The 129,443-nt window shown below is 43.2% G+C and overlaps 2 protein-coding genes and 1 long non-coding RNA gene across 7 annotated transcripts; 2 read left to right on the forward strand and 1 right to left on the reverse strand.

Moving 5' to 3' along the window:
• Nucleotides 1–388: 388 nt before the first annotated feature.
• Nucleotides 389–89,474, reverse strand: TMEM86A (transmembrane protein 86A). Its single transcript, XM_048855888.2, has 5 exons — nucleotides 89,393–89,474; nucleotides 85,072–85,155; nucleotides 46,806–46,905; nucleotides 14,861–15,125; nucleotides 389–10,550 (listed from the first exon to the last, which is right to left on the reverse strand). Exons 3-5 carry the CDS (start codon nucleotides 46,824–46,826, stop codon nucleotides 10,123–10,125), a joined length of 714 nt encoding a protein of 237 aa, XP_048711845.1. The 5' UTR covers nucleotides 46,827–46,905; nucleotides 85,072–85,155; nucleotides 89,393–89,474; the 3' UTR covers nucleotides 389–10,122.
• On the forward strand, nucleotides 63,334–82,370 carry LOC142072328 (uncharacterized). Of its 2 annotated transcripts, XR_012668721.1 has the most exons (5): nucleotides 63,334–63,450; nucleotides 67,445–67,746; nucleotides 70,242–70,394; nucleotides 70,922–71,077; nucleotides 81,252–82,370. It is a non-coding gene; the product is annotated as an uncharacterized LOC142072328 (long non-coding RNA). The 2 variants fall into 2 exon arrangements; XR_012668722.1 differs by lacking the exons at nucleotides 70,242–70,394; nucleotides 70,922–71,077; nucleotides 81,252–82,370 and having other exon boundaries at nucleotides 67,445–68,713.
• A 218-nt stretch (nucleotides 89,475–89,692) lies between the features above and the next one.
• On the forward strand, nucleotides 89,693–114,232 carry SPTY2D1 (SPT2 chromatin protein domain containing 1). 4 transcript variants are annotated; one of them, XM_048855877.2, is made up of 8 exons: nucleotides 89,693–89,875; nucleotides 91,721–91,815; nucleotides 96,317–96,385; nucleotides 102,328–102,442; nucleotides 103,073–104,848; nucleotides 105,910–106,069; nucleotides 108,929–109,006; nucleotides 110,348–114,232. In XM_048855877.2, the coding sequence occupies exons 3-8, from the start codon at nucleotides 96,368–96,370 to the stop codon at nucleotides 110,442–110,444; spliced, it is 2,244 nt and encodes a 747-aa protein (XP_048711834.1). In that variant the 5' UTR covers nucleotides 89,693–89,875; nucleotides 91,721–91,815; nucleotides 96,317–96,367; the 3' UTR covers nucleotides 110,445–114,232. The 4 variants fall into 4 exon arrangements, with proteins under 4 accessions (XP_048711834.1, XP_048711835.1, XP_048711833.1 ...); XM_048855878.2 differs by lacking the exon at nucleotides 96,317–96,385; XM_048855876.2 differs by lacking the exons at nucleotides 91,721–91,815; nucleotides 96,317–96,385.
• The last annotated feature ends 15,211 nt before the right edge of the window (nucleotides 114,233–129,443 follow it).

A 129,443-nucleotide genomic window follows, 5' to 3' on the forward strand; every position in this document is an offset into this window, starting at 1 on the left:
TAAATAGGCCTTGCGTGTTTTAAGTTTACAAACATAAATCATTGCAATACTGGGGCTGTATTGTACCCCAAAAAAAAAATGGTTCCTCCAAATGTGGCATTCCCAGCGGTGATAGAAAGAATGGTTAATGAGGCCAAACTAGCTCGTTCACCGCATCAGGTATGGCCAAAAAATACTGGGCCAAATCCTCAACTGGAGTAGAATGGCCTAGCTCCACTGCATGGAACTACAACAATGTACAGTAGCTGAAGATCTGGTCCATTGACTGGAGTTCTACTTGGGTAAAATTGAAGTAGAACCGTGTTGACTCGGGACCTGTATTTCAAGATGAAACTGTCATGGAAAGAGACAACAAGCAAAAAGTAGTTTCAGCTAGGCAGTACAAACATCAAGTAAATTAATATTTTAATTATTGGTACACATACAAGAAATTAGAAGAAAAACTACATTCCAAATACAGAGTAATAGTAAAATTAACATAAAAATGCATCATAGATAGTATCAAAGTGGCCATACTGCATGTGGTGACTTTTAAATTGATGGCAAAATAGATTAGTTAAGTGCTCATCACTTTAAAACATGGCTAAGTGCTGAGCCTGTGAATGGAGAAGGGGAGCTGCTTGATTTGTATATTAAATCTTTAAAAATATGCTTTGCCTTTAATTCACCAGAACACAGGCGGTTCAGTTCATATAGGAGTCATTGAGATTAACAGGTCAGGACTTGTAGCCCGATCCTGAAGTCCTTACCCAGACAAAACTACCACTTATCCCAATGGGATTTTTTCACTGAGGGAAAGATTCTGCCAACCTTCCCCACAACGAATAGCAGCGGATTCCATGAACAGTCCTATCTGGGAAACAAAATGGGCCTATTCTTGCATAGGCCCTGAGTAAGGACTGCAGGTTTGGGCCCTGGATTTCTAAATTGTCCTGATTCAACAAAGAAACCAGTGTGGGAGGTCTGTTTTTTGTTTTTGTTGTTTAATTAGGTTGCCAAGATAATAGTTTCCTTACTGGTGCTAAGTTTCCTGATGTTCTGTCTATTTTAGTGCCAGTAGGACTATAACATAGGCCCATATCTTGCTCCCACTGATGTATCATAGGAGCAGAAGCAGACCCTAGACCCCCTCTTTCACAGAGCTAGTTACAAGGGTTCTGAAGTAGCAAATTATCACTGGCCACAGCACATCAAGCCTGTATTTCATCCACTTTTTCTTTTAATGAGTTTATATCTACAGCAATTTGGTGTCACCACAGATACAATACAAGCCACTTAAATTTTGGCATTTCAGCCAACTGGCCACTTTTTTTTTTTTTTTTTTTAGTCTATCTATAGGTATACCGACATAATTTTTATATTTTTACTTTAAAGGAAAAAAATACATCGTCAACGGAACTTCCTCCAAACTAAGAAAAAGAATATCTATCAAACATTTAAAGAAACAATAAAAATTTGCATTGTATTTGCCTTTGAGTTCATAATAATGTAAGTTTTACTGCTTGAGAATTATGGTCCATTTCACAGGTATACACCCATTTTTAGAATGTAAGCGCTTCAGCCTTCATTTGTATTTGTACAGCACCTAGCACAGTGTGGGTGCTACTGGAAAAAATAATTTACAGTTTGGGGCCTGATTTGAAATCAACAGAGTTATGCCAATTTATACCATTTGAGAGCCATACTTTGGAGCCATAATTCTGTTCATAAGTTTGTTCTGAGTCCAGTGGCTGTTCATACAAACACATTCTCATCCAGAAAATCGTACACATCCTACATACAGTGGGACAGGAATTAATTCCAAAATGGGCATTCCCTCTCCATTGGCTTTAAAGCCAATAAAGTTTATGATCAAAGGAAATTAAATATCCCGTTTGTAACTCATTCCTTAAACTCTAGTTGACTTTCTGCCTGAGAAAAGATGAACAGAACCACAGCATGTTCAACTTCAACATTTTCAGCAATAATCGAGCTAGAATTAGGATACTTTGTTTTGGCTGGATCAGGCTTATTCTAGCTCATTCAGAGATGAGCCTGCGTTGCAAAATTGGGATGTGATGCTCACATCTTGGGGTTTTGCTTCTGACTTTTAGAAACTTTTTGCAACTTTGGGATCTGAGTTCAGACTTGTTAAAAACCCCTTCCCTTGAAGTTTGGGTGTGTCTGGGTCCAGAGTTTTGGCTTGGCTTCCTCCCTAATAGATCATGCAAATGACTGTTTTCCATTTGCTTTCCATCTGATGCAGAAATCTAACTGAAACATTTATTCACGTCACCTTTTTTCAAGTGAATTTCTGCAGGTTCTTTGAAGCATTTTTATTTTGAATACTATAGTATAATAATACTTAGCACTTATCTAGTGCTTTACACCTTTCAAGGTGCTTTACAAACATGCACTAATCCTCACACCAGCCCTGTGAAGTAGGTAGGCATTTTACAGATGGGGGGGAACAGAAACAGAGAGTTAGATTCTCAACTGCTGTAAACTGGCATACCTCTATTGACTTTAATCAGAATTACATCCTTTCAGACCAGCTGACTTAACCAAGGCCACAAAAGGAATCGGTGTCAAAGCCAGGCTCAGAACTTAGGAGTTGTAGATATCCAGTCCTGGGCTCAGACCACTCAACTCTGCTGCCTCTCCAGATAAAAGAGCAGCTCTCTCTGCCAAAACTAGGCAATTTGCCACTCCCATGCACCCAAAATAGAGAAGGAGACATCTGCCACAGAGCTTTATATCTGCTCTGTTTTGACCACTTTCCCCTCCAAGGCCAATAAAGAGCTATGCTGGAAAGAAGGGCAGGGAGTGAAAGCCTTCAAGTCCTTCTTCTAAACCATGTATTAAATACTAAGGACCCGTTTAACCCAATTCTGATCTCATGCTGGTGTAAATCAAGAGTGGCTCTGCTGAAGTCTCCTCTATATGCCAATTTTACATCCGTAGCTCCACAGACTTCAGTGGTATTGGTAAGGCCCTGCCCAGCCCAGTGGAGTTACAGGAGTGTAACAATGGTGTGAGGTGAAAATCAGACCACTTGGCTTCAAGAGGAGCTTTTTGTGAGTAAAGGAGTTGGGTTCCATATAGGGTAAAAGCTAGGCAGATCAAGCAGACTCCGCACACTCTTAGTCTCCCTGAATAAGGAGTTACTGGCACTTAATGGTTAGTCCAGTAGTGGAAGATGTGGTTTGTAGTGTATATATAACCTCAATTAATCACCCACAAGAATTTCAGAGCGGATTTTGAGTACAGTGTAGTCAATTATTTTTGTCAAGGTCCAAGTTTCTTGGTCAAGGGCCAGATGCCAGAGATATTTAAAGAAATAAGAGGTTTCAGAGTAGCAGCCGTGTTAGTCTGTATTCGCAAAAGGAAAAGGAGGACTTGTGGCACCTTAGAGACTAACTAATTTATCTGAGCACTGTGTATATAAAATCTCTCCACTATATTTTCCACTGTATGCATCCAATGAAGTGAGCTGTAGCTCACGAAAGCTTATGCTCTAATAAATTTGTTAGTCTCTAAGGTGCCACAAGTCCTCCTTTTCTTTTTAAAAAAATAAGTAAATAAAAAGATTTTGGGGACTGTTCAAAAGCATCTGGCAGTCTGGATTTCACCAGTGGTCCGCTTATTGACTACCCCGGGTATACAGTGTGTAACTACTGGGTGCCTCTTGTACTTAGGAGTTATTACTGCTGGGATTAGGAATACAATGTACCGTACACTGCTTCTACTCCCTTCCTGCAACGTTATCGCGCCTAAGAATGGATGATGCTCCTTAAAGATTTTGCTTCTAAAGGGAAAGGCTGTGTATGTGTTTGGAGTGGGGGGAAGGGAAGTAGAACAATACCTTCAAATTTAAAAGGCAAAGAGAGACAATGGGAGAGTTAAGGAAGGAAGCGGAAAAGAGTCAAGATGGATATTTATGTGCTCTCCATTCCTACTTTGCCACTGCCTTTCAAATCCCAGATTGCTTTCACCAGTGTTGAACTGTTTTTTGTCCCAGGAAACAGTATCTAAAACAGACGCCCACCTGCACCCCTCCCCCACATCAATGTTTCCCAGGCTTAATCAGAAGAATGGGAGCTGGCTGTGTCAAATCTGTGCCCATAGCAGCTGGCCTCTTCCCAGCAAGAAAGGCTCTCTCAGGAAAAAGGGTTTTGTTCAAGTCATGTGGATTAAAGGGATGTGGAGAGGGAGACGGGCGAGAGACCAGGGTGACTCTCTCTAACAGCCTGAGTCTGTGATGCCCCAGGCAACCCTCGACTCTCTCAGAGTTCTCCGGTGCAGGCCCACAACAGAAGCAGTGCATTTTACAGGGCCCATGCTCAGATTATGCTAGCTCCCTCCTCTCAAAATGACAGATCACCTAGGAACGCCTGTTGAACCCTCTGCAATCATCATCAGGATCAAGGCCTGAGATTGGCAGATCGTAAAATAAACTGAGATAAAAAAAATTACAGAAAAATAATTAAAACTGCTTCCGGAAACTGAAGAATAATACTCTCTGGAGGTGAAGAAAGTGATACCCTACTAACTCAGAGCAGGGGAGATTATAACATTCAATGAAGGTATCCATTCGCTCCTTTACTGAGCATGTCAGTCTTTCTTACAGGGGAGGGAATCCTTGGAGAACATAAGTGAAGAACAGATATGCCAAAGTGACATAGTCCAAGAGAGAGTTAAGTCTTAAATTAGCCATTCACTCAAATCCTGCTAGCACTGGCCCCAGCAGACAGTTAGAGCACTGTACATGCATATTTTCTCTAGCTGGCTCTATGACAGGAAGAGGGTTGCAAACAAGCGGCCTGTGTAACAGCAGGTGACATCCACAAAGAGCAGCGATGCAGGGGCCAAGCTGGGGATCACAAGACAAGCAAAACTGATGAATGGAGATGCTGCATGCCTCCTACAGCTGGTCGCTCTAGCAGAAGCAATCCCTTGAGTGAATGAATACGGGAAATATTGTGCAACAGCATTAGAGGAAGGAGATTACAGGGGCCTGTGCTATTTACAATGCGTTCCCCCTCAGTAATGCAGCTAACCTTTCTGGTGTATGTTTATAAAGCAGCAGACGCTTCTGGGGGGCACTATTGTTAACCCAGCCTTTTGCAATGGTACTTAAATTTTCTAAAATATGAAGAGTCCTTGGAAGGAAGGCCCAGATCCTCACTGAACTCAATGGAAGTTAAGAGTCTGAATAGTACTACTGGGGATCTAGGCCAAAATGTCTGTTCAACATACTGAATCCCACTATGTAGGGCTACTGGTGGGTGTGAAAACTAGTCAGTAAAGAAAGTGTGGGGTGTTCTCAGTGCCAGCGGCCTATCTCACACTGCTGCTAATACTGCCCACTGGTCCTGTCAGCCGTGCTCAGGTAGAATAGTGCCGTACTCTGCCAGTCGTCCCATGGATTAAGTGCTACTCTGTGAGCTGAACTGTAACACAGGAGAGAGCCAGGAGAGAGCGCTCTTCGCATCAGCCAAGGAGAAGGAAGGTTTGTGGGAGCATCACCAAGCCAAGGAGAGGAGCAGAAGCTGTCCTCTGTTGCTAACACTCACACAGGGGGACATGATCAGCGTTCCCTTATATCAGGAGTGGCCAACCTGTGGCTCTTCAGAAGTTAATACGCGGCTCCTTGTACAGGCACCGACTCCGGGGCTGGAGCTACAGGCGCCAACTTTCCAATGTGGTGGGGGGTGCTCACTGCTCAACCCCTGGCTCTGCCACAGGCCCTTCCCCCACTCCACCCCTTCCCGCCCCCTCCCCTGAGCTGGCCGTCGCGTAGCTCCTCTTCCCTCCCCTCCAGAGCCTCCTGCATGCCACAAAACAGCTGATCGGGAGGTGCGGGGAGGGAGGGAGAGGTGCTGATCGGTGAGGCTGCTGGTGGGTGGGAGGTGCTGGGAACGGGCGGGTGGGGAGCTGCTGACCTATTACTTTGGCTCTTTGGCAATGTACATTGGTAAATTCTGGCTCCTTCTCAGGCTCAGGTTGGCCACCCCTGCCTTATATCATGGCAGCCCTCAGGCCACTTCACTTTACACTAGAGCCTGACCATGTGGCCAGAGGGCTACAGATTTGGCAAGGTGCAAAAGTCTCTTCAAGAGATCTTTGTCCCCTCTCCAGCCTATGCCAAGCACTCCTTGGGTGAACCAAAGAATGGAGGCCCACATATTTTATAGGAGGTTAAATCAAAGTGGAATTATATTTTCCTAAACTGCAGCATTCTCAGATAAGAGTCCAAAACAATGCCACCCCATCAGCGTTATTGGCTCGGAAGAGTTTGTATGTAATATAAAATCAGGGGGCTGGTTGAGAGACTCTGGGGTGCTCACCCATGTAGCTCTCTAATTAAACCAACACTGCAGCCTGGTTTGTTCTAGCAGTGCCTGTCTCTCTCCCAGCATCTCCCTTTGAGACAGACACACAAGAGAAGAGGGTGTCCGGTGGAGGACCTGCACTTAGGAGATGGTCACCCATCTGGTATTTCCCTGGCACAAGTGGTGTGTTCACCCTTGCAACCAGTCACAGATAAAGACCATTTTCTTTCAATTCATGGACTTAATGCACAGACCATTCAGTGACTAATAGTGTCTTACTATGTAGATAGCAGGGTTTAGCCCAAAGGGCTTTGCAAACTGTGGGCCAAATCTGCAGCTGGTGTAAATTGGCAAAGCTCCACAGAAATCAATGGCCCACTTACACCAGTTGTGGATACCATTACTAACTCTACATTTGGGACTAATTTGGATCTGACCGTGTCTCTTTGTGTCATATTTGGTCCTGAAAAACCTGCCATTTACTTTCAATATCTTAATAACAGGGAAAACAGTGCTGGGAGACCCCACAAAGAGCAAAGGCTAGAGGAGCATGTGAACTAAAGGGACTATTGCTGGATTCCAAGGGGCATAGTGAGCAGGGCTGCAGCAGAAACTGAGGCTTGCTCTGCACTGCAGACTTATGTCGGCAGAACTACGTCACGCAGAGGTGTGGAAAATCCACACCCTTGAGCAACGCAGTTAAACCAGCTGAACTGCAGCCGTAGACAGAACAACACCGATGAGAGAAGCTCTCCTGTCAGTATAGGTAGTGTCTTCACTAAGTGCTACAACCGCGCACTGCATCAGTGCTGCTGCAGCCTGTATGTGTAGACAAGTCCTCAGTCAGGGCATGGCAACTGACCTACGAGAAACCTGCAGGCTCAGGCTCAGAAATGCCAGGTGCAAAAACAAAGCTCTCACTGCATAGGGCCTATGATGAGAGGTACTCCCCACAGGAAGGGCTGCATTAGGCCTAGTCAAGCCTCATCAACCAATTAGGATGCAAACAGGGGAGATTTAGACTGGAGGAAGCTAATTAGAAGGAAGATCACCTGTGAGGGCATAGGCAAGCATTCTACAAAGCCAGGAGACGGAGCTAGTGTAAGAAGGTAGTAGGGAGGAAGTCTATTGTCTCACTTCCTGAGGTCAGGGAGAAGACTCACAGTAGGAAGAAGACTGCGGTGAGAGCAGTAAGTTTGGAAAGAGCCAGGCCTTAACTGTTCAGTACAGGGGCCTGGCCTGGAACCCCAAATAGAGGGCAGGCTTGGGTTCCCCTACCAACCACTGCAGAGCGGTAGGGCTAAGGGCAGCAAACGTGAAGACTGCTGGAGTGATGTTGTCAGTCCAGTGGGTGTGAGGACTGCCTGTGGAAGGGGAAACCACTTAATGACCTGGCTGGACAGCTGAATCACAAAGAGGAAGCAGCAGCTCCTGGAGTGAAAGAGGGGCTGCAGACAGAGAGGTGGATTGCAACTATGGGAAAGGGTGTTGGTCTGGTAGAGCTAATCCTCAGAACCACCAGGAGTAGGGGTGATCCTGTGGTGAGCAGAGCACCCTGTGACAGGGCCCACTTGTGAACTCCTCACTCACATGTAGGAACAGTTATTCACCGGTATGGTCTCATTAGAATCAATAGGACTACTCATGTGAGTACCATGGGAGGAAGGGCCACAAAACAAACATTCAAGGGACACCATCCGATTTGGGAAGGGGAGAGGAAAGCCCCCTTGATGCACTATCACTGTATATCCATAGGAAATGCCTCTGCATCCACTTGTCATGCATCAAAGACCAATCAGGGGCAGCAGCAGCTCAGCACTTGTGAGCAACCCACAATAAATTAAACAGCATGCAGGAGGGAAGGAACTATTGAAAAGTAAAATTATAATTGTGAAATTTAAAAATACCTCCCCAGAATCCTTTAACAGAGTCTAATGGAAGAGATACTCTTGCTATGGCAGGGGGAGGATAAGATTGCCAAATAGTTTGGGTTGGTTGGAAATAGGTTTTTCCCATCTCTAATGGTTCTAATTTTTCTTATAGGCTCCACGATGTTAGGAGAAATGTGGGTGAGTTGGTTTGAATGCACAGAATCGTTCTTTTCAGGTGGTTTAGCCTCAAAGTGGGCTTTGCCAAGTCAAGTGGCACAAACTTGGTTCTTTGCCATTGACTGGCAAAAAACAGACACTTGTTCTACGTAGCTGGCTTTGTAGGTAAGGGAAAATGCTCACAGACAAATAAAATACCCCGAGTAAGGAGTGTATTAAATATGTGCAAATATGCAGAGTATTCTCACTTATTAGCAGCTGTAAATACTGAGCAATAAATGCTTAAATGTCAAATTCCAGTCTCCCAATTCCCACATTATGGATAGAATGTGAGCCCAGGAAAAAATAAATCATGATTTCTTAGTGGAATGTATCTCCAAAAGTGTGATGCAAAGCACAGAATACCCCAACTCAGGTTGTGTATGGTGGCTCCTAATACCATACTACTGTGCACATATGTATAGGGTCAAGTGTGTAGACATGCAAATACAGAGAAGCCTACTAGCCTTAATTGAATAAATAGGTTTCCCTGAAAATCTGCCAAGCTCACAGTTAAAACAATTGCCTGTTAACACTAATGATGCATCTATAAACTTGGGTCTGCAGTAATTTCACAGTGATCGAAGTATGCTATATCCCAGTGTGCATTTCTTTATATGCTTTGTGTTTTAATACTTTGCCTTTGTTTTGGAGTTTTTTGGGGTTGGCACAAACATTGTCACTGATTCAAGAGCTCTCAACACCTACAGAGGAGGTGCAGGAGGTTTACCAGGCTTATTAATTCAGTCAACAAAGCTACTGATAACTGGGGGTGAGGTCTGATGCTGAAAGACAGACCCATTGTTCCATCATATATCTTAGCACATGGCCACAGGACTACCCTAGGTAAGCAAATGCTGAAAGTTGCCTGCTAAAACTGCTCATTAACTTTCATGCACGTATCCTTTCATTGTAACCCAGCCTGCTTCAAATGCCTTTCACTTCCCATTTTCTCAAAGTTCAGAATGTTATTGCATTCTGTTGTTGCTTCTGCAAGTATATAGCATACTAAATGCTCAGCAGCATTCACGTTGGGCACAAACTTTGAATGGCATTTAAATAGGAAGTTGCATGAGTTTGGAATTCACAAAAGAGCCCCGGTTAGAATCCAGTACAGTGCAAGTTTCCCACCACCCAATTCTTACCAATGTACTTCAGCCCTGACCTGCACTACCTATCCTCTTGCTATGCTACTCCTAGGCTCTCTTTGAGCAGAGGCTGTCAGTTGCTGCACCCTGTGTAGTGGCTTTGTAATGGCCACAACTTGGGTCTAGTCTAGTCACCACCTAAGCTCATTGTCACATCCCTATCACCTTAGCTGGGATTGGGACATGTGTGCCCAGGCTGGAAGGCAAGCCTCTTAACTTGCCTAGCCTCTTTTCACGGTCTCTTTAAATTAGCCTTCTCCTTCCATAACATTCAGAACCAGCTTCAGGATTAACAAATACAATGTTTTAGAGAGGACTCCTGAAGCTTCCAAGAGGAAAAGGTCAATGAGTAGCTACTGTAGGAGCAGTCTAAATTTTCCAGTGTGGTCTCCACACTGAAGTAAATTACATTCAAGGAGAGTCAGATTTAAAAAAACCCAAAGATAATGCTTTAAAGAAGCAAAATCTCTATCACCAATGCACCTTGAGAGATGGAGATCTCCTTCAGCGACTAATGCTACTACAGCACCCCAGTTATAATCCATGCAGTTCACGAGCCTGCTGGCGTTCCATCTAATTCCTCTTTTTGAAGTCCTCTTCATCCCTGCTCTCCACAGCTGAGAGTGCAATGAGCATCTGGGCTGCATAGTAAGTGGCCATGATGATGGCACGTGAGTAGGGCACCGGGAAGCAGAACTTGTTAACTGCAATGGTCAGATCTGACACCATGAAAAGCACTGCTCCGATGCAGGCTGAAAGCTTGGTCCAAGTCCAGAGGTCATTGCACAGCTGCACCCCAGCAATGGCGCGCCACCCCATGAAGCCGATCAATGCGATGTAGACAGCAACCAGGTAGGTGAATGGGCCTGAGAGGTAGTAATACAGGAAGGTGTAGCAGAAGCTGGAGACAAGGGTCATCACAAAGCCAGCTTTCAGGTCCAAAGGCTTCATCCCAAATGCTGAGGAGTACAGGATGTGTGTGATGGCAAACATCAGCAGACCTGGAAAGAAGCATTGACACAGCAAGTGTGAGCTTTAATGGGCATAACTAATTTATGACTACATCAGATTAAACAGTCACAGGGAAGGTGCTGTCTTAATTCTGCTCCCAGTGGTAAAACTCCCACGTGAATTTAGTGGGAGCAGAGGTAGGCCAACATTCAGCCCTTCTGAAAATCCCATCCCTAGAGGGGGAAAAAAAAAAACTTAATACAGTGACATCTGTAGAGGAGGCTACCCTGGTCAGGCTGGTTCCTGCCCTAGGAAAATGTCCTGATGTACCCACAGTCACACTGAGGATAATTCTGCTCTGCCTTTTAGACAACCACCTCTGCTAACTCTACAGATAAATCAGGAAGAAACAAAACTCAAGTCTTTCAGACCTAACCTCTTTTTTGAATTTCAGAGCGGAGGAAGGCAGGTTTGAGATCCCAGATCTGTAAACACCTGTAGAGTTTTTTCTGGGTGGTGCCAAAACTGGAAGGAACCTTTTCCCAGATCAATGGAATCCAAATATTGTGAGAGCAATTATCAAAAATTTCAACACCTCCAAATTCAGACCCAAACTCTCTGGCCTTAGCCACAGACCCAAACTCCAACCTGGGACTCAGCTGGACCTAGGTCTAAACATCATCTCCACCCACTGATAGCAGAATCATAAACTGGAAGGAAGCAGCTGGCCAGGATTACACCAGTTTAACCTACCAATTTTTTTTATGGCTACTTGCAAGACCCAAACGAATCAAAAGTGGAACTGATCTGAGAAAACCAAACAAGCTTCCCTTTGAAGTAAAACACCCTTGAGAAATCCCAGATGTTGGTGTAGGAAGGAATTGCCCATATGTTAATCACTCTGCACTAGTCCATCTGACAAGAAATGTCACCATGTGTTGCAGCAGGTGCTGATTGCTAGTTGGTCTTGCCAATCACACATGATGGACTCCAAAATAATTTCAGCTCCCTTCTCCCACCCTCAGCCCACAGACCTACATACACTGAAAGTCTGTTCCATTCTGTTCATGCAGATTTGTTAACTTGGCTGGAAGTTTTCATGCCTAAATAAAACCATGGAAATCTGAGCGCCCCAGCAGGCCAGTGGCTTAAAATTATATCGTGATGCCCTGGTACAAGGGGAACAGGAGCTCCTTAGCAACTAAAATCCACCAGTGACAAGTTTGTACTCTCTGTCATGCTCACAAGCCAACCCACTGTGCTAAAACAACTCAACCAGGTGGCACTGCCCCCTCTGTACTGGGGAGTGTCTTGTGCTATGGCCAGCTGATCTACAGCTCAGATTGCTGGTGCATCCACAGAATGGAACTGGTAGACAGAGCGGAGAGGCAGAGCCCACATGTTGGGCACAAGGCTAGATAGATGGGAAAGGGCACTAGAGGAGAGGGATGAAATGGGGTCGGGGGAGAAGAATAGAGCAAATGAGGGCCTCAAGACTAATTCAGGGAACAGGAGGGGAGACTTAATTAGCTAAACATGAGGAGTAGAGAATTTTACCAATTTAACTTTTTTTTTTAGTGTGCATGTGCTAATATAGAAATACAGTTAGTTTCCATTCCTAACATTTTATATGAGCTAAAGTTCAACTCTTGTAAGTACTCTACAGTCCTCCTGTGGTGAAAGTGAATGGGTTGTAAAAGGTGGTGAAGAGCTCTTACATTTCAGCAACTGTGGGGTTGGCAGCATAAACGTATGTGTTAACAGGGCATATTAGGGCATTCCTAAAAGAGGGTAGAGTCAAGGTAGCATGGGCACCATTAACGCTGCATTTTCTGGTTTTCTGATTGAGCTTTGCTCAATGCAGCCAGGCAAGCTTACTACTTCTGTGTTAACATAGTTTTTTGCCATTGAAAGGAAAGGGTTGTGAAATGGTTGACAACCACTAGCCCAGACTGCTTTGAAAACCTCAGTTCAAACATTTGAGGAGGCAAGACAAAATTGTCAGCAGCTCCTGAAGAAAATGGGCTGATGGGTATTCATAAGAACAGCCACACTGGGTCAGACCAATGGTCCATCTAGCCCAGTACCCTGTCTTCTGGCAGTAACCAGTGCCAGATACTATAGAGGAGTGAACAGAACAGGGCAATGAATCGAGTGATCCACCCCATCATCCCCACTCCCAGCTTCTGGCAGTCAGAGGTTTAGGGACACCCAGTGTATGGGGTTGTGTCCCTGACCATCTTGGCTAATAGCCATTGATGGACCTATCCTCCAGAATTTTTTTTTAACCCACTTACATCTTTGGCCTTCACAACGTTCCCAGCAATGAGTTCCACAGGTTGACTGTGCGTTGTGTGAAGAATTACTTCCTTATGTTTTAAACCTGCTGCCTGTTGATTTCATTGGGTGACCCCTGGTTCTTACATTATTTGAAGGGGTAAATAACACTTACTTTCTCCACACCATTCATTATTTTATAGACTCTCATATCTTACTCCCTTAGTTGTCTCTTCTAGGTTAAACACTCCCAGTCTCTTTTAATCTCTCTTCATATGGAAGCTGTTTCATATTCCTAATAATTTTCATTGCCCTTCTCTTTACTTTTCCCTCCCCCAATTCTAATATATCCTTTTAGAGATGGTATTCAAGGTGTGAGTGTACAATGACTTTATAGAATGATCTTTTCTGTTTTATCTCTCCCTTTCCTAATGGTTCCTAACATTCTGTTTGTTTTGACTGCCGCTGCACATTGAGCAGATGTTTTCAGAGAACGATCCACAATGACTCCAAGATCTCATTCTTGAGTGGAAACAGCTAATTGAGACTCATTTTGTATGTATAGTTGGGATTATGGTTTCCAATGTGCATTACTTTGCATTTATCGACACTGAATTTCATCTGCTATTTTGTTGCCCAGTCACTCTGTTTTGTGAGATCCTTTTGACACTTCACAGTCTGCTTTGGACTTATCTTAAGTAATTTAGTATCCTCTGCAAACTTTGCCACCTCACTGTTTACCTTTTTTTTTTATTCTCCCTCCCCATCTTCCGCCCCCCCCCCCCCCCCCAATTTATAAATATGTTGAACAGCAGTGGTCTGGCATAGATCCTTGGGAGACCCTGCTATTTACCCCCTCCACTGTGAAAATTCACCATTTATTCCTGCCCTTTGTTTCCTGTCTTTTTAACCAGTTACTGAACTATGAGATGACCTTCCCTTTTATGACAAGAATGCTTAGTTTGCTTAAGAGCCTTTGGTGAGAGGGACCTGGTCAAAGCTTGCTGAAAGTCCTCCATTTTCAAGATAGGTTGAGACGCAAGTCAGCACACTTCTAATTAGGGCTAGGCCTAGTGGTTTCTATCACCCACCTCTAGCCCCAGGGGCACTGAAGGATCATGGGCCTCAAACCCCAGCCACCACCCAGAAGCTCATCTGAATGACTGATGGGAGAAGGAGGCTAGTGAAGCTCTAGCTTGCATAGGGCCCTACCCACAAAGCTCCTGATTGGGGGGGAGATGTCAAGCTGTCTAGCCCCACTAGTTGGCTTAGATGCACTGCTTAAACCAGAAAGAAGAATAGGAAGTTGTCTGAGTGACTAGAGGAATCCTTGGTTGGCTGGGCTACTACACACCCTACCTATGTGCCTGACTCTTGTTTCCTGCCTTGCAGCCTGTTTCTCCTTATCCCAGACCACCATCTGTTCCTGCATTGCTCAAGGTCTTTGCTCCTACACCCTACCCCAGACTCAACTCCAGCGTCTCCTCCTGACTTGGTCTCTGGCAGCGACCTTTTCCCTTGGCACTTGACTCAAACCTCAGCTCTGGTTCCAAGTGCATATGACTAACCACTGCCCCCACCCTGCTCCCTAATCACATGCTTCCCTATTAGAACACTGAGGAGCCACTTTCCCCTTCACTTGTTCTCTGCTTTACACTGGGGCCTTGGGAGTGCACATCACAGCAGCTATCCTTGTATAAGAGATGATTGCACAGAGCCCAGCTAGCTGCTGAGTGGTGTGAGGTCATTCTGCCACATTCCCAAGTCCTGCCAGTCCAGGGAATGAGGACAGATGCTGAGATGCTGGGCCAGCACCATGACAGGGCTACCAACCAACCCCAGGCTTTTGGAATGTGATTACAGTGAAGGACATGGGTCATGTCCATCCATGATGCACCCCCTCTAATTTCAGTGCAAGAGATTTATGCATGGGATGAGTCCTTCCTACTGCCATGACAATGGGTTATTCATATAAATAAAAATGAAAGAATAAATATATAAACCCTCTGCATAAGAGCATTTATTCAGTGATAAATTTAACTGGTTGCTATTATATCCCTTCAGACCTGGCGCCATCACTTACCATGAACGAAGTAGCCTTGCTCCTGCCAGATGAGGAAGGCATCCCCCACTGCGGAGAATATTAACCCTGCTAGGATCCTATTGGCGCTTCGATGTGCGACTAGGAAATTGATTCCATGTGCCAGCAGAAAAACCCATAAGCAGAAGATGGGCAGACACTTGATGAGGGCACTGAACCAGGAAGGGCTGGAAGTTGGCAGCCAGAGGACGAAATAGACACAAGTGGCTTTAAAAAATGGCACCAGCTTGGGGCCTTCACTCTTCACCTAAAAGAAACAAGTCATTTAAAAAAAAAATCAATAGGATCATTAGAGGCTATACTATAATAAACTCCTTTGTAGAATGCATCCCTTGGCTTTGAAAGGCTGCTTCCTTTCTAGTTCAGAGCGTCCCTGCGACTGGCAACATCTACCCATCAGGCAAAAGCCACTTGAACTTTAACACATTCTTCACTCCCATTAGCTGTTCAGCCAAGGAGCTGTCCTGAGCCTCTGTCCCAAAAATAAGGGTTTGGGGTTTGTTTGGTTTTGAGTGGAAGTGGGGGAAGAAAGTGTAAAATGCTCTACTACTGCCTTTGAAATACACTGAGGGCCTGATCCAAAGCTTGCTAAAGTCAGTGTAAATCTTTTCATTCACTTCAATTGGCTTGGGATCAGACCCTCTTTAGCAGCCCCTTGCCAAATCTTGTGGCCTAGGAGATGCAGCATCAGTTATAGCCTGGTATCAGATAGCTGTGTGGGGAGAAGGTGCATCTTCACAAACACAAATTCTCTTTGAACAGATGCTGCTGATGGTTATTAGCATTGCAATAGCAGCTAGGGCCTATGACTAGGTCAGGGACCCATTATGTAACCCCAGGTGCAAAGTGCAGCAGGTGAGCTATACACAGTAAAAACAATGCATATGGGACAGAGCCGCAGAGTCCAGATCTGAGCTATCCCAATGTTTGAGAGTGTCTGGATTTGGTGTTCCAGTCTGTGCCCACCATAAAGAGAGTCCTAAGGGGCAAAGTTCTCAGTCCAGATCCAAACTTATCCCAAGTCTGAGGGTGTGATCCAGTTTGGGCCCATCTCTAAACAGTGGGATGGTTTAAGGGGAACCATTATGCTATGCTGCCATAGCCTAGTATCTCTCTGCACTTTAGGCCATATAGGGAAAAACACATAAGGAATTAAAATGAGGTAGATTTTTTCCCCCTCTAACCATGTTATACCCAAGAACTAAAAGGATCTTAGATGCTGTACGCAGCTGGGTAGGGGAAAAGGAGGTTACCTTGCACAGCTGTCAGATTATTACTGGAATCATGCCTGACAGCTGCTGGAGTCCTGGGGGAGGACCAGCTCCCGCAGTAGAATCCAAAGCAACAGAGCTTCCAACAGAGCCATTGGTGGATGGTTTTGAAGGACTCATTGATGGAGTTAAAACAAAACAGAGTAAAGTACCCCACAGTGGAAAGCCAACCATCAGCTGATATGTAACGGCTCATAGAAAATCTCCCAAATTATGTTTGCTCTCATCTATTCTAATGGAGTTACTTTGGATTTACACTGATGTCACTGAGACTAGATTCTGGCCCACAAATGAGACAAACACAAACATCATGGATTGTGTATCTGAAGAAGTGGGTTTTTTACCCACAAAAGCTTATGCCCAAATAAATCTGTTAGGCTTTAAGGTGCCAGCAGACTCCTTATTGTTTTTACAAACATCAGGTATTCTTAAGTAGCCAGGGGTGATTATATTGTGTGTCTCCAAGCAGTGTTAATAAGGAGGCTGTATTCAGCACAGTGAGCATATACCCTAATTGTCTCAGAGGGCACGACCTTCATGCCCACAGCAGAGGGATTTACAGCTCCTAATTTTCTGGAGACACTAGATCAAGTGTTTCTATTGACTGTCACCATGGCCACTGCTAAATGTGTGTAGCTCCCCAGCACTGATGGTTGGGGGATCGTTTGTCCAGTCAGAATATGGACTGTCACTGATGCACCAGAATGTTGGGGTGAATATGGGAGAGGAACAGTTTAGTTCCAGCCGTGAAGTCCAGCAAAGCCAGAACTGCTCAGTAATGTGATGTTCCATGGGTCACAGTGCTATAGTGCTGAAAACCCAGTTACAGAACCCCTGCTTCAGGAGTATGGAAAGAGGGTTGGCCTTTTCATCACTCAGTAGGCCCTCTGTTGCTGGAAAGAGGATTGTGAGGCTTGAGGCAAAACCCACTGAAGTCAATGGCAGTCCTTCCGTTGAATCAATGTGCTTTGGTTCAGGACCCTAGAAGACAGGCTCTTCTGGTGTGTGGTTACATCATCTTCCTAGTGCAATGCAAAGTCACTGAAGCCCAAACTCCCCCCACAAGTTCAGTGGAGTAAAGCAGAGTTGGAATACTGAGGTGGAAAGTCTCTTCAAATGCAATGTCTGTAATGGGTAAAATATGAAGCAGTAGGACCACAGCAAATGAGCAACCCTAGGAAACTAGAGCTTGTCACAATAGATAAGGCTTTCAAAACTACTGTCGCATTGAATGGAAAGTTCCTCCATGTAGCAGCAGCTCCTTAGCCGTGAGATTTTGTAACATCTCTGAGTACATTATTTATATTGCCAACACAAATTTTAAATGTTCTAATAAGCAACCAGGCTAGATAAATCATTCTCTCACAGCACATTAGCTTCTTACGTTATAGGGGGAGCTGGTAGCGACTCCTATTTTGGGTTGCCTAGCACTTCCCCATATAAAAGATTCTTGTGAAATGTTTTAGAGACACTCTTATTCCTCCATTGCTTGACACAAACCTTTGAAATAAGGAAAGGAGAAGTGCCTTTTCTTTGTCCCATGAAATTCTATTTAGATTTGAAGATCTAAACTGTGGAAAATCATTATTTTCCTTCTCTCACTTGTGTTTCTCAGGAAAACTTTGACACCAAAATATTAACAGGACATGAATGTTCTAAGACCAGATCCATGCTGTCACCAAAACAGAAGACATTGTACTGGGAACACCTAGGAGCTACCAAATATCTGTAACAGGAGAGGAGGGAGGAAGAGGGAGAGATTGCTGAGGTGGGTTCCCCCCAACCACCCCTTCAGACCCAGCATACGGCCCCAGCAGCCCATCCCCCTTCCTCTAGATGCCATACAGAGCAAAAGCTCCTTCAACTCCTGGTTTGAAGTGGGGAGAGAGGGAGACACACACACACTCAGAGGCCAGGGTACCCTGAAAGCATCTGGCCCCTGCAGTCCTTTCCACCTCTGGAATAACAGCCTTGTCTTCCTGTAGATTAAGTAGTAGACATCTGTGCTGAAAAGTCAGGGTTCAAGCCCAGCCCTGTTTGTGATGTATGATGGAGAAGTGGTTACAAATGCACATAAGAGAACTTGTTTTTAACTTTTCCTTTTTTAAAAAAATCTAGCAAATTGCATTTAAAACCCCTATATTAACTGAACATTACTTAGGTTACAAGATTTAAGGTTGCCTGTGCAATCTTAATTTGGCCCCCTTGTGTGTATGCATTACCATATACTCTTTAATTACACAATCATTATTTTCCCCAGGGCCCCTGCCTCCTTCAGTGCACAGGATAGGTGCACAAAAGGGCACAATTAAGTTTCCAATGCAACTGTAAAACTAGTATTTCCTAATTTTTGAGTGCTTGATGTTGCAACCTAAATAATCATTTAATGAAGTTTTATAGTTATATAAACTTCATCTTAATACTAGTTTTGGAATTTTTCAAACACTTTTGGCCAGATTCTGATCTCAGTTACTCTGGTATATAGCTGGAATTTGTAATTTTAAGGATAACCCTCCAGCCACAGAGAGGCAGTATTATGTCACATTGTTAATAGTTCATCCTTTACATCTTCTAGACCAGCATTATTCTAAATGGGTTCTGTATAGGGTGCCACTTTTGAGATACAAAAAAAGGGACATCTGGGATGATCCTGGGCCCATAAAACTGGACAGCTGAGCACCCTTACAGATTGCCAGGTCAGCTACCTTAAAATGGGACAAATTCTGGGAAAATCTGGACAGGTGGTAACCCTAGTTATGTAACAAAGCATGGAGTGACCCTTTAAGTGCCCTTGTTGACCTACTACTGCCCTGGTCCTGGTTCAGCCCCAAACAAGTGCAGTCTGGGGCAGTAGTTTTCAGGGACTAATGGGAGACGTAGTCAGGGACCAGGTGACTGTAGGGCAGGACAGCAAGGCATGCTGGGAAGGAATGGCAGGGCATGTAAGAAGCAGCCTTGCTGTAGAACAGAAGGCTAGGAATTAGGTAAGGAGGAGGTGATTCCTCCCTTCCCTCTCAGAACTGAGACAGTCTAAACACAGGCAAGATACAGAAGGACCATGGGGAAGGATGAAGCAAGTACCTGGTGGTAAAGGGGTATACAGGGGATGAGATGTAAACTGAAAGCTAGAATCCCATTTTGGGTACATGACTATGATGTTCAGTCTCCCTTCATTCATTACCAACAGAGATCAGTGCAGGAGAGATTGTTTTGCCTAAGGAGGACGCGTTCCTATTGGTATTAATCAACCCTATGTCTACACAGGTGAAGGCTATGACCTGGCGTTGGCCAAGAATATGTCAGGTGTTTGGATTTCTGTTCCTTCCAAAAAGAGAGACCTCACTGTTGGCTAGAGGGCTGCACCACATCAAATCATCCAGCTACCCAAGAGTGAGGGAAACTGAGCCATCTGTGATGGCTGTGTCCTGATGCTGGTAAGGTAAGAACCTGCTACTGCTGACTGTATACACATTAGTTTAAATGTCTGTCATGAGTTTAAATAAGCTTCTATTGTCTTCACTATTCTTTCAAATGCTGTTTTTCTGGGATTTATAAACTCAATTGCCAACTTTACTCTGGGCTGAAACTTACTATGTAAAACGTAAAAAATTGCAGAGGAATTGCATTTACATGTGCTGAATTATATAACTGCTTACTAGGAAATCTGTTTATAAAAATTTAATATCCCAAATATTCCAGTTAGTAACATTTTAGCACAACATTCTGTACAAGCCAACAAAAGCTGGGGCACTTTCCCCACTCTCCCTTCAGAGTGGCCTGTTTTAATCAAGTAGAATATTCTGTTGTCTTCGCAAAGTTAAACTGTTTTTATTGGCCCTTGGCCTCCCTCACGTCCCTGCCCTCCTGGGATAATTGTTTTCATTTCCAGTTTGTGTCTGTCTGTGTCTATAAATGTTTAAGTGGTTGGCAGCTTTTTTGTGGTGGGTGTTGTTGCCAGTCCAGGTCATGGCTTGTGCTTCTCATTCTCTGGTCTCCATAAACTACTGTGACTGTTAGAATGAATGTCAACCGTTTTGTCTCAAGTTGGAGCCCTGGGGCAAGGCAGTTGGCTTGGATTTGTGATGGCATGAAGAGGGGGTCATGACTTCATGTGCAACTGTCAGGCTCTCTTCAGAGATAGAAGGGAGAAGATTGTATTCTTAGGTTTTCTTACCAGATCTACCACTGAGTACAACAGTGGCTCTCAACTGTTCTAGACTATTGTACCCCTTTCAGGAGTCTGATTTGTCTTGCAAAACCTCAAGTTTCACCTCACTACTTGCTTACAAAAATCAGACATAAAAATACAAAAGTGTCAGAACACACTATTACTGAAAATGTGTTTACTTTTTCATTTTTACCATACAATTATAAAGTAAAGCAATTGAATATAAATATTGTACTTACATTTCAATGTATAGCATATAAAGCAGTATAACAAATCATTGTCTGAATGAAATTGCAGTTTGTACTGACTTTGATAGTGTTTTTTTATGTAGCCTGTTGTAAAACTTGGCAAATACCTAGATGAGTTGATGTACCCCTTGGAAGATCTGAGTACCCCCAGGAGTACTTGTACCCCTGGTTGAGAAACACTGGAGTACAGCACCTGCCTACATCATTAGTCAATACTGGATGCTTCAGAGAAAGAATCTAGACCATGGGAGGAGTTCGGGGACTCTTCTGATCTCAGTAGTCAATTGTCTTTTCCCTGAAGCAGATTGATTACCCCGATCTGCAATTGCTAATCATCTGTTGGCCTATTTGTGAAGGGTCAGCCACAGGAATGTGTCACATGTGCAGAAGTAGGGACTCTTGCTCTGGGAGGACCATCCTTTGGGCATGCACCTAGGCACTCTACTAGCTGCTGGCTTACTGTTGTTCCTCTCTCTGCCTCAGAAGATGAGCTTCTGAAGCCAATCCTTCCAGCTTCTCACTGACTCTCCCCTTCCCACAGTTACTCACCAGCTCATTTCTCTGTGGTGTAACAAACCTGTTGGATGTGTGTATGTATCATAACAGTTAAAGCAAGGGAATTTATGGTCAGCTGGGGGATTAGATACAGGGTTTTGGCTCAGTCTGTTAGAGGATTCAGCTGCTCAGTTTTGGATCCGAGTACCTAAAATTCCACTATTTTTATTTCTCCCTCTCAGTGAGAGAAATCTTCCCTCTTGTCCTCTCTGGGAAAGTTTTCTGGAAGAAAACGTCTGGTACTTTGCCTTTAGCACCAATTGCAGTATACCATTGCAAATAAATGTGGAGGTACAGAAGGTCTTTATACCAACATCTTCCAGATTTAACTGCAGTAGGACAGACTGACACAGGGTTCAGAGGCCTTGCTTGTTTCCAAGTAAGGGGTTAATTCTAGTTTAGATCTTGAAGGGTGTAATAAGAAGGCAAGGCTAGAGACACAAGGTCCAATCAGGCTCTCAAAAGGGAATAGAGGAAATTCTATAGGGCAAACTCACACCTGCTTTGTGTTTGTTCGGCACTAACGTGGCTAACAGCTCTGTGCCGCTGCTGCAGAAGCCGCTCCCTGTCTGGCACAGGGTGGCCTTCTACTCTGGGCAGGTGCCAGGCTGGAGGAAGGCCAGCGGATGGAGATGAGGGATCAAACAGTCCAGCACTTTGGCAATTCAGCACCCTAGCAGCGGCACAAAGCGGCCATTGCAATAGTGATGCTAATAACCCACACGCAGGCTCAAACCAGCTACCAGTTAAGAGATGAGGTTCAAGTCACCTCCCCTCCATCCCTGCTTCAGTGCAGGAATGAACCTGCCTCAGGAAGAACAGCTCCTTCCTTGTCAGGAGAGAAGGGCAAGTTCCACACCTGTGCTCAAAGGACTAGCTTGTGCCCCAAGTTGCCCTTTAACACAAGAACAAAACCTTGACCAATAGAGCTTGCTGACTGAGGCTGTTTACTTTTGCTGCTGAACAAGCTGTCAAGGTTCCTCCCCCACTCTGAACTCTAGGGTACAGATGTGGGGACCTGCATGAAAAACCTCCTAAGCTTATCTTTACCAGCTTAGGTCAAAACTTCCCCAAGGTACAAAATATTCCACCCGTTGTCCTTGGATTGGCCGCTACCACCACCAAACTAATACTGGTTACTGGGGAAGAGCTGTTTGGACGCGTCTTTCCCCCCAAAATACTTCCCAAAACCTTGCACCCCACTTCCTGGACAAGGTTTGGTAAAAAGCCTCACCAATTTGCCTAGGTGACTACAGACCCAGACCCTTGGATCTTAAGAACAATGAACAATCCTCCCAACACTTGCACCCCCCCTTTCCTGGGAAATGTTGGATAAAAAGCCTCACCAATTTGCATAGGTGACCACAGACCCAAACCCTTGGATCTGAGAATAATGAAAAAGCATTCAGTTTTCTTACAAGAAGACTTTTAATAAAAATAGAAGTAAATAGAAATAAAGAAATTCCCCCTGTAAAATCAGTATGGTAGATATCTTACAGGGTAATTAGATCCAAAAACATAGAGAACCCCTCTAGGCAAAACCTTAAGTTACAAAAATGATACACAGACAGAAATAGTTATTCTATTCAGCACAATTCTTTTCTCAGCCATTTAAAGAAATCATAATCTAACACATACCTAGCTAGATTACTTACTAAAAGTTCTAAGACTCCATTCCTGGTCTATCCCCGGCAGAAACCAGCATAAGACAGACACACAGACCCTTTGTTTCTCTCCCTCCTCCCAGCTTTTGAAAGTATCTTGTCTCCTCATTGGTCATTTTGGTCAGGTGCCAGCGAGGTTACCTTTAGCTTCTTAACCCTTTACAGGTGAGAGGAGCTTTCCCCTGCCAGGAGGGATTTCAAAGGGGTTCACCCTTCCCTTTATATTTATGACACAAGCCGATTCATTCTCCCACCTTACAAAGACTCAGGTGAAATACTGTGTTTACACAATGTGTCAGTCTGAGCCTTTATGCCTTTGAAATACTATTGGGAAAACACTTGATACATGATTACATGGCCTGCCACAGGAATACATTTATAAGTGTGCACAATTCAGTAGAGGTGACTCTAAAATAGGTCCCAGAAGCCGGACTGATGTGACAGAGAGACTCCTGGCCCCTTTAAAGAGTTCAGTGCAATGACTATAACCTTGTACCACATGCAGACAAGCAGCTGTGGCAAGGGCTAACGTTACTGTTCCACCCACGCTGCTACTGCAAAGAGAGCTTGTAGAGTAACTAATAAAACCAGGAAGGGGGAATGGCTACGGGGGTTGTACCTGGGAAGGGGATTGCTGATGAGGAGATGATCCCATCCATTATATCTGGTTGCTCCTATGGTGGGTGACTGACAGCAGTGCCAGAACCGTGGGGCACTGGGTTTAATTTGGGAGGGCAGGGGAAGTGTTGCCCCCCCCCAAAGTGCAAGCCCCAAAGTGCAAGGCGTGGAGCAGCACTGGAAGGGGCTGCACTTCACCACAGGGGAGCTGATCACGGTGCTGCAGGTGCCGGACAGTGGCTGTGGGAAGGACGGAAAGAGGACGGGCTGCACAGCTGGTTCCCAATGAGTGACGTACAGCCGCTGGAGGTATGAGACTGGCTGCATCAAGTACCTGGGGGGTGAGGAGGTGCAGGGGGTTAGTGCCACGAGGGAGTGCAGGGTTAGGGAAGAAGGGAGCACAGGAGGGGAGTGGTTAGGGTAAAAAGGATGCAGGAATCCACTTTGGTCTTGGCAGAGGCAATGTGTGTGGTGAGGTGGGGGGCATGCAGGGTCACGTGCCACCCCATATCTCTCAGAATGCCTCTGGCAAGGACACCCAGCAGTGAGGAGTCAGAGTTCCCCCTGGCAGTGTCTGTGCAGTGAGGGGAGGGAGGAAACAGGGTGCCTGGCTGCCGACTGAGCAGCCTGCCATGAGGCGGCTACTTCTTCCCTGCTGCTGGACTCCCAGCACAGCTGCCTGCTTAGCAGACTCTCCGCTGAGGTGAGTTGGGGGTGGTGGTGGAGGCAGAGGCAATGTGTGGGGCAGTCACATGTCCCTGCAGAACCTTTCAATTGTGCCCCCTGCCCAGCCTCAGTTGTGTGCCCTGCCCCACCCGCCACTTCTACAAAGGTTCCGGCACCCTGAGTGACTGACCTGTAGAGAACTCAGGCAGATATTACAAAGTGGCTTGTGACCTCTAGTTGGCCTTGGAGCTTGGGTCAGCTGTATAGCAAGTCTTGTTTTTAGTGAAGTGAAAGAAACTTGTGATGCTTTGTAGAAGAGCACCAGAGGGCTCCATTTAGCACGTGCCTAAGTGAAGGTCAGACGTCATGTGACTAGATTTTAATGTTGACCATTCATGCCAGCCTTGCTGTGGGGCACGAAGCCTCCCCGACAACTTACACCTGTGTCAGGAAGCAGTGCCATTAAACACTTGTCCCTGCTGTGGCTAATACAGTCTGTCATAATTAAATGAGAAATATATAGTGGGGTTTGTGATGACTGGGAGAAATGCACAGTAAATTGCCCGCCAGGTCCAAAGGTTGCAGATCTCCTAAGATATCTAGACAGACTTATGTGCAGTGCTGGGAGGAATCAATGATTGTGGCACACGTAGGTACCAGTGACATAGGGAAAGGTCGGAGAGAGGTCCTCAAGGCCAAATTTCGGCTGCTAGGTAACAGCTTAAAGTTCATGGTAACATTGTCTGAAATGCTTCCAGTTCCACGCACAGGGTCAAAAAGACAGGCAGAACAGCTGGATCTCAGAGAGTGGATAAGATGAAAGTGTAGGAACTGGGAAACTTTTGGGAAAGGAGGAACCTATACAGGAAAGATGGCCCCCTCCAAACCAAATAGAACCAGTTTGCTGGCATGTAAACTTAAAAAGCTTGTAGAGGAGTTTTTAAACTAAGGTCTAGGGGAAAGCCAACAGATACAAAGGAGCACGTGATTTGGGTGGAAACATCTCCTAGGAATGAATTTATTAAAGAAGGAACTCTATATCTTAGTAAAGAGGACAGGAAAGAAGTTGGTAAAGTACAGGTAGGAGCTAGTGAGGAACAGTCACACATAAAAAAAAAGTCCCATTTAAAAATAACACATGAATGCAAGCAACAGAATATTGGCAAAATGTACAAGTGCTTATACATACATGCTAGAAGTCTAAATACTAAGATGGATGAACTAAAGTGTCTGGAATTAAACAAGGATATTGATATAATAGACAGTGTATACTTGGTGGAATGAAGAAAATCAATGGGATTTGGTAATACCAGGGTACTATATATATGAATGACCAAACAAGTCGCACCGGTAGAATGGCATTATTGTGAAAGAAAGCTGAATTAAATAAAGTAAAACATCTTAAATGAATCGAACTGAACCAAAAAAAAATCTCTATGGATAGAAATTCCTTGCTTGAACAATAAAAATACAGCAGTAGGAATAAGCTACCAATCACCTAACCAGGATGGTGACTGAAATACTCTGAGACTGGAGAGGCTGCAAAGGCAGAAAATGCAATAATAGTGATTTCAACTATCCTCATATTGACTGGGTATGTCACCTCAGGGAGGGATGCAGAGATAAAATTTCTAGACAACATAAATGACTGCTTCTTGGAATAGCTTGTCCTGGAACCACAAAGGAAGAGGCAATTTTTGATTTAGCCGTAAGTGGATTACAGGATCTAGCCCTAGAGGTGAATACAACTGAACCGCTTAGTAATAGCAACCATAATGTAATTCAACTGAACATCCTTGCAGGGGGGAAAATGCCAAAGAAATCCCCCATCATAGCATTAAATTAAAAAAAGGGAACCACACAAAACCGAGAAGAAGTGGTTAGGGACAAAAAGACAGCCTTTAAAAACTGGAAGTCCTATCCTAGTGAGGAAAATAGAAAGGAGCATAAGTTGCAACAAATCAAGTGTGAAAGTATAATTAGGCAGGCCATGGAAGAATTTGAAGAGCAACTAGCTAAGGACACATACTAACAACAAAAAATTAAGTACATTAGAAGCAAGAAGCCTCCCCCACAGTCAGTGAGACCACTGGATAACCAAGGTGCTAAAGGAGCACTCGAGGAAGACAAGGCTGTTGAGGAGAAGCTAAACGAATTATTTGCATCAGTCTTCACAACAGAGGATGTGGGGGAGATTCCCACACCTGAACCATTCTTATTAGGTGACAAATGTGAGGAACTGTCCCAGATTGAGAGATTTTGGAACAAATGGATAAACTAAATAATAAGAAATCACCAAGACCAGATGGTATTCAGCCAAGAGTTCTGAAGGAACTCAAATATGAAACTGAAGAATCATTAACTGTGGTATGTAACCTATTACTTAAAATCATCCTCTACCCGATGACTGGAGGGTAGCTCATGTAGTGCCTTTAAAAAAAAGGGGGGGGGGGGGCTCCAGAGGCAATCCTGGCAATTATAGGTTGCTAAGCCTAACTTCAGTACCAAGGAAATTGGTTGACTCTATAGTAAAGAACAAAATTTGTGGATACAAGTGAACATAAGGTGGAGAAGAGTCAACATACCTTTGGTAACGCATGATTTCCCTTTTCAAATCTACTAGTATTCTTTGAAGGAGTCAACAAACGTGAACAAAGGTGATCCTGTAGATACAGTATATTTGAACTTTCAGAAAGCTTTTAACAAGGTCCCTCACCAAAGGCTCTGAAGCAAAGAAAGGCATAATGAGATAAGAGGGAAGGTCCTCTCATGGATCAGTAGAGAAAGGTAAACAGCAGGGTCCCCCAAGTTTCTGTACTGGGACCAGCGCAGTTTGACATATTAACAAATGATCTGGAAAAAGGGGTAAACAGTGAAGGGGCAAAGTTTGAAGAAAATACTAAATTACTCAAGATAGTTAAGTCCAAAGCTGACTGTGAAGAATTACAAAGGGATCTCACTAAACTGGGCAACAAAATGGCAGATGAAATTCAGTGTTGATAAATGCAAAGTAATGCACAGTGGAAAACATTCCAACTATATATACAAAATGATGGGCTCTAAATTAGCTGTTACTACACAAGCAAAATCATGGCATCATCCTGGATAGTTCTCTGAAAACATCCTCTCGATATGCAGCAGCAGTCAAAAAAGCTGACAGAATGTTAGGACCCATTAGGACAGGGATAGATAAAACAGAAAATATCATAATGCCACTGTATAAATCCATGGTACATCCACATCTTGAATACAGCATACTGTTCTGGTTGCCCCATCTCAAAAATGAAAATGGGGGTTATGGAACAGCTTCTAAACAAGGAAACTTTCAAAAAGACTGGGAGTGTTCACCTTAGAAAGTGGACAGCTAGGGGAGAATACGATGGAGATCTATAAAAGCATGAACGGTGTGGAGAAAGTGAACAGGGAAGTGTTATTTACCCCTTCACATAACTTATGAACCGGGGGTCACCTGATGAAATTAATAGGCAGCAGGTGTAAAACAAACAAAAGGAACTACTTCTTCACAAAATGCACAGTCAACCTGTGGAACTTTTTTCCAAGGGATGTTAAGGCCAAAAGCATACATGGGTTTAAAAAAAGAATTAGATAAATTACTGGAGGATAGGTCCAGCAATGGTCCAGCAACACAACATGCTCTGGATGTCCCTAAGCCTCCAACTACCAGAAGCATCAGGCATTGGCCCCAGTCTGAGACAGGATACTGGGCTAGATGGACCACTGACCTGATGTAATATGGCCATTAAGTAATCGGAGGGAGTCCCCTGCCAATTGGACACTAATGCAGACTTCATTAGCTTAATACTTTCCACCCTGGAATGTCACAAATCAACCCCTCATCCTGGACCCCAATGGCATTTGTGTTCTCTTTCTACAGTGGGCTCAGTAGCAATACCCCCAGTGGAGCAAAACAAGCCTTTCACATCTCTTCAGAGCCTTGCTCCTCAACTGACCGAAGCAAGAGGGTTGGCAGCTAATAATGCTCGACTTTTTCTAAAGAGCAGACTATGGCTATCTGCCAAAAGAATACAATTAAATCTTTAGCACGGGCCCTTGGAATCCGTGGGTGCTGAACTTGAATGTATTGCTGGAGTAGCCTTGGTCTCAGAAAATCTCCTTTTGTGGCACCTAAGTGGAGGTGTGGGGAGAGGAAGGGGTGGGAGAGAATTAATCAAATTGGCATTAAAAAGGGGGGCCTCCCTTCTATCAAAGTGGATTCTTAATTTACAAGGCAAAATTTTGCCATCCTGTTGACTTTAAGTTTCATCTCTGTATGGCAAAGATCAGCATTAATCATTGTGGCTGAACACTGGTCAGCAGAGAGCTAAAACCATCCCAGTCATGTGTCTTGTCCCAACCAAACATGAGGCAAGTGAATCTCTGGCAGCATAGCTCTGAGGAAATAAACTAAGACAATCTCTATTGTCAACTCTACTGTCCTGTGGCTGTGCAGTCTGCTCACAGGACGGGGTGCCACTCAACCACACGGTTGGAGCCCAGTGTAACTCAGCAATAGTAGCTACTTCAATTTTGTGTTGCCAAACACCAGCCTCTCACTGCCCTGGCAACGTTGACAGGTGGTACTGAAAAGGCTAAGCATACTGTGGGTGGGTGAGGCGGGGGTGCCAATCTGCTGGCAAGGAACTGCTTGTGATGTCACAAATCAAGTATTATAAACCAGAGTCAGCCCTGGAACCTAGAGATGCAACTCCTTTAAACAAAGAAGCAACACTTGCTGACGGCAGTGGGGAATTAGTCCCTGTTACTTTATTGCAAGACCAAGGGGAAGGTGGTTGTGAAGACCTGTTACCTGACGTCAATTGATCCCATTGTGCCTTCAGACTTATCAGGAAAAGAGCCTGCTGTCTCTCCTTATCCAAGAACCCCAACCAGATATCGTGCATGCTACTTTTCAACCATCCCCGTGAGTAGGGTACCAGGTGGCATGGTCTACCACAAACAACAATATCTATTTCTTACATAGAATGTGCCTCCCCTCACCCAGGAAAACTTATGCAGTGGTTCTACCATATCAATAGTGAATCTTTGAAAGGACTCCTCTAGGATAGGTCTCCATCTCTTTTTAAAACGACACCATTCAGAATATTAGGAAAAGAATATATAGCATATGGGATTAGAGGGGGAGTGGAGGAGACAATGGGTGTCAGACAAGCTTTGGGAGACAAGCTTTGCCCAGAGGCCTACAAATTGAAAATAACTCACAGGTCTCCTTGTATAGTGATCAGGGATAGGACATTTGTAGTAACAGAAGTTGGTAACAGAGTGGTAGGTTCTATCGCTGCTTAGACTTTATGCCACCTGCCACCACTCCACAAAGCAAATAAAAGTGCTGAAGTGTTAACGCCATCATGGTAAAATCTGACAGAGATACCCAATAATCAATTATCAACACAACTAATTTCTAAGAGGAGAATTAAATCAAAAGGGGAGGAACAGGTATTCATTAGATGTGTCAGGAAAGCGAAAGATGCCACTATACTGTATTGAAGGAGTATGGGAGAAAGGGAAAATATTTGATTTCTTTAATAGGTTCAACTCAGCCTATGATTTTTGTCCCTACAGTTTCCTAAGTGGAAAAATAGGACATGTTTTATATACCAGATATCTATCTTATTTGTGGGTGTAATCAAGCAGCTGCATATGACTTAGAAAATGCTTCTGTAGTTATTTGTGCCCATAAAACTGTAGCTGCAATTACTTCCAGATGCAAAATTGCAGGCATGGAATCAAAATCAAGTGTCTCGAAGCTAGAGGAAGTTGCTCCCTCATTGAGTATAACCACTTTAAAGTACAGAAGGTCACATTTTGGCCCTAAACAAATACACCACCACCCCTATATAATTACATAGCCTGCAAGCTGGCACCAGCTTTTGCTTTGTTAGCCACCTCACTGCCATTTCTTGAAGTTGCAGCTGTACTGTCATTACAGAATGACACCAGGCACTGGATTATCCAGGTGTCAGTGTTTGTTACCATGTCAGGTATCACAGTTGTTAACTATTTCCTGTCCTAAATATGGGAAGAAAGAGTGGTATTTCAATTAACACTGTATGGTGACTGTTGGCAACAACCGGCTGGTTAACAGGGACCAGTGTACCTAGCACATTAGGCAGCAGAGAAACGGTGAGTATCATGGGATAAGGTGAAGTGAGCACACTTTTCTGGAACTACGCCATGAGGATTTAACAGCCTAGTTCAAATTTTTTTCCATGTCAAAAGTAACTAGCGTAATTGGCCACTATTTAGTGGGAGAGAAGGAAAGTCTTCAAGTACTAGCCAACATGACTCAGCTACAAAGCCTTAATTTTGTGGCTCAGGATTCATAAAGCCAGATCATCAGAAACACATTTCACCCTGTACTTAACATGACATTTGGTGCAGAAAATCAGGTTATCCTACTTATTGGACTAACATACTACTGTAAACAGGGGCTCTTAAAACCCTTTTTAGCCAGCAGCAGAAATATGATTGAAATGGGGGTGGGAAAGGGGGGCTGACTAACTCCTGATACCCTTGCAATCTTTGGACGTCAGTTTTCAAGGTAGTATTCATTGCATGTGGTCAATAATGTACTGTTTCCGGTAGCCAACAGAATTCAAATGTGTTGCTGTTTCAGATACCTCTGGAGGGGGAAGGGAGCTCATGACAAATCAGCACTTTCAGAATGGTTCTTATCAGTTATCAGAAACTGAGCACCAGAAAGTGGTGTTAGCAAGACAGCATCCTACCTTAGCAGACCATGTGGTTGTGCGAAATGCTGGAGGAGAGGAATTGTTGCTCTCATTCTCCTGTGCCTTCCCTTCTGCCTGGGAGGCGTTCTCGGTTTACAATATGATCTACAAAGCCAGTATATTAGCCTCTTAAAACTCACCTCTGCTGTGATATCTAAAAAAAGCTTGGAAATGGTTAGAGAGGATATGCTGTAACTGCTGCTTACTGCAGGAACCGTAACTGTCTTGTTATCATGTGCTCCACACACACCCTTTATCGGCTTGTGTCCACCTGGTTCTCATCATACTCTGACTGCGAGCTCCTTTGGGCAGACACTATTGGTCTGCTCTGTGCGTTGTGCTTAGCACAAAAGGACCCAAATTCTTGACTGAGACCTCCAGGGGCTAATGTAATGCAAATGATAAACTCCAGTAGAGCCAGAAGCAGCCATCTACCAGACTGCAGGCTTAAAATAGTCACAGGGAAGATGCTGTGTATTTCCCCAAAAGAACTTCATTCTCAGAAAGAAAAAGAAAAAAACTTACACACTTAGCCTGGCAAGCCAATCTAGATCAAAAACTTCTACTGCTACAAAAAAGAAAAATCTTCATGGATGATTCTGGTGATGGTTTTCAGGTCACAAGCACATGTTCTCATGAGACTCATCATTATTTATATCACATTCTTCTGTGAAAAGAACACAGATTTTACATTATCAAGGAAAAAAATGCAGTGTTAGGTTTCATGTCATTTTAAATGTTCCCTTGCAGAAGACTGGAAGGCTCAAGAAAGTGGTAATGGCATACAGAACTTCACAGCCTGCTTTCTAACTGTAATCCTGTACTTTGAGTGTGGATGGAGCAAGAGAGCAACAATGGCTTTAAGCCACTTTGTACTCACCATATTCTGGAGTTGTGCAGGGATCTCTCTGGCCCAGAGTGTAACTAGAGCAGCCCCAAGGCTGCTCTAATTTAAATTCTGCTTCCTCAGGGCCCTGGAAAGTAGAGATTGTGGCTGGAGTGCACTGTACTCTGGCCACTCTCATGCCAGGGTCTGGGAGCAGGGCTATCGTAGAGTCCTTACTTTACCTCTTCAGGAGATGAGGAGGCTCTCTGCTGGAGTATTCTCAAGGGGGCATTTCTGCCTTCCTTAGGGCCCCTTTACATTGCCAGAATGGTGTAAAAAGGGCCTTAACATAAGGGAGAATAAGGCCTCTATTTCTAGGTTGCTGAGTCAAAATGGTGAATAATTAAGTGACTAATTTCTAGGTTGCGAAGTTATTGGTGACCAATTAGGCCCTGACACAGTCTTCAGCAAGTTATATGTGAAAAGAGTGACGGTCTCCATCTTCCCAGTAGAGCAGGTGCATATATTAAATAAACCACTTCAACAGGCACTTCACTGACATCTTTGTTGGCGGTGTCAATAGAAAGGCAAAGAATTATTACAATGGAGAAAAAAAAACGACAGTCTCACCAACGGGACACAGCAAGATGCTTTGGTGAGAGTTGTATTGCTACTAACCGTGTGGTGCCTGTTCCACAGTTACACTTTCAATTTCCAGGCTGCAATGTTACATTTTTGCCTTCTTCATACATTTAGGCCAGATTCTCCCGTCTGATTTTCACTGTATAAGCACCAAATTCCCCCACTGTGCAGGGGAACTCTCCTGTACCAGCCACCCTACCCCTCCGGCATGGCCAGCATGGAATGCATGTTCCAGTGGTTAGGAAGGAGCAGGGCAGAGAGGAGCTCCGCTATGTCCTAACTTACACCAGGGGAGGATAGAACTGCTCCCCCGCATGGACAGGCCTGCGTGGGGGCCCAAAAGAAAGGGAAGAGAGGCCCTTCTGTGTGGAATGGAGCCATCCCTGACTGGGAAGTCCCTTCCATGTATAGTCTATGGGGAGTGATCTGAGTCTGTGTAAATGGTGATTCAAACACACAGGTAGTGGTTTCCCATAAGACAGACTACAGAAGTACTAACATGGCTGAGCTGTATGCTAATGGAACATCACAGCCCTGTTTAAGATTCCAAAGCAGACTCTCTTCCCTTGGAAAAGCCAGGAGTCTCTTATCTATGTGAAACTTCCTTCAGCAGCCCCAGAGTCCGGCTGGAGAAACACTCCTCGTGCTAAATTAACACAATGAACTCTCACACACACTGTGCCTGGCAACTGTGGACTTTGCAAGTTAAAGGAGATATGTGATATACAGGGAAGAAGGGTGATAATGGATTTCAGTGGTGATGAAACCATTATAGAGCTGATAGCTGTATAAGGAGATTTACTGTAAAGGTGCTAGCACCGGGGTGCTGTCTGGATCTGCAGAATCTGTCAATAGCAAGCTGTGATTCATTGTTATAGGAAAAACACACTAGCAGGGAAGCACAGATTGCATTGCTCCCAATTTAGAGCAGAAGTAGTGCATAGATGCTTTAACTGCATATCATGTTCTTCTCACAGAAAGCCAGTGATGATGAAGAAAATGAGAGCAAAATACTGAAGTGCCCCAATAGAGATGCATATCCCGGTGAGATGTAACGTTAAGAACAAACGGCAGCTGTCTTTGTTCTTGAATGGACTGCGTGCTTGGGGGATGGTCTTCGGGTTAAAGCATGGCATTGGGAATATAGATTTTAATTTCCAGACTCTGCCACAGGTTTCCTGTGACTTGGACAGACACTAGCCTCGGTGTGGGTCTGATCTCACACCAGTGAAGTCAGTGGGAATTTTGCGATTGACTTCAGTGGACATAGTATCAAGCTGCACATGTGCCCCCTCCCATCGCAATGTAGCCAAGCTTGGCAGGTGCAAACACTTTCAATAATGTAGTGCAACAAGTGTTTTGAACATGCACAATCCACTGACCCCAGTGGGTTTTTGCAGGTACAAATTCTAATGATTATGTGCATGGGTATTAAACTACTTTGAGGGGCACACAGGGGTCTGCACTAATAATATGATGGTGCAGGTATCTGCATGTTCAAAGTCCTAGCAGATAATTAGCTTTTTACAAACAGCTAATTGTTCCACACAGTCTGCCCTTACGCCCACTTTACAGAAAAGGGGAAGAAAGTCAGAAGTTATGCAACTTGCCCAAGACCACCCAAGGGATCAATGTAACAGCTAGAATTAGAATCTAGGAGTGCCTAGCTCCCTGCTTGGATCACACCTCTATCACAAAAGCACAAGGAACAAAATAATTACTGATCCTGGCAGAAAATTGTGCCAGTCCCACAACTAAGTCACCATAGCTCTACTGAAGTCACTGGACCCACACCAGCTGAGGATCTGCTCCTCTGTCTCTAATCTATTCTACACTGAAAGATGTTCAGCTATATCTCTTGATTGGAAAGTTACCCGTAACCTTTGGCAATAGGTCACCTGGAGCTTCCTGCCATTAGCATGAATGTATATTGTTACGTTTGGAAATCCCTCTGCCTGATGCCAAGTTATTTTGATTTTACACAATTTAAAGTCTGTCTGCATGAAGAGTTGGACTCTGGGTGGTGTGGGGAGCGACTTCCTACATTCAAACACTACAAAGGGCTCAATACACAGTTTCACCAATTCTTATTTAAAGGTATGGCTGGCCCAGTTTCCCTTCACACTTTGAGACTACAGATTTGGAAGTAATTTACAAAATTACTGTTAATGAAAGAGGACATCTCAGCCCACCGAAGGAAATGTGGTCTGCCTGGTAATGAATTGCCTCAGCTTTGACATTTCTTATTGTTTTAAACCCAGACTGCAAGGCTATTTAAACCCCATGTGCCTCAGTCTAATCTCACAACTGGGTAAACCTCAGTAACTATTGTCATCAATGGGGCAGATCCTCAGGTGATATAAATCTGCACTCGCTCCTCTGACATCAATGGAGCTATGCCAATTTATACCAGCTGAGGATCTGGCCCCATGGCATTACAATTAGTGTAAATGAAGAATTGCATTCAGTTTGTCCAAACAGAAACAGCCATTTATCTGAATCAAGGTTGTATTCCACTATGTGAATCACTTACCCAGTAACTCTCCACAATTATTACATAAAGCCCTCTCAGTCTGAAATCTTCAAGACATCTGGCTAAATGGAGCTGTGCTGTACATGAAAAGCAATCCACCAACCTGCCACCTTCAAGCTGCTATTCCAGCTAATGATCAATTCTCTCCTCTTCACCACCATCCCAGAAGCAGCTTTGTCATGGTTACCTGGATACTTACTGATGAAGGATGCTTGTACAGTAGTAGGTGCAGAGATGATCAAAGTGGTTAAACAGTCAGACTTGTTATCTAGAAGTCAGTCATTAATGAAATGCTTTTTAGCTAATGGCAGTTTAAGCCATGGATGAGGGGAGTGCATTGTTCCATCTGTCCAATGTGAGTACCAGGCAGCAGGATACCAGCACTGCGGCCTTTTACTGTAATAAATTGCCTCGTGATTTTTAATAGGACGTAACCGATAGAGCTGGGTGACATGTTTTAACCAAAACTTTTAGCATTTGAAAAAAAAATGCAGATTTGAGTCAGATAAAGTTAAAAAATGATTTTATTTCAGGTAAGTTTTGGTCAAAAGAGAATTTGGAAATGTTTAAACAGTTCGCTTCAACAAGTCACCACATTTCAAACATTCACAAAATGGAGGTGGTGTTAGAGGTGATCCTCTTATACCAAATAACCTGGTGATTAAGCCACTTACTTGGAATATGGGAGGTACAGATTCAAATCCCCACTCTGGAGGGGACTTGAACCAGCTCTTCTCTTCTCTGGTGAGTGCTGTAGCCACCCACCTATGGGCTATGTTTGGGTGCAAGACCCTCAATCTATCCTGTTGAAGACATTCAACTTTGTATAACTAGCATATTCATTGGGCTAAAGAAGAGTAAGGGATTCTGTAGCCTGATAGTTAGGTGAGTCACCTGGGTTCTAGTCCCAGTGCCAATGAACATTTAACTAGTTATACAAAGTAGAACAGCTTCAACAGGAGACCTTGAGGACTGCCCTGTCCACCAGCAGATAGACTTTCAGGTGGCAGCAGGGTGATAGGAGTTCAAGCCCCATGTCCAGAGTGGGGATTTGAACCTGGCTCTCCTACATCCAAGATAAGTATCCTAACCACAAGACTACTGGGTGGCAGGATGGCACCTTCTCCTGTGTTTTGTGAATGGCACCTGTTAAAAAACCTGCTTTAAAACTTCTATAGAAGAGGTCTCATTCTCTATGGGATTTTCCATAAACGATATTATCTGCTATCTTACATTTACATTACATGTCTTGTCCCTAAATGTTAAGACTGTAAATACTTTGTAGTTAAGAGACAACATAGAAAAGTCTTGCAGGAAACATCAGTGGCTCTGTGTGTTTAAGAGATGGTTATCAAAAGTGTTACCTCAAGCCAAACAGATATAACTGCCAGGAGGAAAGCATGGGATCATTCCACCTCGTGAGCTGGATTAGAGCCCTGATATGGGATGGTTTCATGCTCTCATTAACAAAGTGGATTTTTCCCATAGAACATGTAGTCTCAGCCCTGTGCAATTATCTGCAAAGATGATGGCGACAGAAGCCCTTGGGGTATTGTTTTGGATATAGACATTTCAACTGCAAATGAATATGAAAAAACATCTGAAGGGAGTTTTGTCTAAGGACTTCAGACCCGGATCCATAAAAAACAAAAAACAAACCAAACAAAAAAGACTAGTCTACAAAGCATGTTTAGATTTATGGGCATGTGACTGTAAAGATAAATGTGTGCTAATGAAGCAATTTAATCCCACTGCATTGTTGACAGTGGTGATCAGCACTGATTTTTTAAAAACTTAACCACAGTGGGAGCGGGAGCAACAGCCTTAATGAAGGTATAAATGCATTGTCTATTATAACCCTCCCATTTCAGTTGTTCATAATAACTAAGGCCAGTTGTTTGTCATGAGGGGTGTAGAGCTGTTCAGCAGTAGTCTTCAACCTTTCTTCATTTGCAGACCCCTAAAAAATTTCGAACGGAGGTGTTGACCCCTTTGGAAATCAGAGGCATCATCTGTGGACCCCAGGTTAAATACCATTGTTCTATGGTAATGACAACCATTTGCAGACCTCTTAGACATGGTCTGCGGACCACAGGTTGAAAAACACTTTTCTACGGTGTGTATTCTCTAAGCAGCAAAACTAACACCAGGCATGTACACACAAGCACAAACAAGGGAAATTCGGTTGGCTCTGATCAACAGTGACATTGGCTTGGAACGATCTGATGATACCCAGGACATGTGGGAAGCTGAATAACCAGTCCATGCAGCGCTTCTAGCTTTTTCTATCTAGACACTTATAGGCCCAACACATTATCTCCATCACAGGCTTTGTAGTTCCCCTCTTTGTCATGTTTGTTATAGTTTTGTAACCATACAACGTTTTAGCTGTAATGAGGTCTAGCCTTCCACTGTGGTAATCCCATTACCCTTAAAGACTTACAATGGATTTTTCAAGATTCTTTCCTTTACTGCTTTCCCCTTGTGAGGAAGGGGATCGGATGATGTAGCCTAGGAAGATGACTGCCTTTAAATCAAAGCAAACAAATCCTAGGTTGTTTGCTAGAGAAGGGCCTGGAATTTTGGTTAAAACAACCTACAAATATTATGCATCAGGACCCAGGCTGATCACAAGCCAAGGTCAGAAAAGAATGTGCCTTTCCTCCCCATGTATTATACTGCACTAAGCTAGGGGCATCACTGGAGGGAGTGGGCTCTTCTGAAGCATCAGGTACTTACGGTCAGGACCCTGTGGGGAGAAGAACCATAGTAGATTCATCTTGCTTTCCCAAAAGAGACGTGTATGCCCAGTGGCAAACTCATTCATGCTCTTGCTCGCCTGGGAGAGGGTATAGCCCTGTTTGCAGTGGCTCCCAGCATGGGGATATTTTCTTATGTACTCAGTGCCCTACTTCCCATATAGGTGGAGTGAGAAGTGCTACTATTACAAGTAGCATGGTCTGACCTGCATGAACATTTACCCCAAAGTGGTCTGGGTTGCAACGAGCAGTATGGAATGATTTGGGGGCGTTTTGGGGAGGACCACTTAAAAACAACGTTTAAGTAAATAAATAAATAAATTTTACCAGGCAGGGAAATATTTGAAAAGCCCTCCTTCATGTAAGCCCAGTGCACAGTCTGTCTAAATGAGGGTCCCAGGAAATATGCAGCCCCACATACTCAGTAATTGTCTTGTGTTTGCCTTGTTCTTAATTCCTCCAGACACTGAAATCAAACAGTGTACCAACCGGCCATGGGAAGGGAATCCTGCTTCCCATAGTCACGCAGAGACCATGGAACACCTCATGAGCAAGCACGTAGGTTTTGGCTCAAGGTGTCCCATGAGAATTTAAAAGCTACTCAGCATGTGACATAGTGCTCATGATATGATTGAGGACGTAAAGAGCACTGTTTGAAGGATACCCGCATCCCACTTCAATGAGAGTTGACTTTAGGAGCCCATGGTACTCTTCACCTTTAAAGATTAGGTCCCAAAAGGGCAAGTGTTGCAGAACTGCATGACTTCCATGTGTGCAGAGATCATAAACTAAACTGTGCATACAGTATAGCCAACCATACACAATGGCCTTGTCTGGCCTAGGGGAAAATTAGGACTATAAATTCACGACCAACCCAACTCCACAGATGCTGTCATCGGAGAATTAAGGGTACTGATTTTTCTTTGTGCAGAAGCAGTCAATGTTGCTGTACAGCCATTTGGAGAGGTAAAAGAGGAATGGACGAGAAAGCACAAATGGTAGATGCTAGTCACACTGCTTAACACATCAATGGAAGAATCCCAATACCACAGAGATGGGTGCAGTATAAGAACCTAAATGGAACAGAGCAGAAGCCCTGGGAGTGCAGGCTGAGTTGGGTTCTTTAGGCACCAGTTCTTATTAAGGCATGAATAATATTGGCAAACCATGTTTTCCACCACTATTGCTAGCTCAGGTGTAGAGCATGGATTGAACATGGTCCCCAAAGCAGAGCTATAAACCAACTACCTCCTACATAGCCTATCACATGGCTTCAAACACAGCCGTAACCTGTTCTTTAACCGTGATACAGCATACGTGGATACAAACTGGCCCATCATGTGAGAGTGTTACTGTGCTTACAAGTGGTTTCTAACCAATACAGCCTTGTCAAGACCAGGGGACAGTCAGAGCTGTGATGCTCCACCAGTGGTAGTGATGGTGGGAACACCAGTAGAGGCAAGGGTTAAACTGCCTCAACCTTCTGCAGAGGCTACCACTGCTGCTGCTGGCTGAGCAGCACTAGAAGAGAATTACAGCAGGGATTTTCAAAGAGGTCTAAGGGAGCTAGGCATCTAAATCCCATTAGAATTCAAACTTCTTTAAGAAAATTTGAAAATCTCAGGCTACAAGTCTAAGTTTTTTGTCTAGAAGGCTAAATCTACACTAGCAAGATTAGATCGGTGGGTGGGTGAGGTCAAGCCTAAATAATACCCTGGCCCCAGAGACAGCAGGGGCTCTGAGGCTGCCAGAAGGCATGAGCGGACAGTGGCTTTCAGCAATAGATCCCTCTAGACCCATACTAGAAACTGTTTAAGTGGGAGAGGACAAAACCCCTTTCAATACAGTTTCAAAAAGCATTCTTTTCATTAAGACTGATGCCAGTGGCTACTGAGTCAGAATAGAATTAATTAGCAAATACTTACTGAACAAATAGTCTCCATGTAATGCATTACATTTGTTTTCTTTTCTTTCTGCTAGTAGAAGGCGCCCACAGGCCATCCTAGCCTACCCCAAAGAAACAGCGCTTCAGTCTGAGTTTTGTTGCTTGCTTTCCCTCCAGTTTTACAACCCCACTCTTTAAAGCTGGTGTTACTCATCATTGCTGCACTAGTCCCTTCCAGAAACAAGAGCAGAACTCACTAACTCCTTCCACTAGTGTAATAATCTGCAGTGGAGCAATTGGCATGCTGCCTTCTCCCCAATTCACACAGCAAGTGTTCACAGTTCAAGTAGTCCATCTCTGCAGTATGTGCCCAATCCCCACCTGCCTGTCAAGTGAGTCCCCGGGGGGGGGTCAAGATCTTGGCTTTCCTCCATTAACCAAGTCTCTGCTGCTGTACCATAAGCAAGTAAAGGCCAGGAGGTTATGAGATACCCAAAGAGATTATAAGAGCTGCCTGCTAAGATTGGAAGGTGGTATATGCCACAGATGCAAAGAAATTGCTTTGAGATATTGGGGGTGGGGAGGAACAGCATCCCAGAGTAAGTATTGAAACTTCCATCAACAGGGTCAGTTACAACAGAACTGTCAAAATACTGAAGAACACATTAGGAAGGTCTGACAGAGGGATGAGCCATTTCTGGGCCAGATCTATGCTGTTTTACACCAACTGAGGCTTCATTGATGTCAAAGGAGCTACACTGATTGACACCAGCTGAGGATCTGGTCCAGATTTTATTCTATCAGAGATGGCTTGTAATGTATCTGTAACATGCTCCTATGGCCTGTTTTATGCAAGAGGTCAGACTAGATGATCACAGTGGTCTTTTCTGGCTTTGGAATCTATGACTCTATGCCATAATACACTTTGCAGTATATACCCTTCTTTATGTTACCTAAGAATATAACTTACATATAAGATATGCATAGTATGAGAAAAGGTCCCATTTACAGTGCCAAGCCTCCATACGTTATTTCTTTAGCAATAAATTGTAGTGGTGGTAGAAATTAAACTTCCATATTCCACCTTCTTTGCATTCAGGGATTCTTCCCTCTTTAACAAATTGCTTCGTTCCATGTAGGAGTATTTGAGGAGTGGGGAAATAAAAACTGGGAGTAAATGATACTCCCGAGTAGCCAAAGACAATTGCTCCATCTGGAATGTACACACAAAGATCTTAGAAAACAAGAGAAAAAAAATCATGTCATCAACTGCAGTTTTCAAATATTTTTCCCACGCAGGTCAATATTGCAGGCAGGCAAGAGAGGATATGCATGATAACCAAAAACAATTCCATGTGCTAATCTGGTCTTGTATCCGGTAATAATGCCTTTGTGATATATGCCCAGGATATCCCACATCCACGTTTCAGCCTGCTAGTCAGCTATCCCAGCATACTGTTCAAGGTGAACTGCAAAGCAGTTGGTTTCGACTTTGCTGCTCCCTTATGAAATATAAAGACTCATCATTTTCTTCTGCCAACTTTTATGAGAGCGGTGGAGGACCAGAACACTGACTGCCTAAAAGTCAATTTATTTTCCCACTTCTACTGCAGAATGGAGCAGGTGCTGCTCTGGTTACAGCTTCATGTGTTACTGCTGTTCCAGTCCTCCTCAGGTTTTACCAAAGTCCTCCAGCAAACAAGAGGGGAAAGCAGACTTTGTATTTCAAGGGGGAAAACAAGCAGAAACCAACTGTTAAAAAAGCTTGACTTTGTCATTGGGCAAGCACAACTGAAGGGCACTAGTCTATTTTCTGCCCCACAATTCACTTTTAAGACGTAATTTCACACCGTGCAATATTTTGGGGTTCAATACAGACCAGTGAGACATTGTGTCACCAGCTGCCCTGTGTGCCTTAAATGCTCTGCTGCTGTGGCTCACAGCCTGATCAACAACAGACAAGCATGTAGTTTCCTGAGTGTCTGTGTGCTGTTTAGCCCTGGTTCTGCACTCTGGCCCCAACCATCTGCCTACAACACAACAGCCCCACCCAGGTCTCCACTAGCCATGGACCCCACCACACCCCCACTTCTGAATTTCCCCAGAACCATCTGCCCTAAAGCCACCAGCCCTCTCTAGGAACACTCAGGGAAGTGATAAGATTCATTGCTCCTTTAAAGAGACAAAAGTACAACTTATCATTTTAACTGAAGTTAACAAGCCTTACCATTCAAACACAGCCCTGGGCTGGATTACAGTGAAAAATACAGCAAAGTTAAGTGATCCCAAGTAGAAGGTAGAATGGGTTACAAACAAAAGTAAAAATACACTTTCTAATGGCTAAGTCCTAACTTAACAAGCTACAGATAGTGCTCAAGGTAGTTTTCTCACTAATCATTCTTGGTCCAGCATGGCTGTCTAGACCCTCTGGCCAGGAACCAATACACAGCACATAAAGTGTTCATTTGATTCCTTTGTCTCCTCAGGGGTAAGATAAAGATGGAGTCTCTCTCTGTCCCTTGTACTTCCTCCAAAGGAATTGTCTTTGTCCTGAAAGTCAGGAAGGCTTCCTGGGGATTCAGTCTCCAGTGTCTCTCTGGGGTGCTGGATCCATATTAATTCTCTGTCTCTCAAGTTCAGTCTGAGGATAACCTCCACTGGTTTAGCTTGATGGTTTTGTTTACTGCTAATATGTAAATTGAGGTAAACCCACATTCCTTTAGGACAAACCTGTGTATTATTGTGACGGGTGCAATTCACCACTACAGCACCTCCTACTGGTGGTCTTGGGAATTAGCTCTGCACCCTCTTCTGGTGGTGTCTCACCCACTGTCATCTCTGCTCCTGGACACACGTAACTCCTAGGAGCACAGCATCCTCTTCATGACACTGCGCTCCAGCTGTGCCACACTGTCTTCTCCCCTTCCAGGGGACCTGCAATCTCCACCCAGCCTCTTCCCTCAGTGGCAACTGCAGTTCATTGTCCCAAGGCCACTTCCCATGCAGTTCCAGCACCCTCTTCTTCCCTTGCCTCAGCTTGCTGGCCCTAGCAGCCAGCCAGGAGCACTGAATTGTCCCAGGTGCTGGGCTTCTCCCCTTGAGTTCCAGTCAGTTACTGAACTCTGTTCTGACTGCAGTCCTTCTTATATGGGCTTGCCAGGCCATGATTGGCTACTCCTCTCAGCCCCTTTCTAATTGGCTGCCTCCAGCGCAGCCTCCCTTGGGCTGCTTTTAATCCCTTTTCTGCCAGTGAGGGGCACCTGCCCCCTCACAATGACCTTTACCTAGCCTACACGGTCTGGTTTTAAACATGTTCTAGAACATACGCACTAAGAGCGAACTTCAAAGGTTGCCCCTTAAGAGTATAAAAAGAGAAATTAACAACGTTTGCATGATATTTCAAAGTTATTTTAATTCAGGCTCTAAAGACCGATTCACCTCTTTACGACGGTTGCACTGTCTGCAAGGGACAGTCACTGGAATGTGAGACAGCAAACTATTGTGCAGGCCTGGCAAAGACAGGGGTAAAGAGTCTTTGCACCTACTGCTTTTGAAGTGTTTTGATCAAAGAACTTCTAGCTTTGATGTAAAGCACAAGGGAATCACTTCAAAGAGAGCCATTGGCCAGAGTACTTTGAAAACAGGAAGATGATAAATCAATATCAATTGCTGATGCCTAATATCTCTGGGCTAAGTGCTGTAGTGAAGGGACTGTTTAACCTGCTGACTAACACTTAGTTATTCCTGATGCAGCTATAGATTTGTCAGTTAAACTCAGTCAGATAAACTATTTGTGTCCTGGAAATAGGAGAGCATATGAAGGCACATAAGATGTACACAGAGTTCTTTCATCCTGGGATCACACAGTGCTTTTCCACATTAATGTAATAACACCCTATATCGGCTCATCTGCAGGGACTGAACCTGGACCTCTGGATCTTAAAGCCACAGCCACTGTTACTTCAGCTAAACAACCAGCTCTAATAGTTCATACACAAACCTCCACATGTGGTCTTGCACATTGTATTAGTATGGATTATATTAATTAAGCTTCTTGACTACCCTGTGAGACAGGCAAGTAATATTATTCCTGTTCCACATAGACAAGGCCTTTTGTTTTTTTTACTCATTCTTACAAAAAAAAACATCGGGGGTTTCAAAAGTGTTTTGGTTTTTACCCATTTTCAACTGAACTGTGAACCACTCAAGTACATGAAAATACTGATTATGTTAGGAAAATCCAAATCCATTACACTAGGTAGATGTATTTGTGTTAGTATATTAGTGTAAGGGTAAATGTGGGGTTGTCTATTTAAATTAAGGCAAGGTCATGGAAGATAAACACACACGCACATGTAGGGATATATCTTATGATACTGGGTGCACCAATGCATGTGTGCATAAAGTCCAAAGATGCCTTGAGACAAGAGGAAGAGGGGGACCGAGTCTCAAAGACAGAAATTCTGATCAGTTTACAGGATGAAAGTCTCAATAATAATAATAATTAAAAAAAAAAAAGGCCATGGTGCTGCTTCTGGCTTGGTGAAGGAAGAAGAGAAGAGTTGCCTGCACTTAGCTGGCTCACTCCATCTGGAGTCGCTACTGCTGGGAAAGAGCAATAGTAGAGCTGAACTTGGGGCAATCCAGCCCTCACTGGTCTCTGAGGAGGAAGAAGCAGAGGTTCTGTCAAGCCAGAAATCTGATAATCTGGACAACTGCGCCTGTAGATGAGAACCACAAATGGACACAGAAGTGAAGGCAAAAGTCCACAGGAAAATTATAAGCAAAATGGTCTCTTTCTGAAAGGATTTACCAAAAAAGAGCATCCTGGGTAACAGGAAAGCTCAAAGAGACTTGGAAAACCAAGGCAGAGCTCAGAATATGGATATAACTGAGGGGTCCAGAGAATAAAATGGGGAGCAGACCGCCTAGGGGGGAAGCAGAAGAGAAGCTGATCACTAAAACAACTGAAACTCAATTTTACTTAGAGAAGGTTTCTACATCACTGGTAAGGAATGGGAGAATCTCAGCAGAAAGGCAGAAAAGAGCAGATCTATTACAACAACGCTGTCTGATGGAATACACAAGATTTCTGAATACAGTGAAGGCAGCAAGGAAAGTTACCTATAACAGCTACAACATATTTTTCCTTCCGTCCTGAGCCCTTATGAATTATGTTCAGCAGGAGAGAGAGAATTTTCACCCCCTGAAATTACTCAGGTGGCAAAAGGAACAGATACATCAATCCTGTCTCTGGCAAAATTGCAAGCAGTGTTTCAGGTCCAAGTATATTTTGAGGACACTGACTCTGCCAAAAGAAAATGAAAAGAGAAAAATACACTAGGCATCTTAATACTGGCTTCTGCTAGTAATAAATAACAAGATGGGCAATACCCAGTTACAACTGTAGACCTTGAAATGTTTTTCCGAATTTTTTTTACACATTCTGGGCCAAATTTTGCTCTTAATTTCATGGGTGTAAGAATTTTGTCCATTCCTAGCAATATTTGTATTTCTATTGATAACATATATTGCCATGTACATAATTGTTCATTTTCTTTCCTATTTTGACAGGAGGTGAAGTTGCAATCTATTCTTTTCAGAGTAACAGCTGTGTTAGTCTGTATTCGCAAAAAGAAAAGGAGTACTTGTGACACCTTAGAGACTAACCAATTTATTTGAGCATAAGCTTTTGTGAGCTACAGCTCCGATGCATCCGATGAAGTGAGCTGTAGCTCACGAAAGCTTATGCTCAAATAAATTGGTTAGTCTCTAAGGTGCCATAAGTACTCCTTTTCTTTTTGCGAATCTGTTCTTTGCTTCCCTCCCTGTCCCCTGCCAAAAGGCCAAACATATGATGTTTAGGATATATCAGTGTATAGAATTTACAATGCAGTCATGATCCCCTATGAACAATATACTTTAATGTTAATAAACACTGAAATCTAACAGTGATTTCTTTTTTTAGAGAAAAAAAGGTCTTTCACCTATGCAGTGTTTTTAAAATTATCCTACAGGAACCAAAGTGCAGTGAAATAGAACATTCCATTATGAAAGGGGGATGTGATACCATCTCCAATGGATGTTGTACTGATAATTTACACTGATACTTGTATAACTGGAAATTTATCTGGTACACCAAGTACCTTGCTTTTCACTGCTGGTCTGAATGTTGCATGAAAAACAATACACGGAATATTTTAAAATATTGGTGGGCATTTCTGGCTAATACCAACTGTTTTCTGAATATTTTATCTACTTCAACTGGGCCTACAGAGATATTTTTGTAGTATTGGAAGAGCATAAACATACGGCCAGCCACAAATATGATGACTGCCTTGCAAAATTGTCATGATAATTAGCCAGCCCAGGCACAGAGGCTAGGGATTATCCCCTCTTCCACCACCACTATTGCAGCTACTGATCCAGACTGAAGGGCGAGAGGAAGAACATAATGCATCGGGATAAATTATTATAATGTGAAGGGAGAACATTAACTTTTTTTTTTTTAACTCCGCAGAGGATCCCTCTATCCTGGTGAGTGGACAAGGCTGCATTACACCTCTGATGCACACCCAGGCACGCTGCTAGAGAGCTGGTCCATACACATTGCACATCCCTCCCACAGGGGCATACAGCACAGAGGTTCCCAGATGTGCAGTGCGCACGGGGATATTGACAGACCCGCGCCCAGGCACATAAATCACAAACATAGCACGAATATCAATAGGACAGTGCCTGCTGCTCCTTAGAGAAATGATGGGGCGGCTCTGCTCAGGCTGCTGGGCGAGGGAGAGGGGAGCAGACCGAGCAGGGCTCTCCTTCTCCATCACTCAGACAGCGTCCAACCGGCGAGACCAGAGAAATCAACAAAGTCACGCTGCCCGCTCACGTGCACGGTGTTTTCATCCGATGCACTTTTTCGCAGGATTCCCATCCCCCACCCCCCTGGTATTAATTCTCCCCCCCCCACACACATCCCAGCAGAGGAAGGCACAGGCTGGAGAAGATGGTAGCCTTGAGCCTGAGGAATCAGATTCTGGCCCCCTATTACTAACTCCATCCCTCCCCCCAGAGCCAACAAGCTGATGGAGAATCGGATTTAACAACCTAAGGCAGCAGCCGCAACGCATTACTCCGGTCCCTGGTGGGGCAGCGATCCTGAACACAACCCAGCATGGGGCCAGTCCTCGTCCCCCCACGCTCCGCCCCATGTATACAGGTTCCCCTTCTCAAAAAAAAAAAAAAAAAAAAAGTTGGGTTTTTCATTGTTACTGTTCCGGTTTCGTCTCCAATCCATGCAAAGCCCCGTGTGCACTCACCACTGTGACCGGCGACACCATGTCTTCTCGGTAGGCTTCAAGCTGAACTGCAGTCCCTGACTCTGGCTCTGCGGCTGGGTCCCGGTGCCTGGCGCTTTCCCTTTAAATAGGATCAGAAAATATATCTGTTTTTTCTCAATGCCGATTGTTTTCTGGGTTCTTTTTTAGAACGCAATGACATCATAAAGGCCGGAGCCAATGGGCTGAAGGGAGGGGAGCTGGGGGTGTGACACCAGCCGGCTCTGTCTCAGTCGCCCCTCCCTCTGCCTTCCTCTCTAGGCTCACAACCCGCAGCTCAATAGACTCAGCTCATAAGGGGAGAGGAATAGGCTGGCAGTTATCCACTTCTTCCCCTCCCCTCCTGTCCGCCTGATGTCCACAGTAGGTTTCAATGCACACACGTAATCGCACACCAAAACATGGGTACACTTACAGACACGTGCATAAACACATACACTCACAAATACATGTGAGTAAAAATCAGATCCTTCCAGAAAAGCCTGCTGATTTTCACAACCCAGCTCCCAAATAAAGAAAATGTCCAGTTGCTACTTATGTGCCACAAAATTCTAGAATCCAGCACATCTTGGAACCCTAGTGCTGCAAAAAACTTATTCTAGACATGGATTCTGATGGACCCCGCTGTTTTTGTGTGCCGACTCCCAAATTCCACTTCCTAAGGGGCTCACCCACCTGCTACTAGTGTGCCAAAGTCTTCTGGAATATGGCACATCTAGTTGCTACAGGGCAACAAAAAAGTAGATCCAGATCTTGCCAGTTTTTGCCCTACTCTCCAAATTGCTTATAGTTTACCAATCTTTATATATATAAAACGGAACTCGTGAATCCTTTCAAGTAAACCATAGGGGAAAATATTAAAATAACACCATCAATTAAAATAACACCATCAAAATATTAAAATAACACCATCAATCATTATGTGTCAGACCACCAACTGAATTACACAATAGATATATGCCCATCAATAAGTTATCATTTCTTATAATATGCACCAAACATGTGCTAGGCAAACTACAGATCAGGAAGGCCATGATGCATACCCTGCAGAGGTTACAATCTAAATATAAGAACAGGAGTACTTGTGGCACCTTAGAGACTCACAAATTTATGAGAGCATAAGCTTTCGTGGGCTACAGCCCACTTCATTGGATGCATAGAATGGAACATACAGTAAGAAGATACATATATATACATATAGAGAAGGTTAAAGTTGCCATACAAACTGTAAGAGGCTAATTAGTTAAGATGAGCTATTATCAACAGGAGAAAAAAACTTTTGTAGTGATAATCAAGATGGCCCATTTAGACAGTTGACAAGAAGGTGTGAGGATACTTAACTTAGGGAAATAGATTCAATATGTGTAATGACCCAGCCATTCCCAGTCTCTATTCAAACCCAAGTTATTGGTATCTAGTTTGTATATTAATTCAAGCTCAGCAGTTTCTCGTTGGAGTCTGTTTTTGAAGCTTTTCTGTTGCAAAATTGCCACCCTTAAATCTTTTACTGAGTGGCCAGAGAGGTTGAAGTGTTCTCCTACCGGTTTTTGAATGTTATGATTCCTGATGTCAGATTTGTGTCCATTTATTCTTTTGCATAGAGACTGTCTGGTTTGGCCAATATAATGGCAGAGGGGCATTGCTGGCACATGATGGCATATATCACATTGGTAGATGTGCAGGTGAACGAGCCCCTGATGGCGTGACTAATGTGATTAGGTCCTAGCCCTGGCTGGGATGATTTAGTTGGGGATTGGTTCTGCTTTGAGCAGGGGGTTGGACTAGATGACCTCCTGAGGTCCCTTCCAACCCTGATATTCTATGATTCTATGATGGTGTCACTTGAATAAATATGTGACAGAGTTGGCATCGGGCTTTGTTGCAAGGTAGGTTCCTGGGGTAGTGTTTTTGTTGTGTGGTGTGTGGTTGCTGGAGAGTATTTGCTTCAGGTTGGGGGGCTGTCTGTAAGTGAGGACTGGTCTGTTTCCCAAGATCTGTGAGAGTGAGGGATCATTTTTCAGGATAGGTTGTAAATCTTTGATGATGCGCTGGAGAGGTTTTAGTTGCAGGCTGAAGGTGATGGCTAGTGGCATTCTGTTATTTTCTTTATTGGGCCTGTCCTGTAGTAGGTGACTTCTGGGTACTCTTCTGACTCTGTCAATCTGTTTTTTCACTTCAGCAGGTGGGTATTGTAGTTTTAAGAATGCTTGATAGAGATCTTGTAGGTATTTGTCTCTGTCTGAGGGATTGGAGCAAATGTGGTTGTATCTTAGAGCTTGGCTGTAGACAATGGATTGTGTGGTGTGTCCTGGATGGAAGCTGGAGGCATGTAGGTAAGCATAGCGGTCAGTAGGTTTCCGGTATAGGGTGGTGTTTATGTGACCATCGCTTATTAGCACAGTAGTGTCCAGGAAATGGACCACTTGTGTGGATTGGTCTAGGCTGAGGTTGATGGTGGGATGGAAATTGTTGAAATCATGGTGGAATTCCTCAAGGGCCTCTTTGCCATGGGTCCAGATGGTGAAGATGTCATCAATGTAGCACAAGTAGAGTAGGGGCGTTAGGGGACGAGAGCTAAGGAGGCATTGTTCTAAGTCAGCCATAAAAATGTTAGCATACTGTGGGGCCATGCGGGTATCCATAGCAGTGCCGCTGACTTGAATGTATATATTGTCCCCAAATGTGAAATAGTTGTGGTGGGGTCAAAGTCACAAAGGTCAGCCAACCAGGTTTGCCGTGACATTATCGGGGATACTGTTCCTGACAGCTTGTAGTCCATCTTTGTGTGGAATGTTGGTGTAGAGGGCTTCTACATCCATAGTGTAGATCACCGATGGTGATCTTCCAGAAAACACCATCCTGGCCTCTTCCCTTCTTTACTCATACATCCACCTTCCACATGAATTCCCACATGCCTTTCATGCACCCTATTCTTTCTCTATAATCCCCACTTCTACCCCGCCTAGATATCTCTGTGGTCTTAGTTTCTTTTCTCTTCACTCTGACTGAAGTTTCATAGCCACTCCTACTAGTATCCCATTTCCCCTCCCTCTCTCCTCCAACTTCTTTTCTCAATTCACAACCAGTCCCCCTCTTCCTTCAGTCTTATTTAGTAAAGAGACAAGGGTCTTTTGATGCATTTTACTGTTGGGTATGTGACTGTGTCTATTCTTCCCACCTAGTCTCTGGCTCTTTAGTGTTTGATGTTCACTTTCTAAATGTCAGGAACAAACCCATATCAACAGATTCTCACTACATGTAGCCTCAGCTCAGCACTGATGCTACTTTTTTGACATCAGTACATACTGGAGAAAGTTGTTTTATGGGCAACACAAATTTGGTTAAGTGCTTTGCTTAATAAGGACTAAATACTCATGTGCTTACATGCGTTGCTGAATGGGAGTCTGGGTGTTTTTTATTATCTAGACTACCACATTGACATAAAACCATCTTCACATCAAACCAGTGCAAACACTATAAGAGGTTTGCAAAGGTATATCTGAGGGCAGAAGGTCAGCAGATAAATTTGCTGTTCAGGGCCAAATTCTGTTCTCAGTTACATTTATGCAAACCCACTGACATCAGTGAAGCAGATGACAGGACAAGGCGTAAATGGTCTCAAGTTGCAGTGGGGGAGATTTAGGTTGGATATTAGGAAAAACTTTTTCACTAGGAGGGTGGTGAAACACTGGAATGCGTTACCTAGGGACATGGTGGAATCCCCTTCCTTAGAAGTTTTTAAGGTCAGCCTTGACAAAGCCCTGGCTGGGATGATTTAGTTGGGGATTGGTCCTGCTTTGAGCAGGGGGTTGGACTAGAGGGACCTCCATTGTCATCAGACCTCCAACTCTGATATTCTATGATTCTATGACTGAGGGCAGCATTTTGCCCACCAGCCCATGGTATAACTGAGGAATGTTTCATTCCTTTGTACAGAACCATGAATAAGCCCTTCCAAAATCACCTTGCATTATCTACCAGTTAGAGATGGGCTCTGTAAGTAGAGAGAATGAACTGAAATGTACTACGAGAACAAAATGTCTCTGCAATGAAATTAGTAACAGGTAAATATCAAGTAAACAAAAATAAATGCTTTTCCACACAGCATGAAATCACACTTAGATTTCGCTGCTATAAAGAGTGATCAGGTAGTTGAATACCTTAGCTAGATTTTTAATTAGGCTAGTTAATTTGATAAGTGTTGCTATATATTCAGGTAAATGCAATCAAATCACATTCTTTAGGGCACTAACTGAAGAGAGATCAGGAAGAAATTTCTTTGCAATATACAGCATTGCACAATTAAGGCTGAACCAGCCCCACTGAAGTCATAGAATCAATCACAGAATCATAGAATATCAGGGTTGGAAGGGACCTCAGGAGGTCATCTAGTCCAACCCCCTGCTCAAAACAGGACCCATCCCCAGCTAAATCATCCCAGCCAGGGCTTTGTCAAGGCTGACCTTAAAAATATCTAAGGAAGGAGATTCCACCACCTCCCTAGGTAACGCATTCCAATGTTTCACCACCCTCCTAGTGAAAAAGATTTTCCTAATATCCAACCTAAACCTCCCCCACTGCAACTTGAGAGCATTACTCCTTGTTCTGTCATCAGCTACCACTGAGAACAGTCTAGATCCATCCTCTTTGGAACCCCCTTTCAGGTAGTTGAAAGCAACTATCAAATCCCCCCTCATTCTTCTCTTCCGCAGACTAAACAATCCCAGTTCCCTCAGCCTCTCCTCATAAGTCATGTGTTCCAGTCCCCTAATCATTTTTGTTGCCCTCCGCTGGACATTTTCCAATTTTTCCACATCCTTCTTGTAGTGTGGGGCCCAAAACTGGACACAGTACTCCAGATGAGGCCTCACCAATGTTGAATAGAGGGGAACAATCACGTCCCTCGATCTGCTGGCAATGCCCCTACGTATACATCCCAAAATGCCATTGGCCTTCTTGGCAACAAAGGCACACTGTTGACTCATATCCAGCTTCTCGTCCACTGTAACCCCTAGGTCCTTTTCTGCAGAACTGCTGCCGAGCCATTCGGTCCCTAGTCTGTAGCGGTGAATGGGGTTCTTCCGTCCTAAGAGCAGGACTCTGCACTTGTCCTTGTTGAACCTCATCAGATTTCGTTTGGCCCAATCCTCCGATTTGTCTAGGTCACTCTGTATCCTATCCCTACCCTCCAGCATATCTACCTCTTCTCCCAGTTTAGTGTCATCTGCAGACTTGCTGAGGGTGCAATCCACACCATCCTCCAGATCATTTATGAAGATATTGAACAAAACCGGCCCGAGGACCGACCCTTGGGGCACTCCACTTGATACCGGCTGCCAACTAGACATGGAGCCATTGATCACTACCCGTTGAGCCCGACAATCTAGCCAACTTTCTATCCACCTTATAGTCCATTCATCCAGCCCATACTTCTTTAATTTCCTGGCAAGAATACTGTGGGAGACTGTGTCAAAAGCTTTGCTAAAGTCAAGGAACAACACGTCCACCGCTTTCCCCTCATCCATAGAGCCAGTTATCTCGTCATAGAAGGCAATTAGATTAGTCAGGCATGACTTGCCCTTGGTGAATCCATGCTGACTGTTCCTGATCACTTTCCTCTCCTCTAAGTGCTTCAGAATTGATTCCTTGAGGACCTGCTCCATGATTTTTCCAGGGACTGAGGTGAGGCTGACTGGCCTGTAGTTCCCAGGATCCTCCTTCTTCCCTTTTTTAAAGATGGGCACTACATTAGCCTTTTTCCAGTCGTCCGGGACTTCCCCGGATCACCATGAGTTTTTAAAGATAATGGCCAATGGCTCTGCAATCACATCCGCCAACTCCTTTAGCACTCTCGGATGCAGCGCATCCGGCCCCATGGACTTGTGCTCGTCCAGCTTTTCTAAATACTCCCGAACCACTTCTTTCTTCACAGAGGGCTGGTCACCTCCTCCCCATGCTGTGCTGACCAGTGCAGTAGTCTGGGAGCTGACCTTGTTCGTGAAGACAGAGGCAAAAAAAGCATTGAGTACATTAGCTTTTTCCACATCCTCTGTCACTAGGTTGCCTCCCTCATTCAGTAAGAGGCCCACACTTTCCATGACTTTCTTCTTGTTGCTAACATACCTGAAGAAACCCTTCTTGTTACTCTTAACATCTCTTGCTAGCTGTAACTCCAGGTGTGATTTGGCCTTCCTGATTTCACTCCTGCATGCCCGAGCAATATTTTTATACTCTTCCCTGGTCATTTGTCCAATCTTCCACTTCTTGTAAGCTTCTTTTTTGTGTTCAAGATCAGCAAGGATTTCACTGTTAAGCCAAGCTGGTCGCCTGCCATATTTACTATTCTTTCTACACATCGGGATGGTTTGTCCCTGTATCCTCAATAAGGATTCTTTAAAATACAGCCAGCTCTCCTGGACTCTTTTCCCCCTCATATTATTCTCCCAGGGGATCCTGCCCATCAGTTCCCTGAGGGAGTCAAAGTCTGCTTTTCTGAAGTCCAGGGTCCATATTCTGCTGCTCTCCTTTCTTCCCTGTGTCAGGATCCTGAACTCGACCATCTCATGGTCACAGACTCCCAGGTTCCCATCCATTTTAGCTTCCCCTACTAATTCTTCCCAGTTTGTGAGCAGCAGGTCAAGAAGAGCTCTGCCCCTAGTTGGTTCCTCCAGTACTTGCACCAGGAAATTGTCCCCTACCCTCTTCAAAAACTTCTTGGATTGTCTGTGCACCGCTATATTGCTCTCCCAGCAGATATCAGGGTGATTGAAGTCTCCCATGAGAACCAGGGCCTGCAATCTAGTAACTTCTGTGAGTTGCCCGAAGAAAGCCTCGTCCACTTCATCCCCCTGGTCCGGTGGCCTATAGCAGACTCCCACCACGACATCACCCTTGTTGCTCACACTTCTAAACTTAATCCAGAGACACTCAGGTTTTTCTGCAGTTTCATACTTGAGCTCTGAGCAGTCATACTGCTCCCTTACATAGAGTGCAACTCCCCCACCTTTTCTGCCCTGCCTGTCCTTCCTGAACAGTATATATCCATCCATGACAGTACTCCAGTCATGTGAGTTATCCCACCAAGTCTCTGTTATTCCAATCACATCATAATTCCGTGACTGTGCCAGGACTTCCAGTTCTCCCTGCTTGTTTCCCAGGCTTCTTGCATTTGTGTATAGGCACTTGAGATAACACGCTGATCGTCCCTCTTTCTCAGTATGAGGCAGGAGCCCTGCCTTCTCGCACACTCCTGTTTCCTCCCAGTATCCCACTTCCCCACTTACCTGAGGGCTTTGGTCTCCTTCCCCCAGTGAACCTAGTTTAAAGCCCTCCTCACTAAGTTAGCCAGCCCGCTTGCGAAGAAGCTCTTCCCTCTCTTTGTTAGGTGGAACCTTGCTATCCTCTTAAAAGGAGCAGAACTAGGGACCAGATTTTTAAAGGTTTTTAGATGCCTAAAGATACAGGTAGGTGCCTACTGGGAATGTCAAAAATCTGGCCCTTGATTCTTAGCCAAACTCATCTGTTTGTTTGAGCCTTTACTTACCCAACACAGTAGGGTGTATATATTCAAATTTGTGTGCATTTTGGTATTGGCTTTTACTGTTGTAAGACACTCAAAGGGCCTACTATGGTCACCATTTGTACATCTTTTAATTGTTTCTTGTGAGGTTTTTATCTTGTTGGATATTAACTGTGGCTAAAGACAGATCCAGCAAATCTTGTATTGCTCCATTCATACAGATACTCAATATAGTTCTTTGTAATAGTATAAACTGTAACATGGGTTTATTATTTTAGTAACTAGCTCAAAGAAACATACTACAAGTGATGGGGAACACTGGGGAAATGTCTTAACTACCCAATCCCAGGGAGGTACTTTGAAAATTAATCTAATTTAGCATAAGGCATTATATGATCTGGTTGAACTGCATACTATGGGTCAGGCATATCATCTTAAGATCATTTCCTGCACAAGCTATTATTAATAATTTGTTATGGGTTGTTGCCTAGAAGTCCCGATCAGGGAAGTATTGTGCCAGGCACAATGAAATCATGATCCCTGCTGCAAAGAGCTTACGATCTAAATATAAGATGAAACTATACTGTTTCCCAACATTATTAATAGCACACCAGTTTCATTATAGCTAATACATTATTCCCAACACTTTAATGTCTGTTTCTATGGTATCAAAATAAGTGATAATGTAAAATGAGTATTCCTCCTAAGTCTGGTACAATGCTGGAAATCATGGTTTGGAACACAAAAACTAAAATTCTCTGCTTATCATAATGAAAACACTAACAGAACAGATCCTCACACAAACACCCTCCATTTGGAGAAACAGTATGTCAGGCAACCATTGGAGTCACTTTGGCTGGTTTGTGAAGGAAAGAAAAGGAATACAGGATGCAATGAGCTGATGAGCTGATAAACTTGTTCTTGGAATGTGGGAGTATCTTTTTTGTTGTTGTTGCAGGAACTGGATTCCTCCCTCTAGTTTAGGATTACTTTTCTGACTGATGCAGGAGAGATTGTGATGAGCCTCATGAAAACAAACATTTTGTTTAAAGTACAGCTTTAGGGAATTTGTTAATAGGAAATTTATTGCAGTTTTGATTTTTTTTTTTCTTTAAAAACATGCTCACAGTGAGCATGAACAGAGTTCAATAACAGTCATGTGATCATACACTTACCGGGTCAGGGTTTGCAAAACAGAACTTCAGGGATTTTTGTGTGTGTAACAGTGTGGAAATGGCTTTGGTGAACAATGTCTGTGGGTTATGAAAAGAGAAGAGAGAAACTACCTCTTAAGAATTTGGTTTTTGGTCTGATAATGAAGTTTTTCCTTCCATATTTTCCCCCTTGGTGGACTCCTATGCGGGGGGAGTCAGTGGATCCAGGTAGCACTGACCTGAAAGCTAGTCTCTCTAGGCTAAATAGTCAATGGTGGTTCCCAATTACATGCACTCAGAGCCTAATCCAAAGGACTATGAAGTCAATAAAAGTACTTCAATGGATAAGGCCCATGATGGTGCATGTCAGCCTCAGAGTATGCTATTATTTGTATTACCATAGCACTCGGAGCTCCAATCATGGACCAGGGCCCCTTATACTAAGTGTTTCACAAATCCAGAACAAAAGGACGGTCCCTTCCCAAAGAGCTTATATATTGGTTTACATTACAATGGCTATCTTAGTAATATGAAGGGCTAGAAATATTTACGTAACTGAACTCTTAGCAGCAATCTAAATTCTTCTTATCCAATGGTGTCTATTGACCCTAGTTACAGGCTAAAGCAGTAGCAACAGACCTCTGATCTCCAGGTGCCTCTCAGAACATGGAAGCCCCATAAGCTTTCCTAGTTTGCAGCCCCAAGATCTGCTAGAACAAGCTATGTTTTCTGATAATATAGCCAGGGGTGTACATTCTGTTTCAGACTTTCAAATCTATTATTAATACTAAAGTGCCTGGGAACAAAACCACTGAGGAAAGCAAAAACAGATGTGTGATCTAGTAAGTACTAGAGATGCTTTATTTAAAGAATCATCTGTCAGGCATTCCTTGGTCTGCTCCTTCCTGACTTCTCATATTCGTTATTTGGAGCACTTTGTTACTGAAATCCAGACTACTTTCATATGCCAGGGCCTGTGGGATTTATCCAAGAAAATGTTATAGAAAATGTTTATTTTCAATTACATCCATATCCATTTGAGTTCAATGACACTCCTTTCGGTTTCTATACCAACCAATATGCACATATTCTGTTTTTTCTACCCAACTGTATATAATTTATACAAAGAAATCTAGTGCTTTCTCCTTTAGAGGGCAACTATAAGCTATTCCTCCTTGTACCAATTTTTTTTCCCAAAGCCCAGAGAAATCTCGAAATTACCTCATCTCACTTCAGCAGAACTCCCATGATGACCATGTGAATGGGCTCAAGAGTAGCCTTTGACCCTGTGAAGTAACTAAACATTTGGACCCTGATCCTGCTATGAGCTCCACACAGGTAATTGTCAGGCCCTTAATTACCCTCATCTATTATATGATCAGTAACTTATTATCACTTCAGCATTACTCAATGAGAAAATATGCTCATCTTAAGAACTACTGCTGTTTCTTCCCTTTTTTGTTTCTCTCCCTCTTCCCTGCCTATGTCTCTCCTCCTTTCTTCTTTCCCAATTTCCACCCCATAAGCTTCACTTCCATCCTCTTCCCCATTCCAGCTGCTAAAATGATCAAAGTGAAATAGTTAAAACTGAAACATAGTGTGCCATGTGTAGACTCAGAGTTAACACCATGACAAAATGAATGGGGGACAATGCAAGTTCACACCAATGCTTTAGGCTCTCTACAGATTCAGGAAGATAACTGTATCTGTTCACATTTGGAAGGTTTTCTTCACAGCCATGAGTGTTAGAAACTTTATATGTAAGATTAGAGTCCATCACATACATACAATCGAACCTGATCAAGACTGCAGGTTTACTAATTAGATTTTGTTCCAGTAGCTACCCTCCTCCCCAAAAAAATATTAAGGGTGAGTCACTTTTTTTACTTTTTCAGCCCAGAAGTGGTTCAAAAATCTAAGTTTTTAAACCACATATATTTGTATTATTCTTCAAAATCAAGTACAGGCATGTAACCAATCAATGGAGATTGACAAGAATTGCAAATCTTCCAATTAAAATAAATAGAGTAAACCCAGTCCATACCAAATAAATCCACTAATACTCCAGTGGGGAGCTAAGATGAATTGACTACAACTTCAAAAAATTGTGCCCCATTTCTCTGTGTAAAATGCATCTACAGTTACAACAGATAGTAGGGAATTATCTGTGCATCAGTGATTCAGTTACCACATGAGTCTCAACAAGTCCTGTTAACTGCAGTACTGCTCATCTAAGACAAACAGGGGAAGGCTGGGCTTGTCTCAGACAAGCAATATGCAAGAACAAAGATTGCATGCAATTAAACATTTGAGTTGCAAAGCAGAATAAAAGCAGGACAACTACGGTACAAAAATCTGCTCAGAATCATGCAGACACATGAATCCATCTGAGCCTTCAGAGGAAACAAACTGCAGTTGTAAGGACAGAGGGAATGAGAGCACATAGAGGGAACAGATATCAGCCCAAAACAATGTGCTGCCCAAGATAGTCCTTTCTTCTCCTCACAGAAGAACAATGCTTCCCGAGGTTCCGAGTCGATAAGCACAAGAAGAACTGGATGGGGAAACACAAACTGAGACTGAGAAGTTATACATTGGCTGTCAAAGCGACTGCACTATTTAGTTCAAGATTATCAAAAGTGGCTGGTGATTTTGGGTGCTCGGCTTGACACCTTCAGGGGGCCTGATTTGTGCAGGGCATTTCTGAAAATTTGGCCCTATGATGTGGCAGAGAGGAGTGGTTAAGGAGAGCCTGTAGGCCCAGTTAGCCTTATCCCCACTATACATGCAACCAATGGCAAGCCTGGAAGTGGAATAAAATGAGAGAACCTGGCTCAGTTTAGGGCTGGCCAGCCAGGACGGAGGACAGAGCTCTGCCTCTCTGCCTGAAGGGAGCATTGCCTGTAGAGATGTGAGGAGATGGGCTTGATAGCCAGAGCAGCTAGACTCCAAGGACCAAGTGATGCACTAATAAGGGACTGTTTGGAAACCAAGCTCAAAAGAAACAGCAGAGGCCCTGCATGGGAGGATTGGTGGGCCGACCAGCAGTGAGTTAGCTTTGCTTTTTGCTAAGCCCCTCCAACTCCTGCAGAAGGACATAGGACTGAAGGGACAATTAGCTGGTGGGCTGAAGCCCACCTCAGTGGACACCAGAGACCAAGACTTCTTCTGGAAGGTCCACAAGGGGTTGCTGCTCCAGCCATGCCACTACAGCCCCCTTTTATGATCTCTTCAGTTGGGCACCCAAAAGTTACAGCACCTGAAATCATCAGATACTTTTGAAAATCTTGATGTTGGAGTGCAGGTACTTTTCAGGCCACTGTGAGGTCAAACCAAGCCATTAATGAGTTCATACAAGCTATTCTACTAAAAAAAGTGGCAATCAATATGTTAGATTTTCCCATAAAAATACACCAGCAGCAACAAGCAATACACAGATTTTATACCAGCTCGATTTCCATTGATCTTTAGGAGCCATTTATTGCACACATTCTCATTACTCACTTACTAATGGAATATTAACAATTCCTTAGGGTCATTCTAGGGACATGGGAGCAGTACTGGGAGTGTGCTTTGCACCCCCATTCACTTGCTATATTAGGTACCAATATAACATTGAGGACCCTGCACAGAAGGAAATAATCAGATCATGGAATCAGAACCTTTCATTGCAGTAACATCATTTGCAGTGGCGGACAACTTTTCCTCTCAAGCTTGGATTTCCAGGCCCCTTTCTGATACACACAGCTAAGTTTGATGCAATGAAACTAAGTTTGGCTTGTACTAAACCTTAATTTTTAATTAGTATTATCTTGCATTTTTTTATTCAGAATTGGTCAGGCAAAAATGTTGGTATTACAGCTGTTCAAAAAAATCTGTCAAGATATTTCTTGATGGAGTTTTTTTTAAGAAAATGCCCGTTTTCATCAATGTTTGGGTCAAACTGAATTTTTTTGGCTCTTGGTCTAGTGATAGCTAGAGCTGGTTGAACTATTCATTTAAAATAGATTATGTGATGAATTTAGCCCTTTTTTTCTGTTTTCAGGATCAAATTGATCCTGGTTTTTTGCAAATGCATTTATTATTTACCAATGTTCAGAGAATAGTTTGCATACAGAGAATAGTTCCCAACAGAGTGGAAACATGGACTAACCAAAGACTATTCCATCAACTTTATACATGTTGTATGAATATTTATGGGTTAGGGATTGTTTTCTGGCTTTATGTGGGAGATAGCTTACCTACAGGAATGAAAGTTACCAGGGGGTGATGAAAGCAAATTCTTAGGCTTGTAACCAATTTGGTGAAGGCTCAACCCTGGAGGAAATTGCCAATACTTGTTTGACTTACTTGGGTCATGCCGACAGAAACGAGTATCAGCTTCGTTTATGTATTTCAGGGAGGTGGCTTAGCTATGCCTGCAGAAGAACTTCTTATGCTGCATCCACACTAGGGGGTCTTGCTGCCGTAGCTATACTGGCCAACGCTCTGCAGACAAGACATACTCCTCTCTCTCTCTCCCCAAAATCTCCTCCTGGGTGTCCTGCTGTCACCTCAGACGTAATTCTCTGGCCCACAGCTTTGTCTGTGAGTGAGCACACAAAACAACTGAGGACAAGGTGTCTTCAAGCCTTCAACTGTCTTTATGCTCCCTAATCCTGGGTGAGCTGTGCACCAGGCCAATCCCCCACTGTAAATCAGAGCAACCCAAAGGCTGCTGTAATTTACACTATCTGCCAGTGGCCCCCTACAGCAGCATTTTGACAGCCGAGGTTTGCCAGGGTACAGATATAAATCACATATGTTCCTTTTCCCCAGTCACATCCCATGCACTGGCACCCTGGGAGCGGGGTTGGCATATGAGCTCTTCCACTGGCTCTGTCACTAGATGATCCCTTTACACTAGATTGTTCTTCCCATGGTAGGCTATGAAGGGCAGTGCAACATGCCCACAGCACAGCCTAGGGATGGCTGCATCCTAAAACTGAGTTTATTATTTTCCTCCCAAGCCCTGCTCCTCTCGTGCTCTGTCACTACTGACAACATCAACCTTCCACTTCCCCCAAGCTCACAGTCTTGGTGCAATCTTTGACTCAGTTCTTTCCTTTTCGGATTCTGGCTCTTGCCAGACTTGTTGATACTTTCTCTACAACATCTCCAGAATATGTCCCTTCCTCGCAGTTCCCATTGCCCAAACACTTGTCCACACTCTAGTTATCTCCCATATTTATTGTTGTAACCTCTTCCTTTCCAGCATCACCATCTCCTACCTCTCAAATATAGGTCAAATAACCAAAGATTTCAATTGGTTCTGTTGCATATTGTCTTGTTAAACCACGAAACCTACCTAGGATAAAAGGTAGGCAAATTAAAATAATTTCTTTCCTTCTCTACTCTACAATCTAGTCCAGCCCTCTGGACTAGATGACCTCTTGAGGTCCCTTCCAGCTCTGTTTCTATGATTCTACATTCCTTGCCCCTCTTGATCAAACCTGACTGCTGACAGAGCTTGTCAGAAAATGGGCATTTCCCCCCTCCCTCTCCCCCCCCGAACATATTAATGAAAATGTCAACTTTTCATCAACCCCCACACCTAAATTTGGGTGTTTGTTTTTTGACCAAAAAGGCAAAAACCAAATGTGCAGAAAGCCAACACTTTTTGTGAGAAATTTCATCTAGTCAAAAACCAAATTTGCTTTAAAAACAAAGCAAAACCCCTACCAGTTTTCATGGATTTTTTTTTTAACCAACCTTATTGTAGATAGCTCTTCTCTCTTACTTGCTGCTTTGTACTGTTTTCCATGTCATACCATACCCCTGGAAAATTCTTCCAATCAATGTATCTCTCTGCCCCAGTGGTTCTCAACCTGTGGGCCAATCAGCACAGAGCTGCAGCCCATGTGACATCCTAGGGCCATACAGGTTGTACTGGATGCAGCCCACATAACACACTGTGGGCCACAATGGTAAATAGGTTGAGCCACACTGCTGTACCCTCACCTCCACTAAGAAGCTCCTGAACAATCATCTGTTCCATGCTGCTGTGACCAAACAATGCTGTGTTTATCTGCAGGTACTTGTTCATTTTGATATTGCTGTGTACTCAACTGTACCCATCTGTGCCATTAGTCTGTAAGCCCCTTAGGCAGGCATTCCACTCTTTGTCTGACCCTCAGTTTTGTAAAGCACTGGGTACATCTAATGGCACTACGGGCCTGAGAAACTCCCACTGACTTCAGTGGGCTTTGTATCAGGCCCTTTAAGAATAATTAACAAAATAAAAAGTAAAATGAAAGATAAATGCAAATAAAATTATTCTTAATAATAGGTAAAGGGGGAGGAGAGTAAGAGGGCAATAGTGGGGAATGAAATTATTCATGAGGGACAGTCACAACACCCAGGACTCTAGAAACAGTTTGCAAGAGTTGTGTCTGTAGATGTACATATCCAATAAGCCTGTGTCTTTATCTTTTTATACTGCATTTAAGCACATTAATTAAACGCTCCCAGTAACCTGGAACTCGGCTTGTTCCTGTAACTTCATTAGTTGGCATGCTAGAGTGCTGTGACTGGTGTTTTGCTTGGCACACCATTGAACTGCAGGACAGTGAATAATGAAGGAATTAAGGAAGGGTGAACCAATTCGGGTAAGTGAACATGCTCCTTCACCTTCAAATCTTCACCCATTTGGAATTGAACTGAAACCAAACCTTTCCTGAGATCATTCCAAGACACTCACTTCTGGCTTGCAGCAGAGACCAGAGGTGCCTGAAGTCTCATGAGAGCCTTCATTCTTGTGAGATTTCCAGCTTGTTTTATAGACTCAAGATGCTCAGGTGAGCACTAGAGGGTTTGGATGCCTGGCCAAACTGTTCCACTAAACTTTTTGAGGTGCCCCACCTCAAGGAGGAATTTCCAATAAGGACAGATGGAGGAAGGATGTGGTGACCTGCACAGCTTTGGAGAGGATGAAGAGGGAAGGCAGCATGTCCTGGGGAAGAGGGCACTGGACTAGGAGTCAGAGATGTAGGTTTTACTCCCAGCTTTGCTGCTTACTTGCTGTGTGACCCTGGGCAAACCACTACTTTTCTCTGTGCCTGTTGGCCTGTCTGCACTAAGGAAATGGAGCCATGTTTTAAAGCAATTTTTTTTTAACACCGCTTTCCCCTAAGGGTCTCCCTGCACCCCAGTGAACTTTGAACATAGCTAACTGAAGCTGGTCAAAACATGCAACAGAAAGCACGTACAAGTCTGCTTTTGGAATTTGCTGTAGTATATTTCGGGGCCTGGCGAACTCCAGCCAGCTCACTGTGTTCACATTCAGCTTGTTTGAAAATGGCTTTCCCCCCTACCATTTCCTAGTGCTGACATTGCCCCGGTGCCCCACAATTCTGAGCTTGCCTACACTACTGAAGTAATGGAGAACACTGGAGCTGGGCTCTATTGGTCGTCTATACTGGTGTCACAGCTACCTGTTACTATGGAAACTGATCTGTGACAGGCATGAATAAAAAATAAAAATTAACAATTGGAACCTGAAACGTCTGCTTAGTTTTCTTTTCTCCCTGTACGATTCCTATGGGAACAGCTGAAAGCCTCATGGAGACAGTCCCAGACTCTACTGTAAAACTAACTCCACATCCCCCTTTGTCAGTTACCCGCAACTGAACAATCAGCAATATTCTTAGCAGATAGAGGTAAAAGTAGCAAAAGCCTTAAGTCAGCAGGAAAAGCCCCCGAGTGTGCAAAAACAAAGCCTAACGGGAACAGGAAGCAATGTAAAAAACACAGTGCGGTCTGTCTTTCGTAAATTCTCTGGCTTGCTAAGGGCTGGCAGAAGAGAATGTCACACAGAGCAGACCAGCACTATGGCCGTTTACTGGATGCTCCTGAAACAGGTGGGCCAGACACACAAGAGAAGCTACTTTATTATGCACTTAATACACAGGTGCAGGTGAGTGCAATGGCACAAGCACAGAGTGCTGTGGGGTTAAAGGGCTAGAATGCTTTTTTGATTTAATAATATGGCATATTCTAGATTTCCCACATGCATGTGCTATGGGTACTTGACAGCTGGCTCTTTTTAAGAATCTGATTCAAATCCAACAAAGATTAGAGTAGCCAAAAGGGTCTTTTCTTCCTGACTCGTAGGCAATGAAGGTCCTTATTGAAAATGACTTTGTCTCTGTTTCTTTGACTCTACAGCTCAAGGCTAGCTCTGGTCTTACATAAATGAATAGACTATGCTTGGCCACAGTGAGCCAAGCTGAAGGCAAAAAAGCCTGCAGCTTCCCCCACAGTCCAACCTCTCCCTACCAGGGCTGGCTTCAGGCACCAGCGAAGGAAGCAGGTGCCTGGGGCGGCCAATAGAAAGGGGCGGCACTCTGTCCGTGATTGGGGCGGCACGTTCGCATCTTCGGGGGCAGTTCAGCTGCGGGTCCTTCTCTCCCTCTCTGGTGGCAGGTCCTGCTTCTTCTTTTTTTTCTTTTATTTTCTTTACCGCTTGGGGAGACAAAGAAGCTGGAGCCGGCCCTGCTCCCTACACTCACCCCCACCCCACCCCTTCCCACCAAAAATGGGCCTGGCTGATGGGAATGTATTTCCCATTTCCCCAGTTGATCTGACAACTTTACTTGCTCTGAGGACAAAAGCCACTGGATATTGTAGCCTGAGGTGGCCCTATGACAGAGAGAGAGAGATCCTAGTAGAAGAAGGAAGCTCAAGATCTCCCACAGTGGTACAAGCCCAGCAGACAGTAGAGACGCCATTATGCCTGGAACAGGAAATGGAGGGGACACATGTGAAGGCCTGTGGGTAGCTCTAGCAGAAAAGTGATGTTCCTGGGGTGTTAGTTATTGCCTTGAAGCAGGACTCACTGGGTGAAATTCTATCACTTGTGTCATGCAGGAGGATGATCACAATATTCATTTCTGACCTTAAGAATCTATGAGCAAAGCAGTAGGAAAAACTGGCTTGACAGGAGGAGACCAACAACAGCAGCTGAAATAGAGGCTCAGACAGAGATCACCTGCAAAAAAACTGGTAGTGAGGCAGTGATCTATAGGGAGAAGCCTAGTTTTGAGGAGGATCATGAATCAACCTGCTCAATTGTGGGCTCTCACCGCCTCTTAAAATTAGGCCAGTTCTTTCAGTGTTAAATATGGATTTTGGTGCCTAGTTTTAGACACACAAGCGTAAAAATTTTGACCATAACCTTTGTCGTCTGGGAATCTAAAACAGTTTAATCAACATTAAATAAAGCCTTATTATTGGTATTGCAATAGCACCTACGGGCACAACCACGTAGGCCCAGTGATGGGAGTTAGGTGCCTAAATACAGTTAGTGGCTCTGGGCCCTAATTAAAGACTGCCCTTTCAGTGAAGATCTTACAATCTAAATAGGTGAGACATACAAAGGAAAAGTTACCCCTGTTTTAAAGATGAGGACCCAAGGCACAGCAATTGGATAACTTACCTTCCTGTAGCACATCAGTGGCAGAGCCAGGAATGCGACCCCAGTCTTCCTGAATCCCACCCAGAGCCTTCACCACAAGACTGTCCTTTCTCTCTAATTAAATCTCTAATAATCCTCATTTAAAAACCTCTAAATTTCATCACACTGTGAGATGGGGTGAAGCATAGAACAAAAAGGATGGGAACAGAGGTGAAATAGATCTGATATGGTCCAATGACCAAGTTACTACTGTTGTCCTCCCCCACAGTGTAAACTGTCTGTGTTATATATATATAAAAAAGGTACAAAACCTTGGTGCTGATAACATTTTCTGTATGGTACAGATAGAATCAAACATTCCAGGAACTGAATCAATAATGAATTTGTTTTCATGCTTCCTGAGTTCTGAATTTATTGTTTCAAACTACTAATTATGTCTATTGGCTGGCCTTTGCTTCCTACACTCCTGTCCATTCTGGTTAGCACTGAATGGTTTCACATTTGGGGGTATAAATATTCACCTAGCTCCTCAGAGATCCAAAGGAGACCAATGCCAAAATACTACTCGGGGGAAAAAAGCAAATCATATCTCTGATGCTAGCACTACCTGCTACTGACCTGATATGGGAGAAAAGTGTGATCAAAATGAATATCATGCCAAGCATTTGGTATTACTTCTAATAACCCCACTGTTATTCACCAACACAAAAATAACAAAATGTAAAAGTTATCAGTGGATTTGTTTGGTGGATTAAAAAAAATGAGATTATTTATGATTCTAAAAACACAGAGGGACTCAATCTCACAGCCACGCCCATGTTCCAGGCACATTAGATCATCCAGTCTGGCCACCTCTATGACACAGGCAACAGAACTTCATTCACTAACTCCTGTATGGACTCCGATAACTTGTTTGACTAATGCATGTCTTCCAGAAAGGCACCCAGTCTTGATTTGACAACTTCAAGAAATGGAGAATCCATCACTTCCCTTTGGAGTTTGTTCTAGTGGCTAATCACCCTCACTGTGCTTTTTCTGCCAGGGCATGCAACCTCAGATATAGTCTCAATTAATTGTTGTCAAAGTCCAGCCTGAGCTGGTTAGAAATTGAGTAACATTAGCTGTGCCTAACCTAGAACCTTGGTAGAACTATTTCCACTTTCCTTCAGTCTGTGCCCTCGGCATTTTTAACATAACCTCAGAGCCACACAGCATAGCTGTGGAAAGGAGTGGCACTTGACCCAAAATTCCCTTCTTAAAGCAGGGGAACTACAGCCCATTATTCACAATAACTGTAGCATGCTTTCATTGTGTAGGGATGGGGATCACAAGGGTCTGAGCAATTTAGGGGCTAATGGTGCTTGGAGACCAGTGGGGCCAAGTGTTGAAATAGAAAGAACTAAGAAACTACACATAATCCCCCAGGCTTACTACTGTAGATATTTACAGTTTAGAAACAATGGCTGGAGTTCTATGCTGTGCCTCTCAGAGGTCCAATACAGAAAGGTCTCTTTAAGCCATCTTTATGCTTCTCCAGAATTCTGTGCTATGGGGTCCACTCCATCACTTGGCATAAATTAGAGCATTAATTTATAGCAGCCTCTCAAGGAATGCCTTGAGAGTTGCTCTGCAGCTTGGAACAACCCAGAATCCTGTTAGTGGCTCTCTGTCCACCTCCTGACCCACTCTCTTCCTCCCCCCACCACCAGTAGGCCCCTGACTATAGGTATCCCTATGCAGTGCCTGTGCGGCAGGGATTCTTCCAGGTTGGATGCCTAGTAGAAGGGCTAATCCCTATCTTTATTTTTAAACACAAACTGTAAGTCCTTTGTTTGAACCAGAACAGAAGTTGCTGATACAAGCCACTCTCTGTTTTCTAAATACAATTGCCCCCACTGAATTTATCTCCAATATATATACAGCCTTAAGCCAAGCAAAACAAAAGACAGGTCAGCACCTGTCAGGTAAGAAACAGTGTTACACTGATGTGGGAAATCTGTCTATGTAAAACTCATAAATTCTGGATGAGCGTAATTAAGCACTGGAACAATTAACCAAGGGGCTTTGTGGATTTTCCATCACTGGCAATTTTAAATCAAGATTACATATTTTTCTAAAAGATATTTTTTACTGCAAACAGGAATTATTTGGGGAAAGTTCTATGACCTCCATTATACAGGAGATAAGACTAGCTGATAACAGTGATCGCTTTGGGCTTTGCAATCGATGAATCATAGAACCACAGTGGACATCATAGATCAGGGAAATCCAGACTCCTCCAAGCTCAGTGGATTTTCAACTAAAATATGAGATTTTTCTTTTCTCCTTAATTGTACATGGAGTCCATCCCCCTCAATGAGCCTTCCTGCTCTAAAACCCCAACTAGATATGGCTGATGCTGATGTACCAGTGAGGTGATCTTCCATATTTCTTTAGTGTAACTTTCACATATATTTGAGCAATTGCATTGGCTTTCTCTACATTTTTCTTCCAGGAGGCAAGAAAGACAGGAATTGAAGAAAGTGAGGATTCATATACCTGAAGCACACAGACTTTAGTAGTAATTTTAAGTGTTCTTCTGCACAAGCATCTACATTTTTGCATCTGATACATATTTCCGGTTTAGCACAAAGGAGCCCTGTTTGTCATTAGAGATCACCTATCAGGGCTGCGGGAAGAGGGGGGCTGCGGGAAGAGACGGCCCGGCCCACACTGCTTTCTACAGCCCCCATTGGCATGGAACGGCGAACCACGGCCAGTGGGAGCTGCGATCGGCTGAACCCGCGAACGCTGCAGGTAAACAAACCGTCCCGGCCCGCCAACAGCTTTCCCTGACGGCCCGTATGCCAAAGGTTGCCAATCCCTGACCTAGAGTTTGAGGAAGGGCCAGCCGTAGACAATGTATAATGGGCAATAAAACAGCTGAATCTAGATTTAAACAAGAAAGAGGAGAATTACAAATGGTTGAGAAGTCTAACTAGCAGCTTTACTCTTGCAAAAGACCATGGTAGGAGAAGTTTCCAGTAAGGCCAATATATTACCTCTGGTGCTTTGTTTAGAATAATTCACGGGACTAAGGAATCGCCGTAACTGGAGTTGGAGTTTGCTTGCTTTTACTGCAGCTGATGGAAGCTGGCTGTTTTTCCTGTGACCATATATGCACTGTAAAGAAACAAGCTGCTTCAGCTAAAATCTCTCCCTCAAGGCCTTTCTCATGACTCTGAAAGTTGAAATGTCGAGAGGATTATGAACGTGGACCCTAGTGGAACATGTGTACATAATCTCTTTCAAAGAGTCCCCTTATCAGGGTAATACTCAAGGGCTTTGTTCTTTGTTTTCCATAGCAGATCCAGTAATTATCGCTGTATAAACAGCCTGAAGTGAAGCTGACATAGAAATCCAAGAGCCAATCCTTTTTTTATTGATCCTTTCCATACAATCTACTGTTATTCTTATTTGTACTGGTAACTGTGACTTCATATCATGTATAACAGGAAGGATGGTCTTGCGGTCAGGACACCGGACTTGGACTCAGGCCATGTGGGTTTATTTCCCAGCTCTGTTTCTTACCGTCTGTCTCTTCCTATATGTGTGTGCACAATGGGACCTGGACCTCAGTTGGCACCACTAGGCACTACTGTAATACAAATAATAACAGTATTTACTTTGCTGATACCGGGCACTAAGATGTGCGCACCTGAATAGGTGGCCTTAGGTTTGATTAATCTGACTGTACGAAATGAAATAAACATATTATACAATGGATGTTCCTCATTCCATCTCCTTGACCTTTGCTGAGCTAAAGCATTTACAGAGATAGGGCCTGATCCACAGCCCACCAAAGTTAATGGGAATCTTTTCATTGACTTCAGAGGGCTTTAGGTCAGGCCCATAGTGCAGCAAACCAGTGCCTGTGTTACAGAGACAAACCAGTACAAAGTTATATTGGAATAACGCTGTCAGTCAGCAATGTGGGAAAAACTCCTGACTGATGTAGGTGTGCTGACAAAACCCCTCAGTGGAGACAGTTCTATCAACGGAAGAGCGCTTCCACCAGTGTAGCTAACATTGTTCAGGGGGCTGGCGTTCCTGCACCAACACGAAAACCCCTTATATTGGTGAAAGCTGCATCTATGCCCCGGGACTATTCCAATATAGCTGTGGCTTCACTGCTGTTGGTACCCTAGCTAGCTCGATTAAAGTTAGCTCAGGTAAGTCTACCCATAATGCAATCACATCTTCCAGCTGCAGTGTAGACATACTCTAAGTAGTACAGCCAGCATTTGTAGGATTTGGCCTTTCCTTCAGTAAGATTTCTGCCAGAATATGGGCTTTCCCATGACTTTAGCGATCCCCAATAATATCCTGTTTTGTGGGTTAAAAGTAAGGGCAATGCACTTTTTACAGAGGGTGTTTTTTTTATGGAAGAATGTTTGACAATATAGTGTAGCCATTGACTGCAACTGGAGAGTCTTAATATAAATTCTCCTAAGGCTCCCAATCCTAGCACAATACTATTGCAATGAGCAGAGTGTTTAAGGTTATTTATCTCCACTCAACTAAATCTGTGAGAAAATTCATTCAGTTAGTACAATTACGCAATTGTCCTTTGCAACTGAAACAGTAAAAGAAGGTTTATGGGAGACATTTGGAAAGACAGTCAGTAAAAGCAAAGACAATCAGACAGTTTCGGCATGAGAAACAAGAAATCAAACAACAAGCACACACAAAAAAGCCCCGCTAGATTTATAGACATCAGAGAACAAAGCTGACAAAGAAAGCCTGTGTAAAATGAGAAACGACATCACTTCACAGACTAAAGAGAAATCTGTAGACTTGGGTCCAGTCTCTTACAAAAGGGCAAAGAAAATGGGGGGGAGGTTGATTCTCCTCACTTTCAGTGCTGTAAATAAGGAGCAACCGTACTGTAGTCATTTATTTTAACAGACTCATACTAGAGTAAAACTGGTTTAAGTGAAAGGGGACTCAGGCCCAGAGGAATGGGTACAGAACCTGGCAGCTAGCCCTTAGACGTAGGGATAGGCATAACATTTCTGTGACACTGACCTTAAAAAACACTAAAAGATAGTGACAATTTTTCACAGGAAAGAGCGCAGTGACTCTGAGACATTTACTGTCCCACAAAAAAAAACTGCATCTGAGGAGGTCTGTGTTTAATAAATGATAAGCAAGATAAAGTCTTGAAGTTGTCTATGCTTACTTGTTCTGTAAATGTTGATGGAAGATTCTATTTCAGCCACGCGGAGGATTCTGATAAATATATTTTTCAGCTTCATTTCAGTGGCTATAAATTCAGGGATGACTCAGGATTGAAATACACAGTCATCACAGCTGCTGAAAATAGACCACTATAATATAGTATATACCACAGTGTATAACCACTGCAAGATGCTCTCCACCCCATCTCTCTGAAGTTCCCACAGGTAGGTCACTATATATAAGCTTGTTGTGGCTACACATTGTTGTGTACAGAGCAATGGTGTGAAGTGGGCCAGAAAACAGCAATATATTTAAGAGTAATCCTAGACAGCAGCACAGCCCAAATACCAGTCTGTGCCCTGCTCTGCTCCTTGGGGTAGGAAGGAGAAAATTGTTCCCATGTGAAAGTAGGGATTCCAGTCTTTTAGATTCTGTACAGCACTGATTTCAGCTACAAATAGTTCTTCAGATAGCAGCTTCTAAAATCAGGTCAGAAAAGGAAGAGGGAAAGGGTATGATGATAATCAGAATGATGTGATTTTATTCCTTGCAAACCCTCAAAGTCTAAAAATAAATGCTGCCAGGCAATGAAAAGATGGAATTTTAAGTTTCCCAATGGTATATAGCATTGATTTTTAGCCCTAATAAAAGGTTCAGACCAACTATTAAATGACATTAATGACACAAAACACCAGACTTAAAATGGTCACTGCTTCTTCAGCCCCACAATGCTATTTTTGTCTGGTTCCAGGACTTAGCAACCTCTATGCCCCAAGCAAGGGGCAGTGCATTGTTTCACGGCCTCTGGAGCAGTCAGGAAGCAGAGTGTGACTTTCACAGCAGGTGCGATGAAGAGGCAGATCCCAGACTTCACTCATTCCCTGTGCACAGAGCATCTGAGTGGGAGGTAAGCTGAAGATATAATAGTTGGATGGTGCGCACTAAGGCAGCAACTTGAGGAAAACCAGGAAAGGACATAGACCACCACAGGGGGTAGCAATAAGGCAGGAGGAAGTCAGGGCAGGGCTAAGAAGGTGAAAACAGGGGTCACACTGTAGCTATGTGAATCATAGAAGCAGTGGGGGAGTTAGGATTACTTTATGGGGGAAGGAGAAAAAAGACACAAACCAAGTAAATTAAAATCCCATCTCTTGGCTTAAAAAGCTACAGTTACAGTGGTGAACTATACTGGCCCTTCTTGGTTCACTAGAGATGCATCATTGTATGACATTACAGCTACCAGAAATTTCACAGGCTGCAAAGAGACTTCTGCTTTTCATGAGCTCACATAGTGATGAATTTTATTATACAGAGTTATATTCAGCAAACCAGGAAATGTCAGAGTGCACCAAGTTGGGGGAGGGGATAAAAAGGGAGGGTTTTTTTAAAGGTCAGTTAATACTTTTTTAGGTGCTGAATTAAATCTCACCCACAAAGTGGGGTAATTCAGCCGAGATCTCTAGGATTAACTGTTTAGATTTGCAACTCACTCTGAAAAACATGTTACGTCCAAGGAACTTTGATTTCGAAAGACGAAAGTTTATCTGCCTCAGCAGTAAAAGCAGCCACAGCAGCCGCAGGAGTCAGCTAGTTCCCCCCCCCCCCCCATCTCTCATTTGACAGTCACCATCCTCCTTGTCATTGGGAGAGAAACAAAGAAATTTCTTAGCTGATGGAAGCGAAGTTAAAAGGTGCAATGTCAGCTATCCAGTTCAGCAGCACATGACAGCCTGCAGTGGGACAAATGCCAGTTCCATGAGGAGAGAATGGTTCCGTGATTTGGATGTGGCCAGTATAACTTCTGTTGGTTTTCAGTACTAGCTGCAGCAGTCATTTACATTCTCACACAGCTACAGAGTCTGGATTTCTGGATATAAGGCCTTTGACTTCTGTTGGCTTTGGATCAGTTTATTTATTTCAGCATGAATTTAGTGCTGATGCAAGGTGCCAGATTGAGTGTTCTGGGGACAGAAGTCCTCTGTTTATCTGAGCAATGCCAGATTCTGGCTCCTCCTCACACTTCTTTGTGCAGCTCCAATGGTGCAAAGGGGCTCAAAAGCTGCCCTCAGTGGGCAGCTTAGGATTCCCCAAGTATGGCTGAATCTTTGCCTAGCATAGAACTCCTGTAGCTGGTTCTATGCCCCGCTCTGTCCTGCTCCCTGTGTTGGGGGCACATGGAAGAGAGTGTGACCAGAATGTGCTGCACTCTGGTGATCCCCACCAAGCCCATTACAAACTGGCATAGTTTAAAGGACTCCTGAGGCTGTTTTATAACTTGCGCTGGGGGCAATGCCAGGGGTTAAAGGAGCGTGGATACAGGGGGTTGCTCTGCAGAACTGTGATAAGCTCAAAAACCTACCTCTTCTTTGCTGCCTACAGGCGTAACCTACTGAAGCTCTCCATGGCAGCCTTTCATCACTGTCTGTCTACTGTCCCCAACTACTGCTGTCTATTCCTTCCTTCTATGTTTCCATGACTTTAAGCTATAACTGCTGTGCGCTGAGAGAGATTTGTATGAGTAACATGTAGGATTAAATCGCATGGTGTGGTTATACTCTGGGCTAGGTTAATGAATACCTGATTTTCCTGGTTGAGACTGCTGAAAAAGAGCATCCTGGCTGGTAAATCATGTTTTACCAGAGAAAAACAAATATACTTTTCTTCTTGCTCCCAGTCTCTCCACTCCTAGTTGCTTAGCATTGCTCCTGGTTCATTTGACTCTGGGCAGTAACTCAGCAGGGTTGCCAAATAAACTGGCCAAACAACTATTGAACAGAGCTCCAAAAAAAATCCAGCTGAAAAATAGCAGGCATTGATGGGGGACACAGACATGTCACTGTAATAGCTAATCAAACTCCTCGGAGCAATCAGCCACAGTCATTAGATGTCACCGTCAGGAACTGGCCTCTGGCTTTGTCAGCAAAGTCTTGGAAATTGACACAGTGGTTGAAAATGGATCTTCCCAAAGAACCCCAGTTAGCTGGATTGTACGGACAGAGGTGTTACTAGTGACTCCATACTGTTCAATTTTACCTTCAGAGCATGTCTATGTCCTGCAGACCATTAATTACTTTCCAAATAAAAATGAATCTGCATCTGAACAGTAAATTTATTTTAGGACATTTTTCAAAGCAGTGGGCCAAATTCTGCTCTTAATAACACAGGTACTCATCTGGAGTCAATAGAACTACTCTAGATTTAGGCCAGGTTCACTGACACCAGAATTTGATTCCTTTATGTAGGAATCAGAAGCAGCTAAAACTTGCCCCTTTGAAAATTTTTTGTCCTGAACCTTTATGGGTTTTATTTTCTCATCCCTAAATGGGAAAAACGATATCACTTGGGCCCTTCAGACTTTCACATATCACAGATCATTCAAGAATCAGGGTACTTTGTATTCTAAACTTAAAGGGGAAGCTGTTACAACCATTATTTGTCCCTTTTGGTTTTGTTCAACACCCTCAGAAGCTGATAGAAAATATGTTGTAAGTGTAACGGGGTGCCCAGCTCCTTTCAGGGCCAGAGGTCTAGAATGGGTTTGTCAATTAACCCAGCCTGCCACCCCTGAGATGGGGTGTGACTTGAAGTTTAATTGGTAAAACCAGCTGAGTATGGAGAAATTGATTCCCCTATAAAGAGCAGCAGGCAGCAAACTGTAGAGTGAGATGACTGGAATGAAGCCAGTGTGTGAGATTTCAGCAGAGGTTTAGCACAGCATGGAATGACTGCTGAGAGCGAGCAGACTTTAGCATGGACCCCTGACTCTTTAAAGAAAAGGTTCCAGCCACAGAAGGCCTTGGAGACTCCTAGTGGGAAGGGGGGTGGGGAAGTATGGACTTGTGGAGATTTGATAACTTGATTTGGGGTCTGATTGCTATTTTAATAAATCCAGCCCTAAGGAGAACTGTTGTTGAACCAAAGAGTTATGGTAGCCTGAGTGAGAGAGCCCTGAAAAGTAGGGAAACTGAGGCAGGGCTGCTGCAGCGCAACCTCAGGCCATGAGGGGGCACTTAGGAGGCAGCTGACCCATTAACAGTCAGGATCTGACACAAAACATTTTTTTTCATGCCAAAACTTTAGGTAGCTAGGGCAAATCAGGGTGGGAGAGGAGCTTCCACATCTCCTGTGGAGCTAAGGAACTCTGCAGGAGTGAGAGATAGCAAAAGCTCCCTTTGCCCAAAGAGTTCCTGAGCAGAGAGGAATCTCAGAAATGCTCCAATCCTGCAGAGTTCAGGAACTCCACAGGACAGGAGAGTATTGGATGCTCCCCTCCTGAGGACCTTTCTGCTGTACTCTTCAAGGTGTGGATGGATGGAACATTCGGAAGTGCACAGGAAAGGAGTAAGATTCTATGGACCTTAGGAAGTTTCCCTCTTGTACATTTGTTAAGAGGTCCCAGAAACTATAGACAAATGAGAATTTAAATCAGTTTATCTTTCCTGAGGCAGATTTCATGTTTGTTTCTATTTCTGTACAGAATCAACAAATCATGCTGGCTCACAATTGCCAATGAAATAACTGGAAATTGGAATTGTTCCCAGTCAGAGTGTTTCTATAGCTATGGCTGTCCCATTTGAAGATTCCTCCTTCCCACACAAATCATGAGATTATCTAGCAAAAGTGGAAGATAGAGAAACTAATGGGCTCAGAATCCCTCCTTCTGTTCTGGCCTCTTCAGGCCACTCAAACAAGTGCAAAGTAGCAGCATCTGGCCCTAATGACCAGCTAACAATTCCCCTGGCAAGGGGGAGCTCTAAGCTAATATAAAGTGGCATAGCTAGTTCCTATGACAAATGTCCATCTGCATCCTATGTAGGGGGCAGGAAGAGGTGAGTTGTGGGTGGGAAAAGTGCACCTGAGCTACACTAATTCAGAAGCAGGGTAAAGCCCGAGGGACCTTAGCTAGTTGGTGTAAATTAGAGCCACCCATTAGCTGCTCTATATTATGCCAATCATATGGGGCTGGTGCATGAGAAGCAGGGAGGTATAACTTTCTCCCTGACAGCACCTCTCCTTTTCTGTGCCAAATGCAATCTAATGCAGGAGAGCATCTGGAGCCAGCCATCAAAGGAGATTTTTCCAGCATACAGCTGAATTGTCAAGAAACCAGCACAGTGACACTGCTACTATTATCTTGTTCTATTATTATTTGTATTACAGTAGCACTTAGAGGTCACAACTGAGATTGGGACTCCATTGTGCTAGGCATTGTGCATACAGAGACTAAGAGACAGTCCAAGCTCTGAAGAGTTTATAACCTAAATAGACAAAGTGTGGGAGAGGCACTGAAGGGTGAAGTGACTTGCCCAAGGTCACATAGCAGGTCTGTGGCAGAGAAAGGACAAGAATCCAGCTCTCCTAACACAGTCTCATGTTCTTGTCTTAAGAATCAGGTGTATCCAGTTGTTTCACTCCTTCTAATTTCATATAGTGACTCTTAGATTAGCATCATTTAGCTAATCAGCCTTAAAATATTCACCCTGACAAAGTGAGGCATTGAAGCCAATGGATACTGCAGGTGCTTAGGAGGGGGGCGTATCGTAAGTATGATTGAAATCATTGAGTATTTCTGCCTAAAAACTGATGGTACAGTATGGCCCTGATTCAACACACTTCCTTTGTTGTGGGTTTGCCTGACTAAGGACCTTGCGATTCGACCCTTAATTTAGAATATGTTACTCTATAAATGAGTTATCATAATTTTTCTGCAGTGTGCTTGTCACGAAAGCAATTCAGAAGAAATTAATCTGGAGGTAGGGTGACCAAACGCCTTGATATTCAGGGCTTTGTCTTATAGAAGCGCCTATTACCCCACGCCCCCTGTCCCAATTTTTCACACTTGCTATCTGGTCACCCTACCTGGAGACGAGCCATAAGAGCCATTCTTATGTAACCTGTGGCTGGAAACTTCCCCCAACAGGCAAATGCCACTCCTCACCCTGACACAAAGCCAGAGTACATGGCTTTGCACAGGAGATCTAAGAGATGTGGGCGGGAAGGAATCCTTTGTCCAATCCAGCAATTGGTGAGACGCGGCTGCACAGCTGCACCTCTGTCGCTCTGACAGTTTGATGGGTGATACTAGCAACTGAGGACTCTGTGCTACTCTTTGGGGGAGGGTTTTCACTGTGTGCCCCTTCCATACCCCACTTCCAAATCCCTCCTCTGTGCTGCCAGAGACTATATGTTCACCCTACAGAATTCACTCAAATGATTCAACCTCAAGTGACTTCCCTTGCACAAGAGAGTGCAACTTTGCGGTAAAATAACAAGTGAGTTCCATGCCCTTCCTCCTCACTGGTGCTGTACTCAATTGTGCATGATGCAAAAACTTCTGGAGGCACATCCCATAGCAAGAGGCACCAGGGAATTCTTCAGAGCACAGGGAGATGCATTGTCCCCATATGCAGCCTGTCATTGGCCTACAGTACTGTGGGGACGTGGCAGCATCTGGCCTTGAGCAGAAGCGTTGGCCACAGTTTGTTCTTGGACATCTTGAGTGGGTGCTTGCTGCATAAGAGAGCCTTTGTCTGGGATGTGTTGAAGGCTAACATCATGCATAATGACAACTGAAGAAATGTTCAGGAGACAGGTGCCATTGTGTTAATTATTCTTAAGAATGGGATACTGTTGCCACTGAAGTGCTCTGTTGCTCTTGCTAGAAGTGGGACGTTACAGAAAGCCGCTCTTTGGTAAAGTCAACTGTAATGATCAGTGTTCTGACTAAAGCTGCCATTGTTTGTATCATTCTTTTAAAAGAGTAAATAAATCTGTAGCCTTTGCTCCGAAGATAAGTGTGGTGCTGATTTGAATTTAGATTGGGAAAATGTGGGAGCCTGGTCTGCTGATGGGCATTTTCAGAACCATTTAACTGTGTGATCGGTTTTGCTGAATAATCAGGCTTCTTAAAAGAGGGAATTCTATGCTCATGATAATATCTTGTATTCATACAGCACCTTCACTCTGAAGGCTTCCATGTACATAGTGATCCCTCACCCTCCATTCAAATGCAGCAGCATTTGGGGTGAAAGGTAGTCACTGTTTAATGAGTGCACAGCAACTACATAATGCTTAGGATAGGAAGTGACAATTAACTTCAATTGAACTGAAACGGCAGGAGAATTCAGGCAGGCAGAATGTAATTACTGAGAGTGGAATTTAGCCAAAACACTGAGGCTAAAACTCCGGTGATTGTGAGAAATGCCATATCCACAAGAAGGTCTCATCTGAAAGACAAAGCATTTGCACAGTACACTCAATGCTATTCCAATGCACTGGATCACTCAGAAGAGTGTCACCTGAAAACTCCCCAGCACCGCTTCTTGCAGTTCCTCATTTTTCCTCAGTCGGGGTCTCCGATCCAACTACAGGTTGAACCTCTCTAGTCTGGCACCCTCAGGACCAGAGAATTTCGGAACCACAGGAGGGTAGCGAGCGGGTCTCTTTTTATTTTTATCTCGCTGAGGCAAATAAAAGGAACAATGCTTGCAACGCCACCTAATCAGGGCTTACCGGCTCTCTTCATAACAAAGTGTTAGTGTTGTTATACAATTTTACTGTATTGGCACAAGGAAATAAGTAGATAAAGCATAAAAAACATAAAATAAAATCATGCCAGACCACAGATGTTGCCGGTCCAGAGAGTGCTGGACCTGAGAGGTTCAACCTGTACTGACCTGCCTTGAACCTTGTGAGATCTAATAGAATCACAGCACCGGCTGTTATGACTATAAATTGTATATAGGCCATTACAGCCCCAAATAGCCTGCTTTTCATGTACTTTAGTAAAAATAGTCCTTGCCGCTTTTCTTCACTCCAAAGGACATTTGCACTCAGGCAATGGCTTTCTTCTTCATTGTCTTTCTTCACTCTCTGCTGAGCCCCATGCAGTAAAGTTAGAATGCAGGATTCGGCAGGACAAGCTAAGCTGAGAGAGGGGGGAGCTTACTCAAGCTTGGACAGCATAAGTAATAGCAGAGAAAACAGAGAAAGTTACAAGCAGAGTACATTATTAGTATGGACCACCAAGATCTAGGCCCCGTTGTACCAGGCACTGCGCAAACACTGTGGTGGGGGCTGTCTCCTATCTGTATGAGCTTACAGTCTACATAGATAGGTCCGATGCAAGGTAGGAAAGGGGTAGAACAAACCAGCAGAGTGAACAAAGATGGTGTCAAACATCAAATTAGTGTCAGAATTTTTTTCTTGGGTAGGTGGGTGCTTCATTGGGAGGGAATAAGCTCAACAGAAAGAAAGGGGGAGGGGACATTAAACCAAGTGGGGTGGGGAGGGGAGGAAGGAGTAAGATAGGAAGGGCAGATGCGAAATGCCGGCTGCTTCTGGGGAGCTGCCTGAGGTAAGAGCCATCCGGAGCCTGCACCCCAAACCCCCTCCCACACCCCAATGTCCTGCCCCAGCCCTGAGCCTCCTCCCACATCCAAACTCCCTCCCAGAGCCCACACCCCCCTCCTGCACTCTGAATCCCTTGGCCCCAGCCTGGATCCCCCTCCTGCATTCCAAACCCCACATCCCCAGCCCCACACCAGAGCCCACACCCCCAGCAGAAGCCCTTACCCCCCCTCCCAGGCCAGAGCGCCCCCCCACCGCAACTTGAACCCCTCATTTCTGGCCCCAACACAAAGCCTGTATCCCCTCCAACACCCTACTCCCCTGCCCCAACCCAGCAAAAATGAGTGAGTGAGCGAGGGTGGGGGACAGCGAGCGATGGGGGGGATGGAGTGAGTGGGGGGCAGGGACTTGGAGAAGAGGTGGGGGCAGAGCCTCGGGAAGGGGCGGGGTAGGGGGCAGGGCAAGGGTGTTTGTTTTTCTGCACCTGGAAAGTTGGCAACCCTAGCTGGGGATGCTGCCACAGCCCCTGGCTTGAAGTGGTTTCCATCACGTACAGGGTTCACAGTTTGGTTCAATGGCTCTCAGCACCCCTACTACTCAAATGGTTCCAGCATCCCAGGCCTACATCCAGCACCACTTGTGCTTCAGTCTCTGGCTGGCTCCTCCCTACAGTGGACTTTGATTAAATAGTGTATGCTGTATTCTGTTTAAATATTCACGTTTTACAAGTTTAGTACTGTCAGAGGATGAGTGTTTCACAGGAAAATTAATGTACAAAGCCCAATCATCTTTCACTGAGCACCACCGCATCATTACAGCCTTAGACGCTGAAGAGATTGATCCTGTCATTTGAGTTGCCCTGAAGGCTGCAATTCAAAAGTTGAAATGTATGGATTGCAAAAGCTGACAAGGGCCCAGTTCGCTCCAGCTGTATATTAACAGTGCAGAGACCCTACTTCAGAAAGCTCACTCGCAAGGATGGGAATACCTCCAACTTTCAGATCAACTTCCCACTTCATAAAAAGCTCTTCAAAATAATATTTAAATTCACAAAAGCAAGGAAATCTGAATTAAAGCTCAAATTCCAGTCTGACATCACTATAATGGCTATATTGACTATGGTTGCCACAGTACTGAGCTAGATCATCATCTGTTGTAAATTGGCATAGATCCATTGAAGTCAATGGAGCTATGCTGATTTATGGCAGCTGAGGATCTGGCTGAAGACATCTTAGTATTTCACTGTAATCTATGACCTCCGTTGTGCGACAGTAACTTCTCATTTAATGTTGTAGTTATGTTCCTGAAAAATGCAACATTAAGCAAAATGATGTTAAGCGAATCCAATTTCCCCATAAGAATTAATGTAAATAGGCGGGGGTTAGGTTCCAGGGAAATTTTTTTCACCAGACAAAAATATATATATATATATATATATATATATATATATAGATTTTTATAGGTATATATACACACACACTATAAGTTTAAAACAAACAACTGAATACTGTACACAGCAATGATGATTGTGAAGCTTGGTTGAGATGGTGAAGTCGGAGGGTGGAAGAGGGTGGGATATTTCCCAGGGAATGCCTTGTTGCTAAATGACGAACTAGCATTCGGCTGAGCTCTCAAGGGTTAACACATTGTTGTTAATGTAGCCTCATACTCTACAAGGCAGCACGAATGGAGGGAGGGGAGAGAGATGCGCATTGCCCCTTTAAGTATGCTGACACCATTCTAAGTACATTGCCTTTAAAAAGATTAGGAAGTTGAGACAGCAGCTGAGATAGCAGCTGCGGCCAGCAAGCGGGCTCTGTCCTGAGCCCTGTCCTGTCCCCACCCTGCTCTGTATGGAGAAGGGGTAAGCGGGGGGCAGGAGTAGGGGGAAGGGGACACCCTGACATTAGCACCCCTCTTCCCCCCTCCCCTGCACAGCAAGCAGGAGGCTCCCGGGAGCAGCTCCAAGTCAGAGGGCAGGAGCAACACATGGCAGTGGGGGGAGGGACAGCTGAACTGCTGGCAATTGATAGTCTGCTGGGGAACTTAGGGGAGTGGGGAGCTGATGGGGGAGCTGTCAGTCCACGCTGGTTCCAAGCCCCCACCAGCTAGATCCAATGGGCTGCTCTTCCTGCAAGCAGTGGACAAAGCAGGCAGCTGCCAAACAACCTTATAAAGGAGCATTGCACGGCTTTAAATGAGCATGTTCCCTAATTGATCAGCAGCATAACAACAAAACAACATTAACCAGGAGGACTTTAAGTGAGGAGTTACTGTATTAATTTTATGTAAATGGAATTAGCTTTATCAAAGCAAAACTGAGACAGAATGGACAGTTTCTCCTATAAACATCTTATATTGGGGATAAAATGGTAGAATATTACAGCATAAGGCCATCACTGATAACAAAACAGTTTTGCAGAAGGAAAATCAGAAAAGACCATATTATTTACTAATATGCTGAAGGTCTTCTATTTTTCAAAGCAACACCAAACGTGCAATATGAAGAGATGCAGATTACAAGTTTCTGAAGAAATTTAGGATAAATCCAAACAGAGGTGAATCTCCTGTTGAAGAAAGTTTAGCTAATATCTGACGATAGTGAAATCTTGACCATACAAAGCTGAACTACCTAATAAATGTATCTAAATGAATATGCCCCCTACCTACTACAAGTCCCTCACTTAACTGAAACCATATTTATCTAAATGAATGCCTCTTCTGCATTTCAGACCCAACCCCACAAGGTGTTGATCACCCTCAACTTCCATTGACTTAAAGGCTCAGCATTTTGCAAGATCAGGACCTTCTTGCGGATAATCAAGATTTCGTTCTACTGGCTTTAAATATGACACTCTCTAGTTTTTATTATGTTGACTGCACTGAAAACAATTTATCACTGTGAAGGCTCATGCGGTGAAAACTCCATTTGAGATTACACTCCTGTAATACACTCAACAAGGGGCTACGTTCGGAAGATGAAGCTAGTGTAGAATGTAGCAGCCCATTTATTAGGCAGCGCTTCACACAGAGAGCATATTACACAGGTGCGCCACGATCTGCTCTGGCTTTCAATTAGTTTCCTGGTGGAGTTTAAAGCATTGGTTTAGTCTTATAATTCCCTGCATGGTTTAGGACTTGGTTACCTGAGAGAGCCTCTCTATTTCAGTGTGATATGGACACAGCTGCAACCAAAGGAGGCTCTTGAACTAACTGCTTTCTATGTAAATGAAAGAGGATGGTGGCAAGGCAATTTTTGTCAGGGGTCCTCAACTCTGGAACTGACTCCGTGCCCTGCTCCAGCAGAACCCAGGTCTGCTGATCTTTAGAAGAGCATGCTGCAGGGTGTACCTATTGTCTGAGTGGGGCGGGTTGAGAATAAAGTCATATGATGGTGGGAGGAGTTTGTTTAATTGGATTGCTTTACTGTTCTGGCACTTTTCGGGGAAGCAATAATGGTGGTCCACTACTTACACCACTATCACTTACCGGATGTACCAGAAGCGCATTCCGGCACTTCTTTGATTAGGACTGGGCCACTGCATGACAGTAATATAAATAATAAGAATAGGCATCTTACTGTATTTTGTTTTCATTTATTTTAAAGATTTGTAAAAGTAGTGGGAGCCCGATCTCCAGAAGAGCTGAGCACAAAGCAATGGGAGTAGCTCTGAAAACCAGGCTGCTAGCATCGTTGGGGAACAAAATCCAAACACTTAGATAAATGTGTTTGGAAAGAATATACTTTGGCTCAGGAGTGATATGTAAAAATGTACAATTCATCTGATTTGCTTCGGATGCCACCACAGCCATCTGCAATTGCATGCAGGAAACTCACACTTCTCAGTTGGATAAGAAACGTATGATCATGAAAAGATTTTAATTCCACATTAAATAATACAATCCTTTGTATGCTCTTTTTGCTATTCACCTTCATCTCAATGCCGGCATGTGAAAAAGTCTTGTACGCTGAGGCCCTCTGGGGTTTAAAGCTCAGTAACGCAATGCTGAGACTTTTAGGGGAGAAAAAACATCATGTACAAACTTGTCTGACAAGCAGCCAATAAGAACAGGCTGGCACCAAAGAAGGTTCACAGATGCTTCTTTTGGCATGCGATTGTGCAATATTTTCTACTGCTGCTGCCGTAATAAGGACACTGGCGCCATCTGCTCTTGCACTAGTACTCTGGCAGGATTAAACTATAAAGAGGTGAAACCAAGATTGGAATGCTTGGCAATTTAAGTGCCTGATCCAAAGCCCACTGGAGTTAGTTCAGCGGTTCTCAAACTGTGGGTCGGGACCCCAAAGTGGGTCATGACCCCATTTTAATGGGGTCGCCAGGGCTGATATTAGACTTGCTGGGGTCTAGGGCTGAAGCCCAATCCCCACCACCCGGGGCCAAAGCTGAAGCCCGAGGCCTTCAGCCCTGGGTAGTGGGACTCGGGTTACAGGCCCCCCATCATGGGCCCCCTGCCATAGGCGGTGGGGCTCACGCTTTGGCTTTGGTCCCCCCACGCTGGGTGGTGGGACTTGGGCAGGCTCAGGCTTCAGTCTCCCTTCCTGGGGTCGTGTTAATATTTCTTGTCAGAAGGGGGTTGAAATGCAATGAAGTTTGAGAACCCCTGAGTTAGCTGAAAGGATTGGACTTAGGATACAGTCCTTAGTTTCTCTCTTCTTACTTTGCCTAGGTTTTAATATTTACTCTCACTTATTTTACCTTTTTATTTATTTACTACAACCAAGGAAGAAGCACGGCAGAGCTGTAACACTTTGCATGACATACAGACAAGCAACCAGAATCGAACAGTGACACAGCTTTTAACCTTATGATGCTGGGTTCCTATTATCTGACACAGATGGGAGATGTGATTGTGATGTCATTGTCAACTTAAAGGACTTATATTCATCTGGGTTTACAGCTGCATCAGTAGTGCCATTTTGTTCAAATTCAACTAACAGGATGCACATGCTATTCAAATTGCTCATCACTGGGTTCTGAGCCCAGATCCGATGTATAGATTTGTGGGTTTGGTTCCAGCCAGTCTCTAGTAGAGATCTTGTACCAGTATCAATTCATTGGTCCAAGGGAATCATTTACTGAATTGAGAGACCAGTGCCTCAGACAAGAAATTACTTACTTTTGGACACTATTACTGAAAAGCTTGCATTACTTGAGCAACTAAGTCAATGGGAGGTTTGGGTGCAAAGAAGGCAGCATCCTAGCCATGGAGGAAAATATTTATGGCTCTGTAGCCTCTCCAGTATATGCTGTTTTCAGTCCTTCTCCCACTGACCCTATCCCCATTTTTGGGCACTTTCCCCTTTATTCAATATCTTAATCTTGGGGGTTCCCCTCCCCTTTATTTTGTGGCATTTAAGCAATAGATACTATTAAGAATAGGTATCTATTTCAAGCATAGATACTTTTGTAATTATTTAGTTACATTTCAGCTTCCATTTTAATTTGTAAACCTTTTGTCCTCTCACTGTTTCACTAGTTTATGATTTTTGATACCGTAATTCTCATTTCTTGGGACACCTTTGAGCCAACCTGCCGCGTCACTCCATCTCCTGCCAATTGCCACCCTAATTACTCTTTTTCTGTTTATATTTTAATATGTCATTTTAAATACAGATTTTAGTTGAGTTTTAGTGCCCAAGAAATCAAGGGCTAGAGCCAAGCATAACAGGCAGGCATTGTGCAAACTCTCTGCCCACTTACTTGAATCTTGATTTGCAACACCCATGTTATTCAAGTCTCGGGCTTCTCTTGAGCATAGATCACCAGCTGTGCTAATATCTAAGGTGATTTATGATCTTGAGAACTTACCATTGGACATTAGGATGATTTTTCTGGAATAAACATTCAATTTATACACAAAGTGTGCTGTATGAAATGGGGACAGAATAACTGATACAAAATATTATCTGAAAAAAAGCAAAATACTGAAGTTCCACATAGACATATCTCTTTGAAATCTGATAACTGTAGCTGACCTGTAAATTAAGTCATCAGTCCTGTAAACATTTATACACATGTTTAACTTGACGTTAATGAGACTACTCGCAGCACATAAAAAGTATGATTGGGGCCTATCACTGTAATAAATATAGCTGGTTCAAACTTGCATTGAAAACATTTCTGGGGAAAAACATTTGGTGAAAAATAAGTCCATTTTTTCAACCAGTTCTAGTTGTAAGTAGCTTCTCACTATAAAGCTTTTTTTAAAAACTTCCTTTAACTTTGCTAAAACTAGAACTGGTTGGCAAATCGTGGTAACATGGGGACATTTTTTTTGCTCCAAACTTGTATTGAGATGCATAATTTTTTAAAACAATTAGCTAGCTCTATAAACTAATAGAAAAAATGTGAAATTTTCTTTGAAAAATGTCAAGCGGTTGTACCCAAAATGAACCAATCTAACTGAAATTTCTCATCTTCAGTAAGTTTTTTTTTAATTATGTTGTGGAAAGTTTGAGGGTAATTAGGCAATGGATCAGTCAGATCAGAAAGTTTGGAAAAAAACAAAATCAGAAGAAAAATCTCCTACCTTTTTTATGCCAGGTCATAACAGGAAATCAGGCTTCGAAACTCTGGAGTTGGTATACTGTGTTGTCCTCCATGAGTTGAATCACTATTTTGGGAAAGTCTGATGAGTTTATTTTGGAATTATTCTTTACATTGTGGTCAAACATATGAGAAGTTCATGGGACTAGACAAAATGTAGGAAGTGACTTCCTTAAATGATGTATTGGAGCTGGCTGAAGATACAGGGTTGTAGCTGTAACAGCAGCAAGTTTCCAGTCCCTTGTGTCACATTACTGCCAGAGAGGAGACTGGGTGATGCCAGGCTACAAGATGATGTGTAAATGTGCTCAAATTTCTGAAATCACTCGTATTTTATGGAAATGATATCCATCCCTCAGGCACTGCCTGGGAATGTTTACATGTCCCAAAGTCACTCATCAGTGGCCCATGAAATGTATACACCACACAACCTGATGACACACAGACACAGCATCATTTTAACCACCACTAGTGTAGAGACAATGTTGGCGGGGTTGTCACTCTATTATGATGCATAAGAAAAAGTGGCAACTGGGTACTGAGCGTCACAGAAATGCAGGACTCTAAGGAATCATAGTGCTTGTATCCAAGACTGGCTTTTGTTATCCTGTCAGATCTAGGAAAAGATCAGTTTCCTACTAGGGTGACCAGACGTCTCAACTTGATTAGGACAGTCCCAATATTCAGAGCTTTGTCTTATATAGGCACCTATAGCCCCCCACCCCCTGTCCCAATTTTTCACACTTGCTATCTGGTTACCCTAGTTCCTGCACTCATTCCCAGGATTAGTCAGCAGAATAAAGAGAGTGTATGGGACCAAATGTAATTATCAAATGCAAAAAAGATTAAACTAAGCAAACACAGAAGCCCCAGACTAATAGCCTTACTCCCCTAGGACGCATCCGATGAAGTGAGCTGTAGCTCACAAAAGCTTATGCTCAAATAAATTTGTTAGTCTCTAAGGTGCCACAAGTACTCCTTTTCTTTTTGCGGATACAGACTAACATGGCTGCTACTCTGAAATCTGTCCCCAAGGACTGTTGTTGCAATACAGCAGTGGTCTCCAACCTTTTTAAGCACAAGATCACTTTTTGAATTTAAGTGCAACCCATGATCTACCTCAAAGAAAATGTAGAAATAACAGTAATCACACAAACCCAAACCCCTTGCCCCACCCCCTGCCCTGCCCCTTCTCTGAGGCCGTGCCCCTGCCCCGCCACTTCTCCAAGGCCCCACCCAACTCAATCCATTCCCCCTCCCTCCATCACTCACTCTCCCTCACCCTCACTCACTTTCACTGGGCTGGGACAGGGGGTTGAGGTGCAGGCTCTGGGCTGGGGCCGAGGGGTTCGGAGTGTGGGAGGGGCTCCGGCCTCAGCTTGGGGCAGGGGGTTGGGGTGCAGGAGGGGGTTCAGGGTGCAGGCTCTGGGAGGGAGTTTGGGTGAAGGAGGGGGCTTAGGGCTGGGGTAGGAGGTTGGGGTGCAGGATGGGTTGCAGGGTGCTGGCTCTGGGTGGGGGCTCGGGCAGCAGGTTGGGGTGCAGGAGGAGGTGTGGGGTGCAGGCTCTAGGAGCGGGTTGGGGTGTGGGAGGGGGCTCAGGGCTGGGGCCAGAGTTCGGGGTGCAGGCTCTGGGAGGGAGTTTGGTGGTGGGGGGCTCAGGACTGAGGCAGGGGGTTAGGGTGCTCTTCCAGGAGTGGCACGGGGCCAGGGCAGGCAGGGAGCCTGCCTTAGCCCCACTGTGCCACCGGACTGTTAGTGGCCAATCTCCCGGTTTGGCTGCAGGAGGATTGGCAACCCTTGACTGAGACTGAGATCAACTGTCAGATGCTCCATGACCGACCAGTCAATCACGATCAACCGGTTGTGACCACTGCACAGGAATCTGAGTCATAACCAAAGCCAGGAGGCCTACCTAGAAAGGGAGGGCAGGGGCATGACAAATGAGGAAATAAGCCGGGAAGTTCTAGTGAAAGAAACCCTAGATGAATTTTGTAGGAAGAGGACCAGGAGAAAACAGTATAATAAATTCTGAGGCAAGACAGAATGTTGAAGATAAGTGATCCACTGTACCAAAGCCAGTGATAAAGTCAAGGAAGGAGCACAGGCCCTGAAATTTGGCTGAGGAGGTTGTTGGGGACTTTAGTAGAATGAAGGGGCTAGAACACAGTGTGGAGGGGATCTAGGAGTAAATCAAAGGAAAGGATGTTGATGCAGCACTTGTAGCCAGACTTCCACTGAGATTAGAAGTAAAGGGGAGGACAGAGATGGATGAGGTGAGGGGATTTTTTTAGAATGCAGGAATAAATGCCTGTTTATACATACAGGGAAAGCAGAAAGAGGACAGAGAGAGTTTCAAGGTGAGGGAACTGTGAGGGGAAAATGGAGGAACTGGAAGTGGAGAATAAATGACTAACCTCAGGTCATCTGTTCTCCACTTTCAATTCCTCCACTTTCCCCTTTGACTCACTCTTCTGTTGTTCACCTTCTTTGGCCCTGCCCTCAGAATTCTCTCGCCTTGAAACTCTCTCTGTCCTCTTACTGCTTTCCCTGTATGTACAAGGAATTATTCCCCCATCCTAAAAAACACCCCCTCACTTGGTGAATGGAAAGAAGGGATGTGGGAAAGGAAAGGATGAGGAGAGGAGGAATGGGGAAAGTCTGATCTTTCCAATCTTCCTGCAGTCAACAAGAACCTGGATAGAGAGGGTGAGTGGTGGTGGAGAGTTTAAGGAGGGAGTAAAAACTGGCAAACAAGTGTTGGGATTTTGAGGTAGGAGAAATAGGACTGTTTGGTGAAAAAGATGACAGAATTGGAGGAGAAGAGGGCAATCTTATACACAAAAAAATCTTCTAGGTTTCCTTTTTTCTTTGACAGGTTTCAGAGGAACAGCCGTGTTAGTCTGTATTCTCAAAAAGAAAAGGAGTACTTGTGGCACCTTAGAGACTAACCAATTTATTTATAAATAAATTATATAAAATAAAAATTTATAAAATAAATTGGTTAGTCTCTAAGGTGCCACAAGTACTCCTTTTCTTTTTTCTTTGAGAGGCAAATCAGGCCAGAGGAAGTGGATCTGAGGTATAAGCCAGGGCTGGGATCTGGTAGGAACAAATGAGTTGAAAGAGAAGGAGATGGTAGAGTTAAGGGTATTGATGGGACTCAGTATTACCTCTCATTTGTTCTTTTCAGTAGTTTGTGTTGTCTTTTTGGGTTTTGTCACTGATTTGAGGATCGTTTGAGTTTGTGTTGAGATGTTTACTCTGTTGTTCTGTAGCTGAGCATTGCTCAGACCTGCTGCTATGGGGAATGGAATGTGTTATCAGGTTTTCCATTTTTGGTACACAGAGTGCCTGCTGCTTTAGTTGGCACAGCACCAGAAGCTGAGTGCCCTTTTTCGTATCTTGATAGCCAAAGTGAAATTGCCTTACAGTCTTCATGAGAGTTCCTAATTTTTGCAGAACTGCAGATATGGGATTTTTATTGGGATTTTGTCCCAGTCATGAAGTTTGCAATTAGAGTTGGGCTACAGATTTTGCTCCTGTATAGAATTCTGAGTACTGTTAGGCTATCAAGTATTTTAGGAGTCCAATTTATGTGTGTACAGGGGAGGAAGGAGAGGTTTGGAAGTATATGGCACACACTCTTTCCTGAAGTATATGTTTGCCCTTTTGAAGTTTTGTGATGCAGTATTGCCCACTGCAAGCATTCAAAAGGCATGAATCAGCCCCCCTCCCTAAAATCGTGAGAGCACCTTAAAATTATGAGAGTTTAAAAAGATAACAAAAATTGGGTTCTTTTCATTAACCGTCTGGCTTTTGAGTCTTTAGAGGTCGCATTTTCTCTGCAACCAGAGGAGCTAAAAATTACTTTTTTAAAAAATGAAAACTGAGAATCCGTTACAATCACGATTCCAGGAACTGATGCTTTAAGAAAAACACCAAGTATCACAGAAGTCGCCATGAAACTGCAAGTTAGCAAGACTGGTGATGCCAGGCCGAGAAGGGAGTAGTTTGCAGCATGTTCTAGAACTTGTACCTGGAATTTAAATTTTTAATTAGTTTAGGAATATTTGGGCTTCTTGTGCAGCTCTGAATCCCGCCACCATCCCAGACTGCATCAGAGAGGGTGTAGAGGCCTGATTCTCTCCTTCCCTGCCTTTTTTTGAGAAGGGCGGGGAGCCGGTACCACTGATTCCCCAATTCCCTGCATCCTGGACGAGGGAGTGTAGCTCTGATACCCCTCCCTTGCATCCTAAGGGCAGGGGTTGGGGAGGTGGGAAGACTGTTTAGCTGATTTCCACCTACCTGTACCCTGGTGGGTAACTCTTATTCCCCCACCCTCCCCGCTCCTTGTGGGGTGGAGCCAGAGCTCTGATCCCGTCCCCTCCCCGCACCTCGACGGCGCAGCCTAAAGCCCTGATTCTGTCTCCCTGCAGCGGGGAAGGGGTGGAGCCGGTAGAACCCAAGTCACGTGTTGTTGATTATACGTGTCCCAGGCACGGGGGGGAATGTGACGTTGGCCAGGAAGTGACGTATGAAGGTGCTGACGTATACGAGGTCATATAAGAAGTTGGCTCGGCGCAGCCGTCAGTGTGGAGGGGCCGGAAGTGGTCGGGGGGGCGGGGCGGAGCGGAGCGGAGCTGCAGCTGGAGTGAGGCCTCCTCAGCTGGGAGGTCTGGGGACCGTCTCGCCGCCGGAGCCGCAGAGCGGAGCCTGCCCCGGGCAGACATGGATTTCCGGGAGATCCTGATGGTGGCGTCTGAGCAGCAGGGGCTGAGCGCCGTGTCGGTGAGAGCCGGCCGGGGGGAGGGGGGGCTTTCGGGAGAGCTGGGGGGACCTGAGCTGGTCGGTGGGGCGGAGCGGGGGGGCCACGGGCTGGGCTGGGCTGGGTCGGGCCTTGGATGTCCCTGCCAGCCCCAGAGTCCGTTGCCCGTTCCCGGGAGCCGCGCGGCGGGGGCCTTTCCAGCCACGGCTCTCGGCGCTGTGGGAGCGGAGGGGGCTTGTCCCCCGCCTGCTCTGCCCAGCTGCCCGAAATGAGACGCTCCTTCAGGTGAAATTTGCGCAGGGAGCCGCAGTTACTGGGGTGCGGGTTGGATCCTCCTTTTCGCTGGCGTTTAAAATACAGTTGAGGTTTATTTGCAACGTGGGACACCGATGCAGAAAGAAAGCCCGTGCGGGAGCAGCGCCCTTCCGAGGCAGCCCCGGAGAGCTTTTCTAGCTTGGATTGCTGTGAAATGAAGCCGGCAGCCGTGGCCGGTGGAGGACTGCAGTGTGCTGGGGTTAATTTCTTTCTCTTAAAACAAAATGAATGTCAGCCTTTGTTCGCTTTTACAACAAACGGAATAAAATCAGTTTTATGTGGAATTAATGTAGATTTATGGATAAAATGAGCCAAGTAATGGGTACAGGTGAAATCTGAAAGCAGGTAGGGGGCAAGTGGCCTGGTGGTAGTACTGTGTTAGATGGTTTGCATTCCCTTGCTCCTGTCTCTGCTACCCTGGACTGGCAGGGGCTGAAATTACTTCTAACATAGTGTACCTGTTTGGAGAGGGCAAGGAACTTCTTTCTCCTTTTTCAGCAGTGATCACTCCAGCCAGCTAAGGAAATTTATTGGTGCTAAATACTGTAGTGGTCTTGTCCATTCTTCAGTCAGAGCTTTGGGGTTCTGTTTCCCTGGTAACATTTGATACCTTCACTTACCTTGGTGTAAATTTTGGGGTGGAGGCATTTGTTTTTGGTATTAGTGAGGAATCAGCAGTTGCAGGAAAAACAGAACCTTTAACTTTTGTTTTGACAGGTAATTCATTTGCCTGTGTGTTGTATTCTATCTCTAACACTTGATCTGTTTGTGTCTTGTAGTAGTTAGATGTCTTACACCTTTAAAATTACATTGTCTACTCAAAAAGAAAAGGAGTACTTGTGGCACCTTAGAGACTAACCAATTTACTCTTTTCTTTTTGCGAATACAGACTAACACGGCTGTTCCTCTGAAAATTGTCTACTCAGTTTTCTCCTGCCGTTTTAATGGAATACTTGTATTTGCTGCCTATCCTAAATAGTTATATGTTGTTACGATGCATTGTTGAAAGAGCTCTCATGTTCCATGTCAGAGGGTCTATACTATTCAAGGGCCCAGTCCTGCTTCTGTTGCTTTTAATAGGTGTTTAGCCATAGCCATTGTCTTCAAAGGAAGCCGGATCAGCAGGATTTACTTGCATGATTAACTTAATTGTAGAGTGAAAAAATGCATTTCAGGTTTACAGGAGTTGAGGCTTCCCTGTCTCCCTGCACTGATACAAGTGAAATTAGTGCAACTTCTGCTTGTAGGCAAGGCCATCTGTGTAGTGCGGAGGGGCTTAGGTAGGGTTGCTTTTCTCAGTGAGATGTGCAGGGGGAACTCTGCTGTGTGGCCTTTTAGATGCAGCTGCTAAGGTTCATAGGAGAGGCTATTTCTTGTGGGCTTCTGAAGATAGACATCTAAGGCACCCCTGTTGACTTCAAATGTAAGGGACAATGTGGTTTAGTGGGGTCTAGCAGAATAATTCCAGATTATAGAATTTACACATGCTATTGTGAGTTCTTTGCAAACCTGCAGGACAGTTAAGAACAATTTGTTTTATTTTTTTCTTTTAGAAAACCTTAAGAAATTATGTGACAAGAATGTTGAAGTTGTACAACTAAGGACTCACACTATGGAAAGTCAATTAAGTTATGGTTTCATATGCTAGGTAACTCTCCCCCTTCTGTGTATTCTCTGCAATATCTTTAATGATCACATATGGTGTAAGCAATTTAATACATTTTTCTATAACCTTAGATCACAGTAATACAAGATGTTTGTGTATGCCTGAGTTTATGAAAGCCATTTGTATGAAAGGTATACAATAAACCATACTTACGCATCATACTTCATGCTAAATGTACCATACAGAGTCATTAGCAAAACTTCCTGGCATATAAAGGCCACAAATTCACAGCTACATTAGCTTTTTTCTTAGTAACTTATTCCCTGAATTTTACTCAAGGAAGGCTTATTTACTATAAATAAGTTTTTAGTATGTGAGTGTTAATGAAGACTTATAGGTCTTGGTCAGTAAAGGACAAAATGTTCCAGTTTATGACAATGGGAAAAAAAAACAACAGGATGCTGTGCATACTCATCTGATTTGTAGAAAAGTGTATTTGAATTTTTTAGAACTAGTATGTGGTCTTTAACTTAGACCGTATTTTAGTGCATGCTCATTAGGGTCATAGATTCACTGTAGCCTTTTCCTGACTTCTGCTGCTTTAACCTTAATGTTCTTGCAGCATAGTATTTTGAGTGGAATAAAGTCATTGGCAACAAGATTTTTAAAACTGGAAAACCAAAACAGGTTGCTTAATGTCCCTGAGGGATTGCAGAAGGGCTGGGTATTTGAGACTGTCAATTTAAGGGCACTGGAAAGCTTGCTCTGCAGTCTTTCCCATCTATGTATCATTCATTGGCTTCCAGACTTCAGAATCTTCTGTGTTTCCCTACCAATCTCCTTCTTGTATTTGGAATATCGATTTGAGTGTCTTGCTGCAGTTTTCCCTTAAAATTATTGTATGCTTTCCCAATGGAATCTAGAGCAGGGATGGGCAAACTTTTTGGCCCGGGGGCGACATCGGGGTATGGAAATTGTGTGGCGGGCCATGAGTGCTCATGAAATTGCGGGAGGGGGTGAGGGCTCCAGCTGGGGGTGCGGGCTCTGCGGTGGGGCCAAAAATGAGGAGTTCAGGGTTTAGGAGGGGGCTCCAGGTTGGGGGGTGTGGGGTGAGGGCTCTGGGGTGGGGCCGGGCCAGGGATGAGGGGTTTTGGGTGCAGAAGAGTGAGGGGGATCAGGAATGGGGGCAGGGTGTTGAGGCACGGGGGGGTGAGGTCTCTAAGGTGGGGCTGGGGATGAGGGGCTTGGGGTACAAGAGGGGGCTCTGGGCTGGGATTGAGGGGTCCAGAGGGCAGGAGGAGGATCAGGGCTCTGGCAGGGGATTGGGGTACCGGGGGGGGGGAACTCGGGCAGGCTCCAGGTGGTGCCTACCGCAAGCAGCTCCCAGAAGCATGTCCCCCCTCCAGCTCCGAGGCGCTGCCAGGCAGCTCTGTGTGCTGCCCTGTCTGCAGGTGCCACCCCTGCAGGGAACTGCGGCCAATGGGAGCTGTGGATGGAACGGTGTGCAGAGCTGCCTGGCCACACCTCTGCATACTACATAGGAGCCGGACGGGGGTCATGCTGGCTGCTTCCTGGGAGCCGCGCGGAGCGGAGCAAGCCTCCGACCCAGCTCCCTGGCTGGAGCACAGGAGCAGGGCAAACCCCCGACACTGCTCCCTGGCAGGAGTTGAGGGCCGGATTAAATGGTTTGATGGGCCGGATGTGGCCCACGGGGCCGTAGTTTGCCCACTTCTGATCTAGAGCCTCTGAGTCCCAGACTTTTGAACTCTATGCAACAATTCAGAGAGGAGGGGCTGTAATTGGGTCTAGCATAGAGACAGCTTGGCTCCAATCTGGGCCATAAATTGTTGTTTTAAGAGGAGCAATTAAGGTGGAGTTGGAATGCTGAGGTTGGGTGGGCAGCCTGCCTTGAAACTGGAACAAAAACACTACTTTCTGGTTCATCAGCCAGAACATTTGATCAGTCATTCAACATCCTTTTCTGGGTGCATAACTGGTATTGGTTCTACATATATGTTTGAATTTAAATGTGATTTTAGTAGAAAAGGTTTATAATTGCTTCATCCTATTAAGTTTCTAGGGAGTTGCCCTTTGCTAGAAGCCAAAGTGATGTTCTCTATCACTTTTTTATATAAAAGGTTATCTGTGTGAAAGTTCACTGAATTTGTCGTTATCAAAAGAAAAATATGTTTAGTTAAAAACAGTGATGGTATAACAAATTACAAATCCTGTTTGCCCACTAATGGTGCTACATGGCTGGTGATTAGGCAGTCATCAAAAGCTTAAGTGCCACAATAAGATTGCCAAAGAGAGTCATAGACTGAACATCCAGCCAGACTGTCTTAAGGACTTAGCTAAAGATAATTGGAGTGGTACTTGAGCTGCACGGAGGCTGTGTCCATTTGGAATTTGCATTGATGATGGGGAATGATAGTATTGCATCATGTCCCAGTAAAATTGTAGATCTGTTCATTTCCCCATAGAAAACCAAGTTCAGAAATAATAAAAAATGTTGTAAGTAGTGGTTTAATTCGGAGAGTATTCCCATTACAAGGTAAGGGATATGTTGGATTTTTTTTTTATTTATTTATTTTTTTTAAAGAAAACGCCTTGTAAAGTTATCAGTAAATACAACCATGAGTATATACACCTGGCTAATGAGCTTATTAGGCAGATGTTGCCAAAAGTTTCCATAAGAGCTGCAGAAAAGTGATATGCCCCTTGTGGTGCAGCTGCAAGCACATTTTTACCTGTCTTGTAGATATGATGCTGTACAGTGGTTTCAGTACTATATATTCAGTATTCTGCTCCAGCACAGGTTTCTAGTGTGACCTTAGGCAGGTCACTTAGGCCCAGATCCTCGAAAGTATTTAGGCGCTTAACTTCCATCTGTGCCAATGGAATTTAGGAACCTAAATACATTTCAGGATTTGGGCATTAGTACCTTGATTGTGCACCATATTAATCGATGGGAGTTTTACCATTGACTTCAGTGGGTGCAGGATTAAACTCTTGTCTCCATTTCCCCATTTGTGATAAGTGGAGACTTCTCTACTTCACAGGGGTGTTCTTTGGCTTAATGGAGATCAAGTACTTTGAGATATTTGGATGGAAGGTACTACAAAAGTGCAAAATATTGAATATGCAAAATAAAATTACAAACATTTTAACACGCACTTTGAGAATAGTTACAACTAAAATCACCCCTTTATTTAGTTCTGTGCTCTGGCTGCTGCCAGGAACCTCTCATCAGTAACTGTAATGCTTTCACATAAGACAGTGCTTTTCAACCTTTTTTCGTTTGTGGACCTCTAAAAAATTTCAAATGGAGGTGTGGACCGCTTTGGAAATCTTAGACATAGTCTGTCAACCCCCAGGTTGAAAACCATTGTTCTCTGGTAATGAAAACTTTTCACAGACTCCTTAGAGAGAGTCTGCAGACCCCAGGTTGAAATCCACTGACAAAGGAGATCTCTTCTACTTCTGATGAAGGGCCAATCCTTATTATAGAGAATTTATAAAACACAGCAATTAGAAACCTGAAAGAGAATAGCACTTAAATCTCGTGGAGGTCACTCAAAACTGAAACAACTTTCCTCCAGACCTGCACTAATTGAAGAGATGTTATTTTATGGTAAACCAGACTTAGGTATGTGGTAAGTGAGTAAATTGAACCGTGTGGACTAATGCTGATGGATCTAAATGGGTATAGTGCAAATTGAATGTTGAAGAAGTAGCCTCCGGCGGAATTTGCAGACACACGGCTGTCAGTAACATGGTTTATATTGCACCATTATAAAAGCCCCATCCCTATAAAATTTCTTTCTGTGGCTGAGAAGTAGCACCAATGCACGAACAGCTATGAACAGATCTAGCCAACAGAGCTTATAACCCAAAGTGTATCCTTGAAAAAGGCTATGAGCAGTTGAAGACTCAAAAGATCTACTGGTGGTCATTGGAATGTGTATTACCTCCTCTAATGGGCAGTGGAAACTTTGGGCATGTCATTTCTGCATATGAAATATGAAGATTGGACATGATGAGTAAAAACATGACACACCTATCCACAGTTATTCCACACATACATGGTTTCATGTAACTGCGTCCTACCTCATAAACCAGAGCCTAGATATACCATTCTATTAGACCAACTTCCATATGATAATGGGCAAGCCATAGGATGTGGTACAAAATGTTGGTCTGGACTGAAGGGGTTTTTTTTGTTTGTTTGTTTTTAAACTCTAAGCTTGATTTTCTTTCATAACTGAGCTCTAGGGTCCAGCAGAGTCTGTGACAAAAATGTGTATGTAGGGATCTGACTTTTAATTTTTTTGTATTAATCTCTTGCTATGTAAAAGACCAACACAATCAAGGGGAAATAACTATATGGAGGGAACAGTGAAACTTGCTATTGATAAATGTTGTCAAACGGATAGAGTAAGCAGGAAAATATTTTTTCTGTGATCATTTTTAGCTACCATAATAAGTTTTATGAAAATAACATGTATAAAATGTTCAGACTGATTTTTTTTTTTTTTTTTAGTTGTCCCTGTAAGCAAAGACATTCAAGACTCTGGTCAAGGAAATTTTCCAAATGAACATCAACTTCGAGGTTTTTGAATAGTTTACCTCAGTGGTTCTCAGCCCTGGGGGTACACACAGGTTTTCCAGGGAGTACATCAACTCATTTAGATCAGTGTTTTTTAAACTTTTTTTCTGGCCACCCAGTTGAAGAAAATTGCTGATGCCCGTGACCCAGCAGAGCTGGGAATGAGGGGTTTGAGGTGTGGGAAGGGGGCCCTGGGCTGGGGCAGGAGGTTGGGGTGTGGGAGGGGGATGAGGAGTTTGGGGCGCAGGAGGGGGTTCTAGGTTTGAGGGGGGGCTCAGGACTGTGGCAGGGGATTGGGGTGCGGTAGGGGGTCACCGCTCTGCCCTGGGGATGCAGGCTCTGGGATGGAGCCAGGAATGAGGGGTTTGGGATGCAGGAAGGTGCACCGGGTTTGCAGGGAGCTCAGGGCAGAGGATGGGGGCGTGGGCTTGCCTCCAGCGGCTCCTGGTCAGTGGCGCAGCGGGGGTGCTAAGGCAGGCTTCCTGTCTGTCCAGTGACTACACTGTGCTCTGGAAGCGGCCAGCAGCAGGTCCTTCTCCTGGGCAGGGGGGCTGCAGGGCTCTCCTTACCTCTTGCCCGCAGGCACTGCTCCCCCCCAGCTCCACTCCGATAGGCCAGTTCCCGGCCAGTGGGAGTGTGGAGCTGGTGCTTGGGGCGGAGGTAGTGCATGGAGTCCCTTGGGCACCCCGTCTCCTCCCCCACGCTTAGGAGCCGGATCTGCTGCTGGCTGCTTCCGTGGCACAGCGCAGTGTTGGAGCAGGTAGGGACTAGCCTGCCTTAGCTGGGCAGCTCCGCCAACCAGACTTTTAATAGCCTGGTCAGCAATGCTGACCAGAGCCACTGCGACCCAGTCCCTTCCGTTCTGCGATCCAGTTCTGGGTCTCAACCTACGGTTTGAAAACCACTGATCTAGATATTTGTCTAGTTTTACAACAGGCTACATAAAAAAAACACTAGCAAAGTCAGTACAAACTAAAATTTCATGCAGACAATGACTTGTTTATACTGCTCTGTATAGTATACACTGAAATGTAAGTACAATATTTATATTCCAGTTGATTTATTTTATAATTATACGGTAAAAATTAGAAAGAGAGCAGTTTTTCAGTAATAGTGTGCTGTCACTTTTGTATTTTTATTTCTGATTTTGTAAACAAGTAGATTTTAAGTGAGGTGAAACTTGGGAGTTCGCAAAACAAATCAGACTCCTGGAAGAGATACAGTAGTCTGGAAAGGTTGAGAGCCACTGGTTTACCTTATTGGTTTGAGTGGTGCTCAAATTGCTTTTGTTTTTTTCAGTTTTAAAAATTGTTTTTTAGCTATTCGAATTGTATTTTATCCTTCATGTTTTCTGAGATTATAGTTGAGAGATTACAACTATTTTTAAAAATTAATAAACTTGTGCTACTAACACCTTAAATTAATAACTAGGAGTAATTTTTGAATTTTTTCTCTCTTCTTCTACCTTGTTTATCTTTTGCATTTCATTCATCTTGTTCAGCCAAAATAGACTTTTCTGGTTTCAGAATGCCATTGTTGAGTTGGAGACAGTGCAAGGGAATGGTTAAAAAGAAACAAACCATTCATTCTAATTTTTTTTCAAGTTATGAAACATTTCTATTAATATTGGATTTTGCAATAACTATACTAAAGCTAAATTTTCAGCATGAACTACCTGACTCTTTAGTATGAGCACCAGAAGACCTGTCCCTGAATCAAGACCTTATAGTTTCTTTTGTAGAGAAAAGGTGCTATGTTACGAAGGAAATTTAAAACCAAAAAAAGTTTTGGCCATACATTAAGCAGCCATATTTATGAGCTGCAACTTTGATGCTTCTAGCTCCTGCTAGCCAAGGCATTTTAATATTTGCACCGAAATCACCCATATGGTAGTCTAACATTTATTACTTGTCATCCACCAGGTTAAGCCCAGTAGATCCCAGATCTTTAGCTTTTTAAATTAATCACTGGGTTTTTTCCAGCATAGAGAAAATTGTGCTGGTTTGATGGTCTAGTTGTAGCTCAGAATGCTATGTAGAGTGCTTAACTGTGGGACTCCAGTGCAGTCTCATTCATGGACAAACAAGGTCTGAAAACATTTAGTCCTCAAACAGCTCCTCCACTTCGTTCTGGGGCACAGTAAGCTAATTTCAGAGGGATCCACATCCAGCTTGTTTGTGGCTGGTAGGGGTTGGTTGGCTGTGGGCAGAATTCAGGAAGGATGAGGTAAAAATGAGCATCCTCTGAGCATGGAGGAGGATGGTGGGGGAGTGAATATCTTCTACCAATAGAGCTCATTGATGGGATGAATAATTTTTCAATATTTTAAGGGGCACAGTGTACAATTGAGAACAGGCGCTTTGAACGCCCAGAGGATGAGCCTTGATAACGTATCTTATATTTTGTGAGAAAGCAAAGCCAATGTGGTACATTTTAGCAATATTTAGCCATGGAGCTGCTATCAGTTGCTACCCTGAGAGATAATCAGTGTTTACAGTTTGAGAAGCACACGGTTCCAGAATAGCTTGACCTGCTCTTTTCTAAAGGCTGTTTCTCCATTCCTTTGACAAACTTTCTGATAACTGTGTGAAACTTGATTGGTGTAGATGCTGCTTACTAGATTAAAAAGTAAAATGTTCATGCTTATCTTGTCTGTCATTCCAGGAAACTGATGTTGGAGTAGCTCACAGTTTAGACTAATCATTGAATGATGGTTCTGGAACAGCTTTGTGCTTCTGACCAACCATTCATTTTTTAAACAGAGCTAAACTTATAAACCTGTTCTGGTTATTCATTTAATGATGCTTACAAACAGTTTGAAGAAAATACTTTTTGGAACAGAACTAGTGATTCGTAACATGAGAAATACTGTAAATAATTTGAGCAGTGTTTTGTAGCTGCATCTTCAAGATCAGATAGAAATGACATTTAGAAAGCTTCCTTGACTGGGAAAGACTAATTATAAAAAATATTACTGTTTACTCTTGTTACAAGTTCACACACAAATGGTGTTGAGAGGGGTTGCTTGTAGAGCTGCTTATTCACCAGAAAGCAGTGTATTTTGTTGTATTATAATACAGTGCTCAAAAATGCTTCTCTAACGCTTAATTTCTTTATAAGCCTTTCTAATGTGATGGATCATTCTGCATTTCGCCCTGCTATATGTGAAGCATTTTTTTCCAAGAAGTCCTCCTGTACAAAACTCTTAAACAAAATTTCCTTTTTGTACATTCATTTTTTAAAATCAGTTGTAGAAATTGAATGATAAATTTTCAAATGTAAATTTTCTGTTGGTGAAATGTGTTATCAGCTTTAGGAATGAAATCATCCACAGAGCAAGACTATAACCCAGTAGTAGCAGTGCAGGGTTCTCTAAAGTGCTCACCAGGGTGCGTCAACCTTGTTCTGGAAGGATTGCCTCTAAGAACGAGAGGGTAGTTCAGTCTTTGTCTTTTCAGTTTTAGGTCTAACGTCTGAAACTGTCAACAGAAAGATCAGTCTTGATGATGTATAAATATCTGTCCAATAAGCAGTGGACTGAAAGTGCCAATTCATTTCCCATAGACCTCTGAAGAATTGTTATATGGCAATATTTTCACCCACTACAAACACGGGCTGGATTTCAACCAAAAACCCAGATGTGAAAAACTTCGTATCCCAATGCAGATCCCCTGAACTGTTTAGTTCCCCGGACAGTTTATTTTGTACCTAATAGCAAAGTTGAACAACTAACAAAACTGCTATTGGTGCCTTTCGAATGAACCCTGGAAATCTTTACTCTCTCTAGTTGTCCTTACTAATATGATTAGTCCCATGGATTTCAATTGCAAGTGCAAAGGATTGTTGTTTGTGTGAGTTAACTACTCAAAGGAGTAAGGGGTTTGCAAGAAGTCCTCAGATTGTGAAGATACGTTTTATGTGTAGACATATCTATCAGTAGATACATTCAGGTTCTGGAAGGCTCTTTAACTTGATGCTGAATGTCAAGTTTTGCTACTGAAATGAGATTGTGGTTTTTTTAGTTTTGCTTTAGCAATTTCAGGAATTACTAAAAGGCAACTCTTAAACAGCTGCTACAGGAGCCTTGCAGCTGGTGTTCTAAGAACCAGTTTTGGCTTAGTGCTTAGTAGAAATGATCTTCTGAACCTTGAAGCTTAGTATATACATGTTTGTTTTAACACAAGCTTGTATTTTTATATAAAACACGCAAAGCATTTGTGTTGGTATGTGGCAGTCTTCATCAGAAATTAGAGCTGAAAAACTCCAGTTGGACATATACTTAAGTATGTGTAAAATTACACTGCTAACCAATTTTTCTACCTCCAAGGTATTTGGGCATAGATTTCTTTTTCCAGATGTTATCCAGTAAAATTATTTCTTAAATTAAGTGTCTTGGTCATGATGTTTGTTGAATGAGACTAACCAGTGATGGTGTGTTTCAGCACACTACCAGCTGTAGGAATACTTATGGTTTCATATATGGCAGAATTTCAGCTCATTTCCCCAGGCAATTCTTTCAAATGGGGAGGAATCTCAAAATTTTAGAGCAATTTTGTTTCACCTAGCTGTCCAATTAGCTAAAGGCTTTTGCTTATTAGCAGAAAGGAAGATATACATGTTCTAAAATTACCTTCCTTTGGTTCTCCCAGCTGCTTTTGGATTTAACTAATTTCCTCTATTTCCATTATCTTATCCATTGTCACCTTTGCTTCCTTCTCTAACCCTTTTTAGTTTGAAGCCTCTTTTGTATGAGGGAAGAAGTTCCAGTAATCGCCAATTCTCTCCTTTTTACTTCTTCCACTCCTTGAAAGTTCTGTGTGATAGTAACCACTTAAGTCAAAGGGCTTGACTGCTGTCACACTGGAACTGAAATAACTACATCAGTTTCACACCTTTAATTATGTCAGAGGAAATCTTTGTGTGGACACATATTTTGGATTAAGAGTATCCTATTTGGATGTAATGTAAATTGATTTTTTTTACCAAATTAAATTACATCCAAAGAAATTATGCTTAATCTGACATTAGGGTTCACACACAGATTTGCATCAAAAATAACTAATCGTATAAAATAGAGCCAATGTAGTTATATTGATTCTAGTTTGTATGCAGGCAGACAAGGAAGGCTGGATGAAGCCTGTAAACTCTTCCCATCTGCAAAGGGGGGAGTCATGCAAGAGTGAGGTGTATTACCTCACTCTCCAGACAAAGGCTTGTGTGATGTTTGTGGTACTCCTTTCCCCTACTGGGCCGGGGAGTGTAGAGCTGCATTTGGGTCCATTCTAATGGCTGTTTCTACTAGACCACTGGTGTGGCTATTGCACACGTTTTCAATCTCCCCTCCTTTTCCTCTTCATCCCTTCTGATTCTCTTCTGTCCTCTCTTTGGGTCCATTTCCTCCTTTCTGGTTCCTTGTCCTTTTTATGCCCAGAATGGCTCCTTTGCTATGACTTTTGTACATAGGGCCTGTTCCTGTGCAATGCAGAGCCGCCTCATTTCTTGTTAAAGTCTGTTGCTTAATGAATATTGCCTTTCATTGTTAACCTATTTAAAGCCAGATAAATCCCTGTTACTGAGGCTTTGTCTACACTAGCACTTTTGTCAGCAACACTTTTGTTGGTCAGGGGTCTGAAAAAACACACCCCTGACTGACATAAATTTCATCGACAAAAGCACCAGTGTGACCTGCGCGATGTTGGCAGGAGAGCGTCTCCTGCCGACATAGCTACCGCCGTTCATTGGGGTGGTTTAATTATGCCGGCAGAAGAGCTCTCTCCTGCTGGCATAGAGAGGCTGCACAGGTGCAGTGTACAGCTGTGCTGCTATAAAGTCCGTAGTGTAGATAGCCTAAACTTCTCATTGACTGTGATTTTCCCACTTAGTAAAAACAGCTATAAATATTAAGACCTTTGTTTTCTTCTGATCAATTTGCTTTCTCTTTGCAGAAAAGATACAGTTTGGCAGTAGGCCCTCCCAAAAAAGATCCAAAAGTCAAAGGTGTCCATTCTGCAGCAGTGCAAGCTTTTCTGAGACGGAAAGAAGAAGAAAATAGGGGAAAAGGTACCTGTTAAAGTTGTTCAGAGTATTCCCTACTGGAGAACAACTTCTTCAGTGACTCTGTTTGGGACATTTTTACCCTACTCCTTACGCGCCTTTGAATATTATTGTTATAGATCCCCACGCTTTGGAATGTCCTTTCATAATTCCTGCAGAGTCAGAACCACTGTAGAGCAGGGCTGCGCATGTTCTCCTTTGTGAATCCAAATGTTTGCTCAACAGCACTTCTGCACTCGTTGTCAAAGCAGCAAGAATGGACTAATAGCATGAACCAGGAGAGGGCACAAGGAATTGTTCTGAACTTTTGTACAGTTTTTAATATTGAAAAAACTGTATTTAACAGTGTCTGAAAGTGACAAAAAGCCAGGATTCCTGTCTTTACCTCAGAACATTATGCCTTTAAAAATTAGATACGCTAACCCCGTCTGGATTAATTTTAAATCTTTTGGCTGTAGACTTTATTCAGACTGTTGGTGTTTTTAAGTTGTGTGTATGTTCCCTATAGTTGTTGTTATGCAGACTGAACTGTAGCCATGTTCTTCATAATATTTACTTAACCCCTCTGGAATTCTTTATCTCCAGAAATTTAGATTAGACGTGACTGAAAAATCTTTTCCTGATATTCTTTTACAGAACTAGAGGCAAAAAGGAAGAAGGAGGAACTTCTAGCTAAGCGTATTGAACTGAAACATGACCGAAAAGCAAGAGCTATGGCTTCACGGACTAAGGACAACTTTTATGGCTATAATGGCATTCCTGTTGAAGAGAAGCCTAAAAAGAGGCAGACTTGTGAAAGTGTTGATCGATGCACAGATGCAGAATATATGACAGAAGATGAGGCAGAGCGATTTGAATACAGTCAGACTGAATCTGAGCATGAACCAGAAGAATATGAAGAGAAACCATCCAAAGCTGCAGTGAAACCAAAGGCACTTCCCAAAAGTGCTCCTACCCCTATGAACTTTGTAGATCTTCTGAGGCTCGCTGAAAAAAAACAGTATGAACCAGTAGAAATAAAAGTAGTGAAAAAGACAGAAGAAAGGCCAAGAACAGCAGAAGAATTGAGAGAGAGAGAATTTTTGGACCGGAAAAACAAAAAAGGGGAAACCCAAAAAGAGAAAAAAAAACCTGAAAAAGAGATTAAGAATGTAACTTCAAATAAAGTGTTTTCTCATAAAGAGTTTATAAACGCAAAACTCAGTAAAAACTCAGTGGATAAACATTCCTCTTCAAAAGGCAGCTTCCCCTCTCAGTGTGGCGCTGATAAGAAATCCAGTGGGCCTGTGTTTAGCAACAAACATGCAAGGTCATCATCTTCTTCCAAATCCAGTCAAGTGGAAAAAGCAAAAGTTACACAAAATGGATCTTTAAAAAGGTCATCGAGTGGCATCCATAGTAAATCTTCAGTCAATGGAGTAGGAAAATTTGGGTCAAGCTCTCATACACCAAGCTCAAAAGCACCTGCTAATGGGGCTCAGAAACTACAGTCTGCTAAAGAACTTAATCTGAAAAAATCTACTTCTGTCCATACAAAACTGGGTAGTGCAGCACCCCCTCAGCATGAAATTGTTAAAAATTCCAGCTCTGGGAGGCCGGGGAGCAGTGCGGGGATGGGCGGGACCGGGCGGCCGGGGAGCAGTGCAGGGATGGGCAGGCTGCCCAGCAGTGCAGGGACGGGTGGTCCTGGGTGGCTGGGGAGCAGTGCGGGGATGGATAGGCCAGGGAGCAGTGCAGGAACGGGCAGGCCCGGGCAGCTGCCCAGCAGTGCAGGAACGGGCGGGCCTGGGCGGCCGGGGAGCAGTGCGGGAACGGGCGGGCCCGGGCGGCTAGGGAGCAGTGTGGGGATGGGCAGGCCGGGGAGCAGGGCGGGGACGGGCGGGCCCGGGCGGCCGGGGAGCAGTGCAGGCACAGGCGGGCACGGGCGGCCGGGGAGCAGTACGGGATTAGGCAGGCCGGGGAGCAGTGCGGGAACAGGCGGGCCTGGGCGGCTGCCCAGCAATGCAGGAACAGGCGGGCCTGGGCGGCTGCCCAGCAATGCAGGAACAGGCGGGCCTGGGCGGCTGCCCAGCAATGCAGGAAAAGGCGGGCCAGGGCGGCCAGGGAGCAGTGTGGGGACGGGCAGGCCGGGGAGCAGCGCGGGGACGGGCGGGCCCGGGCAGCCGGGGAGCAATGCCGGGACGGGCGGGCCTGGGCGGCTGGGGAGCAGTGTGGGTACAGGACCTGGAAAATCAGTCAATTCAAGCATGGGACCTGGGCGACCAGGCAGTGGCTCAGTTGTACCTCCAAAACCTAAGTGCACTGTTGTATCAGAAACAATTTCATCTAAAAATCTAGTCTCCAGACCAAGTAATGCACAAATGAATGGAACAAGACCTCCTCCAGGGCATAGACCAGTGTTTCATCCACAAGGTATGCTGTTTTCAGCAAATAATTTTTTTGTGTTATAAATAAGTTTCATGCATTACTTGTTGCACACTTCTGAGGTTGAAGTTGATCAGAATTGCAAGTGAGGTTGTAGATAGATTTTTCTAAGTGTATCTGATAGCCAGAATGGCATTCTGAAGAGTGCCACTAAATAGCAATATGACTTTTTCTCTCCCCTTGCTGCTCATTGCAATATTTCTTTCCTCTTCACCTGACACTTACACCCAAGAAAATAAGATCCTCAGATAGGTGAGGTCTTTTCCAGTGAAAAAGAACAAAATTAATAAATAGAAAGGAAGGAGAGAGGAGTCCAACTAGCCAAAAAAATGTAATTAGGTCTTTTCAGGTAACTTTTATAACCACAAGCTACTTTTTAAGGGTAGGTGGGTGAGTGGCCAAAGGGGAAGAAATGAAGGATTCCTGAGGCCAGGTGTCATTTAAAATAGTGAAGAATTAATTAAATTTTAATAGTGCCTTCTGTTCAAAGATCTCAAAGTACTTCATAAACATTAGGCCCCACAACAAACCTGTGAAGTATGCTTAGTAAGTGTTGTCTGGATTTACTCCACCTTGTTGGCATGGGGAAGTGAAGTTTTAAAAAAAATCTTTGCAGTTGTAAATGGGATAGCACTTTTGCAAACCAGTGTATTTGAAATTCCATGGTTGAGCAAGTATGCAGGCATAAATTTACCTTTCATTCTGGCAGTTCCTCTGGGATGCAGTTGACTGTAATGATGGGAAACTTGTCTTGTACATGTAGCTTAGAGGAAATATTTCCTCTTGCTGAGACTCTTGGAATGTCCAAATCAGTGGGTTTTTTTTAAAAACTCAGTCTTGCAGCCCAGAGCTGCAAATTGTACCTCAAATAATAGATATATCTGCACAGAGTCCAGTGAAATCATTTATTTATCAAGAAGAAGAAGAGGGGAGAGAAGTAATGGGGAAAAGCATAAATAGAAAAATAATAAAAATCATTTCAGTAGTGAAGATTATTTTGTAACACATGAGTTACAGAAGTCGTAAATATTTTTACTCTTTCTCTTTAGGTCTTCCAAGGCCTTCTCTTCCACCTATAAGTTATAAAAGACAAATAGAAGATGATGAGGAATATGATTCTGAAATGGATGATTTCATTGATGATGAAGGGCAACCCCAGGAAGAAATATCAAAACATATTCGAGAAATATTTGGCTATGATCGGAATAAGTAAGAGAAATTAAGATGTAACAATATTTTCATGTCCTACATTAATTTTGTTTGACCAGCTCTTTTCTTCTGAAACTGTAAATTGTTAAACACTTAGTGTTGCACCCAACATAGGGGAATTCTTTATTAGACCTTGTTCTAACAGGCAAGAACTGATCACAGAACTAAAAATTAATGGTAGGTTAGTTACAAGTGATCATGACTTGATCACATTTATAATGTGCAAGCAGAAGAAAGTCCAACCAGTAGAGTGAGTGTGTGTGTGTGTGTGTATATATATATATATACACACACACACACTTATATCCATATATATACTTGATGCTTTAACAGAGCCAACTTTACAAAGCTGAAAACAATTATGAGCCAAATCAGCTGGAAGGAAGAATTTAATCAGAAAAAATGTGAATGATAATTGAGGATCATTTAAAAACATCTTAGTAAATGCTCCAATGTCCACAATTCAACAACTGAGGTGGAAGGTCATGCTGGTTAAAAAAACCAATCTGATTTAGAGGGGAAGTGAAGGCAACAATAAAAAAATATATATAACAAATGGAAGAAAGGAGATGTTGACAGTGATGAATATAAATTGAAAGTTAGGAATTGTAGAAAATTGATAGGTTTCAGAGTAGCAGCCATGTTAGTCTGTATTCGCAAAAAGAAAAGGAGTACTTGTGGCACCTTAGAGACTAACCAATTTATTTGAGCATAAGCTTTCGTGCATCTGATGAAGTGAGCTGTAACTCATGAAAGCTTATGCTCAAATAAATTGGTTAGTCTCTAAGGTGCCACAAGTACTCCTTTTCTTTTTGAGAAAATTGATAATGGAAGTAAAAGGACACAAGGAAAAATCTATAGCCAGCAGAATTAAGGACAATAAGAAGGACTTTTAAAAATATGTTGGAAACAAAAAGAATCCCCTGACAATGTTATTGGTTTAATACTAGATGGAAATGGTAGAATTATCAATAATCAGAAAAGACAGAAGAGTTCAAAAAATATTCCTGTTCTGTATTTGGGGGTAAAACAGATGTTATAGTCTAATCACATAGTGATTACGTGCTTTCAATTCCACAAGTATTTTTGGAGAGTGTTAAACAGAAGCTACTAAAGTTAAACGTTATTAAATCAGCAGGTCCAGATAACTGCCATCCAAGACTTTAAAAAAGCTGGCTGAGGAGCTCACTGGATTATTAATGTTGATTTTCAATAAGTCTTGGGGCATTGGTGAAGGTCCGGAAGATGAGGAGAAAGTTGATGATGTGTCAAGTTTTAAAAAGGATAAGTGGGATGTCCTGGGTAATTATAGGCCTGGCAGCCTGATGTGGGTCCCAGGCAAGATAGCGGAGTGGCTGATATGGGTCTTGATTAATAAACACTTAAAGGAGGGTAATGTAATTAATGCAAATCAACACGGCTTTATGGCAAATAGAGTCTATCAAACTGGCTTGATATCTCTTTTTTTCATGAGATTACAAGTTTGGTTGATAAAAGTAATAGTTTTGCATAATATATTCAGACTTCTATAAGGCGTTTGACGAAGTACTGCATGATGTTTTGATTAAAAACTAGAATGATATAAAATTTTGTGGTAATAGAACATAAATGACGAAATTATCAATTCTTCACGTTGCCGTATGTGATACCTGACAATATGTATTTCCAGCCCTGTGGTATTTAATGCCTTCTATGGAAGCCTGTAAGTCTATCTTCTAAATAGTTATGCTATATTCAGCGTTATAGTATCTTGTTGCCTAAGGGTCAAGCTCTGTAACTAGCTCTTCAATTTGTGTTAACTGTTCTGTCAGATGGTCAAACCTCTGATATATTTGTTGCATAGAGCAATAAACATATGTACACACTGACCAAGAAATGAAACCTTTTATTTTCCTCGTTTCGTACTCTGCCTCCTTTCTTAAGGTATATTTTTAAACGTAATGATATTTCAAAAACCTCAGTTTTTCTTGATAAAACAATATTTTCTTTGGCACAGTGTGGCAACCCTAATAGAGTTGCCATGTAAGCATAACCCACCATATGAATTAATTAGTTTGAATAGTATCAGGCGAACACTTTTGACCTGAAGATTTGTGAAGCAGAAGTATTATCCTCTTCTGCTTGCAGTTGTTCTTCCACAGCTGTCTTACCAATCAGTATGGCTGTCATTAAAATATCATGACTATTCAACCACAAGAGGTGAACCCCCTCAAACTGTTGAATTGTGTGAAGGAGGAAGCAGTTGCCTACTTGGTTTCTACTTGACTTCCATTTGTCTTTTTTTGGTGGATGAGAAGGAAGGTGGGCAACTAAACAATACAAAGTCCTAGATAAGAAAAAGAGCAAAACTATTCAAATAAGAGACTAAAAAAACCTGGCATACTGTCAAGTGCTTTTCTTTTACTATGTTGGTCTTGTGGCTCAAAGACTAAATCATATGGATACATTTGTTAGTTTTTAATGAAGAATACTAGGAAGGATTTCAGTCTTTTCCATATTATGCTGTTATGGACACCTGGACCTTCAACAGCAGGTCTGATATAGTTAGCACTGCAACAGAAACTAAATGGAATGGGCCGTGTCAAGTGTCAGATGTGCTGCATAGGACAGGACACGCTTTCTGTAATTCACTATTGAACATGGGTTAACAAATACTCGATTAAGTAAGTTAAAGTATGTTTATTATTCAGTGGGTTAAAACTTGATTTTAATTTTTTGGAGAAATGTAATTGGGTATATATCAGGATAATCTTTTTAAAAAAACATGCCTATTCATAATTCAGCCATATATATTAGTATTGACTAGCTCTAATTTTTGTTTCTCATTATATTGGATTAAATATAAGTATTTGCTTTCAGATATAAAGATGAAAGTGATTATGCCTTACGTTACATGGAGAGCAGCTGGAAAGAGCAACAGAAAGAGGAAGCCAGGAGGTATGAATTAGATTTAAGTTTTGGTAGCAAGAATTTTCTTCTCCTTACGACTGTACTAGTATCTTTAAGTCATGCAGCTGAGTTAAAATGGACATTTGTCGGGTGAAATCTGGTCCTAAATATAAGCTTTGTGAAAACAGGCTTACATACAACTTAAGGCCAAATATCTTCCCTAAGTGTCTTATAGTTCCAGTCAAAAAACGTTAACAAACCTTGTGGTTTATCACTTAAATATTGTAGAATTTTGCTAATTCTTGAGAGCTGGAAAAAGGAATTGACTAGTAAATGCATATATAAACAGTGTCCAGACACAGAAATGCAAGTATAGTTATAATAAAATAGTGAAAAATAAAGCAGATTTTTGAATTTCAGTCATGCATATCTGGGGCCTCTCTTCAATGGCAATATGACACAGACCAACAGTCTGTAGTAGATTTTTATTTTCTGCATGGTTTGAAGAGGAATGTGGTGCAGTTATAAAATCTACTCAGTGTTTTACCCCAGCTACTGAGTACCAGGACTCAAATATAGAGACATTTACAGAAGTTTCCTGTTTCCATTATTGGGCCTTTACATTGTCTTTTAAAAGGTGTGTTATGTATTGCATACTTGCAGCTTCTCACCCCAAGGTTGGCCAGTAGGTCTTGATTGCTTCCCCAGGTACAGCTACTTGAGCTGTAGCTCACGAAAGCTTATGCTCAAATAAATTGGTTAGTCTCTAAGGTGCCACAAGTACTCCTTTTCTTTTTGCGAATACAGACTAACACAGCTGTTACTCTGAAATCTTCTCACAAAGTTAGTCAGCCTGCAATATGGAGTTATGGGGACCAACTGTCCAATCAATTACTTGAATGCTACACAGCAGTTGCTGTTCACCAGGTTGTGTGATTGGGACCCTGAAACAAGGGTTTTTCAGTGTTGATCACCTGGCTCCCTGTTTAATTGAAAAACCTGTTTTTGAAGGTTTTAGATGCTCCCCTTAAAAGTCTAAGGAAAGAGTGGTATTAATTGTAAAGCACCTGCGCAAAATATCTTTCTCTCTACCCCAAAATGCTTTTAACCAAATATCCTAGGCTTGTTGTGCATCCTTGAAGTGGAGAGAGATCTTTGTAACCCAACAAACCTAAACTTCTGGGTACCTTGCAGCTTTCATTTAAAAAGAAAAATGTCTTAAGCCAAACTTCAAATATTTGAATACTTGGTGTATTTATTACTTTAATTTAAACTCTAAATTTGGGTTAGTTACTTTTTCTACATGAAAAGGAGAGCAGGAGTTGTACACGTTAATGTCTCCTGGGTAGTAGTAGTGTAAAGGATTTGATATCTTCTCTTATTTGGCAGTTTGAGACTTGGTGTCCAAGAGGACCTAGAAGAGCTGAGACGTGAAGAGGAGGAATTGAAACGTAAGAGGCAGGCAAAGAAGCTGAGGACACGTTAACTGATTTATAGTGGTTTTGTTCTGTTTTTCTACTATCCTGGTCACCCCTTTGCCTCCATATTTCAGCTCCTCGTATAGTACGACTTTAGTTTTTATTTGCTTATTGGTGAGCAAGAAAATATGTAAAGGGAGGAAAGGGCATAGAAAAACAAGGCTTTAGTTTGACCCTAAAATATTTATTTTTAATACTTGCCAGGGTTAATTTTTTACAAAAAGAAACTAATGCAGATTTTTGGAATAAAAGCTATTAATTAGTTTCCATTGACTAAATTAGTTCAAAATGCCAGCAGAAATATTGACTAACTATGCACTGGCTTGCAAGATTTATGTGGGCCCATACACCAGTAAATCAGACTTGCATTCTTCATTTGACATGTGGAAAAAAAAAAGATGAATGCCATTTATGTTCCTTAGTTATTTTTGAGAGATAAAAGTACTGCTTTGTGTCTTAAATCTCCTGAGTTAGGATCCCTCAAAATATTGAAATATCATCTTCTGTTCAAAATAGCTTGGTTGTAAATTTCAGCCATTGTTTAAAGCAATAAAATGATGTTTTTCTGATTTGAGAACCTTGTGTCTTAACAAAAATAGTAATTAAACAGAAGAACCTTCGATTTCTAAAAAAATGCTTGTCTTTCATTATACCTTGCATTTACCAGTGTGACCAAGATTACACTGGCGTTTTTTATGTCTGGAATGCCCGTGCCAACCGATTTCAGTAAAACACAAATAATAAACCTTTTTCCTGGAAAATAGGAATTTGCAGCGTTTGAATATAACTAGTGCTTTTTGGCTCAAGCAAATGCTAAGGAATTTTTTTCTGCCCTGTAAATCTTAAAATTGGTTTTACAGTTTCATCTGTTTTTACATATTGAGTGTACAGTACACTTTTATGTTTTTTCTTGCATTAAAAATCAGGTTTTTAAAATATGAAACAGTTATTTATGCAAGCAGTTCCAAAGTCTGGAAGAGTACATGAGAATTAAGTTGTGTGAAATACAGAATTTTCAGATTTTTTTTTATGATCAAGCCAAGATGCATTTGCAATTCCTCTGTGATATCAAATAACTTTGCAGTTGTCATCCTGAATTTAACTAGTGAATACTTCTGATTTAATTTTAGCGAACCAAAAATTCAAATGTAATGAGTATCAAGAGAGTTCTGCCCTCTATTTTGATGCCCATATTGCACCTTTATGTCAAACTATGCACTACAAAGATAAGTTTCCTCTCAGAAAATAAGCATGTAAACAATACGCACAGGGTTCATCTAAATCTGCAGCGATTGCACTCTGGGTTCACAGCCCTAATCTAATGATGCATTACTTTTTATCCCCCCACGCTACCACAGTGAGTGGTCTCATCAAAAAGCCTGGATCACTGCTCTACTCTGCTTCAAGCATTAGCTCTCTGTTAGTAGGACTTCTACCATTCGATACTGAAACTGTTGCTAACCTCTAATGCTAGAAGCATTTGGCAAAGTGTTACAAGGTTATTGGGGGTAAATGGAAGAGACTGGCCAAGGAATAAGGAAGAGGTGGGGGAAGAGAAATTGCATGCAAAATGAGTAGATACACAAGGAAGGAGGGAACTTAGCCTCTCAGAGAGCATTTCATGTCATTGCTGCCTCCAGAAACACCAATTCTGGCATCAAAGTGGAAGGACCAATATTGGCAGCAGGTGACCTGACTTGTAAGGAAAAAGGGGGCATTGTCCCTATTATAAACTGTTTTGGCAGTGGTGTAGCATTCCATCTTTTCAATACATTGCTAAAATGAATGAACCCTTTGAATAGTTGTTACAGGTTTGTGTAGTAGTAATTGACAGATACCCAAATGAAGGTAATTACCAGTGCGCCTCTGTATTTTTTTAAAAACTGTGTATATTGAATAACATAAAAATTGGTCCATCTCTATTGTACCTGCTCAATATACATATATATATATATATATATATTTGAGATGATGCAAGATACTGTAACCTGATTGGTTGATTACATGTCATTGTATGTTTGCTCTGCTTAATGGGACCAACTGAATTGTTTGCTGTAGTTTCTAGAATTATCCACTCAAGACAATGACTGAATGTTGGGACTATGACCAAGTTGCTGTTCATTTTTTTAAACTGAATTGAACCTCTAGGTCTTTGTCAGCCCAAATTATATATTAGCCCCAAACAATAATCTGAAATGTTGAAAAAAACTTCGGAAATGAAAAACGTATTCACTGTTTGATCCACTGACATTTTCAAAAGTGTATATTAGAAAATGACACTTCTAAAATATTCAGTTTAGAGCTAAATCTGCATTTCAGATAAAAATAGATGAAATAAAGCCCTGATTATCCTTTTTTTACTTATGTACTTGGCAGAGATATGCTGTAATTAACCACTATTACAAGATTAGTTCAGCTCTTTAATCTTGAAAGCACTGTGTTGTCATTTGTCTTATACAATATAACTGGAATATCATCTCCATTGCCAACCTTCCTCAAACACAGTACACCTTGTGCTGTATTTGTTTCCTCATAAAACAATAATTAAATTTTTTTTGATATTTCATATAGAAATTTAATTCATCTTTGCAGTCAGGAAATACTTTCTCATAGCTAGTATGGGTTACTAATGATTTTTCAAACTTTGTACAGGTTACTATATTTTAATTAACATGTCTTTGTACATCTACTGCATTCTTACTGCTTGTAAATCAGCTAGGAAAGTACTAAAAAAATATTTTATATCCAAAAGTCTGTTTACTCTCTACCAGATAGTTAATTTTATTTTGTTAATGTCGTCAATATCTGATGACTCTTCAAAAGACTTTCAAGTAAAAAACAAACAACAACAAAACACTGCCTATTCCTGTTTATAAGGATTACATGTTAAGCCAGTGACGTTCATCGTAATTAAACGTTTGGGATTTTTTTTTGGTTTTTAGATTTTTAATTCAGTGTTTGAAGATGTGCCTTTTTTTTTTTTTTTACTAAATTGGGTGTAAAAAATCTATTCATGAATGTAGGAGTATAAAAAAGTAAAGGTTAGTCTGTTTCTGCTATCACGGATGACAGATCCTTTCTACTTGATAGTCTGAAATGATTAGTTTTCATAAAACCCTTCCAGGTCAGGCTTCAACTGCACAGTCACAGTAGCTATTTCTTTACCTGTATTACTAAAAGAAATTAAAGGCACTTTGTATTCAACTTTTTGAAAATGGTTTTGTATTTACAATTCAGCTGTGCTTACACATCACAGCACTGTCCGGAGGTCAGGGTAGTGCATATCACAGGAAGCCTTAGTGTGCAATTCTGTCCTGTGCTTTAAAGTAGAAATCTTTCAAAGTATATGAAATCTCCTCACTGGAGTCTGGAATTATTTTTGTGTAAACCCCAAAATTGTGCAGGAAAACTTTTTTTTTTCATTTTGAAACTTAATTAGTATCTGAAGCATATTTCCCAATACAGCAGGAGACCAAAACAGAGAGAAAATATATGGAGAGAGACTGGTGTTTAAATTGTGATGAATATACTTGACTTATTTATTCTGGTGAGTGTGATGCAATATTGAATTGTCAGTGTGTAATTGAATGCTTTCTGTTTTAGCCTCTGATTTTCTTTGGGGGTTTCATTTGTGCACAGTGTCTTTTTACACAATGTGACAAATCAGGTAAAAACTTACATAGCTTAACTGTTTTCTGGGTGCTGGCAAGAAAGTGTATACTTTTGCACATGCAGAGTGCAGATAAGTTTTGCATATGTATATAATAAATTACAGGTATTAAACATTTTATTTATATTTGTCATTGGTTTGCGTTAATTTATATAAGATTTATACAATTTTTTTTCCTCCCAGACTCCTTACAGGATACTAGGTGAGCCCCAGTTGTCCTGAAGGGGAAGAAAAAAGTGATCACAAGTGCTCATATAGCCAACCTCAATGTATGAAAATCTAGCAGGGTAACTCAGCCATTCAGAAAAGCAAATTTTGAGACTGCACCGTGACAGGCCATCCCTCCACTCAGTGCTGACTCCATCCGTATGCCCAACATATTTATAATGAGACTTTTTGCCTCGTTTTGCTGACAAGAATGGGGCCCACAGGGGGAATTTTAGGAACAGTGTGCCATGCACAGTTTCAGGTCTGATTATGACAAACTTTTTGCCCTGTTACTGACCAGCTTCTGAAATAGAAAAGATTTGGAGCCTGTTTCTCCATTGCCTCATCCCTCATGGTTGTTCTCTTCTATGAAAATTGGGTGTAAATCAGTACCATTCTGATTTGGTAGCAATTTGCATTCCTTGCATGAGGGTAAATGAATACACAGGATGCAAGGTAGTGGAAATCAGGTCATCTGCTTCCCTTTTTTGGGAGAACAGAATGGGTTAGTGCTTTTGGGGTACACTTAGAAGCAGAAACTTATTCCAGGGGCGATCATATTTTAATATTAATACCTTATTTTGCTTTGAACTGTGTTTTTTCCAGGTTTTGTTTCCTTTTCTGCCGCTTAACTACAACTTAATTTATTTAAAATAATTTGTCAGATTTCTTGATCACTAGATTCTTGGATACACTGAGCATATTACATTGTAATTTTGTCTTTGTGCAGGATGTAATTAGTTTCCTACGGTAAATGGGCCTATTAATGTCAAGCCTTCCCTATGCTGTAGCTCACGAAAGCTCATGCTCAAATAAATTGGTTAGTCTCTAAGGTGCCACAAGTACTCCTTTTCTTTTGGCTTTTTATGGCTACAGTCAGTGGCTTTCCCCAGAACAGATCTGGTTCTCAGGTTGCCTTTGGAAACTTCATTCACAGCTCTCTGCACTGGTGTCAGCTGAACTGTTTCCATCCTCTCCCAACTCCTCCCCCCCCCCCCGGCATTTCCTCCAGATTGGTAAATTTTTCAGATTAGCCCATGCATTTCAGGTGCTGTTTGTGCTCAACTCCTCCATTTTCCTCTTTTGGTGAAAAGCAGGCCACTAGCACTTATTTCCCCCTTCTGATGGACTTGTCCTTTGGATTAAGTTTGTTGAAGGCTGCCCTGTTGCTTGCTATGGTGCTGGTGAATGGTTCAGCAGACTTGGCTCCATGTGCAGTGAGACTGGTAGCCAAGTTCATTTCAAAATGTTCTGCATACTTGCATGTTCATGGCAGATTGATATTGTAGAGAGAATAAGAGCTTTGATTATTTTTTTTATGTTAAGCACAAGGGCCCACTTCTGAATTTATTTGCATTCCTCAAACTAGGGTTTCAAGCCTCCTAATTCCTCAAATTTGGTGGCAATGTTCTAGTTTCTGACATTTGGTGCCACCGTACTTCTGTCCCTTTTATATACATCAGACAAAGGATCTTGGGTTCCAGTGATTTAGAATCCTGTGTACACTGGGTCTCTTGAATTGCTTGAGTTATGCCTGGGGGGTCTTACCCACATGCTCAGGGGCTAACTGGTAGTCATATTCGAGGTCGGGAAGGAATTTTCCCTCAGGTCAGATTGGCAGAGACCCTGTGGGTTTTTCACCTTCCTCTGCAGCATGGGGCACGAGTCACTTGCAGGTTTAAACTAGTATAAATGGTGAATTTTCTGCACCTTGAAGTCTTTAAACCATGATTTGAGGACTTCAGTAACTCAGACAGAGGTTAGGGGTCTATTACAGGAGTGGTGAGGTTTGGATTAAATGATCATGATGGTCCTTTCTGACCTTAAAGTCTATGAGTCTATATAGCTGAGGCCAGGTAATAAAAAGCAGTCTTTTCCAGCACTCCTATGTTACCAGACTTTTTAAATGTGGTATTGGAAGCCTGCCAAGGTCAGAAGCATGTGCTGAATGTTCAGAGTAAGCAGAATAAGAGCTGGTTTGCATTTCAACTGATATCTCAGCATGCACTATGCTGCTGTCATCACAACCTGTTAGGGCATGAAAGTAGCTAATTGAGGGGTTTGGTAAGTGCAGGAATGTGTGGTTTGTAATTAAAAAAAAAAAAGAATAGGAAACTGTATAGAATAAAGCATCTTTGTAGAAAATGTTTACTTACCTAATTCCTATTTCCTATCTTTATGCACCAGCTGGGATTCCATGATGTGATGTCAGCAGTGTAGCGTCCATGGGGGATAACTTAACCTATTTAGTTGGTGCGTTCAGCACATTGAGTCTTGATGGGGTAGGTTTTATTTTTACATTTTATGGAAGGGACTCGGTGTGTCATGGGACTGGCACTGGGACACACAGCATCATCTTGAGATTGTTGGTTTAAATCCAGCCTTGGTTGGTAGGAGCAAAAGTAGTTTGTGAATGATGGCTCTGAGGCGGTAAAATGTGTTTTTTGTGACCTGCACTATAACTAAACAACATCAGTTGCCACCTTGCTGAATGCCCAGGACAGAGAGGTCAAGGACAGGATGGGCACAGAGACTGACCTATCCCTTCTTTGGAGAAGTCGGTGCTGCTTCTGCCTGTATGAACCTGGTCTTCATTTATCCCCAGGACTTCATTTTCTGAGGCTGTCAATCGGGCACCTTTCACAAGCACAAATTTCATGCATTAACACGGATTAACATGGCTAGAGGTTTTGGATATGCAGATTTCAGTAGAGGATTGAGATTAATATTGTGAGAACAAAATTAATATATGGTGAAGATTTCACCTTTTCTTCTTTTTTCACAGTATGTAGTTAAACTGAATGAGTTTCAAGACTGCTAGTTGCTGAAGATAATGTGTTCTAGACTTGTAGGCAGTTTCTTCAGCCTGCTGCTTCATACGTGTCTGAGAAATTGTAGCTCATGTTCCATGTAATAGGATGCCTTACACTTTTGTATGAGGCCGCAAAGAAAGTACCTCTACCAGTACCTGATCCAGGACATATTTCTTTCACAGAAAACACTTCTGAACTACAAAGAACTGGTTAAAATTCAAACCTGATCTTCAGTTGTCCTGAATCTGTGCAGACTGCAGAGTATCATCAAAAGCAGACAGAGGTTATTGCATCAAGACTTATAACACCCAGCTTTAACAAATGTTCACTAGGAACTGGGCTGTAATGCTTCCAAAAAAATCTCCCTCACAAAATTACTAATCTACTAAATTTCGTCTTACAATATTCTTATGTACCTTCCAGTCTCACTTTTGTGCATGCAATGGTGTTCTGCACAGGCTGGAACTTGCATTTGTTGAAAAGGTAGTTGCAATTAAAAAAAAAAAAAGGCCAAAAGGAGTTAAAGGCCTGGGATGCCTTCCCAGTAAATATCAGTCATGCATATTTAAAAGAATCCCCAGGTGTCTGAAACATTTTCTAAGTTTTGGAGTCTCCTGCAGTTTGTTCATCAGGAACTTGTACCCTCAAAGTGCTGAAAACTCTGGCCTCTATTCAGCATAGCATTTAAGCACAAATAGTTCTGTTAACTTCATCAGGACTACTCCTGCTTAAATGCTTTGCTGGACTGGGACCAGTGTGTTTGGTAGCTTAGGATTCTATCCTGCAGAGTAAGTTTTCCCGACCCCATTCTATTTGCTACATTTACAAACCATATATGAACTTTCACTTGCTATCATAGCTCGTACAAATACAAAGCTAAATATTCCCCCAGAAATTGGATATGAGAGAGAAATCTTTTCCACTCTCCTTTTTATAGCAGGTTATAGTTGGCTATACCCTCTGAATATGCCCAGTTAGTATGGAGGCCCAAATCTCCCAGGCTCTGTGGGTCAAGGAGTGCTGGGGTGTAAATCTAAGGACCTGAGCAACTTTTACATAAATGATGACACTGTGGCATTCAATTGCTTTATGTGAAACCAACAACATGAACAATATATTTGACAATGTTGAGGACTGTTAGGTGCTAGTCACTGGACATGGCATGGATAGTTTTTCTTTAAACCACCAACAGGTGTTGTACGTTGGTGTGTGTTTAGCTGCAGTGCTGCATTTGTAATGGAACACCCTTGTCACTCTTGATACCAATAATAACTCTGCATGTAGTTGTGTCAGTTGCAGGACTGCATCCATTACTTCTTATGTGAATCATTTTTCTTTTTGCAGCCAATCTATAAACAAACACATACAAAACAGTGAATGCCCTCAGAAATTAATAGTCATATATTCTATTAGGACAGTGGTTTTCAACCTTTTTAAATTGATGGACCACTAAAAAATCTCAGATGGCGGTGCGGATCCCTTTGAAAATCTTAGACATACATAGTCTGCAGATTCCCCAGGGGTCGGTGGACCACAGGTTGAAAACCACTGTTCTATGGTAATGACAAGCTTTCATGGACCCCCAAGAGTCTGCAGATCCCAGGTTGAAAACCACTGTACTAGGAGTTATTTTGCTTAATACAGGGGGAATGCTGGATCCGTAAAACTAACCTGGAACCAGCTTCAGAGACTATAGAATGCGAATGAAAATTTTTGCCACAAAGGAACAGCCACATCCTCAGATGGGGCAAATTGGCATTGCTCTGTTGATTTCAACAGTGCTGCACATATTTATATGGGTTGAGGGTCAAGCCTATAATTTTAATTTGCCCTCTCCCTAAAATGGTTATTTCAGAAAGCAAAATGTTTCTGGCATTTGCTCCAAAGGAGCTCCTCTCTCTAAATCTGCATCTGCTCTAATTGCCAGAAAGGGGCTATTAGCAATGATAGCTAGCTGATGAGATGATGTGAGAAATACAAATAAATGAATCATCAACCAAGTATTTCGACTGTAGTAGAAAAGATGAGGATCCTCATGTCATATTTGAAGAACAATGTTAGTCTGCTTGCAAGATAATCTATATTGAGGAGTGGATAAAAGAGTTTAGATGGGATTATGACCTGTTGAGTAAGTATTAGGATACTGCTTATCAATGATATCTAGATAAAGTCTTGAGCTAAGAAGCTCAGGTCGGTTTTGAACATCCCCCAAAGTTCAAGGGAGGTTTGGCTGGACTTCAAAGTCAATACAAATTGAAGTTTCAGTACAGATTTATTCAATGATAGTCTAGCAGCCTTATCCAGAACAGGATCTTTCCTTTCATTCATATGCTGCTTTTTCAGGAAATAAACTGTGCAAATAGTAATCTATAGTATTACTACGCTTCTCTGTGATCACTTAAGTTCAGAATGTCCTGGAAGCCTATGCATATAAACTCAAAAATGGGTATTTCAAAGCCTGCTAACACAGTAATAAGGGTATTTATATCTACCAAAGCTTCCTGGCCACTTTTATTGTGAAGCAAAGATTACATTATTTAAATTGTACAAGATTAAAACAATCAGTAGGAAACAATAAAGTCAATATGCTATTGCTCTGAGCTAAGGGTCCTTCTGAAACAAAAGGTTTTGAAACCTTCCTTTAAAGGAACTAATTTCGTAGTCCTCAAGTCAAAAATGAGGCATTCCATAACACTAGCTATCGGGACAAAGGTACAGATAGTATCTGTTTTTTAAATGCAGCTGTGCTTCAGCTCTTGGACCTTAGAGAGTGGTGTGGAATTGAGAGAGCTGGAAACTAAAATAGCTGGGAGTCGAGCTGCTAAATGCCTTAAACATTAAAACCAGAATCCTAAACTCAGTAAGTGTCCACGTAGACAGACAGTGAAACTAACACAGACAGAATGCCATCAGCCACTGACGATCACAATCAAGCTGCTATTCTGCACTAGTTTTTTTTGTTGCCCCCACAATGGAATGCTTTGATGCAATCTAACATCAATGTCACAAAGGCCTCATGGTCATCAGAACAGTACCTGAGAGAGAGAGATGGCTGCAGGCTGCTCTGATCTGCCCTACTCACCAACTGCTACATATCTGCTGATATTAGTCACTGAGTAAAAGCTATCTGAGGCTCTCTGAACCACACTATGCTTCTGAAGCAACTCCCCAACAAAGACTTGGGGGCTAGCCAAATGCCACCATTCTTCAAACCCATGTTAGAGAGAAACTAATCAAACTGTTACATTAATTCCCCTGACATGCCAGAAATACCAACTACTATGGACAAGTAACTCCTTTAATTCATTGCTGCATTATGTACGAGGGGCAGATGTTCAAAGCTGCTGGGTCCTATTCAAGAATAAGCTCCACATTCAAGAATGGATTATTACTTCTCCTTTCCATCTGATCTTGGCCATTGATTCACAGAGAAAATTGGAGGAACCAGGAAGCAGATCTTCAGCAGGTGTAAGTTATCATTGCTCCATGGAACTATGAAAATTTATACTAGCTGAAGAGATCTGCTTCCTGGTCTGCCAAAACCAGGGTTTGAATTGTCATCTAGTGAAATGGGCCAGAAATGCTTACTATCTGAAAATATGGAATGCTGTTAGCACCACTGTGATCTGTTTTAGTATGGATGGCGAACATTTCACTACGGGTTCACACTTGGTTTTATACTCACCCAACCTGATGCCAGGTGCAACTTCTCCTTCAGTGATGTTCCCAAAACAAAAACCATCCAGAAAACTACAATCATTGTACAATTTCTCACAGGGGTTCCCTACTAAAAATGCACTGCTTTTGCCAGACAAGCGTTATGTGCCAAGTGGTTGAAGCTGAAATGCCAGTTCTCAGAGAACTGACTTTATGCAGTCCAGCATGTTGAGTTTTACTTGGGGGCTGTACAGTTGTGGACTTTGCACTGAAGTAAATTGTGACATCATTCATTACATAACAATTGCCCAAAGATCATGAAAACAGAATGACATCAGCAAAATAACAGCTGTGATGGCTCGTTTTGTATATGCTGTGTCATAAATATAAAGGGAAGGGTAAACCCCTTTGAAATCCCTCCTGGCCAGGGGAAAGCTCCTCTCACCTGTAAAGGGTTAAGAAGCTAAAGGTAACCTCGCTGGCACCTGACCAAAATGACCAATGAGGAGACAAGATACTTTCAAAAGCTGGGAGGAGGGAGAGAAACAAAGGGTCTGTGTCTCTCGGTATGCTGGTTTCTGCCAGGGATAGACCAGGAATGGAGTCTTAGAACTTTTAGTAAGTAATCTAGCTAGGTATGTGTTAGATTATGATTTCTTTAAATGGCTGAGAAAAGAATTGTGCTGAATAGAATAACTATTTCTGTCTGTGTATCTTTTTTGTAACTTAAGGGTTTGCCTAGAGGGGTTCTCTATGTTTTTGAATCTAATTACCCTGTAAGATATCTACCATCCTGATTTTACAGGGGGGATTTCTTTATTTCTATTTACTTCTATTTTTTATTAAAAGTCTTCTTGTAAAAAACTGAATGCTTTTTCATTGTTCTCAGATCCAAGGGTTTGGGTCTGTGGTCACCTATGCAAATTGGTGAGGCTTTTTATCCAACATTTCCCAGGAAAGGGGGGGTGCAAGTGTTGGGAGGATTGTTCATTGTTCTTAAGATCCAAGGGTCTGGGTCTGTAGTCACCTAGGCAAATTGGTGAGGCTTTTTACCAAACCTTGTCCAGGAAGTGGGGTGCAAGGTTTTGGGAAGTATTTTGGGGGGAAAGACGTGTCCAAACAGCTCTTCCCCAGTAACCAGTATTAGTTTGGTGGTGGTAGCGGCCATTCCAAGGATAACGGGTGTAATATTTTGTACCTTGGGGAAGTTTTGACCTAAGCTGGTAAAGATAAGCTTAGGAGGTTTTTCATGCAGGTCCCCACATCTGTACCCTAGAGTTCAGAGTGGGGGAGGAACCTTGACATGCTGTCAAACTAAATTGGTCTTTTTTCCTCATTTCCTTTGATCTTGGCTACTGCCCTTCCCAACTGCCATGCCAAAATGTCTGATTTGCAAGGAGATTCTGTTCCCTGTAGAAATGTGTTACTATGAAATTACTTAGCCCTGGTCTACACTACGGGAGGGGATCGATCTAAGTTAAGCAACTTCTGCTATGTGAATAACGTAGCTGAAGTTGATGTACTTTGATCAACTTACTGTGGGGTCTTCACCATGGTGAGTTGACTACTGCCGCTCCCCCGTCGACTCCGCCTGCGCCTCTCATGGCGGTGGAGCACAGGAGTCGACGGGAGAGCACTCAGGGGTCGATTTATCGCGTCTAGACTAGACACGATAAATCGATCATTGCTGGATAGATCACTGCTCTCCAATCTGGTGGATAGTATAGACATACCCTTAGTTTGATTCATTGTTGCACTCTGATCCATCTTGCTGTTTACTAGTAGATAATGGGGGGTGTATATGCCATCAAACAGGGAATGGAATTTGTTAGCATTTATATTGCAGGATTCCAGGCAAATTCCCCAAACTGGCTTTTAGTCTGTACTTTGTGCTCAGATTCAAGGGACTGGCTTTCTAAAAGGCATGCTCCTCTAATAGCTAAAAGATCCATGGTGGTGTACTATCAATCAAAGGCTTAGAACAAAAGAGGCAGATCAATACTTGGAAAGGAGTCCATTCATTTTTATTTACATATTTGTAACCCCAATAATATTGTATATTTGTTTAAAAACCCATTATATGCTATGGTACCATGAACGCAAAAGGAAAGAACTTCCTAAACTGCAAGTCTTCTTTAAATGTGGCCTAGTATCTGTTATTCTGTGCTTTGTTTTCATTACACAGTCGGATGTAACTGAAAGGCTTAGTATAGCACAGGGATCTCAAACTCAAATCACCACGAGAGCCACATGAGGATTAGTACATTGGCCTGAGGGCCGCATCACTGACATCTTTTCACACAATGATACAAAAGTATAGTCAAAAATGAAAAAGGAATATAGTATGCTATTAAAAGTCAACTTATTAACTTCTTAAAAACTGTAATGTGAAAAGTCGATGCTAATTTTGACAGTCATTTCATTTTTGGCCACTTAGCTGGCAGCGTTTTGCATCAACCAGAGCATCAATATTAGGTTTGATATCCTGATACGAAACCAATCTCAGTGTTGCTTGCAAATTGTACCACATCCCGAACAAAAAAACTACACAAAGCGAATGTTAAGACTGCACAGTTAAGCACACGTGCCGAAATTAGGGTTGCACACACCACTTTTTCTCTGCCCCTTTGAGACTGTGTTATGTAATCTTTTAATGACAGGGTCACGTACTGTTTCTCATATAATCTATACCTTTTTTCTACACCCTTAAATGGTATCGCATCTTACAGTGAGTTTTCTACTGACTTCTATTGCGTTGTCACAGTAGCCCAATATGTGCTTACTAGCAAAGGACTTGCCACTTAGCCACTCAAGTTTATGGTAAGTATGAGTGAAGGTGAGCAAATGTGCGTTGTGATGGAAAGCTGTGTTGATTAGTGCCTGGGTTGTGTTGTGCTGGGAGATTTTGGTTGGTTTGTGTTGGTGGCAAAGAAGGGGTGTGTGCTGGGGTGAGGGGCTATCTGTATTTGGACTTGCTGGTTGTGTTGTGTAGGTGGTTGCACTGATATGTGAGGTGGCAGCTAGGCACAAGGGTGTGGCAGTTGGGCCAAGTAATCCACCATCTGTGAAGTCTCCCTCATACAACCAATGAAACTGTAGCATGCAAATTAGCTACTGAGTCAGGGTGGTGATTGGTTGAGTTCTCTGATATCACAATGGTCTAGTACTCTTGGCACAGCACAGATACACACCTTTCTGTAGTTGTACACCAATTGTCAAGTCAAAGAAGCTGAGAACTTCAAAATTGGTTGGTAACAGACAGCAAAACCCCCACTCCACCCCTTCATGAGGCGCCACCCCTGCCCTGCCTCTTCCCACCCCTTCCAACCCCTTTCCCAAACTCCCTGCCCCAACTCCGCCCCCTCCCTGCCCCTATTCCAATCCCTTCCCCAACTCCCCACCCCGGCCCCGCCTCTTCTCCGCCTCCTCCCCTGAGCGCGCCGCATCCCTGCTCCTCCCCCCTCCCTCCTGGAAAGTCCTAAGTGCTGCCAAGTGCTGGGAGGTACACGGAGGAGCGGGATGCAGCATGCTGGGGGGGGCAAGGGGGGAGGAGGGGAGCTTGGCTGCTGGTGGGTGCAGAGCACCCACTAATTTTTCCCCATGGGTGCTCCAGCCCCAGAGCACCCATGGAGTCGGTGTCTATGGCGGGCTGCGTGTTTGAGACCCCTGGTCTAGCAGCATGTCTAAGGACTGGAAAGCAGAAGAGCAGCAAAAGAAGTATTAATTTTGTCAGGGCCTGTCTTTTGGGGTAGAACATTCTTTCATCCTGAGGACTGATGATCTTCCTCAAGTTTGCTCTTTGATTTTCAGCATAGGAAACAGCAGTGTATGCTTAGAAATAAGCATTTGCTATTCTTGGATGCATCTGTTATCAGCCAGCAGGTGTCCAAACATGGGTTCTCTGTAGCTTACATGATCTGTGGGCCCCCTAACACCTATCTATGGTATCTGGGTTATGTATACAAAGTGCTTCCTATGCAACATATTCTTTGCTGGAAATTGCAAGGAGTCTATTATGCAGGCTATTAGGGAGAGTTTCACTAGGAGCTTAGTCAGTGAGAGTCTTTCCATTGAATCAGGCCTATAGTCCTGCCTCCAAGATAGTCTACAACACAGAAAAGTGGCAACTGTAGAAAATAAATGGGGAGGTGGGAAATACCTATTCAGAGATCTTTATATTTACTTTCCTTCAAATTCCTGATAACTGGATTTATTTTGGTTGCAAACATGCTGGACCTTGAACTTCTATCCAGTTGGCAAAATGCATTGGCAGGAGATGAACTAAAAGATCCAAAACATTCAATCCATCTATGTTTTTATGATTCTATGAAATGGCTTCTGTCAGCATTAAAAAGAGCATTACTTAGAGATAAAACAGCCTGATAAGTAGCACTCTTGGTAACAGCTCAGACAGCAATAAGAAGGAAGTAGAGTTCAGTTTCAGGTGCAGGGGTACAGCAACTCTGATCCAGAAATTAGTTTTATCACTAAACAGGAAGGCACCAGAAGACACATTTTGCAAAAAAAAAAAAAAAAATCCAAAAAGAGAGAGAGATCTTCATCCTGATTGCGTCCTGAGACATCTAAATTATTTGATTCTGCCCTAGGCTATTCATATCAAGAATTCCCTCAAGTTATTTTAAGATATATTCCTCTTCTACTAATCTCTGACTAGTCCCTAAAGCATTTGACCCGGCTAACAAATGCCTGTGCTTACTCATTGTGAGAGATGCAGATTCTGCACCTGCTAGGAATGATACGTTTTCTACTGATGGTAGTAGGGATGCCAAAAGGGCATTATTGTAACTTACGTAGGCTGTTGCCAGCAGGAGAGTGAGTTTATGTGTGTGTGTGTGTGTGTGTGTGTTCCCGGGGAGGGGGGGGGGTGAGAAAGCTTGGATCTGTGCTGGAAATGACCCATCTTGATTACCATGCACATTGTAGGGAGAGTGGTCACTTTGGATGAGCTATTACTAGCAGGAGAGTGAGTTTGTGTGTGTATGGGGGTGGGGGGTGAGAAAACCTGGATTTATGCTGGAAATGGCCCACCTTGATTATCATGCACATTGTAGGGAGAGTGGACACTTTGGATAAGCTATTACCAGCAGGAGATTGAGTTTGTGTGTGTGGTTTTTGGAGGGGGGTGAGGGGGTGAGAGAACCTGGATTTGTGCAGGAAATGGCCCACCTTGATTATCATACACATTGTGAAGAGAGTGGTCACTTTGGATGGGCTATTACCAGCAGGAGAGTGAGTTTGGGGGGGGGGGGGGTGAGAAAACCTGGATTTGTGCTGGAAATGGCCCAACTTAATGATCACTTTAGATAAGCTATTACCAGCAGGAGAGTGAGTTTGTGTGTGTATGGGGGTGGGGGGGTGAGAAAACCTGGATTTGTGCTGGAAATGGCCCACCTTGATTATCATGCACATTGTAGGGAGAGTGGTCACTTTGGATAAGCTATTACCAGCAGGAGAGTGAGTTTGTGTGTGTGGTTTTTTGGAGGGGGGTGAGGGAGTGAGAGAACCTGGATTTGTGCTGGAAATGACCCACCTTGATTATCATACACATTGTGAAGAGAGTGGTCACTTTGGATGGGCTATTACCAGCAGGAGAGTGAGTTTGTGTGTGGGGGGGTGGGGGTGGGGGGGGCGGAGGGTGAGAAAACCTGGATTTGTGCTGGAAATGGCCCAACTTGATGATCACTTTAGATAAGCTATTACCAGCAGGGCAGTGGGGTGGGAGGGGGTATTGTTTCATGGTCTCTGTGTGTATATAATGTCTACTGCAGTTTCCACGGTATGCATCCGATGAAGTAAGCTGTAGCTCACGAAAGCTCATGCTCAAATAAATTGGTTAGTCTCTAAGGTGCCACAAGTACTCTTTTCTTTTTACATAGGGCTGTTATACAGTGCTCTAAAGACAATATCACTGTCCTTTCCTCCAAAAGCTTACTCTAACACAGGCAGAACAAAACACTTTACCACTAGAAAGGGTTCCTGGAAGAAGAAAGTAGGTTTTATGTAAAGATATGAACAAGAAATGAGAGGTTGCTTAGCAAATAAGGAAGTGGGAGCCTGTTCAAAGCATAGCAACATGGGAGGTGTGGCTTGAGAAAGAGATGAATGGAAGGATAAGCATGAAGGAGAGGAGGAAGAAATTGGTAGCTATGTCAGGTAAAATGGCCTGCATTTTTGCAGGGTCTTGAATGTAAGGGACTTGAATTTAAAGCAGTAAGAGGAGAATAATAGTGAAGAGATACAAGGAAAAAGTAACATGGTTGAAGCAGATGATGAGGTTCAGAATAGAATTTAGGATACGCTCTGGCACCAGAACGGACAAAGTAGCAATAGTCAATGCAAGACTTGACCGGCCTTTGGATTCATTTAACAGTGGTGACAGGGAGGAATAGATGGATTAGGATGATATTATGGATCCATGTTAGCATCTCTACAGTTAATATTATTATAGGGGAAAACACGCAGTGGGAAAAGATTTGAGACTGTTGCTCTTTTGAGTGCTTTAATACCACAATCATTATTCTATTCCGGATAGGTTCTTATTCCACATTCTTGGTAGCAACATATCTGAGTATCTTCCAATATTGCATTAAGGGACATGACTAGCATCTATCGTTAATTGTTTGTTCTCTTTCCCTGTCCCCCGGGGGAGATGTGTATGCAGCAGTGTATTTTCTGGTAGTGTTTGTTTTTGTTTGTTTGGGGGATGTTTGTGTTCCATTGTAGTTACAACTCTGAGATCACCCTGTAAATTCTACAAAAACCAAATAACCCAAACCCCTTTTAATCTGAAATGTTGATCATGTGGGCTCTAGATAGAGGATAATACTTCCTGGACAGTTTGATGTTAATTTGGTCAAGACATTTTTGAGATATGCAAGTCTGAAGTCTATGAAAAGTCTTCTCTTTTTAACATGAAATACAGCTTGGTCTAAAAAGTCCAAATACGGTTTTATTCATTTGGCCTCAATGACTACTACAGCCTTGAATACTTTGGCGGGAGGATGGAGTGGGAAAGTTGGATTGTTAATCTGGAGAATTTCACTATGAATATTTGAACCTCTGATTATTCCACAGATTCTTTAGTGACGTTTATAAAATCTGTAAGGTCTCTGGATACAAGTTTCATAAGCAGCAGAGAGATTCCAGGGCTGGGGTGCATCTACTGCTGCAGTCAGGACTTCTACCTAGTGAATTCCACATACCCCACACCAGTTTCATTTAGTAACTTCTGTAAGGTTTGCAATATTCCTATTTTATACCCTACAGAATCATGGAGAGAGGGAATGTACTTTGTCCCCATAATCAGACTCCTGGCTGCAGTGCTGATGAAAGATAGGTGTGAGTGCAGAGTGTATATTCTGGATTATTCCCTGGAGCAGAAAGTTAACAACTCCTGAGAGCTGCCCTTCGTTGTTCCCCTTTAATAAATTTCACATGGTGAGCCCGAGGACTTCCAGAATGACCCCTTCTCCAGTGGTTATCTGAGGAGTGCACAAACTTGGTAACACTGAGGGCTTCACTGGATACTTCTCAAGAGCATGGGGCCTAAGCATACATTTAAAAATCAAACTGGAATGCTCAAACCCACAATACTTGTATCTTCTTTGATAGATAAATAGTACTTGCTTGGTTATCTGTTTCTTACCAGCCAAAGTAACAAAAAACTTAATCGCATGTGGGCAAGACAACCAAGGCAAGGTTGTTTTTTTGTTTTTTTAAACACAGCTAAATGGTCTTGAGCCAGTCAATAGTCTCTGAGTCAGCATTCAGCTTGGGAAAGATCTCTGAGGAGCCCAACACAAAGGGAACAACCATCCAGTTTGTGTGCAGAATCCTCCACAGATGCACAGTGGCCTGCCCTGTCCTGGATGTCCCAGGCATGGTCAGTTTTGGTGCAGGGAACCACACCACACCTGAATCTATTAAGCTGGCTCCCAAGATGATGAGGGAGCCTAAAGGCATCTAGCCATTCCTCCAGCCTGATGATTATGTGGCAGTTCTTGATAACGGCAGAGACTCTCTCCTGTCTTTACAGTGAGCTAATGGGATTAACTGGGTAGAGAGTGTTCACCATTGTCCAGACAGGATTTCTGCTATGCAGTTGGCGGCTTGCAGGGTGTGCATCCTATATATCACGGGTGGGCAAACATTTTGGCCCAAGGGCCACATCTGGGAATAGAAATTGTATGGTGGGCCATGAATGCTCACAGAATTGGGGTTGGGGTGCAGGAGGGGGTGAGGGCTCTGGTTAAGGGTGCGAGGCTGGGGCCAGAACTGAGTTCAGGGTGCATGGGGTGGGGCTGAGGGGTTTGGGGTGCAGGAGGGTGTTCTGGGCTGGGTTCAGAGAGCGGGAGGGGGATCAGGATTGGGGCAGGGGGTTGAAGGCTCCGGGCAGTGCTTACCCTTTCTCCGGCTCCTATGTGAGGTGCAGCCCAGCGGCTCTGCACGCTGCCCCATCTGCAGGCACCGCCCCTGCAGCTCCCATTGGCTTTGGTTCCCAGCCAATGGGAGCTGCTGGGGCAGTGTGCAGAGCAGAGGCCCCTGGCTGTCCCTACAGCATAGGAGCTGTCGGGGGTCCACCCTGCTGCTGCTGGGAGCTGCCTGGAGTGGTCCCTGACCCTGCTCCCTGGCTGGAGCAC

The sequence above is a fragment of the Caretta caretta genome, chromosome 6 (genome assembly GCF_965140235.1).
Source record: "Caretta caretta isolate rCarCar2 chromosome 6, rCarCar1.hap1, whole genome shotgun sequence".
Taxonomy (NCBI): Eukaryota; Metazoa; Chordata; order Testudines; family Cheloniidae; genus Caretta; species Caretta caretta.

Coding starts and splice junctions, on each gene's coding strand:
- SPTY2D1 (XM_048855876.2), top strand. CDS start 89,816: ATGGATTTCCGGGAGATCCTGATGGTGGCGTCTGAGCAGCAGGGGCTG. Junction 102,443..103,072: donor AGAAGAAAATAGGGGAAAAG/GTACCTGTTAAA, acceptor ATTCTTTTACAG/AACTAGAGGCAAAAAGGAAG. Junction 106,070..108,928: donor TTTGGCTATGATCGGAATAA/GTAAGAGAAATT, acceptor ATTTGCTTTCAG/ATATAAAGATGAAAGTGATT.
- TMEM86A (XM_048855888.2), bottom strand. CDS start 46,826: ATGGTGTCGCCGGTCACAGTG. Junction 15,126..46,805: donor TGGTGTCGCCGGTCACAGTG/GTGAGTGCACAC, acceptor TGTTTCTTTTAG/GTGAAGAGTGAAGGCCCCAA. Junction 10,551..14,860: donor GCAAGGCTACTTCGTTCATG/GTAAGTGATGGC, acceptor GCTTCTTTCCAG/GTCTGCTGATGTTTGCCATC.